This window comes from Ranitomeya variabilis, chromosome 1, assembly GCF_051348905.1.
Source record: "Ranitomeya variabilis isolate aRanVar5 chromosome 1, aRanVar5.hap1, whole genome shotgun sequence".
In the NCBI taxonomy this organism is placed as follows: domain Eukaryota; kingdom Metazoa; phylum Chordata; class Amphibia; order Anura; family Dendrobatidae; genus Ranitomeya; species Ranitomeya variabilis.
Window position 1 is genome coordinate 878442031 of NC_135232.1, and position 144179 is coordinate 878586209.

The window sequence follows — 144179 nt, forward strand, 5'->3', positions numbered from 1 at the left end:
CATTCTCAAAATTTTGGGTGACAGTCATTACTGGCTGGTGACACTTCTAGACCCATGCTACAAGGAGAACTTTCTATCTCTTATTCCTGAGGTGGACAGGTCTACTAAAATGGGGCAGTACTACAAGGCCCTTGTTGTGGAATTATTAAAATAATTCCCATCTGAAAATGCTGGCGACAGAGGTCACAGTTCATTGGACAACCAAGGAGTACAGGTGAAAGTGCCACAACTCCAATCCAGCAGGGGCAGGGGAACATTGTCAAACTTCCGGGAGAGTTTAATCCAACCCTCCCATTGCACAGGCCCTGAGACGTGGGGTACTCTTGTAACAAGCAAAACCCCTTCCAGAATCTTGAACTGCACTCCACGGTCAGAGATAATCTCATCCGGAACCCCATGCAACCGATAGACATTCTGTATAACCAAGTTCACTGTATCTTTAGCTGAGGGGAGGCCGGTGCACGGAACAAAATGAGCAGCTTTAGTCAGGCGATCAACTACCACCATGATTGTATTCATGCCCCCCGATGTAGGCAGCTCCACAATAAAGTCCATTGATATAGACCCCCAAGGGCGGGATGGAACAGGTAATGGTTGTAGAAGACCCATAGGTGCCACATGAGGAGTCTTGTAACGAGCACATACCTCGCAAGAGAGAACATAGTCCTTGGTATCCTTCAGGCAAGTTGGCCACCAGAAGAATCGGCTCAGGAACTCTTGTGTCTCCTGTACCCCCCTGTGACCAGCCAACTTGGAGTCATGTACCAACTTGAGGATCTGCAGATGGACGACCTCAGGGACATAGATACATCAATCTCTGAACCACATGCCACCCTTAAAGACAAGATTAATATCCACAGGTGGGTTGGCCAGAAATACATCACCGTCATAGGCCTCCCTGCACTCCTTCCACAAGTCCTGATCGTGGATAACTCTGATGAAATTGGCATCAGATAGAATGGTCTTAGACGGGGCTCCAGGTACAGAATCCACAGCATGGATTCAGGATAAAGCATCAGCCTTCCCATTACGAGAACCTGGAAGGTACGAGATAACAAAGTTAAATTGATTTAAAAATAAGTTCCAACGAGCCTGATGAGGAGAAAAACATCTAGCGGATCTAAGGAACTCTAAATTGCGATGGTCAGTTAGCACTATGATCTGTTGTGCAGCTCCTTGCAGATGATGCCTCCATTCATTGAAAGCCGTAATAATAGCCAGCAATTCCTTGTCTCCCACGTCGTATTCTTCTCTGCTGAGGTTAGTCTACGGGAAAAGAAAGCACAAGGATGTAGCAGACCCTTCTCTCCAGTTCTTTGGGAGAGAATAGCCCCCAAAGCATTATCAGAAGCGTCCACCTCCACAATGAAAGAAAGTGTTGGATCTGGGTGTATCAACAGCGGTGCTGGTGTGAAACAGATCTTAAGCCGATCAAAAGCTTCTTGAGCCTGTGAATACCACATAAAGGGCTTTTCCTTCTTTGTCAAGGAAGTAATGGGACGGACAATATCAGAAAAATTTCAAATAAAGCTTCTGTAGAAATTTGCAAAACCAATAAAACGTTAGACCTCCTTAACGTTCTTGGGTACCGGCCAGTCAAGGATAGCCAGAATCTTACCAGGTTCCATGTTCAGCCCCTGGGAGCTCGGAATGGAAGGAGCGCCATTTGACTTTTCAATGCAAAATTGACAGGAATTGAGATGGGATGCCATATTGTGTTTGGAGAGCGCCTGATGTGCCTAAACATTGAAACCCCCCACAAATGACACAATTTTGGAAAGCAGACCCCCTAAGGAACTTATCTAGATGTGTGGTGAGCACTTTGACCCACCAAGTGCTTCACAGAAGTTTATAATGCAGAGCAGTAAAAATAAAAAATCATATTTTTTAACAAAAATGATTTTTGGCCCCCAATTTTTTATTTTCCCAAGGGTAAGAGAAGAAATTGGACCTCAAAAGTTGTTGTACAATTTGTCCTGAGTACGCTGATACCTCATATGTGGGGGTAAACCACTGTTTGGGCGCATGGCAGAGCTCGGAAGGGAAGGAGTGCCATTTGACTTTTCAATGCTAAATTGACTGGAATTGAGAGGGGAAGCCATGTTGCGTTTGGAGAGCCACTGATGTGCCTAAACATTGAAACCCCCAACAAATGACACCATTTTGGAAAGTAGACTCCCTAAGGAACTCATCTAGATGTGTTGTGAGAGCTTTGAACCCCCAAGTGTTTCACTACAGTTTATAACGCAGAGCTGTGAAAATAAAAATTCTTTTTTTTTTTCACAAAAATGATATTTTAGCCCCCAGGTTTGTATTTTCCCAAGGGTAACAGGAGAAATTGGACCCCAAACGTTGTTGTGCAATGTGTCCTGAGTACGCTGATACCCCATATGTTGGGGTAAACCCCTGTTTGTGCGCACGGTAGAGCTCAGAAGGGCAGGAGCACTGTTTTACTTTTTCAACGCAGAATTGGCTGGAATTGAGATCGGACGCAATGTCGCATTTGGAGAGCCCCTGATGTGCCTAAACAGTGGAAACCCCCAATTCTAACTGAAACCCTAATCTAAACACACCCCTAACCCTAATCTCAACTGTAACCCTAACCACACCCCTAACCCTGACACACCCCTAACCCTAATCCCAACCCTATTCCCAACCGTAAATGTAATCCAAAACCCAACCCTAACTTTAGCCCCAACTCTAACTTTAGCCCCAACCCTAATTTTAGCCCCAACCCTAACCCTAACTGTAGGCCTAACCCTAGCCCCAACCCTAACCCTAGCCCTAACCCTAGCCCTAACCCTAACCCTAAACCTAGCCCTAACCCTAGCCCAAACTTTAACCCTAGCCCTAACCCTAGCCCTAACTCTAACCCTAGCCCTAACCCTAACCCTAATGGGAAAATGGAAATAAACACTTTTTTTAATTTTTTGTAACTAAGGGGGTGATGAAGGGGGGGTTTGATTTACTATTTATAGCGGGTTTTTTAGTGGATTTTTATGATTGGCAGCCATCACACACTAAAAGACTCTTTTTATTGCAAGAAATGTTTTTTGTATTACCACATTTTGAGTGCTATAATTTTTCCATATTTTGGTCCACAGAGTCATGTGAGGTCTTGTTTTTTGTGGGACGATTTGACGTTTTTATTGGTAACATTTTCGGGAATGTGACTTTTTTTATCGCTTTTTATTCTGATTTTTGTGAGGCAGAATGACCAAAAACCAGCTATTCATGAATTTCTTTTTTGGGGGGCGTTAATACCGCTCCACGTTTGGTAAAATGGATAAAGCAGTTTTATTCTTCGGGTCAGTACAATTACAGCGATACCTCATTTATATAATTTTTTTATGTTTTGGCGCTTTTATACGATAAAAACTATTTTATAGAAAAAATAATTATTTTTGCATCGCTTTATTCTGAGGACTATAACTTTTTTGTTTTTTCGCTGATGATGCTGTCTGGTGGCTCGTTTTTTGCGGGACAAGATGCCATTTTTAGCGGTACCATGTTTATTTATATCCGTTTTTTTGATCGCTTGTTATTCTACTTTTTGTTTGGCGGTATGATAATAAAGCGGTTTTTTGCCTGTTTTTTTTTTTTTACGGTGTTCACTGAAGAGGTTAACTAGTGGGACAGTTTTATAGCTCGGGTCGTTACGAACGCGGCGATACTAAATATGTGTACTTTTATTGTTTTTTTATTATTATTTAGCTAAAGGAATGTATTTATTAGAACAATATATTTTTTTAAATTATTTATTTAGGAATTTTTTTTTTTTTTTACATTTTTACTTTGCCCCAGGGGGGCATCACAGTAAAGTGACAGATCGCCGATCTGACACATTTCTGTGCACTGTGTCAGATCGTCGATCTGACGTGCACAGTAGGGAGGCCGTGAAGCCACCTGCCTGCAGGACCCGGATGCAGCTCCACGGCCATTTTGGATCCGGGGCTTGCAGGGAGGAGACACTTGGTACAAGGTGAGCATATCGCCTTGTACCGATCGTCTCAGGAAAGCCCGCAGGGAGCCCCCTCCCTACGCGATGCTTCCCTGTACGGCCGGAACACTGCAATCATGTTTGATCGCAGTGTGCCGGGGGTTAATGTGCCGGGGGTGGTCCGTGACCGCTCCTGGCACATAGTGCCGGATGTCAGCTGCGATAGTCAGCTGACACCCGTCCGCGATCGGCCGCGCTCACCCCGTGAGCGCCGCTGATCGCGCTGGACATACTATTCTGTCCTTGGGAAGTAGGGCCCACCCCACATGGACAGAATAGTATGTCCAATGACAGAAAGGGGTTAAGGCTTGAAGTTCAGGTGCCGCCAAAAAGTATACGTTACCAAAAGGAATAGCTGCCCCAGGAAGCAGCTCAATGGGACAGTCATAATGCCTGTGTGGAGAAAGCTGATCTGCATTCTTGTCACGGATGTCAGAGAACTCTTTATATGCTGAATTTAAAGTAAATACCTGAACATGTGGTTCCATAGCCGTGGACTCAGGGACAGCTTCTGTTAAAGCTGAGTTGCTCCTTGTTGGAAAGATATTCTCCTTGGTCTCCCAGTTGATAATTGGGTTCTGAGAACGCAACCAAGGAATGCCTAAAATCACAGGAAAATGAGGAGAAGAAATTAGCAAGAAAGAAAGTTGCTCCTGATGATTAGGCTCTAACAAAATTTCAAGGGGTACAGTCTCCTGATCCACAGGCCCAGAGATTAAAAGTGACCCATCCACTGTTTCCATGGTAATTGGAGAGGCTCTTTGCTGAATTGCAATACCATGTTCCTTGGCAAATGCGATATCCATGAAATTGCCACCTGTACCAGAGTCAATCATAGCTGCACTGGAAATCCACTGTCCTGAACACAGGATCTTAATAGGGAGAGAACAGTGAGAGTTCTTCTCCTTCATCTCCTTGGGGGGTGAAGTCATAGAAAGTGAATGGAATACACCGTTTAAAGGCAGGCTACATTCACAGATGTCATATTCTCCTACCACTGCTAGCACCTTGTTAGGCCGCTTGGGATACTTGGGACAGTTGATTAAAAAGTGGTCAGACTGACCGCAGTAGAAACATAGACTTTCACGAAGGCGATGCTCCCGGCGCTCATTAATCTCGCGCCTCTGAACGGAATCAATTTGCATGGGCACCTCCTCCACCTCCCGAGAGGTTTTACCTGCAGGCTCTTTGGAAGGAAGGGAAAAGTTAGAAATACGGTTATATGCAGCAAACTTCTCCTGCCTACGCTTAGTAAGGAGAATGTCTATGCGTACACAATGCTGTATAAATGTCTCTAGCTCTTGTGGTGATTCAGAGCGAGCTAGTTCATCTTTTACAATACTAGACAGACCCCTTTTAAAAATAGGAAATTGTGCCTAACTGTCCCAATTGGTATCTACCGCTAATCTCATTCAGTGGCATACTTAATAACAGAACGTTTAGCCTGGCGTAAAGACAATACAGCAGATTCAGCGGTTGCACAGCGATTAAGATCATCAAACATTAATGCCATAGCGGCCAAAAAATCATCCAAGTTATTTAACCGTGGATCATCGGATTCGCCCAGGCAAGCGCTCGTGCGGTCAGCAGCATTATTACACACAATACTTTGGATCTATCATTAGGAAAACGGTCAGCATGCACATCAAAATACACCATACATTGATTCACAAAGCCACAAAATTTGTCGCGATCACCATTAAATCTGAATGGGGGCAACTTAGGTGGGCTAGCTGGTGGCTGTTGCCCAGAGGGTAAAGTCGCTTGTGCAGCTATTTGCGTGCTTATGTAATCACGATGCCTCTTATATAGATAGATGAATTCAATATATTAAGAGGATAAAAACTTTGATGGGAGAGACTCTTTAAGGCCACTTTCCCATCTTCAGTATTTGGTTGGTATTTTACATCAGTACTTTTAAGCCAAAACCAGGAGTGGGTGATAAATACAGAAGTGGTGACGTGTAAAGCAGTTAATACAAGAGAAGATAGTATTCTGCTACAGACGGATCTGGATAAGTTGGAAACTTGGGCTGAAAGGTGGCAGATTAGGTTTAACAATGATAAATGTAAGGTTATACACATGGGAAGAAGGAATCAATATCACCATTACACACTGAACGGGAAACCACTGGGTAAATCTGACAGGGAGAAGGACTTGGGGATCCTAGTTAATGATAAACTTACCTGGAGCAGCCAGTGCCAGGTAGCAGCTGCCAAGGCAAACAGGATCATGGGGTGCATTAAAAGAGGTCTGGATACACATGATGAGAGCATTATACTGCCTCTGTACCAATCCCTAGTTAGACCGCACATGGAGTACTGTGTCCAGTCAGGAAGGATATAATGGAACTAGAGAGAGTACAAAGGAGGGCAACAAAATTAATAAAGGGGATGGGAGAACTACAATACCCAGATAGATTAGCGAAATTAGGATTATTTAGTCTAGAAAAAAGACGACTGAGGGGCAATCTAATAACCATGTATAAGTATATAAGGGGACAATACAAATATTTCGCTGAGGATCTGTTTATACCAAGGAAGGTGACGGGCACAAGGGGGCTTTCTTTGCGTCTGGAGGAGAGAAGGTTTTTCCACCAACATAGAAGAGGATTCTTTACTGTTAGGGCAGTGAGAATCTGGAATTGCTTGCCTGAGGAGGTGGTGATGGCGAGCTCAGTCGAGGGGTTCAAGAGAGGCCTGGATGTCTTCCTGGAGCAGAACAATATTGTATCTTACAGTTATTAGGTTCTGTAGAAGGACGTAGATCTGGGGATTTATTATGATGGAATATAGGCTGAACTGGATGGACAAATGTCTTTTTTCGGCCTTACTAACTATGTTACTATGTTACTATGTTCTATTATACTTTTCCTCTTATTGTTCCTTTCCTTGTTTTGGATTACAAATACTGAGGTAAAATACTGACCAAATACTAAATGTGGGAGGAATGTGGCCTAAAGGTTGTTTATCCTCCCAGCTAAAACCCACAACCAAACTGTGAATATTGTGATGTATATTAAGTTATTATAATGCTTTACTGGTTTTTACTTTTGGTTTAGTGAATTTTTGACCATTGTACTACTTTTTAAATTGTTTTGTGTCCTTTGGACAATGACGGCAGTGGCATCTGCAGCCTACATCTGGGAGTTGGACAGCTTGTACATTTCTCCTTTATTTTTTTCTTTTCCCATTTTAGTCTTAGCCCATATAATATGTCCTGGAAGATTTGGCATTTATCTACCTCTTGAAGTTCATGACTGATGTAATCATTTTCTGGAGAAGAATCCTGGAATTCTTTCTCCTACACCTTACCACATTAAAAAGCTATAGGCATATGGGCACTAATCAAAATCCTTTCTTGAGCTGATACATTTATTAACACTTGACACGTTTCAAAAGACATCAAAAGATGTATTGTGGAATTATTTTACTTTCATGGATCCTGTCTCCAGTGAGGCACAATGGATGTATCTTATGAATACATAGTTGTTAATCTTCCCCTCCATAATAAAAAGACTAATCTGTAACAAAACTTCAGTATTGTGTGTGAATAGAAATCCATTCATTTGAACTGTTAAATATAGTGACTGATTTCAACAAAAGGCAAATAATCCCTTACATACACACTGTGCAGAACGTCTCATCTATCATCCTGCTCAATTAGGAATAAAGCTGTTTGCTAACAACCATAAGTGCAAATAGCTGGTTGTAGGTTTATTTAAGGTAAAATTGTCATTGAAGATGGGGATTCCAGGAAATTACAGCTTGCTGAGCAATGCATGGTCTTCAATCCACTGACTCATATTTTGCTTCTATTGTTGATTTTGCTGAATTTAGATGTGGTTATTTTGCGGTTACTGTTGTTACTGCACAGTAAATGCCTTTTGCAGCAACTCTTTTATATAAATATTTTCACACTTTGAAAAGTTCATAAACCTACTTACATTTTTTTCTTATTTCTTATTTTTCAAAACAACCCATGTTTCCTAATTTAGTACAGATCGCTATATTTCCTATTTTACCTGCCTCAATACAATTTATTACTGACAGAGATGAGCAGATATTTGGAAATTCAAATTTGCTGACTTGACAAAATTTTCCCCCAAAATTCAATTTACGCTGAATAAATTTGTACAAATTAACACTCTACAAGACAGAAAGAGGACCCCTCTGATCATAAATTCTTACACTGTACAGGAGAGAGAAAAAGACAGAGGACCCCTCTGACCATAAGAGCTTACACCCTACAGGAGAAAAAAAAAGAGAGACTTAGGGTTCACTCACATCTGCATATATAAAGTAGCTGAGATTCTCAGCCAGAAAAGTCAATGAGTGTCAGGCGAATGTCATGCATTTTATTTTTTACCTAGCATCCATATGCCATGCGAGTGTCCTTTTTTTCACTCACTTAGCATCCATATGACATGCGTATACAATCTGTATGCAATGTGCTTTAACATCAGCTTTTACATACAGTAATTCTCTATGTAATTTCAATCTAGCTTTTGAACTAATAAAACAGTCTTACAGTATATACAGATATTGATAGATAGATAATAGTAAGAAATATGTCAGTGAGATATACAGCTCTGGCAAAAATTAAGAGCCCACCACATTAAAACCCTGTCATGGGCAGCCCAATCTCCAGACCTGAACCCCATTGAAAACCTCTGGAGTGTAATCAAGAGGATGATGGATAGTCACAAGTCATCAAGTAAAGAAGAACTGCTTAGGTTTTTGCTCAAGAAGCAGTGTGAAAGACTGGTGGAAAGCATGCCAAGATGCATGAAAGCTGTGATTAAGCATCATGGTTATTCCACAAAATATTGATTTATGAACTCTTCCTGAGTTAAAACATTAGTATTGTTGTTTCTAAATGATGATGAACTTGTTTTCTTTGCATTATTTGAGGTCTGAAAGCACTGTTTTTTTTTAAATTTTGGCCATTTCTCCTTTTCAGAGCAAAAAAATACATTTATTGCTTGGAAATTCGGAGACATGTTGTCAGAAGTTTATAGAATAAATTAACAATTTACATTTTACTAAAAAAATATACCTATAAAGAGAAAAATCAGACAAACTGAACATTTTGCAGTGGTCTCTTAATTTTTACCAGAGCTGTATAATTAGTGCAGTGCATGTGTAGCTTTCTGTACATGTATTTAGCTAATAAACAAGAGAAAAATATGGCGTGGAGTTCCCCTTATTTTTAATACCTAGCTGAGCAAGAGCAGACAGCTGGAGGCTGGTGTTACTATTCTGGGAAGAGGCCAATATCCATGAAACTTGCCAGGCTATTAGTATCAGCTCACAGCTGTCTGTGTAGCCTTTAATGATTATTAAAAAGGAGGACCCCCAAAAAATGATGTGTCGTCACTCCTATTCTTAATAACCAGCAAAGGCTAAGCAGACAACTGCTGGCTGATATTAATAGACTGGAAAGGGGCCATGGATATTGGTGGACTTCCTTACTAATAATATCGGCCAGCCCTCATCCACCCCAGAAATGGCACATCCACTACATGTGCCAAATCTGGTGCTTAGCTTCGGCTCTTCCCAATTGTCCTGGTGCATTGGCAATCGAGGTAATAATTTTCGCTTTTATGTCTGCTGTGTAATGTTTGCTCACATCAAGCCAATGGGTTAGTGATGGAGAGGCATCTATAAGACACAGCCATTACTAACTCCGTAGTCAAAAGCAATAACACACACACACACACACACACACACACAGAAAAGTCCTTTAATTGTAAAAAGTACTTCACAACCATCTTTTATTACCTTTAAATAAAATAATTCAAAGGGGTCCACCGTAAATCCAGCCCACATCCCACGATGATCCCCAGCTCTGCTACATCCGGATGCAGTGCTGAGTGGTGACATCAGTAATGTGACCGCTCAGTGTGGCCACCAGAACACAATTACAGTAGTGTGTGAATCTGGCTGCTGTGATGTGCACTGACGTGAGTAAGCTTATTGCATTTGAACTGTGGTAAACTTACTGATGTCTCCACTCGCAGTGAGAAAAAGTTCTCACTCTGCGAGCAGTGACATCAATAAGGAGCTCGATATCGATGGCAGCATTTAGACGGCAAGCAGAGGGAGGTGGCTCCCTTTGCCCTACGATTGGCGCCCCTAAATGTGATCGTGAGGGGCCAGTCATTGCCATGGTGACCTGATGTTGTCATAACAACATCCAGGTAACCCGGCTTTAGCAAGTTAGATAGATCATGAGCAGTGCATGATCTAACTTGCAATGCAGCACAGACAGTTATAAAGCATAGCAATGATGCTGTTCTGACACCTTAGGGGTTCTACCAATGTGACATTTCACCCCATTCCAGCAAAATCTGAACGCTCTTCTGAGCTTTCACTGTGCCTCAAAAGTAGTTTTCAACAACATATGGGATATCCATGTACTTTGGAGAAATAGCACAACAAATTATATGGTGAAATTTTCATGTTAGCCTTGTGAAAATAAAAAAAATAAGCTAAAATAACACTTTTTGGGGAAAAATATGATTTTTTTATTTTCACAGCTCAACACTATAAGCTTCTGTAAGCACATGGATTCCAGGAAATTTTGCATTCAAAAAGTCAAGTAGTGTTCCTTCCCTTCCGAGCCCTGCCGTGCCAAAACAGTAGTTTTTCCCCACATTTGGGATATTGGAATGCTCAAAAGAAATAAAGCAACAAATATCGGGTCTGTTTTCTCTGGTCAACCTTTTTGTGAGAAAAAGGTACCATATTTTCTGGTGTATAAGACGACTGGACATATAAGACGACCCCCAACTTTTCCATATAAAATATGGAGTTTGGGATATACTCGCCATATAAGACGGGGTCATCTTATACGCCGGGTGTCGTCTTATATGGCGTGTGCGGTCGGGATGGTTCCCAGGGTCTGGAGGAGAGGAGACTCTCCTTCAAGCCCTGGGATCCATATTAATTTAAAAAAAAGAATTAAAAAAAAAAATGGATATACTTACCATCCGACGGCCCCTGGCTCTCAGCGGTGCAAGCCGGGGGCCGTCGGAAGGTAAGTATATCCATATTTTTATTTTTATTCTTTTATTTTACATTAATATGCATTCCAGGGCCTGAGGGAGAGTTTCCTCTCCTCCAAACCCTGGGAACCATCCAGGACCACTCCTTGCACACGCCTAAAAAAAATTATATTTCAAAAATTGTATTCACGTCAGATGTGGGAAATGTTATTTATTAACTATTTTGCCTGACATAACCCTCGGGTTTAACGGCATAAAAAGTAAAGATTTTCACAAGTATACGCGTCATATTGATCAAATTTTACCACTGTCATGAAGCACTATATGTAAAAAAAAACAATCTCAGATTCAGTTAGATTCATTGAAGCATTTCAGAGTTATTACCACATAAAGTGACAATGGTCAGAATTGTAGAATTTGGCCTTGTCATTAAGGCAGAAACAGGTTTGGAAGGTGAAAGGGTTAAAATAAGGGGGAAATATGCAAATTGTCTTTTCAGAGAGGAAGGGGACTAGAACTCTAGTGCCCCCTATAATTTCCAGAGTAGTATTGTGGCTTTAAGGTCTCCTCACCTTGGCATGTCAGACTTGACATGTCACTCTCTGCAAGGAGAAAACATTACCCCTTGGATCCTGGTCAGATGGCTCTCACTGTAATAATTATAGGGGATAACTCAAGAGACTCTTTGAGTGGAACAAGACAACTACAGGACACAGTTTTATAAGTGGTAAAGTCTATATTATCACACGGTGATTCAAACAGGTGCAGAGAGAAACTCAAGTCCACAACACTTGGTGCAAATATCAAATGCAGCTCAGCAGTCTATAGGAAACTTCAGAGGAAAATGCAATCACGCAGAAAGTCTATGAAGCACAATTATTCTTGAGGATACTTGACACGAATAAGTCCTTGCTTAGTCCAAAACACAGATAGATATGCTTATAACTAGTGTTATACTTGCTGTATCGGAATTTCCGATACCGAGATCCGATATTTTTGTGATATCGGGTATCGGGTATCGCAACAACATTAATGTAATAATGTGTAAAAAAGAGAATTAAAATAAAAAATATCGCTATACTCACCTGTCCGACGCAGCCGGGACCTCAGCGAGGGAACCGGCAGCGTTGTTTGTTTAAATTTCGCGCTTTTACTTGGTTACGTGAAGTCCCGGCTTGTGATTGGTCAGGGCGGCCATGTTGCCGGGACGCGGACCAATCACAGCAAGCCGTGACGAAATTACGTCACGGCTTGCTGTGATTGGTCCGCGTCCCGGCAACATGGCCGCCATTAACCAATCACAAGCCGTGACGTCACGGGAGGCTGGACATGCGCGTATTTTGAAAAGTGCGCGTGTCCAGCCTCCAGTGACGTCCCGGCAACATGGCCGCCATTAACCAATCACAAGCCGGGACGTCACGGGAGGCTGGACATGCGCGTATTTTGAAAAGCGCGCGTGTCCAGCCTCCCGTGACGTCACGGCTTGTGATTGGTTAATGGCGGCCATGTTGCCGGGACGCGGACCAATCACAGCAAGCCGTGACGTAATTTCGTCACGGCTTGCTGTGATTGGTCCGCGTCCCGGCAACATGGCGCCGTGACCAATCATAAGCCGGGACGTCACTGGAGGCTGGACACGCGCGCTTTTCAAAATACGCGCATGTCCAGCCTCCCGTGACGTCACGGCTTGTGATTGGTTAATGGCGGCCATGTTGCCGGGACTCGGACCAATCACAGCAAGCCGTGACGTAATTTCGTCACGGCTTGCTGTGATTGGTCCGCGTCCCGGCAACATGGCCGCCCTGACCAATCACAAGCCGGGACCTCACTTAACCAAGTAAAAGCGCGAATTTTAAACAAACAACGCTGCCGGTTCCCTCGCTGAGGTCCCGGCTGCGTCGGACAGGTGAGTATAGCGATATTTTTTATTTTAATTCTTTCTTTTACACATTAATATGGTTCCCAGGGCCTGAAGGAGAGTTTCCTCTCCTTCAGACCCTGGGAACCATCAGGAATACCGTCCGATACCTGAGTCCCATTGACTTGTATTGGTATCGGGTATCGGTATCGGATTGGATCCGATACTTTGCCGGTATCGGCCGATACTTTCCGATACCGATACTTTCAAGTATCGGACGGTATCGCTCAACACTACTTATAACGCAGTTCAAACAATATCTTAGCTCAACCAGGGAGGTCTGGGTAACAGTCTCAGGTTCTTGCAAAGCAGCAACAGCTTACATGTCCTACAAATGCAGATGGAAGTAAACACGAGCTGCAGATGAAGGAGGATTACTGGAACTGGTGTATGCAGCAGGAACTCAGAGCAGAGTAGCAGGATAACCCCACAGGTTCACAGGAGCAGGTATATAGCCAGGGAGTCACCAGAGGTCAGGAGCTGGATGCAAGACAGGATACTCTAGCACAGACTGAAGGCTGGGGTGGAGTTTTATAGCAGGAAGACACAGTGCACATGAGACCAAATACTCCATCTTGGAAAAGGGCAGTAATGCACAAAAAAGTAATAAAAAATGTTCAGAGTCCTGACATTACTCCCTCCTTAGAAGCGGCCTCAGGACGATCCTGGACCTGGTTTCTCAGGGAATCTCTGATGAAAACGAGAAATCTTCTGTTGGGCATTGATGTTTTCCACAGGTTCCCAAGAGTCTTCCTCAGGGGGATGTCCCTGCCATCTTATCAGATATTGGAGCCGATTCCTGCGAATCCTGGAATCAACAATTTCCTCCACCACAAATTGTTCTTGCCCATCAATCACCACAGGGTGCGGAGGTGGCACAACACGTCCCTGGAAGGTATTAGGAGATACAGGCTTTAGTAAAGATACATGAAAAACTGGGTGTACCTTCATAGTCCTAGGCAGCTTCAGCCGGCAGGCCACAGTGCTCACAATACCATTGATCTTGAAAGGGCCAATGAATTTCTGTCCAAGTTTTTGTGAAGGAACGTTTAACTTCAGATTCTTAGTTGCTAACCACATGGAATCCCCTACCTTGAACATGGGTGCAGGTTTACGGAATCTATCAGCCGATCTCTTATAAAGTTCGTGAGCTGTGGTCAGGGATTCCTTCAGAACCTCCAGATTTTGCCTCATCGCAGTCAGCCTTTCCTCCACTGCCGGAACCAGAGAATTAATTGGAGACCTAGGTAAGATACACGGATGATAACCCAGATTGGCAAAGAAAGGTGTAAATTTAGGGGAGGCGCTCTGAGAATTCTTATATGAAAATTCAGCTAACGGCAGCAACTCTAACCAATCATCCTGGAGATGGCTGACATAGCATCTTAGATATTGTTCCAGCATCTGGTTGGTACGCTCAGTCTGACCATTTGTCTCGGGATTATAAGCGGAAGAGAGACAGACATTAATATTGATGCAAAAGAAAAGGCAAGAAGCCAGAAAAAACGACCAAAAAAGTCCATATATGAATATATACAAAAATTGCTTTATTAGAAATGCTACAAAGGACAATATAGGATCAGAGTATAAAAATGGTGCAAGGGAAAAATATCCATTGCAGAGGAGTACAAAAAACAAGCACGTGTGAACGGACACATGGAACCCTCACATCAAACATAATAATGCCATAAAATTTGGGACAAAAACCCAACAATGATCAAATTATAGAGAGGCATCACAATGTATGTCAATCAAAAGAATAGGTTCACATTGCGTTAGGGCAATCCGTTTAGCGCTAGCGCTAGCGGATTGCGCTAACGCAATGTTTATTTAGGGGCCGCATTAGGGGTCGCGGTAACGTCCCCGCTCTCGCAGATCCCCGATCTGCGAGAGCGGGGAACGGACCTCGGGCGCGCCGCGGACGCTGCAAGCAGCGTCCGAGGCGCGCCACAGAAGAACGGCACATCGCTAGCGCGAGCCGAAAAAGGCACGCGCTAGTGATGCGCTACAGGGAAACTTCACATTGCTGTCAATGGGTGCGCTAACGGACCCGTTGCACGGCGTTAATTGCGACATTTTCGCCGTGCAACGCTGTCCGTTAGCGTGCACACATTAACGCAATGTGAACCTAGCCACCGGGAATCCTTATACTAGTGAACTAAGATATACCAAATATAGCAGCAGCATATTAATTTCTATAGGGTATATAGGAAAATTCCCAATCCATCTTAGTATATCAGAGACATAACATAGACATTACATACCACAGCTGTAAGAGGTGAGGGCTCATAGGAAGCCGTCCACACACCCCTAACGATCATTTCGGACACTCTTCTTCCTCAGGGGGCATGGTGGTAAGTGTCTGAAATGGGCGTTAAATAGTGATGACCACCGGAAGTAAAGCAATTTGACCCCGGAAGTATCATGGTAACCATAGAGACGGCACACATATATAGGATGTTACGAAAACCTGTGCAGCGCAGCACATGGTGTCCCCACCAGAAACCGGCACAAGCATTGCGCCACAACACACCCGGAAAAAGCACGGGGCCCCGTGAATTTCACAAGCGAGCGGGCAAAAAGGCAAGCGCCGGAAAAAGGAGGGCGGAGCCAGGGCCGTGCATACGTAGGAGGCATAAGAGGATGAAAACCACCATATTGAGTAAGGGCAACAGGTATGGAACCGGACTACATAGGTAATAATAGCCACACATGGCGAAATCATAAGGCAAAACGCACAGCTGTTACACTGCACTAAGGACACCGGATACCCCGAACTAGGGACTAATATATATTAAATAGGGAAGGCCTCATTCTATGCACAGGACACTGATTGTTATCTCCCATGTGATCATATTAATAAGCATTCACTATACCTACCAGGATATAAATATACCTAGAAAAAATATACATATCATGTCCAAATAAGGAATAATATGACCGATACCATACAGAGAAAAGAATAATTGCATATAAAGCTTATGAACACAAAATTATTATCTATGAACACACAATTATTATCTTAATGTATGACAATTCAATCATAAACAGTATATATATTGATGTGAACCTGTAAAAATTCACAGGAAATCCACAGAAACCACTGTGATTGTGACACTCAGAGTAAATTATTTATGAGTCATAACATCCCTTTGGGTATAAAAGTCCAAAGTCCATGGTGTCCAGAAAATATGAAACAAATATTCCATGAATAACTTGATTGTCGATCATAATATCCATCCAAGCAGATGACATGTTCCTTATACGTCCCATACGATGTCTCTTAAGGTGCTGGGTCTGTATTAAATTACTAGATGGTCACACCAAAAAACCGCCACTCTTGAACAGACAAAAATAGGATCCAAAAATCAACACAAGATACCAAAAAAAAAGAAAAACACTGTAAAAAAGGTAAAAAACATGTTAAAAACAATTGTACACGAAAGCAATGAAATGCCAAGAGATTAGAGACATTAATATTGAGTGCAGAGCAAAACCCCTTCCAGAACCTTGAAGTGAACTGCACTCCACGGTCAGAGATGATCTCATCCGGAACCCCATGCAACCGAAAGACATTCTGTATAACCAAGTTCACCGTATCTTTAGCTGAGGGGAGGCGGGTGCACGGAACAAAATGAGCAGCTCTAGTCAGGCGATCAACTACCACCATGATTGTATTCATGCCCCCCAGTGTAGGCAGCTCCACAATAAAGTCCATTGATATAGACCCCCAAGGGCGGGACGGAACAGGTAATGTTTGTAGAAGACCCGTAGGTGCCACATGAGGAGTCTTGTAACGAGCACATACCTCGCAAGAGAGAACATAGTCCTTGGTATCCTTCAGGCAAGTTGGCCACCAGAAGAATCGGCTCAGGAACTCTTGTGTCTTCTGTACCCCCCTGTGACCAGCCAACTTGGAGTCATGTACCAATTTGAGGATCTGCAGATGGACCACCTCAGGGACGTAGATACGTCGATCTCTGAACCACATGCCACCCCTAAAGACAAGATTAATATCCACAGATGGGTTAGCCAGAAATACAACACAGTCATAGGCCTCCCTGCACTCCTTCCACAAGTCCTGATCGTGGATAACCCCGATGAAATTGGCATCAGATAGATTGGTCTTGGACGGGGCTCCAGGTACGGAATCCGCAGCATGGATTTGGGATAAAGCATCAGCCTTCCCATTACGAGAACCTGGACGGTAACAGATAACAAAGTTAAATTGATTTAAAAATAATTTCCAAAGAACCTAACGAGGAGAAAGACATCTAGCGGATCTAAGGAACTCTAAATTGCGATTGTCAGTTAGCGCTATGATCTGTTGTGCAGCTCCTTGCAGATGATGCCTCCATTCTTTGAAAATGATCAAGGGGATCTCAGTCTAAACATAAAAAAGTCCTCAGAAAAAATGAAGTTGTAGAAAGATTAATCCGAGAACATAGAGAATCAAAGTTGATTTATTCAGAAAAAACAACCAGTCATACAGGATGCCAACGTTTCGGCCACAGGCCTTTGTCAAGGCACTTATCTAAAAAAATAATACAACATAATTCATTACAGATATTAATCTACCACATTAACCGGTTGTATAAGAAAAGCAGAGAATATATAACCAAACAATTATGAAGGCGATGCTCCCGGCGCTCATTGATCTCGCGCCTCTGAATGGAATCAATTTACATGGCACCTCCTCCACCTCTCGAGATGTTTTACCTGCAGGCTCTTTGGAAGGAAGGGAAAAGTTAGAAATACGGTTATTTGCAGCAAACTTCTCCTGCCTACGCTCAGTAAGGCGAATGTCAATGCGCACACAATGCTGTATAAATGTCTCTAGCTCTTCTGGTGACTCAGAGTGAGCTAGTTCATCTTTTACCATACTAGACAGACCCCTTTTAAAAATAGGCAATTGTGCATAACTGTCCCAATTGTTATCTACCGCTAATCTCCTGAATTCAGTAGCATACTCAATAACAGAACGTTTTGCCTGGCGTAAAGACAATAAAGCAGATTCAGCGGTTGCACGGTGATTAGGATCATCAAACATTAATGCCATAGTGGCCAAGAAATCATCCAAGTTATTTAACCGTGGGTCACGAGACTCAATCATCAGATTCGCCCAGGCGAGCGCTCGTGCGTTCAGCAGCATTATTACACACAATCCTTTGGATCTATCATTAGGAAAACGGTCAGCATGCACATCAAAATATAGCATACATTGGTTCACAAAGCCACGAAATTTGTCGCGATCACCATTAAATCTGAATGGGGGCAACTTAGGTGGGCTAGCTGTTGGTGGTTGCCCAGAGGGAAAAGTCGCTTGTGCAGCTATTTGCGTGCTTATGTCCTAAAAAGCCCATCCATACTGGGACTCTATGCCAGCAAGTTTGTGTTCCTGGGCTGCCATGCAGGTGCTTAAGTCCTGCAAAGTCTGTCCAAACACTTGTTAATTGAGTTCAAAGCTTCCAAACTTCTTTTGCAGACCTTCCACATCTTTCTGCAGTGATCTAATTATGGAAAACACCTGCTCTAGTCTGCTTTCTGCAGTCATTGTTCCAGCAGTTTCCTTTTTTTCTTTAGGCTAGAGTATCCTGCAATAATTATAGAGGATAACTCAGGAGACTCTTTGTGTGGAACAAGACAACTACAGGACACAGTTTTATAAGTGGTAAAGTCTATATTTTCACGCGGTGATTCAAACAGGTGCAGAGAGAAACTCAAGTCCACAACACTTGGTGCAAATATCAAATGCAGCTCAGCAGTCTATAGGAAACTTCAGAGGAAAATGCAATCACGCAGAAAGTCTATGAAGCACAATTATTCTTGAGGATACTTGACACGAATAAGTCCTTGCTTAGTGCAAAACACAGATAGATATGCTTATAAGGCAGTTCAAATAATATCTTAGCTCAACCAGGGAGGTCTGGGTAATAGTCTCATGTTCTTGCAGTGCAGAAACAGCTTACATGTCCAGCAACTGCAGATGGAAGCAAACACGGGCAGCAGATGAAGGAGGATTACTGGAACTGGTGTATGCAGCAGGAACTCAGAGCAGAGTAGCAGGATAACCCCACAGGTTCACAGGAGCAGGTATATAGCCAGGGAGTCACCAGAGGTCAGGAGATGGATGCAAGGCAGAATACTCTAGCACAGACTAAAGGCTGGGGTGGAGTTTTATAGCAGGAAGACACAGTGCACATGAGACCAAAGACGCTATCTTGGAAAAGGGCAGTAATGCACAAAAAGGTAATAAAAAATGTTCAGAGTCCTGACATTGGGTTGAGCTGGACCGCAGAGTTAAGGCAAAAGGGCCAACAAGTGCTAAGCATCTCTGGGAACTCCTTCAAGATTGTTGGAAGACCATTCACCTTTTGAAGCTCATTAAGAGAATGCCAAGAGCAAAGCAGTCATCAAAGCAAAAGGTGGCTACTTTGAAAAACCTAGAATATAAGACATAATTTCAGTTGTTTCACACTTTTTTGTTAAGTATATAATTCCACATGTGTTAATTCATAGTTTTGATGCCTTCAATGTGAATGTACAATTTTCATAGTCATGAAAATACAGAAAAATCTTTAAATGAGGTGTGCCCAAACTTTTTGTCTGTACTGTAACTCCAAGTAAATCAAACTTCTGTGAAATCAAACTGTCCACTTAGGAAGCAACACTGTTTGACAATCAATTTCACATATTGTTCTGCAAATGGAATAGACAACAGATGGAAATTTCCTGGCAATTATCAAGACACACTCAATAAAGGAGTGGTTTTGCAGGTGGGGACCACAGACCACATCTCAGTACCAATACTTTCTGGCTGATGTTTTGGTCACTTTTGAATGTTGGTTGTGCTTTCACACGCATGGTAGCTTGAGATGGATTCTATAACTTACACAAGTGGGTCAGGTAGTGCAGCTCATCCAGGAAGGCACATCAATGCGAGCTGTGGCAAGAAGGTTTGATGTCGGTCAGCGTAGTGTCCAGAGGCTGGAGGCGCTACCAGGAGACAGGCCAGTACACCAGGGGATGTGGAGAGGGCTGTATGAGGGCAATAACCCTGCAGCAGGACCGCTACCTCAGCCTTTGTACAAGGAGGAACAGGAGGAGCACTGCCAGAGCCCTGCAAAATGACCTCCAGCAGGCCACAAATGTGCATGTGTCTGCACAAATGGTTAGAAACTGACTTCATGAGGATGGTCTGAGTGCCCGACATCCACAGATGGCTTTGTGCTCACAGCTTAACACCGTGCAGGATACTTGGAATTTGCCACAGAACACCAAGATTGGCAAATTCGCCACTGGCGCCCTGTGCTCTTCACAGATGAAAGCAGGTTCACACTGAACACATGTGACAGATGTGACAGAGTCTGGAGATGCCGTGGAGAGCTATCTGCTGCCTGCAACATCCATCAGCATGACCGGTTTGGCAATAAGCCAGTAATGGTGTGGGGCAGCATTTCTTTGGAGGGCCGCACAGCCCTCCATGTGCTTGCCAGGGGTAGCCTGACTGCTATTAGGTACCGAGATGAGATTCTCAGATGCCTTGTGAGACCATATGCTGGTGCGGTTGGCCCTGGGTTCCTCCTAATGCAGGACAATGCCAGACCTCATGTGGCTGGAGTGTGTCAGCAGTTCCTGCAAGATGAAGGCATTGAAGCTATGGACTGGCCCGCTTGTTCCCCAGACCTGAATCTGATTGAACACATCTGGGACATCATGTGTCACATCATCCACCAATGTCACGTTGCACCACAGAATGTCCAGGAGTTGGCGGATGATTTAATCCAGGTATGGGAGTAGATCCCTCAGGAGACCATCTGCTGCCTCATCAGGAGCATGCCCAGGCATTGTAGGGAGGTCATACAGGTACATGGATGCCACACACACTACTGAGCATCATTTCCTTGTCGTGAGGCATTTCCACTGCAGTTGGATCAGCCTGTAACTTCATTTTCCACTTTGATTTGGAGCATCATTCCAACTCCAGACGTCCATGGGATATTAGTTGCGATTTACATTAATCATTTTTAGGTTTTATTGTTCTCAACACATTCCACTATGTAATGAATAAAGATTTACAACTGGAATATTTCATTCAGTGATATCCAGGATGTGGGACTTTAGTGTTCCCTTTATTTTTTTGAGCAGTGTATGTACACGTTGTTTGTATTACTGACACTCTTTCTTTTAAATGGAGCAAGTTAAAAATGATTTCTAAGGCAATATACAATATATAATAGAATCACATTTTAGGAATTAGTTTGATTATTAAGTGCAGTCACTGTAGTTTTATCTGAAATAGGTCATAGCAAAATAACCTCATTAGCTTTGTGCAGGGGAGCAAGCAGGGATTTGTATTAAGATAATGCACTAGTAATGATCTACTTAGAGCTCTCAGTGCCTTTTTTAAAGCAGAGTCACTTAGGAGGTATCGGTACTAAAAAAGGAAATTGGTTTAGGTGAAAAATTTAGTAAACCAATTAGAGGTGCATAATTAATTTTCAGATATATTTAATAGCTATGTGATTTTTAAGCCTGAAACATAATTGCAAAACGAAATCTCCGAGAATAACAATATCTAATTTTTGCTATCAGTGGTGAATTATAACGTGATGAGCATTATCATTATGTGAGCTGCATATTTATACTGTGTGTTTACGCGGCACCTTTGTAAAGTAGCACTTTTAAGTAATCAAGCATAAAATACTATACCTGAACATATTAGCCTGAACATATTAGCAATTTTAGTTTTAAAGGGAATCTGTCACCTCAAAAATCGTATCTGAGCTAAGCCCACTGGCATCAGGGGCTTATCTGCAGCATTCTGTAATGCTGTAGCTAAGCCCCCGATGTAACCTGAAAGATGAGAAACAAAGGTTAGATTATACTCACCCAGGGGCGGTCCTGCTGTGGTCCGGGTCCGATGGGCGTCGCGGTCTGGTCCAGCGCCTCGTAGCTTCATTCGATGACATCATCTTCTTGTCTTTTTGCAGCGGCTCCGGCGCAGGCATACTTTGTCTGCCCTGGTGAGGGCAAAGCAAAGTACTGAAGTGCACAGGCGCCGGGAAAGGTCAGAGAGCCCCGGCACCTGCGCACTGCAGTACTTTGCTCTGCCCTCAATAGGGCAAAGTATGCCTGCGCCGGAGCCATTGCAAGAAGACAAGAAGAGGACATCATCGAATGAAACAAGGAAGCGCTGGACCGGACCGCGATGCCCATCAGACCCAGACCGCAGCGGGACCGCCCCTGGGTGAGTATAATCTAACCTTTATTTCTCATCTTTCAGGTTACATCGGGGGCTTATCTACAGCATTACAAAATGCTGTAAATAAGCCCCTGATGCCGGTGGCTTAGCTCAGATACAATTTTTGGGGTGACAGATTCCCTTTAATGACCTGTACACTGACCGGCCTAATCATTAAAATAGTTTAGGCCCCCTACACATTCTGCAAAAAACAGGTCTGACGTAAATTTTCTTCCACCCATAGCCCATCCGGGTGATATCTCTTCTCCAGGTAAGTGACACACACCTGGCAGTCCAAATGATGTAGAAGCAAACTAGGCACTATTAATGGTCCATAGGGATCTGAATGGGCACGCTGATTAGTCTATGGCTGTATAGTCCATATTAAGCAGTGCACTGTGTGTTTTGACTTTTTCCATTAATGTCAGCATTACTTTATGAGTTGTCTGTGATAGAATGAGATTTCTATTTAACAATTTGTGATATAATATTTCTGTTGGATCGAATCAGAAAGGCTAGCCATTGCTCCCCATGAGCCACAGGCCCATGAAACATTGTTCAACAGTAGTGCTTCCTTGAATCAGTATTAGCAGGAACTAGACACTGCTTACTTGGAACATCCTGCTATTTTGGAGATGCATGATCCCTTTTTACCTTAGTCAAAGACAGTAAGTTCAATAGCTTACTGATCACTTGATGTCTAGTACATCCTACCTCTCAAAAAATACTAATGTCATGACATTATCCATTTGTCCATGATAGGCGCTCTATGTACACCTGCATTGAATCCTCCATTAAGAGTTTCCATCACAAATTCTGTAAGTTTTCACTAGAAGAAATAGCCCAGCTTGACAGCAGACCGTTGGTCAACTTTATAGTCAATTGGGCCCACTGGTCGCTGTTTGCACCTATCATATGATGGAATCTTCCCCTTATATAATGGATAAGAAAAACTGAATTTCAAACTCACCTGTGAACAAAACCTTAACTTTAATAGAAGCATTTAACTTTACTAGAAGCTGAGCAGTATTACCATTTTACATTGTACTGAGCTGTGGCATCATGGCTCGATGCAATGTGCATTTCTGATTGAGGTGTGCCGGTGTCAGATCTATTGGACATTAGTGACCTACCCAAATGATATCACAGTCCTTGACAACTCCTCTAAATGATAATTGTTCAAATGAAAACTTAAAGCTGATTTCCAAGCACTTCCTACCTCATCGCAACCACTGTTTTTCTTTCTTATACTTTACAATGAAGCTCAGCGTGCGTATATTGGCTGTTGTGTATAAGCACAAGCCAAAAACATGATCTGAATGAATTCAATGGATGCTTGTCTTACCGCAAGGATAGAAAGTTTTTAAACTACAAGAAACTAAATTCCTTTAGATATATTTGGCTCAGTGTATTGCCTGATAATCTTTTGTGCTAATTCTGTGGCAATAGTCATATGGGCACTGCATGGCATACAGAAGGATATTGTGCAGCACTAATAACTATAGGCTGAACACAAAGCACTATTTAATCCATCACTTTAGCAGCTATCAAGAAAAATGAACAAGTAAAGCTTTGGAGATGTGATTTATAGCTTCAATGGATATATAAGAGATGGTATAAAATCAGCAAAATAATATCAGTGAATATGTACAAAATAATTTTTGATGGTCCCATTCATTATATGGTAAATGTAGACTACATTCATTGATTTAGTTGATATACTGGAGTAAGAGTACCTTGTGATGGCATGCATGGCTAAGAGAAGAAACTTTGTATCACATCCCCAAACTTCTTCCTAATGACGAATTGCATTGGGAATTTTTTTCAGGTTACAGTTGACCCCATAAATTGCAATATTTGAGTAGCTGTGATTCTGTTTCTCCTATTTAATATATTGAAATGTTTATTACTTCTTCCTTAGCAGACAAAATCCAAACCTTTCTTTACGCTTTTACTGTCAACTGAGACTTTAAAATTGTACTTTTATGATTGAATTACAGTGCTGAATCAATGTTCCCTTGCAGCTGAATTTTAATCTTCTTTTCACAATATACAATATAATTTGCTTCTGAGATTCTTCCTTTTTATTCGTATGAAAATCTGCTTTATTGTGGCCAATTGGTTTGTTTAACTGCAAGGATAGGATTTCAAAACCATCTCTAGACAGCAGGAAAAAAATAGAAAATGTAAGATTTTGTAGCACTCTTATGTCAGTCTGTCTATTCACATCAAATATCTATTACAGATGCTTCTCACAAAATTAGAATATCATCAAAAAGTTAATTTATTTCAGTTCTTTCAGTTCTTTCAGTTCAAGTGTTTATTTCTGTCAATGTTGATGATTATGGCTTACAGCCAATGAGAACCCAAAAGTCATTATCTCAATAAATTAGAATACTTTATAACACCAGCTTGAAAATGATGTTAAACAGTGATGAGCAAATATATTCGGTACTTGAGATTTCCCGAGCACGCTCGGGTATCCTCCAAGTATTTTTTAGTACTTGGAGATTTAGTTTTCATCACTGCAGCTGAATGATTTACATCTATTAGCCAGCATAAGTACATATGGGGGTTACCTGGTTGCTAGGGAATCCCCACATGTACTTATGCTGGCTAACAGATGTAAATCATTCTGCTGCGGCACTGAAAACTAAATCTCTTGAGTACTTACAAATACTCGGAGGACACCCAAGCGTGCTCGGGAAATCTCGAGTACCGAGTATATTTGCTCATCACTAATGCTAAATGTTGGCCTACTGAAATGTATGTTCAGTAAATGCACTCAATATTTGGTAGGGGCTCCCTCTGCATCAATTACAGCATCAATGCGGCGTGGCATGGAGGCGATCAGCCTGTGGCACTGCTGAGGTGTTATGGAAGCCCAGGTTGATTTGATAGCAGCCTTCAGCTCATCTGCATTGTTGGGTTTGGTGTATCTCATCTTCCTCTTGACTAGGGTTGAGCGAAACGGGTCGGCAATTTTCAGAAGTCGCCGACTTTTGGCAAAGTCGGGTTTCATGAAACCCGACCCGACCCCTGTGTGGGGTCGGCCATGAAGTCGGCGATCTTCTGAATCTGGAATCGGAATTCCGATACCGATTCCCGATATGTTTAAGATATCGGGAATTGGTATCGGAATTCAGATTTAAGTGTAAAATAAAGAATTAAAATAAAAAATATCGCTATACTTACCCTCTGACGGGCCCTGGTACTAACCGGGAACCTTCCTTCCTTAGAATCAGCCTTCCAGGACCTTGCGGTGACGTCGCGGTGACATCGCGGCTTGTGATTGGTCGCGCGGCCGCCCATGTGACCGCTCGCGCGACCAATCACAAGCCGCGACGTCACCGTGACGTCACCGAAGGTCCTGGAAGGGCTGATTCTTAGGAAGGAAGGCTGCCGGAACGAAGCCGAGGGTGAGTATATTCCTATTAGGTATATACTCACCCTCGGACACGCCCTGCTTCTTTCCGGCAGCCTTCCTTCCTAAGAATCAGCCCTTCCAGGACCTTCGGTGACGTCACGGTGATGTCACGGCTTGTGATTGGTCACGCGAGCGGTCACATGGGCGGCCGCGCGACCAATCACAAGCCGCGACGTCACCGCGACGTCACCGCAAGGTCCTGGAAGGCTGATTCTAAGGAAGGAAGGTTCCCGGTTAGTACCAGGGCCCGTCAGAGGGTAAGTATAGCGATATTTTTTATTTTAATTCTTTATTTTACACTTAAATATGGATCCCAGGGCCTGAAGGAGAGTTTCCGCTCCTTCAGACCCTGGGAACCATTGGAAACCCAATGCACTGCCTTGGGTTTCGAGTTTCGGCCGACCCCGACCCCGACTTTTTTATAGGATCGGCCGATTTCACTCGACCCGACTTTTGAAAAAGTCGGGTTTCGTGAAACCCGACCCGATCCTATAAAAGTAAAGGTCGCTCAACCCTACTCTTGACAATATCCCATGGATTTTCTATGGGGTTAAGGTCAGATGAGTTTGCTGGCCAATCAAGCACAGTGATACTGTTGTTTTTAAACCAGGTATTGGTGCTTTTGGCAGTGTGGACAGGTGACAAGTCCTGCTAGGGAATGAAATTTCCATCTCCAAAAAGCTTGTCGGCAGAGGGAAGCATGAAATGCTCTAAAATTTCCTGGTATATGGCTGCGCTGACTTTGGTCTTGATATAACACAGTGGACCTACACCAGCAGATGACAAAGCATCATTGATTGTGGAAACTTCACACTAGACTCTAGCAGCTTCGATTGTGTGCCTCTCCATGCTTTTTCCAGACTCTGAGACCTTGATTTCCAAATGAAATGCAAAATTTACTTTCATCTGAAAACAACACCTTGGACCACTGAGCAACAGTCCAGTTCTTTTTTTCCTCGGCCTGGGTAAGACACTTCTGGTGTTGTCTGTTATTCATGAATGGCTTGATACAAGGAATGCGGCAATTGTAGCCCATGTCCTGGATATGTCTGTGTGCGGTGGCTCTTGAAGCAATGACTCCAGCAGCAGTCAACTCCTTGTGAATCTCCCCAAATTTTTGAATGGCCTTTTCTTGACAATCCTCTCAAGGCTGCGGTTATCCCGGTATCTTGTGCACCTTTTTCTACCACACCTTTTCCTTCCACTCAACTTTCCATTAATGTGCTTGGATACAGCACTCTGTGAACAGCCAGCTTCTTTAGCAATGACCTTTTGTAGCCTACCCTCCTTTTGGAGTGTGTCAATTACTGCCTTCTGGACATCTGTCAAGTCATCAGTGTTCCCAATGATTGTGGAGCCTACTGAAACAGACTAAGGGACTTTTGTAAACACTTAGGAAGCCTTTGCAGGTGTGTTTTGTTATTTATTCTAATTTAATGGGATAATGACTTTTGGGTTTTGGCTGTAAGCCATAATCATCTACATTAACAGAAATAAACACTTGAGATAGATCACTCTGTTAGTAATGACTCTATATAATATATGAGTTTCACTTTTTGTACTGAAGAACTGAAATAAATTAAGTTGTTGATGATATTCTAGTTTTGTGAGAAGGACCTGTATATGCTCTGTCAATCTAATGTCTATTTATCTACAAACAAGTGCAGTAGTACACTTAGTGTGCTAAACTGTAAACAATGTTTGAGATGCAGCACGTTTATATACTATTCAGAAATAAGATACGTGAAGCAAACACTGCCACAACAAGGTATTCCCCTTAAGGTACCGTCACATTAAGCGACGCTGCAGCGATAGCGACAGCGATGCCGATCGCTGCAGCGTCGCTGTTTGGTCGCTGGAGAGCTGTCACATAGACCGCTCTCCAGCGACCAACGATGCCGAGGTCCCCGGGTAACCAGGGTAAACATCGGGTTGCTAAGCGCAGGGCCGCGCTTAGTAACCCGATGTTTACCCTGGTTACCAGCGTAAAAGTTAAAAAAACAAACAGCACATACTCACCAGCGCGTCCCCCAGCCTCTGCTTCCTGACACTGACTGAGCTCCGGCCCTAACAGCACAGCGGTGACGTCACCGCTGTGCTTTCACTTTCAGTTTAGGGCCGGCGCTCAGTCAGTGTCAGGAAGCAGAGGCTGGGGGACGCGCTGGTGAGTATGTACTGTTTGTTTTTTTAACTTTTACGCTGGTAACCAGGGTAAACATCGGGTTACTAAGCGCGGCCCTGCGCTTAGTAACCCGATGTTTACCCTGGTTACCAGTGTAAAATATCGCTGGTATCCTTGCTTTTGCTGTCAAACACGGCGATACACGGCGACCTAGCGACCAAATAAAGTGCAGACCTTCTAGCAGCGACCAGCAATTTCACAGCGGGATCCAGATCGCTGCTGCGTGTCAAATACAGCGATATCGCTATCCAGGTCGCTGCAACGTCACGGATCGCTGGCGATATCGCCTAGTGTGACGGTACCTTTAGATGGGAATGTGCACTATCAAGTTTAAACTTACCTTTTCTGGGCCTAGGCGTACAAATGTAAGGATAGCTAGGATTCAGATCTAGTTAAAATTGTTTGATAGTTTGCATGGATATAACTCATACCTGATGATAGTCTAGAGCTGTTTATGGATTGAGTGGTCAGCACAAAACCATTGGGGACATGTCCAATCTTGATCTCATTCTCAGATCAAAATCGGTAATGCAAGACTATGAGTTCGTAAAAAATGAGGCAGCACTCAGGTCATATCCATAAGCTGTCTGTTTTGTCATACTTTTCAATATAAACAGGTTGAAAAACCTTCATGAATATTTTTTCATCTGAGAAAAACTCATGAAACTCTGACAATACACTGATGTTAAAAACTGACACATTAAATAAACTCTGATGACACTCTGAAAAAAAACTAAGATGAAATTCAGACCGTTTTGTGTACAAGAAAAATGATATAGAGCGCTTTATATCTTTTTTCTACTGGCTAACACAGTACCAAACCACTTTTTTTTTCATTTTGAGAGCACTCTATATCTATTTTCTACTGGCTAACAAGGTACCAAACCACTTTTTTTGGTGTGCAAGAAAAATCACTGATATCTGAATGAAGCTTTAGACTGATGTAAGGAGTGCTAAGCCAAAAATCAAGGTAATGTAGAAACTGGGAGTTAAGAGAGCGCAAATAACATGTGACCATTAGATGCGCCACTGCAGCGTGAAATGGCCATCGTCCATTCCACTCCTGCTCCCATCCTCCCGCCGCCGATGTTTTAAAGTATTGGAATAAAGATTTTTTTTTAACCGGTGAGTGCCATCCGTTCCTTTCAATTTTTGTAGCAAATAGGGTTTTAACTGATAACAACGCAGAACACAAAACAGAATTTGGGTTTGCTCATCTGATGTAGTTGCATCTAAGCAACATGTATATCACATAACTCAGCTGCTGCATGACACAAGTCCAAAGGATTTAATCAGAGAACATATCTGGGTGAAGTGTCACTTTATGTGAGCTGCTGATGAGGACTGATGAACAGATGGTTTGCTTGAAAACTTTATTTTAAGCAGGTTTATAAAGTCAACGAGGTCAACACTGGACCTCTTCATCAGGACAAAAAGCTAGTGCTTCCCTCCATGAAGGGTGCCAACCTCTGCTGATAGGCAGGGTCAAAATAGGGTTATCTTTTTTGCTTATCTTGCTTTAAGACTTAGGACCCTATCTATATTGTTGGGCACACTGTATGCATGTAACTGTTTCTATTCTACCCCATCCCGCATTGTTGTATAGGGATAGAAGGGACAGTCGATGGTGAGCGGGGGCGCCTTTTGCGCAAGTCTTAGGGTGCCAACCTCCACTGGCAGGTAGGGTACAGGCACCGTCCTGGCCTTTTCTATGGTGTGGATTTACATGGTGATGGTTTTGGTTGGTGCACCGGTTAAATATTTTTAAGGTAAACTAATAAAAGGTATTTTTTAATGTATTCAATAGCTACACTGGGGTTTTTTTTCTGTGAATTTTTGATATAAATTATATCCCCAAAGATAACCTTTTTTCTGTGAATTGCTTCCCTCCATGAATCCACAGCCTTTGCAGTGATATCAGGTTTAGTTAATGTCTTTTGTTTATACTTTAATTTTATGTAATTCTATATGCTGTATTGTTTTGCCCCCTTTGTAAAATCTTTTCATAGAGCATCAATATCACCCAAATGTACAGCATCGCCAAGAGTGTCAACAGGGGCGAGGTGGCCGCGACGTCACCCTGCCCCACCCACACTAGCCCCATTAATGCCCTTGGCGATGCTGTACACTTGGGCTCCATGCACCAATCAAACAACACAAGTACGATGATGTGTGATTGGCTCGTGACTCCATAGCATTACGAGCACCAATCCATTACGTTCTTTCTATCTACCATTCATTTTACTAGCCATATTGTGATTAAATAGCAGATGTTTTAACTGGCTTAAGGATGCCATGATGCCACTCCCCCTGACAAAGGCACGCCACCGAAACGCATGTAAGGGTTGTGGCAGGTAACCAGCAATTTATAATTTTTTCAGAATATTATATGCACATTTTGTTAGCACTAGCGATGAGTGAATTTGTTTGGAAACCGATCACCAAACATAAATTTGGCACAATTTGGATTTGGGAAAAATAGGTAACATTCGGTAAAAAGTGTGGAAAAATATTTGCATTTCCACAAGAGTATTTTCAGCACTTTTACAATGATAATGTTAGTGTATCATGTGCATGGCGCACATGTTTGATGAGGCGAGGAGGTTTGCTGAGTTCAGAGGCGCGGCGTGCAATTTTTTGTTATTTTTCCTAACTTTATGCGTGCACATTGCGGCTAGCCAATCAGGGCCCAGGAAACATCCATAATTTCCTGACACAATGGCTTTTGTCATTGGTTGCTGAAATCACATGACCCTCTCCATATAAATAGTGGACATCTTGTTTTAGTGCCATTTTGACACTGTAACAGCGCAGAGGCTGCTCCTGTTAGTAGCTAGATTGAAGCTAGTTAATAGGCAGCTGTTTCTTACTCAGATAGTTTAGCTAGGTAGTGTCCTGTGTGGCTGTGAAATCGACCTTTCCAGATAATTTTTTTTTGCATTACTGAGGTCCACAGACAAAGACAGCAGAGCACATGTCATACAAGTGTGTTGTGCACTGCTTCTATTATGCCAAGTATAGTGTTCTAAATCTTATTTTTTCACTAGCTAAAGAGCATTCCATATCCCACCTTGTCATTTAGTGGTGTGGTGACATTTTGCTTTGATTTGAGCTGTTGTGCATGAAGAAATATTTTTTGGAGACAGTTGCTACCGTGACTCACCATGCCATATCTCACCTTGTTATTTAGTGGTGGTGAAATTCCACAGTGTGCACAGCTCATGCACATTAAAAAAAAATTATAATTTTTTCTATTGCTTGGGAACGCCATTTAATCCCTGGCCTGAATGTGCTGTTTGCTCATCCCGCATGTCCTCATCAACTTGCATCGCAACAGAGGTCTTTCGACCTACTGGTTAACTGTTTGATTTGTGATGTTCTGACAGGATGGAATTCCAATCTGCACATATTGCAGCAACTGTGGCAGCTGCTACTAGCACTGGAGCAGTATGTCCTTTTGCATAGCCTGAGCCAACGCAGTCCTGACATGGTGCAAATCATGCTTGCGTAGTAGGCACAGATGAAAGACCTCTGCACCCTTCTGTACAGTTTTGCAATGGCTACTAAGATGGTTAGTGCTGATGATGCCATCATCAGCATCATTATTCTGGTCATCTACATGCTGGAGCATACTTTGAATAGTCTGCATGAGGAGGCCGTGGTCCCACAGGAAGAAGTGGAAGCAGAGGAGGATGCGGACTGTCATTGTGGGTGCCATGGGAGAGTGGATTACAGTGATCAAGGGGACTCATGGTACCAGAAAAACTGTCAGTGAAGGTGCAGGAGCTGAGGAACAAAATGAGGAGAATGAGGACGAAGGGGTGACGTGCAAAAGTGAGGAGATGAAGAGGATAATTATCGTCTCTCTGTTTTCCATGGTTGGCAGGAGGGGACAGAGGAAGCAACCTTGAGTGTTGCCATGCCAGCAACACACCATGGACTTGGATCTCAAGGAAGCATCCGACACATGAGCGCCTTCTTGTTGTACTATCTTCAACATGATGTCTGTATTCTTAGGGTTAGAAATAGTTCTGATGACTGGGTTGACACTCTGTTGGCTCTACGGTGCAAGAGTAAACTTTGCCAGATAATTTCCCTTCAGGAAAGGGAAGTGCTTATGACGGAGTATTGAAACACGATTGGAGACAATTTTAAGAGGGGTTTTCCCAAATACTGCAGTTCTAGATTTCCAACCCTGGGAACATCAAGGCATCACTGCAAAAATATTAGCAGCAGCGATGTAAGTGGCATAATTTCACACATTTCACACATTTTTACACCAAACTGTGGACCAGCTGAATGGTGTACAAGTCTGACATGTTGTGAACGACTTGAGAGCGTGGTGCAGGAATATCTCAAGCTCAATATCAATGTCTTCAGGGTGGTTTTGGAGTGTTTTGCATTTTGGTCTTAAAAAATGGAAAAGTTGCCTGAGCTCGCCTGTCACACCTTGGAGGTTTTGTCATACCTGGCAGCCAGTGTTCTCTCAGAATGTGTCTTCAGCACTGCTGGTGGTGTCCTGACTGATAAGCACATCTGGCTGTCCCCTAAAAGTGTAGACTACTTAACTTTCATCAAAATGAACAAGTCATGGATCTCCAATGACTTTTGCACTGCAGTCGCAGAATGAGCAGACTAGGCGATGGTGTCATTTTTAGTGTCATTCATTGATCTCGCATTATTGCAGTCTGTGACACTTTTGTCATGGCTTCTATGCCTGCTGTTGCTAATGTTGCTCATGTTATAAACAATTTTTTGAAATGTGGAGTCTTCAAGTTGAGTCTCCATCTGGTGGGTTGCCTGTAGTGGAAGAGGTGTCAGCGACCTATTATACTATTTCTACTTAGTGGAAATTGATGCCACTTTAGTGGTGTGTGACAATATTTTTGGAAATGTGGAGACTCCCAGTTGGGTCTCAATCTGGTGTATTGCCTATAGAGGAAGATGTGTCAGAGGCCTATTGTACTGTTTCTACTCTGTGGAAATTGACACCACTTTTGTAGTATGTGACAATAATTTTTTAAAATGTGGATAATGGAAGTTTGGCCTCCTTCATGCATGTTACCTGTAGCAGTGGAGCTCCCAGACAGGCAGGCTTGCACTTACTTTCACTCAAGTACCTATGTTTCTATCCTTACATTTCTACTAATAGTTCTCTATGAAACTGATGTTTGTGCCATCTGAGTGTGGCTGGGAAAAAAAAGCTGTTGCATGAGGTATCAGGGCTCCTAGAAAAGAAGGCTTATGCCTCTCCCTTAACCACCAGGTCTTAGTTTAAACTTCAATTTAAAACTCTAAATGCTGGGCCAGACCTTGATACCTCATGCATGACCCATGGCTGATAACTTCTGTGCCATTATAAAATGTTCTACTGTGGGACAATTGATCAGTCAACTATCTGTGTTACTTTCCATACATTAGTCTACCAATCGTCCTCTATGACACTGATGTTTGTGTCATCTCAGTGTGACTGAGAAAAAATGCTGTTGCATGAGGTATTAGGGCTCCCAGCAAAGAAGGCTTACACCGCTCTCTTAACTGCCATGTCTTAATTGAAACTTCAATTTAAAGCTTTAAATGCTGGCCCAGACCCTGATATCTTGCATGGCCCATGGCTGACTGCTGCTGTGCCATTAGCAAATTTCTACTGTGGGTCAATTGATGCCACTTTTCATGGTGTCTGCCCCTAAGTTTAGCTGTTTGTGAAGATTTTTGTCACCCCTCAAGGTGGTGTATATACTATTGGTATCCCATTGAATTTAATTGGTTTTGGATACGTTCGTCGCACTGTTCGACGAATATGTTCGGCAAACATCGGGACGTTCGGTGAACCAAACCAAACATTGAAAGGTTCACTCATCTTTAGCCAGCACCACCCTGTTTTCCAGTCTCAGTAGCTGTGATTCTGGACCATGTATTCCTCACTCTGATCCTTGTTCCTTCCACCATGCCAAGTGCCTGGAGATGAGCTATTAACATTTCCATTTACAGATTCTGGCCTCTCGCCATGCTCGTTTCAAGCGTGACATGTGGAGATTGCTTGTAGTGATGCCCAAATATTTGAGCAGCCACACTCAAAAGAAAGAGATAGTGGTAAAATGCAATTACTGTCGCAAGAGTTGGATGATGATGACGAACAATTACCAACAAGTAGTGTTGTTACGTCAGCAAGTAAGGAGGAGGACCAGGGTGTGGAAGAGGAAAACATAGTGGTGGATGATGAAGTCACTGACCAAACCTGGGAAGGCGATATGCAGAGCAATATCTCTGGACAGCAATGCACAGGGAGAGGCATGTGCAGCACCACAAGAGGCAAGAAGAGGCAGTGGGGTGGCCAGAGACACAAAGCTGTGTCAACTGTTCCCCAGAGCACCAACATTGGGGAAGTTTTCAAGCCAAGTGTTAGGTGTTGCTGAGTCTGGAGCTTTTTTTAAACAAGAATAAAGTAAGACTCTGCAGCACTGTACCATGCAAACATGAAAAATATGAAATTTGAACGTCATTACTACTCTAGAAAATTGAGAATATTTAGCACATAAATTGGTCAATTCATGTGTGACCAGTAGCCACGATAAGATGATTATTATTGCTGGGTACCTGCCTAATGTGAATCCTCTCTTGGGCTAAGTCGTACATTTATATGGGAAGGTAGGATCCTGATGTATTTAATAATGCCTGAAGCTGATGGGTAGAGTGCTCAGTCAGAGAGCCTATGTATACGTATATCAAAAGACTGACCATCACTTCCAAACAGAAATCAGATGTGAACAGGTGCTTACTGAGAGTAGCCATCTCCATGTATAAGCAACAAATAAAGTAACACTCTGTAGCACTATAGCATGCAAACATGAAATATCTGAAATTTTAACTACATTACTGCTATAGAAAATTTGAAAAATTGAGAATACTTAGCACATAAATTGGCCAATTCATGTGTGACCAGTAGCCACAATAAGGCGAGTCTTGTTGCTGGGAACCTGCCAAATGTGAATCATCTCTTGGGCTAAAGCCTACATTTATATGGAAAGATAGAATCCAGCTGTAATTAAAAACGCCTGAGTTTGAGGGGTAGAGTGCTCAGTCAGAGAGCCTATGTTAACAAATATCAAAAGACTGACCATCGCTTCCAAACAGAAATCAGGTGCGGCGCTTTTTAAAGACAGTCCAGTTAACCCCAAAAAGGCCATTTGCAACATCTGACATGCCAGCATCAGTAGGGGCAACACATATACCAGCCTGACCACCACCAGCATGCAAGCAAAGCATCCAATTACTTGGGCCGAATTCCAGAGTCCAGAAACATTGTCTGCAGGTGACACAATTTCCTCTTCCCTTATTCTTCATGCAAGCTAAGATGCCTCCCATCCTGCACCTGTGATAGCACACTTGCAGCGTAGTGTTCACTTGTCCCTATCCCGGTCATTGAAATGCAAGCGTAAATACGCAGCAATCCATCCACAGGCCACAACACTAAACTGACACATTTCCGTATTGCTTGCCCTGGAAATGCTGACTTTTAGGCTTGTGGAGACAGAAGCTTTCCCCAACCTCATGGTGATGGCCGTCACTCAGCAACCGGCCCCCATCCACCATTATTTCTTCCAGTGTGCCATCCCCACCTTACACAACTATAGGTCCCATAACATCAGCCATGCCCTGACCAAAGCTGTTACTGGGAAGGTCCACTTAATCATGGACATGTGGACTAGTGCTTGTGGCCAGAAATGCTACATTTCCCTGTTGGCATACTGAGTGAACATTGTGGAAGCTGGGACTGAACACATGCTACCAACACCAAGGATTGCAGGCCCTGGTACAATCAAGGTTGCCCCCACCTTCTATAGCAATTCCTGCACCTCCTCCTCCTCACCTCATCTCAGAAATATCAACATCAGTCACAAGTTAGAAGCACTGCAGAGTTTTTGAAAGGTCTAACAGACCAGACTGGTCAGTGGCTGACACGCGTGAACCTACAACCAGGCATGGTTGTGTGTGACAATGCCTGTAGCCTAGTAGTGGCACTGAAGCTTGGCAACATCACACATGTACCATACTTGGCCCACATGCTCAACTTAGTGGTTCAACGGTTTCTCAAGACCTACCCAGATAAGGGGTACGTTGTGGCAGTTTGGACTCTGGGTAACTACAGTATATGGATTCATTAGCTTAATATTCAACTTGAATTGTTATTCATTTTATCTTTTGAACATGGCTGTGATGTGCAGGGAATCAGCAATAAAGCTTTCTAACAACCTTGCTAATTATGCATTATGCTACCCCATTGAATTTGTTACACCTAGTCCTATAGAATGTTCTGGGTCTATATGCATATGTACCTTTGCATACTATGTTTTTGAAGCATTGTGCTGTGCATTTAATCTACCTATTATGGTTTATTATTGATACTGTTTGCACATCCATTATTTTTGCTGGACCTGTTTCACATTGCTGCCCGACGTTTGGTCTTTCATTCCCTTTTTCTCTACAATATCATCCCTTTTTTAATTATGTTATAAATATGGTTTAATAAAATTATAATTTTATATGATTGTCTTGGAGGACATTTTTTCTTTGGTTTTTCTGGTCTTCACGGTCCTCCGTGTTCATATTGTGGGGCATTTTTTTGTCCTACCCAGATCTGCCTGAGCTAGTTGTGAAACTACGCTGCATGTGTGGCCATTTCCGCAAGTCATCTAAAGGTGCCGCTGCCCTGGCAGTACTGCAGCAGTGTTTACAACTTCCAGCTCACCAACTGGTGTGTGATGTCACCACTTGTTGAGACTCAATGATACATATGTTGGTAAGGTTTTGTGAGCAGCAGAGTGCAGCCTACGCACATAAGAGCTGATGAGTGGGCATGGATACAGTTCTCCAAAACTTTGAGGACTTGACCAAGATGGTAAGTGGTGGTGATACCATAATCAGCATCACCATCTTGCTTATCTGTCTACTGGGATGCTCGCTGCTCACAATTAAAGAGGAGGCTTTGTAGGTGGAGCAAGTTGAGATGGCACAAAAAACTATACTGGGTGACATTATACAGCCCAGCCTCATCTCATCTTCTCAACACGCATTGGGTGATAATGAGGAGGAGGAGAAACAGGAGCTGGTTGCCTGCACTACAGACAGTAGTACCCACACCATCTTCATTCCGTCTGTTCAGTGTGGATATCCTGAAGAAGAGGAGGAGAGGGAGGATAAGGAGGAGGAGGATGAGGAGGAGGATAATGAGGAGGACAACATGGACAGTCATCCTCTTGGTGGGGACAGGGAAGTCTTGGGTGTTGGCAGTCTGGCACACATGGCTGAGTTTATGCTCTGCTGCCTTTCCCATGACTGTCGCGTTGTATCCATTTTGTCCAACTCTAATCACTGGTTGGTCACCCTTCCAGATCCATGCTACAAGGAGAAATTTACATCTCTACTTCCCGTGGCATAGAGGTCTAATAAAATGCTGTAGTACCAGAAGGCCCTAGTTGAAGAATTATTAAAAAAATTCCTATCTGGCCACGCTGGCAGCAGAAGTCACAGTTGCTGGGACAACCATGGAATGGAGATGAGGGAAACACACACTAGATGCAACAGAGGCAGAGAAACACTCTCAAAGGGCTGGGTCAGGTTTCTCAGACCCTCCCATCGCCCAGGCCTTGATGCGTGGGGTACTCTGACAAGGAGGAAAATGTTTTGGAAGATGCTGAAGGAGTACCTTACCAACCTTACCGGCGTCCTCCATGATTCCTCTGTGCTTTACAACTATTGGGTATCCATTCTAGACATGTGTCATGAACTGTCTTTCAACGCCTTGGAGGTCCTGGCCAGCCCTGCCGCTAGTGTTTGGTCATAGCGGGTAATTAGTGCCGCTGGGGGTATTATAACCAATAGGCGCATCCACCTGTCAACTGAAAATGCTGACAGACTAACAAGGTCTGTGTTGGGCCAGACTCCTCTACACCACCTGGTGACCACAGTTGAATATAATCTCAAATCCAGTGTGTTAGGGTTGGCAGATTGCGCTAAATAAAATAAATAATAAAGCGCAATCGCAATAGAGGGTCCACCGTGCAGAGATAGAAAACTGCTGCTAGTGAATAATGAAGGAATACACGGCGAGCGATTACCCGTACACACTGGGTTGAACACCACTCAGTGTTGGCAGCACGTGAACTGAACTCGCACACAGAAACAAAAGAGATGCTCTGCAACTGAGCTGTGTCACTTGCACACAGAAATGGAACAGATGCTCTGCAACAGAGCTTTGCCACTCGCACACAGAAATGGAACAGATGCTCTGCAACTGAGCTGTGTCACACTCAATTAAATCTATTTAAATCTTTTATTACTAAATATACAATAAAGAAATCAATATAAAACAGACATGAAAAAGCTTCAGACAACAACTCATGAGGGGGGAAAATGACACAACTGAAATAACAGAATAGGCAAGTGAGCAGACCTAACAAGCGTATGGTCCATATTCACCAATATCCATTACAACAGGTAAAACCCCATAATAGGGTTGGATATCTGTGAATGTACCATAACCTCTTATATACCAACATCAGCAGACAGTTCCTTAGTCTCTAGTACTTAATTAAGCATGGTATAAGAAAAGAGATAAATGGACCCCCTGGAAGAAGCCCACACGAAACGCGCGTTGGGGCTGCTGTGGAGCGCACACTAATGGATATTACTATGGGTAAGCTGAGCGTCCTTTAAAGGGGTCCGTTTATTTCTTTTCTTGTACCATGCTTAATTAAGTACTAGAGACTAAGGAACTGTCTGCTGATGTTGGTATATAAGAGGTTATGGTACATTCACAGATATCCAACCCTATTATGGGGTTTTACCTGTTGTAATGGATATTGGTGAATATGGACCATACGCTTGTTAGGTCTGCTCACTTGCCTATTCTGTTATTTCAGTTGTGTCGTTTCCCCCCTCATGAGTTGTTGTTTGAAGCTTTTTCATGTCTGTTTTATATTGATTTCTTTATTGTATATTTATTAATAAAAGATTTAAATAGATTTAATTGAGTGGGATATGTACTCCTTTTGGTCTTATGTAGGATTTATGGTATTCGGAGTGTCCTGAGATATTTATGAGAAGTCTATCAATGGGGCAATTTACCCCTTGGAGATATTTCTGTATGTTTCAGTGGATTGTTTTTCTATGAGCTGTGTCATTTGCACACAGAAATGGAACAGATGCTCTGCAACTGAGCTGTGTCACTCACACACAGAAACGGAACAGATGCTCAGTATAATACCCTGACTAGGGTGGTGCTTGCTCTGGAACTCTACTGTGCTAACCGCACACATGTAGGAACCAAATGCTAAGCCAACGGCTAATTGCCCCCACTGATGCTAGCTGCTTGCCTACGTGTACAGTTCCATGGATAGTCTGACACACCACACATGCAGACAGAGTGATAGAGTATCCACTGGCAATAACCACACATAAATGATACTAGGGCACTGGCGTGCGCCTCTGAGAGCTGTATATACACTAGACTCATGTCCAGTCAAACAGGACCTTGCCCGTGGACCAATCCGGAGCTGCCACATCACCAGAGCAGCTGGCGTCCATCTACCAATGAGAGGAGGCCACCTCACGGACATGCTCAGTAAGATGATTTCTGGACTTAGATTCCAGAGTGGCAGGTTGCTCCTGTATAACACTGGTTACAAAGGCCTTGGCTGGAGAGCATACAGCAACCAACTGAATACCGTGAGCCTGAGCTAGATGCTGGGACCAACGTCTATACTGAGAAGCACCTGCCTCGGCTGAACCTGTATGTGAGACCGCCCACTGCCCCCCACTAGTGTCCTTTCTCTGGTGACGCTCGCCAAGCTTGAAAGCCGCAATCCCGGCGTCTAACACAGTGTTTTGTTTTTTTTCTTGTCTATTTGAATGCACCCCTTTTACACAAACATGGGTATTTGCTTCACAATTTCATCTTTTTTGTGCCATCGTCCTCCTCCACCATCATATCAACAGGGTGATCATGCTAAACTTACTTTAAATTTTTTAAGATAGTTTATGATGCCCTCATTAGCAATTTTTTGGACCTACCCCGAACATTCTTTAATATATATGTATACCCCCAAGTGATAAATGTTTTTCAGTTCATGCACTTAATGCATTTTAAGTCCTAGTCTAGGATCCCACTCCTTAATAATGGACATTGTTACTCCCACACACACCAAAAAATCTTTTCAGGGCTGGTTCAAATCTCTTCTATATTCTACAATAATGCCACTCTCATGTGCAGTTCATGAAGGGTTAGTTGTGACATAATGTATAGCATAGGATAGGCATCTAGTCAAGGATTATTGCCTTATGAATCCTAAGCCTTGCTGCTTCTTCCATGGACTCATTCACCAATTCACATTTTTTCTTTGGCATCTGTATGTAAGAGGTAGTGGTGGGACACTTTACGCTACTGAAGCTAAAATTGCCATTTTTGAACTTTCAAGTACCCTCTCCAGAACTTCAAGGTAGGGGGGATGTCACAGGAAAAATGTTCGAGTTTCCCATTGACTTCCATTATACTCAACCCCACAAATATCAACCCTACTAGCCATTGCCACAGGGCAAGTGGGAAGGTCAGGGAAAAGGACCAGAATCTGGGGCTGCCGTGGGCTGCTTTTTTTAGGCAATATCCATGGCCCCTGTCATGATATGGTATGAAATATCATATAAGTTTAGTTCTGTTGCTAGCAAGCTGTGGGTTAAAAAACCCCCCTTCCCTTTCACTCAGCCAAGAGCTGCCTTGCCAATGTATGTGAGAGGGGAGTTTTATTGAAGAAAGGCATTTACGACCGGCATTTCCTGCCGCGTAAGCTCTTGTCCAGCTTTAACTGTTAGAGAAGATTCTAGAATCCTGAAAGTCCTTTGTTCTGTTTTTGTAAGATAGTAGGCAAACGATTTAAAATACGAACACAAAAATATATCGTCATAATCACACTCGGAGGATCTACCCATCCCTCGAAACACAGGTTTCTAGCTCCATCTGGTACAGAGGTAGGGATTTCTCTGTCAGTGTGCGTGACAAATAGGACATATTTGATCTCATCGGAATGCCCACGATACTACGAGATGAATGATGGGTATGGTGCGATTATTTTATGTTCTGTAGCGAAGTTACGGGCATCAGATATATTTAATGCCCATTGAGTAATACTGAAGAAGTAGGAGGGGTTGGAAAAACCAGCCCTTTCTGTGAGGTCACAAGCTGTAGGTTATAAAGTTGCTGGCAGGCTTCCAGGGGAGAGTTGTGAGTTTTTACCTGAAGCGACCAGACTGAGAGTGCAAATGCACTGGGATAGATGGAAAGCTCTCCTAGCCTGTTGCCTGCAATGCAATGATCTGAGAATATGTGAGTGTTACCTTTTCTTCATTTAATCCTTTTATTTTTATAATTACCTTGTACATATTTGCAATTGTCTCATTTGTAACATCTCTGTAAAATATTTTATAAACACTGCCTAAAAATCATTTATGGGGTATAATATTTAATACTAGTTCGTTCTTCCTGCCCTAAACCGTACCCTGTCTCTGAAGGGAATTACGCTACTGTTTTGGGGTTAGCTCCAGACCCGTTCAATTGGAGCTGGTGGCAGCGACCGTGTGCCGGCTTTTGGGGGTCACTGTAGCGACTGCGGCTTGATAATTATTGTTCCTGCCTGAGTGGGAGTAGTTATCGCGTCGCTGCAGTGCACCCAATAGCCAGTACATAGCAGGCAGCGTTTCTGGCGACTAATCACCCTAGGTGCAGTACCTAATCTGACCTGACAGTAAGGGGGGCGCCAGAGAACTGCAAGGTTCAAGTGGAACTGTAAGCGGGATATACACAAATCCCTGCAGTTCATGGTATACTGAAGAGCAGTGGGATACCTAAAATAAGCCCCTGCTGTAAACAAGAGGTCAATAGCCTCGTGTGTGTGTTTTCATCACATTGTGGCAGTGGAGGGATAACTAGGATAACCCCCCTGCACATGTGAGAGCCGTCTGTTGGTCTAAAGTCACCCCAATCCGTGACATATTGTGGGCAGTGGCTAAGGGATCTTGACAGTCACGGTGTGAATCGTGACAATTGGTGGCAAGGCGGTGGGATATTAGAGCATTAGTGATTTGGTTTGAGCAATCATTCCTCTCACTAAAAACTTGCAGAAAGTTCTTGCGAGAACTCTGCGCAAATAAGTTTGGAGAACGAACTCAGTGTTTATTAGTTGTGAGACAATTGTGTACTGGTAATTATCCCCTCCCTTTCTCTTCGTTTTTCTATTCTATCTTTTATTTGGCAACCATGGCTGCGAAAGGAGAAGCCTGGTACACCCAGCAGAAGAAAGACACTCTTGCTGGGATATGCATGTACCATGGCCTGAAACCCCAGAACAAGACCAAGACTCAAATGGTCGCTGAACTGGTGCAATGGGAAGCCGCTCTAGACCACTCACAGAGCCCAGAGGCCGCAGATGCCAGCACCAGCGAACATGGTGCTGCAGCAGAGGTCCAACCACTGAATGCTCGCCCCGTTAGCAATCCGGGCGAATTGGACCCCCACCTGCAGGCGGCCTTGAAAGAATTCCCCACTGACGACCATGAGGGACGTCGGCAGCTGATTCAGCAATACCGGCAGGAGGCCGAGGCCCGAGCCGAGCGAGAGGCCCAGCGAGAGGCAGAGAGAGCCGAGCGAGAGGCCCAGCGAGCCGAGCGAGAGGCCCAGGCCCAGCGAGCCGAGCGCCAATCCCAGCGAGAACATGCACTGGAGATGCTCCGGCAGGGGGGGATGCCTTCCACTGCCCAGAGCCGTGAGTCCAGCAGCGCTCAGACACCAAAGCCCCGGCCCGACCACTTTCCTGTTATGGAAAAGGATGGGGACTTGGACACTTTTCTGCGGGCCTTTGAGAAAGCCTGCAGACAGTACCAGCTGCCTACACAAGAATGGGCATGGTACCTGACACCAGGGCTGAGAGGAAAAGCTCTGGAGGCGTTTGCTGCCCTCCCTCAAGAACAAGATGGTGACTATGAGGCCATCAAGCAGGCTCTGATAGCCAAGTACCAGCTTACACCCGAGGTGTACCGTAAAAAGTTTCGGACCCTCCAACGTGGCCCACACGACAGTTACAGTGATGTGGTGCATGGACTGGGGACCCACTTTGACCAGTGGACCCAAGGACTGTCAGTGACCACCTTTGCACAGCTGCGAGATCTGATGATCAAAGACCAGTTCTTCCGTCTTTGCCCAACTGAGGTGCGACAGTTCGTGATGGACAGAGAACCCAAAGACGTGATGAAAGCAGCGCAGATTGCCGATGCCTATGAGGCCAACCGTAGATCGGAAGTGCGGAAGCCAGTCACCTCCAGCTGGAGAGGGGGCAAGCCTGCAACCAACGCCAGTACCCCTGCCAGCCAACACACCAGAGGTCCTGTCCCCGTGGCCAACAGCACCAGACCTACCACCGAACTTCGCCAGTGTTACCACTGCAGGCAGACTGGACACCTCAGTCACCGATGTCCAGCCAAGCAGAAGAACCCCTCATCCCAGGCCCCAGGGCCTAATGCAGCAGTTCTTTTGGTGGGTGCTGTGGCTGGGAGGGGGTGTGATAACGTACAGCATGTCATTGTGGGAGGTCGTGTTGCTACAGGCCTCAAGGACACCGGGGCTGAACGAACCCTCATCCGACCCGAACTGGCGGCCCCTGAAGAAATCATTCCGGGGAAAACCCTAACTCTCACTGGGATTGGGGGCATCAGCTGTCCCTTACCGATGGCCCGTGTTTATATTGATTGGGGTGCCGGGAGAGGGGTGAAGGAAGTGGGGCTGTCTGATAATTTGCCCACTGATGTTTTGTTGGGGACTGATTTGGGGAGGTTGTTTGCATACTACGTCATTGACACCCCTCCCCAATCTACTAATGAGGGTAAAGTTAACCCTGGTGATGATGATGATGATGATGGGAAATCGCATGTGTTACCTGACCATGCTTTATCTTGTAGTGATGCATCTGCTAACCATTTGTTCCCTAGGATTGATGGTGAAAATGTTGTACCTGTGCCAACTGTATCTGATAATGATGTTTCTGTGAAAGTTGATGTGTCCATAGGTACAGGAGTGCTCAGCCACGTTGCTCTGCGGAGTGAGATGGCTGAGGAACCCCTAGCAGGGGCAAGTGTCGGTGCTACAAGAAATGGGGAGATACATGGGAACCGTGAGCAAGGTGACGCCATGCAATTGACCAGTGCCACCGAGGAAGGTAACTGGCCCATAAGTAGCAATGCTCCTGAGGAAATGGGGGTGGATGGGGAGGTAGAGCCCATAGCAGCGTCGGCTGATGGGTCTGTAGAAATCCCCGGGGAGACAGCCTACGTAGCTGCTGTCACCCGCAGGCAGAGTGCCCGGAACGCAGATACCTGTCTGCCTTCCGGACCCTCCTCAGTCATCAGTGTGACTGAACCAGAGGTGGACCCAGAGCAGGTCCCAGAGGGCTCCCGTGGGGAAGGGACCCTGACATCGCTTCTGGCTTCCCCTAGCCAGGAGTTTCAGGCCGCTCTGCACACAGATGCGAGCCTAGAGAGTTTGAGACAACTCGCCGGGACGTCATTCTCTGAAACTGATAAGGAGAAGGTGTTCTGGGAAGGAGGAAGGTTGTACCGGGAGACAGTACCCGGAGAATCACAAAAGGAGTGGTTGAGGGAAAGACAGCTGGTCGTCCCACAGCAATTCCGGGGTGAGTTGTTGCGGATTGCCCATGAGATCCCGCTAGCTGGACACTTGGGGATCAGCAAAACTAAGGCCCGGCTGTCTCAACACTTCTATTGGCCTAAGATGGGGACAGATGTGTCAAACTACTGCCGCTCCTGTGTCACCTGTCAAAGAGTGGGGAAGGCGGGGCCTGCTCTTAAGGCTCCCCTGATCCCTTTGCCAGTGATAGAGGAGCCTTTCCAGAGGATTGCGGTGGACATTGTGGGCCCGCTGGCCGTCCCCAGCAGCTCTGGAAAGCAATATATTCTTACTGTGGTAGACTACGCTACCCGGTACCCAGAGGCAGTAGCTCTGTCGTCAACTAGGGCAGATAAGGTGGCAGATGCCCTGTTGGCCATCTTTTCACGGGTAGGATTTCCCAGGGAAATGCTTACTGATCGAGGGACCCAATTTATGTCTCACCTAATGGAGGCTCTCTGTAAGAAAATGCAGGTGAAGCACCTGGTATCGAGTGCGTATCACCCACAGACCAATGGCTTGTGTGAACGCATCAATGGTACCCTCAAACAGATGCTACGCATGCTGGTTGAGACACAAGGGCGCGACTGGGAGCGGTACCTCCCACACCTGCTATTCGCTTACCGAGAGGTTCCGCAGGCCTCGACGGGGTTCTCCCCCTTCGAGCTCCTGTACGGCAGGCGAGTCCGGGGACCCCTTGGGTTGGTAAGAGAATCCTGGGAAGAGGAGCCGAACCCTTCTGAAGTGTCCATAGTGGAGTATGTCATGTGCTTCCGTGACAAGATGCAGACCTTGACGCAGTTGGTGCATGACAACATGACGCAGGCTCAGGCTGATCAGAAGCACTGGTATGACCAGAACGCCCGAGAGCGGACCTACCACGTGGGTCAAAAGGTGTGGGTGCTGGTTCCTGTACCAACGGATAAGCTTCAGGGAGCCTGGGAGGGCCCGTACGTCGTCCACCAACAGCTCAACCCGGTCACCTACGTGGTCACGCTTGACCACACTCGGGGTAGGCGAAAGGCCTTTCACGTCAACATGATGAAGGCTCATCACGAACGTGAACCTTTCGTCCTACCGGTCTGCAGCGCACACGAAGAAGGGGAGGAAGACACCCTCCTGGACATGCTGGCCCAAGCCAAGGCCCATGGGTCCATTGAGGACGTGGAGGTAAGCGCCTCGCTAGATGAACCACAGCGGTTGCAGTTGCAAACCACACTGGAACCCTTCCGGGTCGTGTTCTCCAACCGGCCTGGAAGGACTGAGTTAGCCGTCCACGAGGTGGACACCGGGAACTACGCCCCACTACGGCGAACACCCTATCGAATCTCTGACCAGGTGCAGCAGATTATGTGCCAGGAGATCGATGAGATGTTACAGCTGGGGGTGATTCGACGGTCAAAGAGCGCGTGGGCCTCACCGGTAGTTCTCGTGCCAAAGAAGGACCGGACCACCCGGTTCTGCGTGGACTACAGGGGGCTCAACGCCATTACAGCCTCTGACGCGCACCCAATGCCGCGCATCGAGGAGCTGCTTGAGAAGTTAGCTGGCGCAAAATACCTGACAATAATGGATCTGAGTTGAGGATACTGGCAGATTCCCCTGAGCCCTGAGGCGCAGGAGAAGTCCGCCTTTATCACACCCTTTGGACTGTACGAGTCCACGGTCATGCCCTTCGGCATGAAGAATGCCCCTGCCACTTTCCAGCGGATGGTCAATCTCCTGCTTCAGGGACTGGAGAAGTATGCTGTGGCGTACTTAGATGACATTGCCATCTTCAGTCCCGCCTGGGATGAACACCTGCAGCATCTCGAGGAGGTGCTCGGGCGAATTCACCGAGCAGGACTGACTATCAAGCCCGGAAAGTGCCAGATGGGCATGAGGGAGGTTCACTACCTGGGGCACCGGGTAGGTGGAAATACCCTAAAGCCAGAGCCTGACAAAGTGGGCGTGATCGTGAACTGGCCCACTCCCAGGAACAAGAAACAGGTGATGTCCTTCCTGGGCACTGCAGGGTACTATAGGCGCTTCGTGCAGCACTATAGTAGCCTGGCAAAACCTTTGATGGACCTCACCAGGAAGAAGCTACCCCACATCGTCAACTGTACAGATGGCTGTGAGGGGGCCTTCCAGGCGTTGAAAACAGCACTGTGCAACGCCCCGGTGTTGAAAGCAGTCGACAGCAGTCGACCGTTCTTGGTACAGACCGACGCCAGCGAGTTTGGCCTTGGTGCTGTGCTCAGTCAGGTTGACTCGGAGGACCAAGAGCACCCCGTGTTGTACCTGAGCCGGAAACTTTTGCCGAGGGAAGTGGCCTACTCCACCATCGAGAAGGAGTGCCTGGCCATAGTCTGGGCCCTGCAGCGCTTGCAGCCCTACTTGTACGGTCGCACCTTCACGGTGGTGACCGACCACAACCCTCTGCGCTGGCTAAGCACCATGTGTGGAACCAACGGCAGGTTGCTACGCTGGAGCCTTGCCCTTCAGCAATTTGACTTCACCATTGAACACAAAGCGGGCAGGGAGCATGGGAATGCAGATGGACTGTCCCGCCAGGGTGAACCCACGGAGGTGCGCATGGAGGCATACCGAGAGGTTCTGCCGCCGTAGCGCACGCTAAAAGGGGGAGGTGTCATGATATGGTATGAAATATCATATAAGTTTAGTTCTGTTGCTAGCAAGCTGTGGGTTAAAAAAACCCCCTTCCCTTTCACTCAGCCAAGAGCTGCCTTGCCAATGTATTTGAGAGGGGAGTTTTATTGAAGAAAGGCATTTACGACCAGCATTTGGCATCTGTATGTAAGAGGTAGTGGTGGGACACTTTACGCTACTGAAGCTAAAATTACCATTTTTGAACTTTCAAGTACCCTCTCCAGAACTTCAAGGTAGGGGGATGTCACAGGAAAAATGCTCGCGTTTCCCATTGACTTCCATTATACTCAACCCCACAAATATCAACCCTACTAGCCATTGCCACAGTGCAAGTGGGAAGGTCAGGGAAAAGGACCAGAATCTGGGGCTGCCGTGGGCTGCTTTTTTTAGGCAATATCCATGGCCCCTGTCATGATATGGTATGAAATATCATATAAGTTAAGTTCTGTTGCTAGCAAGCTGTGGGTTAAAAAAAACCCCTTCCCTTTCACTCAGCCAAGCGCTGCCTTGCCAATGTATGTGAGAGGGGAGTTTTATTAAAGAAAGGCATTTACGACCGGCATTTCCTGCCGCGTAAGCTCTTGTCCAGCTTTAACTGTTAGAGAAGATTCTAGAATCCTGAAAGTCCTTTGTTCTGTTTTTGTAAGATAGTAGGCAAACGATTTAAAATACGAACACAAAAATATATCGTCATAATCACACTCGGAGGATCTACCCATCCCTCGAAACACAGGTTTCTAGCTCCATCTGGTACAGAGGTAGGGATTTCTCTGTCAGTGTGCGTGACAAATAGGACATATTTGATCTCATCGGAATGCCCACGATACTACGAGATGAATGATGGGTATGGTGCGATTATTTTATGTTCTGTAGCGAAGTTACGGGCATCAGATATATTTAATGCCCAGTGAGTAATACTGAAGAAGTAGGAGGGGTTGGAAAAACCAGCCCTTTCTGTGAGGTCACAAGCTGTAGGTTATAAAGTTGCTGGCAGGCTTCCAGGGGAGAGTTGTGAGTTTTTACCTGAAGCGACCAGACTGAGAGTGCAAATGCACTGGGATAGATGGAAAGCTCTCCTAGCCTGTTGCCTGCAATGCAATGATCTGAGAATATGTGAGTGTTACCTTTTCTTCATTTAATCCTTTTATTTTTATAATTACCTTGTACATATTTGCAATTGTCTCATTTGTAACATCTCTGTAAAATATTTTATAAACACTGCCTAAAAATCATTTATGGGGTATAATATTTAATACTAGTTCGTTCTTCCTGCCCTAAACCGTACCCTGTCTCTGAAGGGAATTACGCTACTGTTTTGGGGTTAGCTCCAGACCCGTTCAATTGGAGCTGGTGGCAGCGACCGTGTGCCGGCTTTTGGGGGTCACTGTAGCGACTGCGGCTTGATTGTTCCTGCCTGAGTGGGATGTTATGACCCCAATGGCGAGGGTCTCAGAGGAACGTGGAAGTCTGCAGAATACAAAAATCCAGCTCATAGGGCAGTGGTAACTGGGTTGACCATATATCTACTCCTAACGCCAACACTAGAAGTAGCCGGGGATCATTCCTACGTTGATTCTAGATGACACGCGCCAGCCGGAGAATCTAGCTACCCCTAGTAGAGGAAAACAAAGACCTTTCTTGCCTCCAGAGAAGGGGACCCCAAAGCTGGATAGAAGCCCCCCACAAATAATGACGGTGAGGTAAGAGGAAATGACAAACACAGAAATGAACCAGGTTCAGCACAGAGAGGCCCGCTTACTGATAGCAGAATAAAGAAAGGTAACTTATATGGTCAACAAAAACCCTATCAAAATCCACACTGGAAATTCAAGAACCCCCGAACCGTCTAACGGTCCGGGGGGAGAACACCAGCCACCTAGAGCTTCCAGCAAAAGTCAGGATATAGATTTGGAACAAGCTGGACAAAAATACAAAACCAAAACAAATAGCAAAAAGCAAAAGGCAGACTTAGCTGATATAACTGGAACCAGGATCAGTAGACAAGAGCACAGCAGACTAGCTCTGATAACTATGTTGCCAGGCATTGAACTGAAGGTCCAGGGAGCTTATATAGCAACACCCCTAACTAACGACCCAGGTGCGGATAAAAGGAATGACAGAAAAACCAGAGTCAAAAAACTAGTAACCACTAGAGGGAGCAAAAAGCAAATTCACAACAGTACCCCCCCCTTAGTGAGGGGTCACCGAACCCTCACCACGACCACCAGGGCGATCAGGATGAGCGGCATGAAAGGCACGAACTAAATCGGCCGCATGAACATCAGAGGCGACCACCCACGAATTATCCTCCTGACCATAGCCCTTCCACTTGACCAGGTACTGAAGCCTCCGCCTGGAGAGGCGAGAATCCAAGTTCTTCTCCACCACGTACTCCAACTCGCCCTCAACCAACACCGGAGCAGGAGGCTCAGCAGAAGGAACTACAGGCACAATGTACCGCCGCAACAAGGACCTATGAAATACATTGTGAATAGCAAACGACACAGGAAGATCCAGACGAAAAGATACAGGATTAAGGATTTCCAATATCTTGTAAGGCCCAATAAAACGAGGTTTAAATTTGGGAGAGGAGACCTTCATAGGAACAAAGCGGGAAGAAAGCCACACCAAATCCCCAACGCGTAGTCGGGGACCCACACCGCGGCGGCGGTTGGCAAAGCGCTGAGCCTTCTCCTGTGACAACTTCAAGTTGTCCACCACATGATTCCAGATCTGCTGCAACCTATCCACCACAGAATCCACCCCAGGACAGTCAGAAGGCTCCACATGACCCGAAGAAAAGCGAGGATGGAAACCAGAGTTGCAGAAAAAAGGCGAAACCAAGGTGGCGGAACTAGCCCGATTATTAAGGGCAAACTCAGCCAACGGCAAGAATGTCACCCAATCGTCCTGATCAGCAGAGACAAAACACCTCAAATAAGCCTCCAAAGTCTGATTGGTTCGCTCCGTCTGTCCATTAGTCTGAGGATGGAAAGCAGACGAAAACGACAAATCAATGCCCATCCTACTACAAAAGGATCGCCAGAACCTGGAAACGAACTGGGATCCTCTGTCTGACACAATATTCTCAGGGATGCCGTGCAAACGAACCACGTTCTGGAAAAACACAGGAACCAGATCGGAAGAGGAAGGCAGCTTAGGCAAAGGAACCAAATGGACCATCTTGGAGAAGCGATCACATATCACCCAGATAACGGACATGCCCTGAGATAGCGGAAGATCAGAAATTAAATCCATGGAGATATGTGTCCAAGGTCTCTTCGGGACAGGCAAGGGCAAGAGCAAACCGCTGGCACGAGAACAGCAAGGCTTAGCTCGAGCACAAGTCCCACAGGACTGCACAAATGACCGCACATCCCTTGACAAGGAAGGCCACCAAAAGGACCTGGCCACCAGATCTCTGGTGCCAAAAATTCCCGGGTGACCTGCCAACACCGAGGAATGAACCTCGGAAATGACTCTGCTGGTCCACTTATCCGGGACAAACAGTCTGTCAGGTGGACAAGACTCAGGCCTATCAGCCTGAAATCTCTGCAACACACGTCGCAGATCCGGAGAAATAGCTGACAAGATAACTCCATCTCTAAGAATACCAACAGGATCAGCGACTCCAGGAGCATCAGGCACAAAGCTCCTAGAAAGAGCATCGGCCTTCACATTCTTTGAACCTGGTAAATACGAGACAACAAAATCAAAGCGGGAGAAAAACAATGACCAGCGGGCCTGTCTCGGATTAAGGCGTTTAGCAGACTCGAGATACATCAGATTTTTGTGATCAGTCAAGACCACCACACGATGCTTAGCACCCTTGAGCCAATGACGCCACTCCTCAAATGCCCATTTCATGGCCAACAACTCCCGATTGCCCACATCATAATTTCGCTCGGCAGGCGAAAACTTCCTAGAGAAAAAGGCACAAGGTTTCATAACAGAGCAACCAGGGCCTCTCTGCGACAAAACGGCCCCTGCCCCAATCTCCGAAGCATCCACCTCAACCTGAAAGGGAAGTGAGACGTCAGGCTGGCACAAAACAGGCGCCGAAGTAAACCGGCGTTTCAACTCCTGGAAAGCCTCCATGGCAGCAGGAGCCCAGTTAGCTACATCGGAGCCCTTCTTGGTCATATCCGTCAAAGGTTTCACAATGCTAGAAAAATTAGCGATAAAACGACGGTAGAAGTTAGCGAAGCCCAAGAACTTCTGAAGACTCTTAACTGACGAGGGCTGAGTCCAATCAAGAATAGCTCGGACCTTGACTGGGTCCATCTCCACAGCAGAAGGGGAAAAAATGAACCCCAAAAAGGGAACCTTCTGTACACCAAAGAGACACTTTGAGCCCTTGACAAACAAAGAATTTTCACGCAAAATTTTAAAGACCAACCTGACCTGCTCCACATGCGAATCCCAATTATCAGAAAAAACCAAAATATCATCCAGATAAACAATCAAAAATTTATCCAGATACTTCCGGAAAATGTCATGCATAAAGGACTGAAAAACTGAAGGCGCATTGGAGAGCCCAAAAGGCATCACCAAGTACTCAAAATGACCTTCGGGCGTATTGAATGCGGTTTTCCATTCATCACCTTGCTTAATGCGCACAAGGTTGTACGCACCACGAAGGTCTATCTTGGTGAACCACTTGGCACCCTTAATCCGGGCAAACAAGTTAGACAACAGCGGTAAAGGATACTGAAATTTGACAGTGATCTTATTTAAAAGCCGATAATCAATACAAGGTCTCAAAGATCCGTCCTTTTTTGCCACAAAAAAGAATCCCGCACCAAGAGGGGAAGAAGACGGACGAATATGTCCTTTCTCCAGAGACTCCTTGATATATGAACGCATAGCGGTATGTTCAGGTACCGACAGATTAAACAGTCTTCCCTTAGGAAATTTACTGCCTGGGATCAAATCTATAGCACAGTCACAGTCCCTATGAGGAGGCAGTGCACTGGACTCAGACTCACTGAAGACATCCTGAAAATCAGACAAATACTCCGGAACTTCCGAAGGCGTAGAAGAAGCAATAGACACAGGCAGGGAATCCCCATGAATACCACGACAGCCCCAACTAGAGACTGACATAGCCTTCCAGTCCAGGACTGGATTATGGGTCTGTAACCATGGCAGCCCTAAAACAACCAAATCATGCATTTTATGTAAAACCAGGAAACGTATCACCTCGCGGTGTTCAGGAGTCATGCACATGGTAACCTGTGTCCAATACTGCGGTTTATTTGCTGCCAATGGTGTAGCATCAATACCCCTAAGAGGAATAGGATTCTCCAATGGTTCAAGAGTAAAACCACAGCGCTTAGCAAATGAGAGATCCATGAGACTCAGGGCAGCACCTGAATCTACAAACGCCATGACAGGATAAGATGACAGTGAGCAAATCAAAGTTACAGACAGAATAAATTTAGGTTGCAAATTACCAACGGTGACAGGACTAACAACCTTAGCTATACGTTTAGAGCATGCTGAGATAACATGTGTAGAATCACCACAGTAGTAGCACAAGCCATTCCGGCGTCTATGAATTTTCCGCTCATTTCTAGTCAGGATTCTATCACATTGCATTAAATCAGGTGTCTGTTCAGACAACACCATGAGGGAATTTGCGGTTTTTCTATCACATTGCACCGAATTAGGTGTCTGTTCAGACAACACCATGAGGGAATTTGCGGTTTTGCGCTCCCGCAACCGCCGGTCAATTTGAATAGCCAGTGCCATAGTATCATTCAGACCTGTGGGAATGGGAAAACCCACCATAACATTCTTAATGGCTTCAGAAAGGCCATTTCTAAAATTAGCGGCCAGTGCACACTCGTTCCAATGTGTCAGCACGGACCATTTCCGAAATTTTTGGCAATACACTTCAGCCTCGTCCTGCCCCTGAGACATAGCCAGCAAGGCCTTTTCTGCCTGAATCTCAAGATTGGGTTCCTCATAAAGTAAACCGAGCGCCAGAAAAAACGCATCAAGATCAGCCAATGCCGGATCTCCTGGCGCCAGCGAAAAAGCCCAATCCTGAGGGTCGCCCCGTAAGAACGAAATAACAATTTTTACTTGCTGAGCAGAATCTCCAGATGAACAGGGTCTCAGGGACAAAAACAATTTACAATTATTCACGAAATTCCTAAACTTAAACCTGTCTCCGGAAAACAGTTCAGGAATCGGTATTTTAGGTTCTGACCTAGGATTTCTGATAACATAGTCTTGTATGCCCTGCACACGAGTAGCCAGCTGGTCCACACTTGTAATCAAGGTCTGGACATTCATGTCTGCAGCAAGCATAGCCACTCTGAGGTAAAGGGGAAGAAGAAAAAAAAAAAAACTCAGAATCTTCTTTCTTATAATCCCTCTTCTGCAATGCATTAAACATTTAATACTGGCCTGGCAAACTGTTATGACCCCAATGGCGAGGGTCTCAGAGGAACGTGGAAGTCTGCAGAATACAAAAATCCAGCTCATAGGGCAGTGGTAACTGGGTTGACCATATATCTACTCCTAACGCCAACACTAGAAGTAGCCGGGGATCATTCCTACGTTGATTCTAGATGACACGCGCCAGCCGGAGAATCTAGCTACCCCTAGTAGAGGAAAACAAAGACCTTTCTTGCCTCCAGAGAAGGGGACCCCAAAGCTGGATAGAAGCCCCCCACAAATAATGACGGTGAGGTAAGAGGAAATGACAAACACAGAAATGAACCAGGTTCAGCACAGAGAGGCCCGCTTACTGATAGCAGAATAAAGAAAGGTAACTTATATGGTCAACAAAAACCCTATCAAAATCCACACTGGAAATTCAAGAACCCCCGAACCGTCTAACGGTCCGGGGGGAGAACACCAGCCCCCTAGAGCTTCCAGCAAAGGTCAGGATATAGATTTGGAACAAGCTGGACAAAAATACAAAACCAAAACAAATAGCAAAAAGCAAAAGGCAGACTTAGCTGATATAACTGGAACCAGGATCAGTAGACAAGAGCACAGCAGACTAGCTCTGATAACTACGTTGCCAGGCATTGAACTGAAGGTCCAGGGAGCTTATATAGCAACACCCCTAACTAACGACCCAGGTGCGGATAAAAGGAATGACAGAAAAACCAGAGTCAAAAAACTAGTAACCACTAGAGGGAGCAAAAAGCAAATTCACAACAGTGGGAGTAGTTATCGCGTCGCTGCAGTGCACCCAATAGCCAGTACATAGCAGGCAGCGTTTCTGGCGACTAATCACCCTAGGTGCAGTACCTAATCTGACCTGACAGTAAGGGGGGCGCCAGAGAACTGCAAGGTTCAAGTGGAACTGTAAGCGGGATATACACAAATCCCTGCAGTTCATGGTATACTGAAGAGCAGTGGGATACCTAAAATAAGCCCCTGCTGTAAACAAGAGGTCAATAGCCTCGTGTGTGTGTTTTCATCACATTGTGGCAGTGGAGGGATAACTAGGATAACCCCCCTGCACATGTGAGAGCCGTCTGTTGGTCTAAAGTCACCCCAATCCATGACATATTGTGGGCAGCGGCTAAGGGATCTTGACAGTCACGGTGTGAATCGTGACAGCCCCTTACCAGCCTGAAAATACCAGCCCCATGCTGTCTGCTTTAGGTTTTCTGGTTGTCAAAATCAGGGGGACCACACTCTGTTTTTTAAAATTATTCATTTAAATAATTAAAAAAATAGTGTGGGGATCCCTCTATTCTTGATGACCAGCCTTGCTAATGCTGACAACTGAGGGTTGCTGCCTGCAGCTGTCAGTTTAGCTTGGTTGGTTATCAAAATACAGGGGAACCTATGTCAATTTTTTTAAAATGATTTATTTATAGCACAATTGTTGATACTTTTCCTTGTGTCCGCCCATATTTTTAGCTGTTTTGGCAGCTTTTTGTCCCCTCCTGAAGGTGTTATCTATGTGTCTTGTTTGCCTCCCATTGAAGTCATTGGGGCTCGGGTATGTTCGTCGATCTGAACCGAACCTTGAAAGGTTTGCTCATCTCAAGTTGCAGCCTGCAGTGGTCAGTTTTGCCTGGCTGGTTATCAAAAATAAAGGGGAACCCCATGTCATCTTTTTTGGGGAGTCTCCCATTTTAATAACAAGGAAAGGCTAAGTATACAGCTGTGAGCTGATATTAGTTGCCTGGGAACCTTTGTGAATATTGTCTCTTTCTTAGAATATTAACATCAGTTCCCAGCTGTCGGCTTTCCCTGTTTATGAAAATTATGGGAGACCACACTGTATTTCTATTTTTTTATTTTTTTTTAATGTATTTACAAGTACAGTAAAATATACACCCAAAGAAACCTCTAAGGTTATAAAGGTTATAAAGGTGTACAGTAAGAATCCCCACGCGTCTACTAATGTCAGCCTGCCAAAAAGCAATTTGGTAAGGGCCATAATCTGCAATTGTTTGCTACTTCCAAGTTTTGCAAAAAAGCAATATAAAATACTGGCCAGGGGGGAAGGGGAAGGATATGAACACCAAAAAATTCACCAAAGTTTGTGAAGGCACAGGAAATAAATAATCCACATTATAGACATCAAGTGGTCATCCAATATAAGATATAAGTATGCAGGTATATAAAGCAAATTGCAAAATGATTTTACCTGCTACTAAATGGATGCTGAAGGTGGTGCTGCAATTGTGGTGAATAAGGGGTTAACTGCTGCTGGGCGATCCCCTTGCCCGACAAGTGCCGTTTTGCAGGGTTATTTCTTCTGGGGGTGTGGCAAGGGCTAGGCAGACAGCTGTGGGCTGATATTAATAGCCTAAGAAGGGGCCATGGATTTTTATCCCTCCCATACTAAAAACATCAGCTCTCAGTCACCCCAGAAATGGCGCATCCATAAGATGCCCCAAATCTTGAACTTAGCCTCGCTCTTACTACTTGCACTAGTGCGATGGCAAGTAGGGTGGTAGTTGGAGGGGTTGATGTCACTTTTGCATTGTCAGGTGACATCAAGCCCAGAGGTTGGTAATGGAGAGGCGTCTATAAGGAGCAGGGAGCGGAGGCACAATATACACTGAAACTTAGGGTGTCAACTTCCTCTGTCTAGGCAGTTATCCAGACAGTAGTATACAGTTTAGGTCAAGATTATGGGTGCTGTTGTTTATCTGAATATCTGTTTTTTATGTATTTTTAATCACTGGGATTTACCTAGGCGTATCACCACCTTCCTATATTACACAGTACATGTGGGCGAGTCCTTTTGAAGTTAAGCTCTATTGATTTATCTCCTTTTAGGCTTCTTATTGTTCCAATGTATAGGCCTAGTTCATAGCCTTGATGAATATGTTGCTATTTTAGGCTTTGCTGGATTCATGGTATGGTGAAAGTGAAAATCCCATAGTGGGACAAAGTATATAAATTCAAAAAAGAAATGTAAAAATATTATACAGTACTGATACATTTCTATTTTTATATAAAAACAATGAACAAAAAAAGTTCCCATTCAGTGAACATCATAAAAAAAACCACTAGGGGAGAAACATGCTTTTTCATCATATCACCGAATAAAAAGTGGAATAATACGCTATCAAAAAGACAAATGTAAATACAGCTCCATCAGTGGTAAAATTAAAAAGTTATAGATCTCAGAATGAAGTGATACAAAAATAATAATTTTTTTCATAAAATAGTTTTTACTGTGGAAAAAGCACCAAAACATAAAAAACCCGATATAAATGTGGTATCACTGTAATCATACTGACTCGAAGTATAAAGCTTCCTTATCAATTTTACCACACACAGAACGGCATAAGAAAAACCCCTAAAACTAATTCCAGAATTGATGGTTTTTGTTCATTCTGTCTCCCCAAAATTGAAATAAGCGATCAAAAAATGTGATGTGACCAAAAATAGTACAAATAAAAACGTCAACTCGACTCACCAAAAACAAGCCATCGCATGACTTTATCAGATGAAATATGAAAAATTATAGCTCTCAAAATATGGCGATGCAAAAACTAGTTTTTGCAATAGAAAGCATCTTTTACAGTATGATAGCAGCCAAACATAAAAACTCGATATAAATCTGGTATCACTGTAATCGCACCAACCCAAAGAATAAAGTTGTGTAATCACTTATACCATACGTTGAATGTTGTAAAAAATAAATAAAACCAATTCTAAACTTTTTTTAGATTTTTTTCATTTTGCCTCCCAAAGATCGCAGTAAGGCTTGGCTAAAGCTTAGGCTAGGTTCACATTGCGTTAGGGCAATCCGTTTAGCGCTAGCGGATTGCGCTAACGCAATGTTTTTTTCAGGGCCGCCTTTAGGGGTCACGTTAACGTCCCCGCTCTCGCAGATCCCCGATCTGCGAGAGCGGGGAACGGACCTCGGGCACGCTGCAAGCAGTGTCCGTGGCGCGTCACAAAAGAACGGCACATCGCTAGCGCGAGCCGAAAAAGGCACGCGCTAGCGATGCGCTACAGGCGAAATTTACATTGCTGTCAATGGGTGCGCTAACGGACCCGTTGCACGGCATTAATTGCGACATTTTCGCCGTGCAACGCTGTCCGTTAGCGTGCACACATTAACGCAATGTGAACCTAGCCTAATCCTGCTCTCTACGCTGAACGCTTATGGGTTTCCATGTAATTCTCTGAAATACATGATTCAGACAGAACCCCCAGTGGAAGATTCACCATAATGAGGCAGATGAAGGCACTGTGGACATTGTTTGGCGATTGATCCGACTGTGTCCGTCTTTTTAGGTATGCATAAAAGCGCCATTGGTCATAGTTTTATACACTTCTGAAAAGAAAGAAATAGCTGAACAGAGGCAAGATGGAGTCTAGTGTAACTCTGCTACCTCATTATAGTGAGTGGATCCTTTGGGGTTTCATCTGAATCACGTCACTAGGCAATTTAGGTGGAAACCTCAAAGTAAGTGCTCAGCATAGAGCACCAGATAAATGTGATACCAAACGTTATGTAAAATGTTCCTAATAAAAGCTTCAACTCAATCCACAAAAAAAACAAGTCCCCATTCAGATGTATCATCAATGGAAATATAGGGGGATTCCATGTTAGGCTTCTTCTATCCTGGCACTTCAGGGGCTCTGTTAATGTGACATGGCACACTCAAGCTATTCCAGCAAAATCTGAACTCTTCCCTTCTGAACTCTGCAATGTGCCTCAAAAGCAGTTTTTGACGACATATGGGGAATCGCTGTGCTCACAAGACATTGGAAAACAAATTTCGGGGTACATTTTGCACTGCTATCCTTGTGAAAATGAAAAAATTTGAGGCTCAAATAACAGTTTTGTGGGAATTTTCTTTTTCACAGAGCAACGTTGTAAAATTCTGTGAAACACCACAAGTCTAGATAAATTCCTTGAGGGGTCTAGTTTCCAAAATAGGGTCACTTATGGGGTTCTTCCACTGTTTAGACACACTGGGGGTCTCAAAACACAACATGACACAATGCCATCAAAGTCTGTGTTCCAAAACGTCACTCCTTCCATTATTAGCTGTGCTGTGCACCCGAACAGTAGTTTTCCCCCACATATGGGGTATCAGCATACTCAGGAGAAATTGCAAAACAAAATTTATGGTGCAATTTTTCCTTTCACCCTTATGAAAATGCAACATTTTATGCTAATAACCTTGTTATAAACTTTTGTGAAGCATCTGATGGTTCAATGTGCACACCACACATCTAGATAAGTTCCCTTATTTCCAAAATGGTGTCAATTGTGGGGAGTTTCCACTGTTAAGCATATCAGGGGCTGTCCAAACGTGACATGATGTCCGCTATTTATTCCAGGTAATTTTGCATTCAAAAAGTCAAATGGCACTTCTTCTGTTTCAATCCCTGCTGTGCACCCAAACAGTAGTTTCTTCCACATATTGGATATCAGATTACTCAGGAGACATTGTACAATAAATTGTATGTTGCAATTTCTCATGCTAACTTTTTGAAGATGCAAAATTTGGGGCGAAAATATTTTTTTGTGGGAAAAATTAGATTTTTTTATTTTCACGGCTCAATGTTATAACCTTCTGTGAAGTTTGCTCACCACACATCTACATAAATTTCATGATGGGTCTAGTTTCACAAAATTGTGTCAGTTGTGGGGAGTTTCTACCATTTAGGCAAATCATAGGCTCTCCAAATGAGACATGGCGTCTGCTAATTATTCCGGCACATTTGCATTCAAAAAGTCAAATGACACCCCTTCCTTTCTGAGCCCTGCTGTGCGGCCAAACAGTAGTGTTCCTCCCCATATTGGGTTGCAGCTTACTCAGGAGCAATTGTATAATAATTTGTTTGATGCAATTTCTCCTGTTATCTTTATAAAGATGAAAAATTTGGGGCTAAAAAATATTTTTGTGGGAAAAATGTTTTTTTTTTATATTCACTATAAAACTTCTGCTATAAACATCTGAGAAGCACCTTGGGGTTCAAGGTGCTCTCCACACATCTAGATAAGTTCCCTGAAGGGTCTAGTTTCAAAAATGGTTTCACTTTTGTTTTTTTTCACTGTTCAGGCACATCAGGAGCTCTCCAAACGCGACATGGCATCCACTAATTATTCAAATGGCGCTCCTTCCCTTCCAAGCCCTGCTGCGCACCCAAACAATAGTTTTCCTCCACAAATTGGGCATCGGCATGCTCAAGAGAAATTGCATAGCACATTTTGGGATCCATTTTTACCTGTTTCCCTTGTTAAAATAGTGGGTCTAAAGTAATATTTTAAAAAAATAATTAAAATGTTAATTTTTTCCTTCTACATTCTAAAAATTCCTGTGTCATGTTTAAGACACAAGCTGTTCTCCTTTTTTTCATGGTTGTCTTTCTGGTAACTCTTCCACAGCTGGAAATAGTGTTTTGTCATTGTCATTAGCTCTATCATCACCCTCATTTACTGCTTTCTGTATTTCCTCCTCTGTATCAATTGCATGATTTAGCCCTTTGTATCCTCAAGAAACGTGCGTTTATTTGTCTGTGTAGAAACTGAACTCTCGTGTCCAAGTTAATTACAATCGATCTCAAAATATCTGGATTTATTTTCCTTTTACAAAATAATTTTCAATGGAAGCTTCAAACTTCAATGGAAGATACATGGTCACCATTATTTATTGAATAAAAATATTTATTTTTTATACTTTCACGTGGCAGCATGGTCAGAATTGTCATGATTCAAGTTTCACTTTAAGATAGTTATGGCCAGGTACTTTACATGTACTTTATGAACCATTGAATCAATGTTTAGTATTTCGGTGATGCAAAAACGAAAGCATGTTCGTTGTTTACTGATGATACCTTCAGATCATGCAATGCTTATGCACTTCCTCAATTGACATCTTGCCATTCCCATTAGCTATTTTACATAATGTTGTATCAAATGTGACACAGGATGACTCCTAGCAGGGTCGGACTGGCCCACCGGGACACCGGTGAAATGCCCGGTGGGCCCCAGAGAGGAGGAGGAGGAAGGAAAAAAATAGGGATGCCAGCCCTTTAAATCTGCAGGTGGCAGAGGCACGCGTGGATGCAAGCATGCAGTCCCGACCACCCCCACGACCAGGGCCGGCAGCAGCACCCAGCGAGCCCAGGTAAGCGCTGGGGGCCCTGGGTGAACGGGGGTGGGACACGGAGTATGGGGTGTTGTGAACTCTGTTCTCGAGCTCCCTCCTGTGGTCAGGAATGGTATTTCTGTGAGTTCAGTCTGTGGGTTCCCTCTGGTGGCTGAAAGTGGAGCTGCTGGTCTGGAGGTGGCTTCCTCAGCTGCATCGTTTAAGACTGGGCTGGTTCCTCTATTTAACTCTGCTCAGATCGTTACCTGATGCCAGTTGTCAATGTATCTGTACTGGTTCAGATCTCACTTGGATCTCCTGATGACCTGTCTACTTCAGCAGAAGCTAAGTCCCTGTTAAGCTCATTTGTTGTTCATTTGTGTGCTGAATATATTTCTGAGTACCTGCTAAGTTTTGTCCAGCTGGCTATCATGATATTGTCTCGCTAGCTGGAAGCTCTGGGTTGCAGAGTGGCACCTACCGTGCCGTGAGTCGGCGCGGGGGGTTTCTTGCTCACTCTGCGTGGCTTTTTGTAGTTTTTTGTGCTGACCGCAAAGATCCCTTTATCTATCTTCTGTCTATTTAGTAAGTCGGGCCTCCTTTGCTGAAACCTGTCTCATTCCTGTGTTTGTGCCTTCCTCTTAACTCACAGTCATTATGTGTGGGGGGCTGCTCTTTTCCTTTGGGGAATTTCTCTGAGGCAAGGTGAGGCTATATTTCTCTTTAGGAGTAGTTACCTCTCAGGCTGTGAAGAGTCGTCTAGGCAGAGTCAGGTACGATCCACGGCTAATTCTAGTGTGTGTGATAATAGATTAGGGCTGCGGTCAGCAGAGCTCCCACTTCCCAGAGCTCGCTCTATTTTGCAGTTTTGACTATCAGGTCATTCCCGGTGCTCCTAACCACCAGGTCCAGCCATAACAGTACAACTGGCCAAAAGTGTTAATGCATCTCAATAGAGGGATAAGAGAAGTTCTGAGACCTTTTTTTTTCTCTGCAGTGTGTTTAGTCTTTTTTTCCCCCTAAACCTCTGGGTGGTTCAGGACTCAGGTGTAGATATGGACATTCAAGGTCTGTCCTCTTGTGTGGATAATCTCACTGCAAGGGTACAAGGCATTCAGGATTATATAGTTCAGAATCCTATGTTAGAGCCTAGAATCCCAATTCCTGATTTGTTTTCTGGGGATAGATCAAAGTTTCTGAATTTCAAGAATAATTGTAAACTGTTTCTTGCCCTGAAACCTCGCTCCTCTGGTGACCCTAGTCAGCAAGTAAAAATCATTATTTCCTTGTTGCGTGGTGACCCTCAAGACTGGGCATTCTCCCTTGCGCCAGGAGATCCTGCATTGCTTAACATAGATGCGTTTTTCCTGGTGCTTGGATTGCTCTATGACTAACCAAATTCTGTGGATCAGGCAGAGAAAATCTTGCTGGCTCTATGTCAGGGTCAGGATGATGCTGAAATGTATTATCAGAAGTTTAGAAAGTGGTCTGTGCTTACTCAATGGAATGAGTGTGCTCTGGCAGCGATTTTCAGAAAGGGTCTTTCTGAGGGCCTTAAGGATGTTATGGTGGGGTTCCCCACGCCTGCTGGTCTGAATGAATCAATGTCCTTGGCTATTCAGATAGATAAAGGGATCTTTGCGGTCAGCACAAAAAACTACAAAAAGCCACGCAGAGTGAGCAAGAAACCCCCCGCGCCGACTCACGGCGCGGTAGGTGCCTCTCTGCAACCCAGAGCTTCCAGCTAGCGAGACAATATCATGATAGCCAGCTGGACAAAACTTAGCAGGTACTCAGAAATATATTCAGCACACAAATGAACAACAAATGAGCTTAACAGGGACTTAGCTTCTGCTGAAGTAGACAGGTCATCAGGAGATCCAAGTGAGATCTGAACCAGTACAGATACATTGACAACTGGCATCAGGTAACAATCTGAGCAGAGTTAAATAGAGGAACCAGCCCAGTCTTAAACGATGCAGCTGAGGAAGCCACCTCCAGACTAGCAGCTCCACTTTCAGCCACCAGAGGGAACCCACGGACAGAACTCACAGAAATACCATTCCTGACCACAGGAGGGAGCTCGAGAACAGAGTTCACAACAATGGGGTCTGTGAGTTGGGGGGAGTCTGATGCCAGCACTTGCATCGGGTCCACCTTCTAATACTCACCTCTCTTCGTTCCGGGTGGCAGCTGCAGTGTTTTCAGCGCCCTCTGACTCTGCGACATCTCATGGCAGAGGGTGCGATGATGTAATCACTGCACGCTCAGCCTCTCTGTCCTGAGCGTTGCAGAGCCGGAGAGAAGCTGAGTGTACTGGACCTGCGGTGGGAACAAGAGAGGTGAGGATTTGACTATTTTTTATGCATTGGGCCAATGATGTGCTGTATGGAGAGTACTAGTCAACTGCAACTGGCAAACTAGTAAGGAACAATGCCAGAACATCGTGGCTACCATGCAATCAGGCAAATTACCACAAGCTTACTGCACAGCACACAGCCTCTATTTTACAGTTTTAATTTTTTTTTAATAAACCCTCTCATTGACCAAAGAATATGTGGGCACGTCAACTGTTCTTACGTGCAAAGAATGTCTGACTTGTGACAAATTACAATGTGGTGGACTTCACCACTGCATACAGCATCTGTATGAGCAACATCAGATGTCAATGTGATGGATTTTTTAGGGACTGAATCTGGGGTGAATTCCCTATGAGTGATCTGGGATAAGATTGGGTCCTTGTGCTGTTCAGCGTATGAAATGCAAGCATTAATTTTCAAATAAAATTATTTTGCTTCCTTGACTAAAATTGCTGACACTCCCCCGCATCCATCTAATCTTTAAATCTTTAGTGAAACTTATTTTTTTTTTTTTTTGGGGGGGGGCAACAACTGAGCTTTTTTCCCATGGAAGAAACATACTCAGGATGGGGATCCTGTGAAGCGCAGCTCCAAAAATTTAAATTTTTTGTAATTTAGCAAACAAATATTCTTGGTTTTCAATGACTGCAGAATTCTCAATTTTTGTGTAAATAATGTTTTATGAGGTTGGGTTAAGTTCCACAGTAGATCGTTATGCAGGATTGGGTGCCTAACTTCGACTTTGAAAACAATCGGCTATGGAAAGACTTAGTTAATTATTCTCCCTGTCTTCACTGTGAAACACATACCAGGTAGCTTGAAAGATATAAGAATCCTGTTCAGTGCTGTCAGATACTTCTTCAAGAGATGGTGATATTAAACAGTTATCTTGAAAAGACATTATTTCATCAAGGATTTCAGATTTAATTCAGGTTCAACAGACTTAAATTTATATTAGTAATGGTATGTCACTCTCCATAAGGAGCTATAGGAAAAAAAATGGAGACACAAAGCGCAAAATAGGGTCTTATCCTTTAGATAACCGAGAGAGCTTTCTTAGAATTGCTCACCTGATTTTGTTGAATGAAGAGCATGTAGCGATTTCGGCTGCTGCAGATCCACAAGCCGATCAATGGCCGTATGACAATATAAACTGTGCAGGAGGTGTGGGTAAAATCCGCGCTGCCTTAATGATGAAGTTCCAAGGATAATAAATTTAAAAGGTGGTTTATTCAATAAACCACCTTTTAAATTTATTATCCTTGGAACTTCATCATTAAGGCAGCGCGGATTTAACCCACACCTCCTGCACCATTTATACTCTCCATAAGGAGAAACGTTACCCCTTAGACCCCAGTCCAGAGCCTCTCACCTAGCCAAATTAGTTCTCATGCTTCTCACTGACGAGGGCCAGCAGCCCGAAACACCGTGTCTGCGAATTGAGATACTGATTTGGCTTTCATCCTAAGTCATATTGCACGACTTGTTAAAGGGTTGATTGTGACTTGTAGGATCGCTACTTCCAACAGGTGGAGCTATAGAGTTAAGTCCTCTTTTTCTCTGAAGAGGCAATTTGCATATTATATTTCCCAGAGGAGCATTGCACGGCAAATAAGCCTCCTTACCTTGACAAGCCAGAGCTGGTATGTCACTCTCCATAAGGAGAAACGTTACCCATTAGACAACAGTCCAGAGCCTCTCATCTAGACAAATTAGTTCTCATGCTTTGCACTGACGATGGCCAACAGCCCGAAACACCGTGTCTGTGTATTGAGATACTGATTTGGCTTTTATCCTAAGTCATATTGCACGACTCGTTAAAGGATTGATTGTGACTTGTAGGATCGCTACTTCCAACAGGTGGCGCTATAGAGTTTAAGTCCTCTTTTTCTCTGAAGAGGCAATTTGCATATTAGTAATGGCTAATTCTTCAGGTGATGAAGTCGCTATTGTCCGTTTTTCAATTACAGCATCACAATTCTCCAGTACAGGTTCTTCATTCGGCAGCATAATTGGGTGGCTCTAAGTCAATTGGATAAAGAGGGTCTTCAAGGAATAGAACCATAATTCTCTGTTTCCCATGGTTTGGGCACTGTGTTACCCATGGAAAGTAGTATGCAAACTTGATAGAACATATCAACACCATATTGAGGCCAAAAGACTGAATGGCCAAATATTATTTTGAATCTGCACCCTACTATTCATCTGTCTCCACACCCTCCATGCACATGATAACTGCACTTGATACTTGACTATTGCCCTTAAACACACAGGCTGATGACCAGATCAAGCAGCTTTATATGAAAATCCCTTTTTATTATAATTGCCAGACCTGAAATAACAAGCACTTTTCACCTATTGTGTCCCCCATTTCCTTGTAGATTGTAAGCTTGCAAGCAGGGACCTCACTCCTAACGTCACTGTTTAAATTGTCTTAACTTGTACTGAATTTATTGTCTGTACATGTCCCCGCTTGTAAAGTGCTGCAGAATATGTTGGCGCTATATAAATAAAAAGTTATTATATTATTATTATGGCCAGCATCAAATCCAGAACCATAAATGCATTATTTTTAAAATGCATGACCAATCAGAATTAGTGCCAATTACAGTATTTGGCAAGAGAATTCTGATCTATGCAAAAAATTTTGTTATTTTAAAGTGATAGGCATTCAATAACATAATGGTGTGCATGATCACAAAAGTCTAAGAGGGATAATTTTTGGACAGTTTTTTAACATTACCAATTATTAAAAGTCTGTGTGTGCAGTGTGTTATTAAACAAGCTTTTGTTTACCAATGGTTAATAAGCATTTACCCATAGCCAGATTTGCTTAGGTAATTTGGAAATGACTAGTGATGAGCGAACGTGCTCGCCACTGCTCGTGGTACTCGCCGAGCAGTGAGCATTTCCGGAATTATTCGGTGGTAACTGTTGTCTCCACCCAGCATTTTTGGCAGCCTTTAGAGACCCAATCACAGTGCAGGGATTGTCTTACAGGCCATGAAATGCCGCAGCCATCTTTGTTGTGTTCGTGCAATGATTGACTTGGCCGCACAGCATCATCCCGAGTATAAGAGACCTGGAGCTGCCCTGCTCGCCGCATTGTGTTCCTGTTTCAGCGAGAGTAGGGAGAGCTGCTGCCAAGATAGGGTCAGAATCGTGAGTTTTAGAGTTAGTGTAGGTCTGCAACTCTGACATCCAAAACTCCTCAGAAACCAAAAGTCCATTTTACGGCTAATTTGTGGGTCCCTATTGCAGCGCTAGGTAGGCACGGCATATCCACATCAGTGCAGGGCCTGCAGGCACTGTATGCGCTTCCATTTGTCCCACTGCATCCTTCTCAAAGCTCCATAACTGCCTGCTGATGCAGTTTATTTACTATATACCTATTTTTTTCCCAACAATTCACCCCCCCCAAAAAAAATATACAGTCTGTTCAGTCAGACTGAGGGGGCTGTTGAAAAATCATAGTTTGTCAGGCATACATAGCATAGTTGTGTGTGCTACCCTTGTGCCACTTTTTTTTTTTAGTGTTTTAAATTCATCGAAAAAGGCCTCATATATCTCTGTGCTCCAAGTTTGGGTATTGTAGGCCGGTGTACTTACTTTTGGGCTGTCTGATACTCAAATTCTATACAGCACTATTTAGCATAAAAAAAATTCTAAGGCCACAGATTTGCCAGTGTGGTATTTCCGTGAGAGCCCTCGTATATATGCGTGCTCCAAGTTTAATCATTATAGGCCGGAGGACCACATTTTTTGCTGTGTGTTACTGAAATTATGTACAGCACTATTTAGCATACAATAATATAAACAGGCCACATATTTGCCAGTGTGGTATTTCCGTGAGAGCCCTCATATATCTGTGTGCTCCAAGTTTGGTCATTGTAGGCCGGAGGACCCCTTTTTTTGCTGTGCGTTACTGAAATTATATACAGCACTATTTAGCATACAATAATATAAACCGGCCACATATTTGCCAGTGTGGTATTTCCGTGAGAGCCCTCATATATCTGAGTGCTCCAAGTTTGGTCATTGCAGGCAGGGGGACACCCTTTTTTGCTGTGTGTTACTGAAATTTTATACAGCACTATTTAGCATACAATATTATAAACAGGCCACATATTTGCCAGTGTGGTATTTCTGTGAGGGCCCTCATATATCTGTGTGCTCCAAGTTTGGTCATTGTAGGCAGGAGGACCCCTTTTTTTTGCTGTGTGTGTTACTTAAATTATATACAGCACTATTTATCATACAATAATATAAACAGGCCACATATTTGCCAGTGTAAGCAGATGCTTTTGGGACTAAGTCCTGCTTTTCCCCTTCTGAGCATGCCCAGGGCGAGATCTCCCATTGGAGATCAAGCGTCACATGCTCAGATACTGCAGCAGATCCCATTGGTCCTCCAGGAAGGTCCTGAAGGTGCTCAACTTCTGTGGCAGCCTCCCATTGGTCCTTCTGGGAAGGTCCTGTACATGCTGCAGCTATAAAAGGTTTGCATGACCGCACGGCCATGCGCTAGTGTACATTTGTATATGTGTGTGTGTTGATGAGTGCAAGTCGTCCTTAAATATCCCATCCCTATTGTATGACTGTTCGCATATGGGGTATGGCTGCTATCTAGCGCCCGACTAAACTCTCAGCGTGATAACACACAAAACAGCGTCCACTGCTGTGACCGCCAGTGCGGTGCCACGCGCCAGTAGAGCGCTTCCTTAGCCCAAGTCTGGGTGGTTAGTGGTGTCCGCCAGCACGGCACAGTTCGCACTCTTGTTCTCAAAACTATTATTTCTATTTACCTCTTACACCCAGTAGCGGTGTCGAGCACAAGTAGTCTAGACAGACTCAAATCCCGAGTCTAGGGACTGAGTTCGGTGACTCCTTGCTTGCACTCTTTTGTGCAGTATCGTGGCCCTGTGACTTAACAGGGTTCGCTTCCACCGCCAAATAGTGCTGCCATTTGCTAGCAGCAGGTTCTCACCTGCACGGTGGACCCCGGACTGCGAACGCACCTAATAACATCTCACCTTTTACTTGGTGTGTTCTGACAGTCCTAACAGTCTGTTAGGTGAGGCTGAGGCCTGCCTGATGTTTGAGTTTGAAAAATCATAAATTTGCAGGCATACTGATCAGATATTATTTCACTACTAATAAAACATTTGTGCTGAGCATTTGAAATAGTGCAGTAGTCCATTTAAAATGGTTAAGGCAAGGGGCAAGGGATGAGGAAGTGGACGTGATGCTGATGCTGGTGGCCAAGGTGGAAATGGGCAACAACAAAGACCCACATGTTCTCGCTTGACCTTCCTGCCCCAGTTTCTAGGGGACCGAAGCACACCACTATTGAAGCCAGAGCAGTGTGAAACGGTTGTTGGTTGGATAGCGGATAATGCTTCCAGTCACTTAGCTACCACCACCACCTTGTCTTCCACACGGTCAAGTCTGAGTAGCCGTGAGTGTGGCCAGGATATTCCTCACTCTGATCCTCCTTCCTCTCACCATGCCGAGTGCCCTGACACAACTGATCCCACACTTGGACACTGAAGAGCTTTCAAGATTCAGAAATCTCTGCCGGTCAACTTGAAGTGGGGAAAGATGAGATCGCATGTAGAGCTGCCCAAAGCTTTGACCAGCCCCGGTCACACTAAGGCGATGATGGGAAAGTGTCACAAGAGGTGGACTATGATGAGACACAATTGCCAGAAAGTCAGGAGGAGGAGCAGGGTGCAGATGTGGAAGACAAAACCTACATCTTGTTGCTGACCTTAATGTCCCAATTACTAGGGGACCACAGCACACCACTACTGAACCCAAAAGGTTGTTGGATGGATAGTGGATAATGCTTCGAGCCACTTTGCCACCACCACCACCCTGTCTTCCACATGGTCAAGTCTTAATAGTCGTGAGTCTGGACCGCATATGTTTTACACTGATCCTCCTTCCTCCCACCATGCCGAGTGCCCCGAGACAACTGATCCCACACTTGGACACTCCGAAGAGCTGTTCACTTTTCCATTTATAGATTTGGGCCCCTCGCCCGGTCCACTCGAATCGGGGCATGAGGAGATGGCATATAGTGATGCCCAAATATTTGAGCAGCCAGGGTCACACGAAGGCAATGATGGGAAAGTGTCACAAGAGGTGGACTATGATGAGACACAATTGCCAGAAAGTCAGGAGGAGGAGCAGGGTGCAGATGTGGAAGACAAGGTGGTGGATGACATAGAGACTGACCCAACCTGGCAGGAGGACATGCATAGCAAAGACAGCAGCACAAATGAGGAAGGTGGCATATCCCTCAACAGGCAGGAAGAAGCAGTGTGGTTGCCACAGACAGAAAGCATGCATCCGTTCCCAGTAACACCAACATGAGGGAAGTTGCCATTCCAACTGTTAGATCTTCCCTAGTCTGGTTATTTTTTTAAAGACTCTGCCGATAACCCCAAACAGGCCATTTTCAGCACCTGCCATGCCCGCATCAGCAGGGGTAGCAAAACAACCAGCCTGACCACCACCAGCATGATCAGGAACATGCAAGCAAAGCACCCAATTTTGTGGGCCGAACTCCAGGACCACTGCCTGCTGGTCACACCACTGCTCCTTCCACTGTTTTGCATAGAAGCTAATCCCCAGTACTCGGTGCATGTGAAGATGCCTCTAGCCCTGCACCTGTTGTGGCCCACAGTCAAGCAGCACCATCAGCAAGCACCTCTACGTTGTTTTCCCAGCACAGTTTTCAGTTGTCTATAACCCAGTCTTTGGAACGCAAGTGGAAATACCCAGCCAACGCCCCACAGGCCACAGTCCTCAATTCTAATATTTCTCTTCTGCTTGCTCTAGAAATGCTGCCTTTTAGGCTTGTTGAAACGGAAGCTTTCCGCAACCTGATGGTGGTGGCCATCCCAAGATACTCGGTCCCCAGTCGCCACTACTTCTCCAGGTGTGCCGTACCGGCATTACACCAGCATGTATCCCACAACATTACCCGTGCCCTCAACAATGCTGTTACAGGGAAAGTCCACCTAACCACGGACACGTGGACAAGTGCTTGTGGGAAGGGATGGTACATCTCAATGTCGGCACAATGGGTTAACATAGTGGAAGCCGGGACCCAGTCGAACCTTGGGATGGAACACATGCTCCCCTAACCGAGGATTGCTGGCCCTACATCAATCAGGGTTGCCCCCACAGTCTACAACTCCTGCACCACCTCCTCATCTTCATCCTCCATTTCTGAAATCAACACATCAGTCAGAAGCTGGAAGCACTGCCTCAGCCAAGCGGCAACAGGCTGTGCTGAAGCTAATGGGCCTAGGTGACAAACCGCACAATACAGAAGAGTTGTGGACTGTGCTGAAAGAGCAGTCAGATGTTTGGATGAAACCGCTAAACCTACAGCCAGGCATGGTCGTGTGTGACAATGGCTGTAACCTGGTGGCGGCTCAGAGGCAAGGTGAGCTCACACACGTACTTTGCTTGGCCTATGTGATTAACCTCGTGGTTAGTGTTGAGCATTCCGATACTGCAATATCGGGTATCGGCCGATATTCGCGGTATCGGAGTTCCGATACTGAGTTCCGATACTTTTAGTAAATCGAATACCAGAATCGGACGTTCCCATAATGCAATGACCCAGTTTGATTTGATTCAGCCAATGAGGAATCCTAAGAAGTGTGGGCACATCCTGTTATGCATGTTAGGCATGAAACTAATGGCATGGCTGTGATTGGCTGCTGAAATTATGTCATGATGCACTATAAAAGCCGCCGCCACCATTTTGGGTTCACTCTGCTGTGAATTCAGTTAGGGACAGGACACTGCTGTTCTGATTGACAAAACAGTTTGAGATAGCGATTTGCTTCATTGTGCTTTACCCAGGCTACTTTAGTAACCGCTGTGCGAGAAGCTTTTTTTGCCTTGCAGCGCTGTTCACAGCTGTCTGCAAGGTCTCTGTGTGTGAGTGCAGCTCACACTGCAGTCTGTTCTGCAGCCACATCTGGTTGTAGTCGCTCAGCGTGCATCACTGCCTCATACTGTTACATTGTCCTTTTTTGCATTAGTGCTGCTGCACATTTTTCCTGATTTCTCCTATTAGTGTTGTTCCATCCGTATCCAGCTAGATTGTGTGCAAACACTATATAGGAGTAGATAGAGGAGCTTTTCTGCAGCCTTGCAGCGCTATTCATGGCTGTCTGCAAAGTTTCTGTGTGTGAGTGCAGCTCACGCTGTAGTCTGTTCTGCAGCCACATCTGGTTGTAGTCGCTCAGCGTGCGTCAATGCCTCATACTGTTACATTGTCCTTTTTTGCATTAGTGCTGCTGCACATTTTTCCTGATTTCTCCTATTAGTGTGGTTCCATCCGTATCCAGCTAGATTGTGTGCAAACACTATATAGGAGTAGATAGAGGAGCCCTTCTGCAGCCTTGTGCCCTGCAGCCACAGCCAGATTAGTATTAGCCTATTTTTTGGAGCCTCATCTATTGCATTGTAGATTACCTTCCTGCATTGTAATAGCTACAAAAAGTTTGTGATACTTTCGGTTTGACATCTTTGGGCACATCCAGTGTCTTTTTGTTAAAAAAAAACCTAAATAAAGTTCACCAAACACTCTACTTTACAGTCGTGTAGGCCACATTAGCTCATATTAAAGTCTAGTCCACACTTTATAAAATTAGTGTTTCTTATACCTGTTAGCAGCTGTTCAGGAATAAGCACACTAAGCTTTTAGTACTTTTCTGCCTATCTTTATCAGTCTACCAAGATGAAGAAGGGAGTAAGGCACGTGGTCGTGGGCGTGGAGTTTCTGCAGGGAGAGGATGTGGGGATTCTGTGCATGCTGTGGGCACCAGTGACTCAGCATCCCCCATTTTTACCAGGGAACAGTCCTTTATGCGCAGCTTTGTAGGACCTCGCTGTACCCCACTGCTGCGGGATGAACAAATTGAAGCAGTTGTGGGATGGATGGCAGCTAATGCATCGACTTCAATTAGTGTCATATTCTCTCAGGTCCAGAACACTGAAGAGCACCCATCTGTCTCTTCACCACCTGCCAAATTGCCCAGGCAGTCAGAGAGCCCTGGAGAGGAGCCACCTCTACTTCTGTTCTCTGAATCTCTTGGCTTGGAAAGAGGGGGCCCGCCAAGCAGCACTTGAGAAATTGAAGAACAGGCAGTATGCAGTGATGCACAACTGCTTTGTCTTTCTGAATGTGATGAGACGGGTGGGCCAGTGTCTATGGTCAGCACACCTCAGTATGCATCTGATGATGAAACTCAGATGCCACTTTCTGGTGCATACTGTGCTGCCCAGACTACCCAGGAGAAGCAGTCGTTTGAAGAGGGTAGTGTAGATGATGAGGTCCTTGACCCATCATGGCGTGAGGTACAGGAAGGTGGTGGGAGCAGCTCTGAGGAAGAGAATCCCCAAATGGCCCAAAAAGGAGGGAGAGGGAGGGGGCAGACTGGGTTGCCTGTAGCCTCCACTTCACCACCCATTAGGAGCATGCCTCCTCCAAAACTCAAAACGGGCACTCCCAAGACTTGTAGTGCCTGGTCCTTTTTTGACACCATTGCAGATGACATTTGCCTTTGTCAAATGCAAGCTGTGTAATCAGAAAGTCAAAAGATGGAAAAGTGTCAGCAACCTCAATACCACAAATATGTGGAAACATGTGCGTACCAAGCACGTGCTGGAGTTACAAAGACACATTGAAGACCTAGGCCAACCTACAGTGCCACCTTCCACCTCTTCAGCTTGTGTTGTAGCCTCTTCCTCCAGTTCACACACAGCTGGTATGGCTTCCTCACAGGATCGCCATGGAAGAACCTCTGGCACTGTTGTACAGAGACACAGTGTAATTCCACCCACGGCACCACAATCCCTGTCATCCTCACACATCCAGGCCAGTCTACAGCCATCGGTAGCACAGGTATGGGAGAAAAGGCGCCCATACTCAGCAAACCACCCGCCCATACTCGGCAAACCACCCCCGAGCACAGGGTCTGAATGCTGGCATTGCAAAACAACTGTCCCTTGAAATGCTCTCATTCAGTCTGGTGGAGACTGACACCTTCCGTAACTTCATGGCATTGGCAGTCCCACAATACAATGTGCCCAGCCACTTTTATTTCCGCTGGCAAGCCGTCCCTGCCCTGCAAAAGCATGTGGAGGGAAAAATTAAACATGCGCTACTAAATGCCGTCAGTAGCAAGGTCCACCTGACCACTGATGCGTGGACCAGTAACCATGGACAGGGACGATACCTTTCCCTCACTGCCCATTGGGTAAATGTTGTGGAGCTGGGTAGAGATCTTCAGAGTTGTGCTGTATGTGTTCTGCCAACTCCAAGGATTGCAGGAATCCAGTCTGTACACATTGACTCCTCCTCATACTCCAGTTTCTCTGATTCAGCGCTGCAGGAGCCATCACAGTCTACCTCCACATGGACCCGTGAACGCTTACCTGTTACGGCCAATATGAGCACAGCCATGGCCAAACATCAACAGGCCGTATTAAAATTAATTTATTTGAGGAATCAAAGCCACACAGCGCAGGAGCTCTGGAATGCCATCAAGCAGCATAGCGACGTGTAGTTTGTGCCAGTGAATCTACAGCCAGGCATGGTAGTGTGTGACAATGGCTGAAGTCTGGTGGCAGCTCTGGGCCTAGGCAACCTCACTCACATCGCATATCTGGCACATGTGCTCAACTTGGTCGTGCAGAGTTTTTTGGGGGACTATTCGGATCTTGATGCACTGCTGCACAAGGTCCGCCTAGAGTGTGCTCGCTTGCGGCGTTCCAGCATGGCAAGATTCCGCCTTCCAGAACATCGCATCATATGTGACCTACCCACCAGGTGGAATTCAACCTTACATATGTTGGAGTGGTTGTGTGAGCAGCAGGCAGCAGTAATAGAGTACCAGCTGCATCAGGCTCAAACAAGTCGCACTGCGCGCCGTTCACACTTCACCACCACTGCGTGGGCCTCTATGAAGGACATCTGCCACATTTTGCGTGCCTTCGATGATTCCACGTGGATGGCAAGGGCAGATGATGCACTAGTCAGCATGAATATCCCTTTTATCTGCCTGCTTGAAAAAGCACTGCAAGCACTAAGGTAGTGGGTTGTGGAAGAGGTGGAGGATGAGGAGACAGAAATGCCATCTGTTTCTGGACAGTCTGTGCAACGTGGTTCCTCACAAAGGCCTAGGCAGGGGACACTTTGTGAAGAGGATGAGGAGGAGTAAATGGAGGAGGAAGACATCTGTCCAGAGGAGGGAGGTACACAATGCTCTAGTAGTCAGTATGTAGAGCAAGGGTGGGATAATGCAGAGCAGGCAGAGATGACGCCTCAAGTAGGGGACAGCATTTCTTGGCCAGTTGGCAGTCTGCAGCACATGGTTGATTTCATGCTGCAGTGCCTGAGCAACGACCGCCGCATCGCCCACATTCTCAACATGGCTGATTATTGGGTGTACACTCTCCTCGATCCTCGCTACCGGAACAACTTACAAAGCCTCATAACACCGTTTACCCGGGAGCATAATATGCGGGAATACCAAGACACACTGGTGCATTCCATCATGTTCTCCATTCCCACCGAGAGCAGTGCTGCTAGTGCTTTACAAAGCAGCTCAGTGCGTCGAGGCAGTGGAGGAAGCTCTGCACAAAGAGGGAGCAGAAGCAGCGCCTCAGCACAAAGCAAGACCAGTATGGCCCAAATGTGGCAAAGTTTTGTGTCCCCGTCACAAATGTCTACACCATCACAGATGGCTCCAGTCAGCAGGAGGCAACACTTCCGTCAGATGGTGACAGACTACATGTCTTGCCCTCTCAGTGTTCTCCCACATGGCTCTTCCCCCTTCAAGTTTTGGGTCTCTAAGCTGGATACGTGGCCAGAGCTTAACCAGTATGCATGGGAGGTGCTGGCTTGCCCTGCTGCTAGTGTATTATCGGAACTCGTCTTTACTGCCTCAGGTAGTGTGCTAACAGACCGTCACATGCGACTATCCTCCGATAACGTTGACCGGTTTACTTTTCTGAAAATGAACAAGGCCTGGATCTTGCAGGAATTTGCCAGTCCTCCTCCAGATTAAATAATTGGTTGGCAACAGTATCCAGGTCTCCTGTTGTGTTAATGTTTCTACCACCTGAACTGTAATCCCTGGGCTCCAACACCGCCAGTTGCTGCTGAGAAGTGCCATCTGCACAGTTAACACTTGCTGCCGTGATATTGGGGTTCGGTAATGTCACCTGATCCCCTACTGTGTATCCGGCAATTTCTCCTGCTCCGTCCACATTCACACTACTACAGATTTTAAACTTGCTCCAATTATGCCTTTTCCTTCACTCTGTTTCTAGTATTTACCCTGGGCTCCAACACCGCCAGTTGCTGTTCAGAAGTGCCGTCTGCACAGTCAACACTTGCTCCTGTGTTATTGGGGTTCAGTAACGTCAGCTGATCCCCTGCTGTGTATCTGGCAATTTCTCCTGCTCCATCCACACTCACACTACTACAGATATTAAACTTGCTCCAATTAGGCCTCTGCCTCCTCTCTGATTCTCCTGTAATCCCTGGGCTCCAACAGCACCAGTTGCTGCTCAGAAGTACCGTCTGCACAGTCAACACTTGCTCCTGTGTTATTGGGGTTCAGTAATATCAGCTGATCCCCTGCTGTGTGTCCGGCAATTTCGCCCGTCTGTCCACATTCACACTACTTCAGATTTTAAACTTGCTCCAATTATGCCTCTGGCTCCACTCTGTTTTTAGTATTTACCCTGGGTTACAGCACCGCCAGATGTTTCCCAGCAGTGTCTTTGGCACGGGTACTCCCTCCTGCCCAGCCTGGTTCCATCTCGCCAGCTGTTTCCGGGTAGTGTCAATGTCACTTTGCCTCCAATACGTTGTCCTGTCGGCTTGCGGTCGGGTTAGCAGACTCTATAGTGCCTGCAGTTTAGGTGCTTCCTATGTGGGCTGCGGGATCTGGCAATGAAGGCTGGTTCCATAGTGGCAATAGGACAAGCTCACCCTGTAGGACTGTGGGTTTCGGTAACTGCGGCCGGCTTGCGGCCTTGCAACTTTTTTCATGTGGACCTTCTGCTGCCTATCTGAGTTCCAGCACCATTAGCTGGTTCTTTGAAAGTCAATCTTGAATATGTCCCCCTGGGTTCCAGTACCATCAGCTGGTCCTCGGTAGTTCCATTGGCTCTTGTACCTCCTGCTCCCCATCCTGGTTCCAGTATCGTCAGCTGGTTCCAGGCAGAGCCTTTGGCTTAGGTGCCTCCTTCTGGGTATCCGAGTTCCACCAACATCTGGTGGTCCTTGGTAGTGCTTTCAGGCACGGGTACCTCCTGCTTAGTAACTGGGTTCCAGTACCATCAGCTGGTCCTCGGTAGTTCCATTGGCTCTTGTACCTTCTGCTACCCATCCGGGTTCCAGTACCGTCAGCTGGTTCTCAGCAGTTCCTCAGCCTTCTTGTACCTTCTGCTACATTTCCAAGTTCAAGCTTTTTGAAATGGATTTTGGTAATCACTCTAGATCTCCCGGATGAAGACCCTAAAGACGACGACCCTGAAGAAGAGGACGACGCCAGAGACGACGACCGCGGAGACGACGACCCTGAAGACCACCCCGAAGAAAATGATGACCCCGGAGACGACGACCCCGGAGACAACAACCCTGGAGACAACGACCCTGAAGACCACCCCGAAGAAGACCAAGAAGATGACCCTGAAGAAGATGACCAATAGGACAAAGAACAATAAGACAACCACCAAGATACAGAAGAACAAGAGAAAGAAGACCAAGAAGCAGAAGAACAAGAAGCTGCAGAACAAAAAGCAGAAGAACATTAAGCATAAGACTAAAAATCAGAGCAAAATATATTATCTAAATTATAAGCAGAAGAAGACTAAGCAGTGTATGGGGGTGAGTATGTTCCTACTCGTGGTGCCCCTGGAAAAAAACTGCTGCTGCAGGCAAAACTGAACGCGGACAAATCCTGTTGTAAATCTTTTGTGACAGGCAGAACGGAAGGTGTAATCTTCAAACTTTTATAGATAACAACTACAGGAATGCCTGTCACAAATAAGAATATAATGAAGAAGAACAATATGAAGAAGATGAAGAAGTAGAATTTGAAGAAGAATAATAGTTGAATAAGAAGAATATGAAGAATGGAAAAAAATAGAATAATAGGAAGAAGGTGAAGAAGAAGATGAATAAGGTGAAGAAGAAGTTGATGAAAAAGATGCTGCTGCTGAGGATGATGAAGGAGAAAGTGTGGGAGAAGTAAAAAAGAAGGTGAAGAGCATGGAAGTAGTGAAACATAAATATCTGACAAAATGTAAAAAAGCTTAGCACAGTTAATATCTTTGTAACTCCGAATATCTTAAAAAAAATTAATTCCTGCTATTCCATTTGATTGGGCTAAACCTCTGTGCCTTTAATGTCTCCTCCACCTCCCCCAATACATTGTACATTATTCTTAGTTGTTTTCCTTCAAGTAGAATTAACCTACAAGGAAAGAAAGGGTTTATTTTTATTCCGATATTTATGTCCCATTGACTTGCATTGGTTTCAGGTAGTGTTGAGCATTCCGATACCGCAAGTATCGGGTATCGGCCTTTATTTGCAGTATCGGAATTCCGATACCGAGTTCCGATACTTTCAGTATATCGCATACCGGAATCGGAAGTTCCCATAATTCAAAGAGCCAGAATTCAGCCAATGAGGAATCATTAGAAGTGTGGGCGCATCCTGTTCTGCATGTTAGGCATGTAACTACTGGCATGGCTGTGATTGGCTGCTGAAATGATGTCATGATGCACTATAAAAGTCGCCGCCGCCATTTTGGGTTCACCCTGCTGTGAATTCAGTTAGGGACAGGACGCTGTTGTTCTGACTGAGGGCCAGTTTAGAGATAGCGATTTACTTCATTGTGCTTTACCCAGGCTAATTTAGCAACCGCTGTGTGAGAACTTTGATTTTGCCTTGCAGCGCTGTTCACGGCTGTCTGCACGGTCTCTGTGTCTCTGCATGCCTTTAATGTCTCCCCCACCTCCCCCTACATTATTCTTAGTTGTTTTCCTTCATGTAGAATTAGCCTACAAGGAAAGAAAGGGTTTATTTTATTTCCGATATTTTTGTCCCATTGACTTGCATTGGTATCGATATCCGATATTTTTGAATATCGGCCGATGCAATCCGATACTGATACTTCTGGATATCGGAAGGTATCGCTCAACACTAGTTTCAGGTATGAGAATTGGTGATATCCAATATTTTTTGGGTATTGGTCTGATCCAATCCGATCTGATATTTCCCAATATCGGAAGGTATCACTCAACACTACTCGTGGTTCAACGTTTTCTGAAAAGCTACCCGGAGCCTGCGGATCTGCTAGTGAAAGTACGCTATCTGTCTGCCAATTTTAGAAAGTCAGCTACAGCTTCAGCCACCCTTGCCATGCTTCAGCAGCGTTTTCAGCTTCCAGCTCACCAACTGTTGTGTGATGTCCCCTCGTGCTGGAACTCTACGCTGCATATGTTGAAAAGGATTTGTGAGCAGAAGAGGGCCATTGTTTACTACCAACATCAACAAGGCCGTCGACTTTCAAGTCAGACTCCACACATAAGACCTCAGGAGTGGACATGGATGTCAGACATACTGTATGTAGCATCCTCAAAAACTTTGAGAACTGCACCAAGATGGTAAGCGGCGATGATGTCATGATTAGCCTCTCAGCATTCTGAAAACCTCTCTGCTCACAATCAAAGAGGATGCATTGCAGGTGGAGCACAAGGACATGGAGCAAGGAAACATACAGGGGGATTACACTCAGCCCAGCCTCATGTCTTCTCAATGTGGATTGGTAAGCAATGAGGAGGAGGAAGAACAGCAGCTACTTTCATGCGCTATAGACGGTACTACAAACACATCTGTATTAGCTTCTGTTCAGCGGGGATGGCCTGAGGACTGGGAGGAGGAGGATGAGGATGAGGAGGACAGCATGGTCAGTCGTCCTGTTGGTGAGGACACAGAAATCTTGCCTGTTAGCAGTGTGGCATGCATGGCTGACTTTATGCTGCGCTGCATTTCATGTGACCCTCGGATTATCAAAATTTTGGGTGACACTCATTACTGGTTGGTGACACTTCTAGACCATGCTACAAGGAGAACTTTTAATCTCTTCTGCCTATGGCAGAGAGGTGTACTAAAATGTTGCAGCACCAGAGGGCCCTTGTAGCGGAATTACTTAGAAAATTCCAATGTGAGAACGCTGGCAGCAGACGTCAGAGTTTGTTGTACAACCAAGGAGTCCAAGCGAGAGAGACAGAAGTACAATCCATCTCAGGCAAGTGAACAATGGCCAAGTTCTGGGACAGTTTGCTCAGACCCTCCCATCGTGGTGGCACAGAGGCAAGGGGTGCTGTCACAAGAAGTGCAATGTTTGGGAAGATAGTGAGGGAGTACCTTGCAGATAGTATAAATATCCTCCGTGATTCCTCTGTGCCTTTTTTAATTATTGGGTATCCAACCTGGACATGTTGCATGAACTGGCTCTCTACGCCTTGGAGGTCCTGGCCTGCCCTGTTGCTAGTGTTCTGTCAGAGCTGGTTTCTTAGTGCCGCTGGTGAAATTATCACAGATAAGCGAATCCGCCTGTCAACTGAAAATGCTGACAGACTGACTCTTATAAAAATGAACAAGGCCTGGATTGGGAAAGATTTCTGTACACCACCAAGTGAAACCAGCGAAACATAACTTCAAATACATTCTCTCTTTTGGGGAGGTGTATTCTCATGCACCTCTTCACAACCACACATGGGTATACGCTTCTTCATTTGGTCTGTTTGTTGTTCTCCTCCTCCTTATCCTCATCATCCAGAACCACTAGATGACCAGGGTGAATGTGCTCTGTGCTGTTATAGGCCGGTGATTTTTGGGCTGTGAAGGCACTATTTTATCTTGTAAAAATATGACCTCACATTGGGGATTTGGGCATTACATTACATTGGGCCTACTTCTTAAGTCTGTCTCCTGCAATGTGTCCTTTAACTGCCACTAGATGACCAGGGTGCCCGTGCTCAGTACTGTTATAGGCCGGTGAATTTTGGGCAAGTGGGCTGTGGTGGCACTATTTTTTTAAGTCCAAAAAGGACAACACATTGGGGAATTGGGCATGACATTTCTTTGGGCCTACTTCTTAACTCGGTCTCCTGCAATATGTCCTGTACCTGCCACTAGATCACCAGGGTCAACGGTGCATTTTGGTCAAGGGGGGGGACATGCCACTCTTTTATTTTAAAAAAAGGATTTTACACTGGGGATTTGGGCTTGACATTACTTTGGGCCTACTTCTTAACTCAGTCTCCTGCAATCTGACCTGATACTGCCAGTAGATCACCAGGGTGAATGTGGTCTGTACGGTGAATTTAGGGCTAGGGGGCTGTAACAGCACTATTTCAATCAGTCCAAAAAGGACCCCACATTGGGGAATTGGGCATGGCATTCCATTTGGCCTACTGCTTAACTCTGTCTCCTGCAATGTCTCTTGTTTAACTGCCACTAGATCACCAGGGTGAATGTGCTTTGTACTGTTATAGGCCGGTGAAGTTTGGTCAAGGGGGGCTGTGATGGCACTAGTCTATTTTTACAAAAAGGTACCCCACATTGGTGAAACCACATCCTTGTTGGCAAACACTTCATAACATTTGTGTACCTTTAAGAGCTCACTTGAAAAGCTCCTTTTTGTGTTGCCTGGTTGCTAACATTGGACACAATACACTTCATATAAATTTGATAAAGCAATGCTGTTACTTTGCCTCAGTAGTTCATTAAAAATATAGCTTTGTCCACTATATTAGTTTCTCTCCTTGCGAGCCTTAACTTTGTCTGCCTCAAATGTGCAAATGGAGAATATACAAATGGCGATTTGTAAACAAGATTGAAATACTGTATTCCGAATGCATTCAGACAATCACATTGCTGCATTTCTTGTAAAACATTTAACGATGTGACAGACAATACTCATAGTGACACAATCTTGATAAATGTTTGTTTATTCACTTCACAAACAGTTCTAAGCCTCTATATGTTTGCTGTTTGTCATTGTAAAACATTAAGGTTTACTGAAGCTATGCCAGTGGTGGTTTGATCTAAATCCTTGTGGCTTTTATTTTCTAGGGGTTTATGGCCCCTCGTCCGATGACTCCATGATATCTCAGTTTCATCCAACCTTGAAAAGTGGCCACTTGAAGGTGTGGTTGAAACTAGACTTCCTGTATAGTGTTATTCACTGTATAAGACCAGAGAAACATGACTAAGACAGATGCCAAAACTGGGTTACCTGTACATGTACAGTGTGCTGATACCTGCATAATTGGGGCGCCCATGCAGTGTAGGTAATCTCCCAGGGGTTCTCTGTTTTGGTGTTGCTTCTCTGATATTTCAGACGGATGATGTTTAAAAGCCTCTTGGTGATGATCTAAGTATACTGTATGTAGTTAATCTTCATATATGCTTAATCACTATATTTATTTAATCCTTATATGTACTTATTAACCTGTGTAAGGCTGTGTAACCTGTGTAAGGCAAGCCCTGCATATGACTGACTATGCAGCAGGGCTCGCCTTCTTACCAATGTATAAAACAAAGGAGTATGGAGCACAGAATGCATATTGTGAAGTGGATTTTCCTGGGCACATCCAGTATGTGGGTTCCAAGGTGTAATGGGGTGCATATGACTGACTATGCAGCAGGGCTCGCCTTCCTGCCAATGTATAAAACAAAGGAGTATGGAGCACAAAATGCATATTGTGAAGTGGATTTTCCTGGGCACATCCAGTATGTGGGTTCCAAGGCCTAATGGGGTGCATATGACTGACTGTGCAACAGGGCTGGCCTTCCTGCCAATGTATAAAACAAAGGAGTATGGAGCACAAAATGCATTTTGTGGAGTGGATTTTCCTGGGCCCATCCAGTATGTGGGTTCCAAGGCCTAATGGGGTGCATTTGACTGACTATCCAGTAGGGCTGGCCTTGCTGCCAATGTGTAAAACAAAGGAGTACGGGAGTACAAAATGCATATTGTGAAGTGGATTTTCATGGGCCCATCCAGTATGTTGGTCCAAAGGCTTATCGGGGTGCATATGAATTGGTAGCAGGGCAGGTCTTGAATTCAATGCAACACTTTTTCAGGAGTCCCCCTGGATATCTTATGAAAGGGGTATTGTGGTACATCGTAATTCTTGGCAACCCATCGACTCACAGCATAGGCTACGACAGCTTAGGAGACCCACTGTTTCATAATGGCCCTTTAAAGAAGTTTAATGCCGCCTGATGCACCAGTAAAAATAGGCTCTGTGATTTTAAGAGTCCCTCCTTCGTACATTAAACATGATGGGTCTGCTTATGTGTCACACACCACATGGCCAGCTAGGGTTGTTAAATGTTACAATGACATTTCCCAGTGAATGCATTTGTAGTGGTTGAAAGCAATGTTAAGGTTGAAAAACGCTACAAAAACGCTGCGTCTGAACTAAGCCTAAGTGGGAGAGGAAATTTTTGGTACGGGGTTAAATATTTGGCCTTACAGGCAAGTCATTAACCTGCAGAGGATGTACCTTGACATATTTCCAAGCAAAACACGTTTTGGTTTCGTTTTCATGTGTTTTTTGTGGCACCAGGAAAAATGGCATGAATCTCGGAAAAAAATGATTAAAGCTGTGAACTAGGAGTCAGGAATGCTTCCACGGGCGATCCCCATGATGTCCCTGTGCCATTTGAGCAGTGTTTCCATCATTTTCAGACATTTTTAGACCTTAAAAGGACCCCCCCCGGGGGGGATTGCGGTAAAAATACTTGGGTCTCCCATAGACTTACATTGGGCTCGTTGTTCTGGCCGAATACCCGAGTATACCAATCTGCTCCACCCGAGCAACGAGCACCCGAGCATTTTAATGCTCACCCATGACTAGAAATGACTAATCCGGTGTTTACAATAAAGAGCTGAAAGGGGGTTCAATATAGTAGTTCTCTGATTATTACTCATTTTTGGGTGGCAATTATAGGCATTGCAACATTTTAAATTTGTGAGGTAATCTTTTTTTTGAGCCAATAATAAAATGTTGCTGAAATTGAATTTCAAAGCATTCAGTCATCTCTAATCATGTTTTTTCATGAGCTTTTCATGACATACATGTTAAACACTATGATATCAGTGCGATAAATGGTGACAAAAAACATATTTGGATTAAGTTTGAATAACTGCAGTATGCAATTCAGATACATTTGTATTAGGAAATTGCAGGTTTTCAGTTCCCCAATTGTCATTGTAGAATTCTCAAATCATATTCTGCACCCTAAATAATCCTCCTTCGGGCTAAATAATTGATTACTTATGATTTCTACAAAAATAACTTTTTAGTGATCCCACAATGCATATGTCCTTAAGTTATGAGATTGATATATTTGTTTAAGGGTAGAGAAGCATGCAGCATTTTGTTGGCCCCTCTTTCTCATACCATATGTTGCTAAAACCAACTAACACATTGTCAGCCATATGCAATCTGTTAGCCATTATGTTAACACTCAGTGCTCGAAAATATAGAATAAGGATTTAGTTAGTACAAATATATATGTTGTTTCTGTCAATATACAGTAGATACAGATCCATCTTATCTAGTTGATTATTTCTTTAAAGCTGTTCTGTATTTATAGATCCTTGTTATCGTTTTAAAGATTTGCAATTCTTCATCAGTGATAGATTTATGATTTTCTCATTATTGCATTAAACCTTTGTTATTATAGAATATTATTTTTTTTTTCTTTAGGATAGCAGCATATAATGACTGAATATAATCGAACATTTCCCTTACACTGTTTTCACTTTGCTGTCATTTCATTTATATAATAAAGAGAAATTAGGTAATTGGTACCTTACTCTTATGTCCTATGTAGGATCTTTGTGGCCATTCAAGAAAGCTATATATTGTGAAACAGCATAGTATTTATACGTGCTTTGTTTATGACCTCAAAATGGGAAGGTTTAATACTAGATATGATCAAATCTTTTGAAATTGGTATTTGCCAGATTCAGCAAACTAATCAAAAAGATTGATTTGAATAGCCTTAGTAATTTCAAAGGACCTCAACGTAGAAATGGATGGTAACTGATGGTAATTGTGTGCAAAATCTTTTTAAGTGCAATACCATCAAAGTGTATGCAGTTAAATATGTCATGAATCTAACACTCATCTCATCTCTCTTCTCTTCATACAGGTACATACTCCCTGATTCTGCTGTCTTACTCTTGTCAAGTGGAAACATTTCCCCTTGGTATTGTAAAATTTCATTTTTGATATATGCTAATTGTTCTTCTGTTTGTTTCTAAATGTTCAAATTTTTCTCAATCACTTGATGTTTTATGGTCTGTCCAGCATGCGTGTTTGTTTATCAATCACTTCATTACAAACAGGCAATCCTCACATGTATTCAAGCTGTGTAGCAGCCGTAAATCATGCAGCTGCATTGACAAAAACGAAATCTCTGAGCACGCCAAAATACTCGGAGACCACCCGAGCATGCTCAGGAAATCTCGAGTAACAAATATACTCACTCATCACTAGTCTCTAGATAATTGATTGTTTAACAAGGTAAATTTGGTCTAGATCTTACTTTCCTATATATTGAGATCTGGCATAGGGAAAACACGTGCAACATATTTCTAAGTGCAATATCGTTGAAATGTATGGAGTTAAACATGGCAGTTGGGCAGAAGACAGGTAAGCTATGCATGATATTCCAACAAACATGAATAGTCAGACACCACTGCCAATACAGTTCCCTCGTATGGTGGCCTTATATTTTGAACATCTCCATTGATAATCCATATTCTGTATCTCCTACTCATCTTCTATCTGTCACCCAATCTTGGCCCTTCACAGCTTACTAACTCACCTATACATGAAGGCGGGAACACACAGGACCTATTCTTCTCCTGGCCCTGCTAAGTGTATGATTTTACTAACTCTCCTTTCCCTCTGTCTGAAGGCAACCTTCTTTCCTTCTCTATCAAGAACTGTTGTCCTGCTCATGACACCGCCACTTAGCACACATACTGAAATCTATATGCTGTCAATGTCCAACAGATTATTAACAATTAACAACAGTCATCTTTAGGACCATTTTCCTCCATCTACTGTTCAGACTTAGCATTGTCACATTATAATAAGACATTGGAAAATGCCCTAGATGAAGTATAAGAGTATTGATTGTATTGTACTGTTCCTGCCCCTGAAGACACCAATCGCATAATATATATATATAGTGTCATGTGAATTGCCATGTATTGTTTTATGGTAACGTGCAGTGTTTAAGTAATGTGAAGAGTTAACATACAGTGTGATTAGTGTATAGTGCAGCATGTGCATAGGTAAGCATAGGATTGTATAGATTAAGATAGACTGGATGTAAAATAAGAGTACGCTTAGTACATACTGTTACAGGATAGTAACTGTAATTAGCTCTAGTTACAAGATACAGTTAATGTTTGGGATGAGCCCACAGCGTGGGGAGGGAAATAATTGCTAGTGAAAAGCAGTAACTTTCTGGTAGTCACTCAGATATGAAAGTACAGTAACAAGGTCGAGTTCAGGTTCAGTGGGCTTTTAGGGCCAGCATGTATCAGTCATTCAAAGCAGTGAGAGGCTGTATTGATATCCCCTGCCGACATTCCAGCAATGCCAGAAGCCCAAAGCTCACTGTGGGGGCTGATGGGTGCATCGTGTTCTCTGGCACACAGGGGAAGATGGATGTGGAACCGAGTGAAGGGCAGGTGGCTGATCCCAGGTGCACTGTGTGATTGGACAGAAAATCCCTGTGGCTGACGGAATCAGTAGGCTTAGGGAAAGATTAGGAGGAAGGAATGGTAGGGCTGAAAATGTGTTGTGCTAATGAAGTAAGGAACACAAAGTGTTGTGCTCTATCCCACATATTACAACCTTATTAACTTGAACGAACTGACCAGTAAACATTTGCTTGTTGCAATGAATTTAGTGGCCACAGAGTTGTGGGCGGTGGCTCCAGAAGATGAAGGCTTGGAGACAGCAGAGGCCTGCGGCCTACAAGTGAGTGTCATGCAGTCCACAACTGACTGTACACCAGGACTGGGACACTGCAACTTTGCATTTGGCATAGTCAGCAGGATCCAGCCATGCATTTAGAAAACTTGACAGATGCAGGGGATGATTTAGAGAAAATAAAGATGGCACTGAGCAGAAACTGCAGGATGGCTGGGAGTTGCGAGAAATTCCAGATGGATCTGCCCATCATGGGAATAGGAAAAGTGGAAGAGTGCGAAAATCCATTTAGCCTGGGAAGTGACTTGTCTGGGGAGCTCATTCTGTAGTGAGCGGTGCCCGCCCCAATAGTAGCCATGGAAGAAAAAGAAACAACGCCTATTGCAGTGAGCCAAAGGAAAAATGTCAGAGACTCACAAGAAACGGGCAGGTGAGCCAGAAGGTGCCCGACTCCAGAGGGTGAACCGTGACTTTCCTCAGAAGCCAGAAGAGATGACACCATTCATGGGTAACGAGTTTCGAAGGCAACTAGTGATGAGCGAAAACATTCTACTATTCATTAATCGCACGAATAGTACGCTATTCGGGCTATTCATTACTTGGCTATTAGACTTGGTATATACAAGTGACCAGCCCAGCATGTTTGACACTTTATTTGCAGCAAATGAACATACTGGGCTTGCTTTCCAATAACAGTAATGCTGGCACCATCTTTGGTGTGGTATTTCTGTGATTGACTGGCCTTAAAGCATCATGGGGGATATTTAATGACTACTGGCACCATCTTGCGCACATTGCAGCTGGAAACAGCATATTGAGAGCATAGTGTGCGCATAGGGTGAGTGAAAGCAGAGCATAAGGAGAGTTTGTGATTACAAAAAAGCACTTTTAAGTGCTACTGAAGGTGAAGATTAGTTCTTTGTTATCTGGAGATAGTGGAGAGAGAGATTTAATATGAGGGAGAGTGAAAGGCAGGCACCTGGGTGTTATGATTGCAAGTACATGCTGAAGATCTCTGCTAGCTTGCATTGTGTAGTACAGTTTAGGAACAGACTGTGGGGTTAGGGAGAGATAGGCAGGGTTTCATCCACTAATATACAAAACAGCTCTTTTTACAGCCAAATAATATTAGCTAGTACAAGCATATATTAAAACAATTTTTTTGGAGCTACATAATATGCATACCAGCATATATATTTTTTTACATCTAAATAATATTCATCATTGCAAACATATAGTAACACCCTTTTTAAAAGCTATTTGCTAAATAATATTCCTCGCCTATTGCTGAAACAGCTATTTATCTAGCAGTTGTGCAACTGACGCAAACACTGCAGAGATATGCAAACGTCACAGTTTACCAGTGGCAATAATTCACCTTAGTGTGCTGTTGCCATGTGACAGAAAGGCAACCTAAAAAAATTAGAATTTTCTATGGGTTAAATAAATAGTGTATCTTTACCTAGCAGTTGTGCGAGTGGCGCAAACTCTGCAGAGATACGCAAACATCACAATTTACCAGTGGCAATAATTTTCCTTAATCTGCTATTGGCGTGTGTCATAAAGGTGATCTAAAAAAAAAATCAAATGTTTTATTGGTTAAATAAATAGCCTATCTTTATCTAGCAGTTGTGCAATTGATGCAAACCCTACAGAGATATGCAAACATCACAATTTAAAAGTGGAAATAATTTTCCTTAGTCTGCTGTTGCCATGCATCAGAAAGGCGATATAAAAATATTAATTTTATTGGTTGGTTAAATAAATAGTGTATCTTTATCTAGCAGTTGTGTGACTGACGCAAAGCCTGCTGAGATACGCAAACGTGACTATTTACCTGTAATTTTCCTGAGTCTGCTATTTCCATGTGTAATAGAGCTCATATGTGAAAACAAATAGCCACACATTGCTAGTTACAGGGAATTTTTACATAACAGCTCTGCGAGGCTACTTGTGAAAAATAAAGCCAGGATTTTTTTTTTCATAACGCATTCAATATGAGAAAGGGTGATGATAACGGATGTGGACGTGGTGGTGCTCGTCAAGGCCATGTGACAGATCAGAAGGTGACTGTATCTAGTTCTAGCTTCCTGTCAAAATTTGGTCAGCGCGTTACACCACTGTCGAACCCAGACAAGTGTGAGAATGTTGTGGCTCGGATGGCAGACAAAGGCTCCAGTGTGTTGACAAGCAGCTCCACAAAGTCTTCCGTACTATCCAGTCTCAGTGGCCGAGAGGCTGGGACACTGGCTCCTCAACCTGGTCAGCCCTCTTCCCCCAACAAGAGTCTGAAAAACATATGAGCCCAATGCTGGCCACTCCGAGAAACTGTTTATGTTCCCTTTTAATTATTCAGGCCTCTCATCATGCAACATTAAATAGGGTAATGAGGAGGTGGAGTGCAGTGATGTCCAAACAATTGAGCACCCACGGCCATGAGAAAGCCACATTGGGGAAGGTCAATTAATGTCTGAAGAGGTTGAGGATAATAATGACACACAGTTGCCATCAGGTCAGCCTAAAATCGCAACTCAGAAGGAGGATCAGATTGATGAATTGGAAGATGACGTGGTCAATGATGAGGCCACTGATCCAACCTGGTGCGGTGGTACCCCTTGCAAGCACAGCAGTGCAAAGAGGGTTGGATCCGTTGCATAAAAACAGGCAAGAAGAGATAGTGGTTTGACTCGGTCAACTGTTCCACAGAGCCCCCCACTTGGCTAGATAAAAGGCCAAGGGTGCATTGTTCCCCTGTATGGCAGTTTTTTCTGAAAGTCCAGACACAAAAACTGTAACGTGCAGCATCTGCCATACCAAGGTATGAAGAGGCAAGAACACTGACAACCTGAGCACCACCTGAAGAACATGGCAGCCAAGTACCCAAGTAGGTGGGCGGAATACCTGGTTACAAAATCTGTTTCTGAGTGTGAAACCACTGCCCCTTCCCCCCCTGTGTAACTGCCTTCCCAATCTGCTGTCCAGGAAGTCCTGGTGCAGACACTGAATGCTTGACTCTTTGTAGTTTGCCACACATGGCACAGTTCATATCCAGATGCCTTTCCCAAGACCCTCCGTGAAAGACATTTTATCCACCATGAAATAGTGGCTGTGCACCTTTGTTGATCCATGGAGAAATTTCCTTTTCTCATGTCGGAGGCAGACGTGCAATTTTCAGTGCATGCATGCTAGAGGGCCGTTGTGGAAGTCTTGCTGAAAAGATTACGCTCAGACAAAGTTGTTGGCAGAGGTACCGGCTTTTTTCATTCACAAGGATTACAAGGGAGGGCCACACACCAGGTGTAACTCAGGGGGGCAAAAATGTCCAACAACTGGGCCATTTTCATGAAACTGTCCCATCAGTAAGGGCTATCTGTTGGTGTAACTATGACGACGAGGGAGAAGTTGACCAAGATGGTGAAGAACTACTAAAGTGACCATACCAGTGTTCTTCCTGATTCTTCAGTGCCCTTTAACTATTGGTTGTCCAAGCTGCACACTTGGCCTGGCCTGTCCTTGTATGCCTTGGAAGTGCTGTCATGCCCTGTGTTGTCTGAGCAGGCTTTTAGTTCGGTTGGTCCAATCATAAAGGATAGGCACACATGCCTGTCAATAGAAAATGCAGACAGGCTGCCTCTTCTAATATTAAACAAGGGCTGGAATTCCTCCGACTTTGTAATCCCTACACATGACAGCAACGTAACATATATACATCCCAAATGTTTTTTTTGGGGGAAATTGTCTTAACATCCATGTCTTACCATTCAAGCCCATTTTGTTCAGGAAATTACGTCCTACTCCCTTTGCTTCTGCAACAAGTATTTAGTGGCCATATATGTTTTTAATGTTTGGAAACCTTTATAAATTGTGCAATTGTGAAATTTGTACTCTCAATCTTAACCTATTGTAATAACTGCAAAATGTATTATGAGGTCCCCACCATGGTCTCTTTCAGCGTGTATGATAAAGACCCCTTGGGTAATTTTTTTTAAACCTTTGCACATTGTGCAATTGTGACACTTGTACTCTCAATCTTAACCTATTGTAAAAACTGCAAAATGTATTATGAGGTCCCCACTACGGTCTCTTTCAGCGTGTATGATACAGACCCCTTGGGTAATTTTTGGAAAACTTTGCACATTGTACAATGGTGAAACTTGTACCCCCTATCTCTACCTATTGTAATAACTGCAAAATGTATTGTGAGTTCTCCATCACGGTCTCTTTAAGCGTGACTGATACAGATCTTTTGGGGTAATTTTTGGAAACCTTTGTACATTGTGCAATGGTCAAATTTCTACTCTCAATCTCTGTATATGATATTTTTTTCATTGTGTTGCCCTTCTCACAGTCTCTTTAAGCGTGAATCTGGGAGCCTGATGTTGATATTTGGGTCTGCACTTGGGAATTGTGGAACATCAATGCATTAATATGCTCCAGACACTTTTTCAGGTTTCAGCCATATGCAGAATAAAAATATGAGTAATGAAACATGCTCTCTATATATGCTGCTAGTTTGAAAATCTTACCCACACATTCCCATATAAAGGGAAATTCAACATAATACCTCTGTTAGCATACGCCATATTCTGCTCATATACACAGCACCCAGTAGGTGGGCGGAACACCTGTGTACAAAATCTGTGTCCCAGGGAGACACCACTGCCCCTTCCCCCTGTGTTATGGCCTTCCCAATCTGCTGTCCAGGAAGCAGGTGCTGATGCCTCCTGCCCACAAAATGCAGTTACACAGACACATTCAGCAACACATCCAGTACATTGCCCCAGCACAGCGTCCAGTTGTCCCTTTTCAGCATATTACTCTTCCCAAATTGTTAGTTAGATAGGGCATACTTATTCATTAGCACTTTACATTGTCCGGTGCTGGACAAAGATCATTGCTGGCTTTTCCAGGCTCCTAAATGTAACTTTTGTCTCTTTATTAAACTGTCGCTTCCCTTAAATTTTCTAAATTTGGGTACTAAAAAAAATGGTGGTGGAGTATTGGACAGTTTCTGTACATTTTAAAGCACATCTAAGAGACTAGATTAATACGCTCCACAGACCTATTCAGGCTGCAGCCATACACATACTGGAACATGGTCATTGCCACGCTAAGGCCTTGACCTGAACTCTGTAGCACTGCTGGTCACCTAAGTAATACACTCCAAAGACATCATCACACTCTGGTACATATCCTCTAATTTGTGCATTGTTGCTCAAAACAATGCAAAAGATACATTCTGCCTGGTTGGGTAGTTTCCGGAAGAAGTGCGTAGGCTTGTCCACATTGGTAAATGGCACTCATGTATCTTTCTCTTGAGGAAGCTGCTTCCAAGTAAAATGAGGCTTGTACATATTCCTGACATTGGTTTCAGGCCTGACAGACTGACCACAATACAGATCCTCGCTTGCATACATTGTATTCAGAATTTAATTTTAATACTTTTGGTGTCTGGTAGAATCCAATTTACTGACATTGATCATACAGCTCTCCCAACTCCTGTATTACAATCACCTTACAGCTGCTTCACCCACTTTGACAGTGGCTCCACTGGGAACCGGAGGCCAAAATGAACTGTGGAGTAGGGTTGAGCGAAACGGATCGGTCAAATTCAAAAATTGCCGACTTTCGGCAAAGTCAGGTTTCATGAAACCCGACCCGATCCTAGTGTGGGATCGGCCATGCGGTCGGCGATCTTCACGCCAAAGTGGCGTTTCATATGATGCGTTCAGCGCCATTTCTCAGCCAATGAAGGAGGACGCAGAGTGTGAGCAGCGTGATGACATAGGTCTCGGTCCCCACCATCTTAGAGAAGAGCATGACAGTGATTGGCTTGCTTTCTGCAGCGTCACATGGGGTATAAAGGGGTGTGCACGCCGACCGCCATCTTACTTCTGCCGATCTTAGCATAGGGAGAGATTGCTGCAGCTTCGTCAGAAGAAGGGATATGATTAGGGAGGGAAGATTAACCCCCAAACCGCTTGTGCTGTAGCGATTTCCACTGTCCAACACCACCTTTTTTTGCAGGGACAGTGGCTATTTTTTTGTGCATCAGCTCTGTAGCTTATTAGGCATCCTTATAAGGCTCCCTGATAGCTGCATTGCTGTTTGCACGCTGCTGTGCAAACCAACTGCTTTTTTAAAAGCAAAAATCCTGTTGCTCCTTTCTGCAGTTATCTTGTTTATTTGTCCACACTTTTGTGTGCAGCAGTCCTTTTTGTAGCTGCCATACTTGTCCTGAGATCATTATAGGGAGATTGAAATTGTACTACAGTCCTTGTATTTTTTCATATATCTTCCAGCCACATTCTGCCACTTACATTGTGTTGTGTTATACACTGGGCCTGAGTTGCGGTGCAGTCTCCCTCCCAAAAAAGGGAGATTCAAATTGTCACAAAGTGGATATATGTCAGTTCTGTTAGTTTGTCGTATATCAGCCAGCCACATTATGCCACTTACATTGTGTTGTGTTATACACTGGGCCTGAGTTGCAGTGCAGTCTCCCCCCCAAAAAAGGGAGATTCAAATTGTCTCAAAGTGGATATACGTCAGTTCTGTTAGTTTGTCGTATATCAGCCAGCCACGTTCTGCCACTTACATTTTGTTGTGTCATACACTGGGCCTGAGTTGTGGTGCACTCCCCCCCTTAAAAAGGAGATTCAAATTGTCACAAAGTGGCTATACATCAGTTCTGTTAGTTTGTCGTATATCATCCAGCCACGTTCTGCCACTTACATTGTGTTGTGTTACACACTGGGCCTGAGTTGTGGTGCTGTCTCCCCCCCAAAAAAGGGAGATTCAAATTGTCACAAAGTGGATATACGTCAGTTCTGTTAGTTTGTCGTATATCAGCCAGCCACTTTCTGCCACTTACATTGTTTTGTGTTATACACTGGGCCTGATTTGTGGTGCAGTCTCCCCCAAAAAAATGGCAGATTCAAATTGTCACAAAGTGGATATACATCAATTCTGTTAGTTTGTCGTATATCAGCCAGCCACGTTCTGCCACTTACATTGTGTTGTGTTACACACTGGGCCTGAGTTGCGGTGCAGTCTCCCCAAAATAAAAAGGGAGATTTAAATTCTCAACAAGTTTATATACACCATCTACTTTGATTTACAGTACCATATAATGGTTGTTATTTTGGTAACATTTTCCCAAAAATGAGAAAATCTGGTCGGAGAGGCTGTGGGCGGTCGTTGCCAGCTGGTACTGATGGTGGTTGTGGTGATGGTGGAGCATCTGGTGGTAGTGGGAAAAGCAAAATAGCACCTAAGGCTGGAGGTGTTGAGCCAGCGTCATTGTCTGGCTACACAAGGCCTCGAAGGCTCCATTATCTTGGAGTAGGAAAACCGCTTTTAAAGCTGGAGCAGCAGGAAAAAGTTTTGGCTTTCCTTGCTGACAGCCTCTAGCTCTTTCGCCTCCTCTTCAGAAAGTTCAAAATATAAAAGCAGCGAGTCCTCAGTGGATGCTCCCAGTCAGGAACAAGACATTTCCTTGTGTCCTTCACCCAAACCAAAAGTGAAGGATGCGTCAGGCGACACTACAGGTTACTCCATGGAGCTCTTTACACATACCGTGCCTGGGTTAGAAAGGGAAATTGTTAACTGCCCATTACAAGATGAATTGGACATGGAGTGCACTGATGCACAGCCACAGCTAGATTATTATGCTGTTCCATTGACTCAGATCACTAAATTGCCCTCGCAGTGTACTGCAGTGTAATCTGTAATCTGGGACAACCAGTTGTTGACCCAGATTGGCAGCCATTGGGGGAAGAGGGTGCCGCTGCCAGTAGCTCAGAAGCAGAGGAGGATGATCCGCAGCAGTCATCTACATCGCAACAGCTGTCATCTGGCAGGCCCGTATCAGGCCAAAAACGTGTGTCAAAAACAAAAACAGTTTTAGGACAGCGTGGCCATCCGGTGAAAGTAGCACAGCGTGCAATGCCTGAAAAGGTATTCGATAGTAGGAAGAGTGCAGTGTGGCAATTTTTTAACCAAGATCCGAATGATCAGTCAAAAGTTATCTGTAAGAAATGCTCAAAGACCGTTAGCAGAGGGAAGAATCTTCAAAATTTAAATACAACGTGCATGCGTAGACATTTAATCAGCATGCACTTGCAAGCCTGGACTAACTACCAAACGTCCCGTACCGTTGGTGCACCTGCTCAGAATGAAGGTAGTCAGCACCGCTACATTGCTTCCCTCACTGTAAGCCCACCGGTTAGGACACCACCAGCAGCAAATGTGGAGGTATCGTCGCAAGGCCAAAGCAGTCAGGGAATCACAAGGTTTTTGGTAGGAAGCACTGTATGTAGGCCAACATCAAGAATACCATCACCAACCCTCTCTCAATCCGCGATATCCACCACCACCACCACCGCTAGTTCCACCATATGCAGCTCTCCAGTCCAGCTCACTCTACAAGAGACTCTCGATAGGTAAAGAAAGTACTCATCCTCTCATCCGCGTACATAGGGTTTGAACGCCCACATTGCTAGACTAATCCTGTTAGAGATGATGCCCTACCGGTTGGTTGAAAGCGAAGCTTTCAAAGACCTGACGGCCTACGCAGTACCATGCTATGACCTACCCAGTCGGCACTTCTTTACGAGAAAAGCCATCCCAGCCCTCCACCAGCATGTCAAAGACCGCATTGTCATTGAACAGAGGCAATCAGTCAGTGGAAAGGTGCACCTCACAACAGATGCAAGGACCAGTAGGCATGGCCAGGGACATTACGTGTCCATCACGGCACACTGGGTTAATGTGATGGATGCAGGGTCCACAGGGGACAGCCATAGTGGGACAGTTCTGCCTAGCCCACAGTCTAGGAAACAGTTGGCTGTAGGTGTTCGCCACCCCTCCACCTCCTCCTCCAGAAGCGAAAGCTCATCCACAGAGCGCAGTCGCACGACCACTCCATCCGCAGCTGTCAGTGTTGCACACGAGGTGTCCCATTATCGAACAGCTAGTGGTAAGCGTCAGCAGGCTGTGTTACAAATGAAGTGTTTGGGCGACAACAGACACACCGCGGAAGTACTGGCAAAGTACTTGCAGCAAGAAACTCAGTCATGGCTGGGCAGTGTACATCTTGAGGCAGGCAAGGTAGTCAGTGATAACGGAAGGAATTTTTTGGCTGCCATAGCCCTTTCTGAACTGAAACACATACCTTGCCTGGCTCACACCTTGAATCTGGTGGTGCAGTGCTTCCTGAAAAATTATCCGGGGTTACCAGCCCTGCTCCTGAAGGTGCGAAGACTTTGCTCGCACATCCGCCGGTCGCCCGTACACTCCAGCCGTATGCTGAACCATCAGCGATTGCTGAATCTTCCCCAGCACCGCCTAATAATCGACGTTGCAACAAGGTGGAACTCCACACTGCACATGGTTCAGAGGCTGTGCGAACAGAGGCATGCTGTAATTAATTTATGGGAGGATACACATACACGGGCAGGCACTTGGATGGCAGACATGGAGTTGTCTGGTTTGCAGTGGTCGAAGCTCCAAGACCTCTGTCAAGTCCTTCAGTGTTTTGAGGAATGCACATGGCTGGTAAGTGCAGACGACGCCATCATAAGCATGAGCATCCCACTGATGCGTCTGCTGATGCAAAGTTTGATGCACATTAAGGAGCAGGCGTCTGCAGCCGAGGAGGAGGGAAGCCTTGATGACGGTCAGCCATTGTCTGCTCAGGGAACTCTCCTGGGCGAGGTGGCGGACGAAGAGGAAGAGGAGGATGATGGGGATGAATATTTATGGGAGGAGGATGCTTCTCAGGGGCAATAGAAACTGGTGGCATTGCAAGGTCAGGTACAGGGTTTTTGCGAGACACAAGTGATGTTGATTTGCAAGAAAGTGCTCCTCAACCCAGCACAAGCAGTGAATTGACACCTGGAACATTGGCCCACATGGCTGAGAATGCCTTGCGTATTCTAAAAAGGGACCCCCACATTATGAAAATGATGATGGATGATGATTACTGGTTGGCCTGCCTCCTGGATCCACGATATAAAGGAAAATTACAAAATATCATGCCATATGAGAACCTTGAGCAAATATTGGCTACCAAACAAGCAACTCTTGTAGACCGTTTGGTTCAGGCATTCCTAGCACACAGTGGCGGTGATGGTTCTCCCACGACTCGAGCCATAGTGGGCAACATGGCAGAGGTGTTAGAGGTGCACAAATCCGAAGTGGCGTTGGACAGAGGGGTTTTATGACCAGGTTGTGGAGTGATTTCGCAACGACCGCTGACACGACAGGTACTGCTGCATAGATTCAAAGTGACAGGAGACAGCATTTTTCCAGTATGGTTACAAACTACTTTTCCGCCCTTATCGATGCTCTCCCTCACACATCATTCCCCTTTGATTACTGGGCATCTAAAATAGACACCTGGCCTGAATTGGCAGAATATGCATTACAGGAGCTCGCATGCCCTGCTGCTAGTGTGCTATCAGAAAGAGTATTCAGTGCTGCTGGTTCAATTCTGACCGAACAAAGGACACGTCTGGCTACCCGAAATGTTGATCATCTAACCTTCATTAAAATGAACCAATCATGGATTTCAAATTATTTGGCCCCACCTTCCCCTGCTGACACATAGCGTGCCTGAAAAATGTCTTGCTTTTGGCCTCCTCTTAAGGTACCTTCACACTAAACAACTTTACAACGAGAAAGACAACGATCCGTGACGTTGCAGCGTCCTGGATAGTGATCTCGTTGTGTTTGACACGCAGCAGCGATCTGGATCCCGCTGTGATATCGCTGGTCGGAGCTTAAAGTCCAGAACTTTATTTGGTCGTCAGATCGGCGTGTATCGTCGTGTTTGACAGCAAAAGCAACGATGTCAGCAATGTTAAACATGGAGCTAACGACCTGTGAGAACGATAAGTGAGTCACCGCTACGTCACAGGATCGCTCCTGCATCATTGTGGAGCTGATGTGTTTGACATCTCTACAGCGACCTAAACAGCGACGCTGCAGCGATCGGATCGTTGTCTATATCGCTGCAGCGTCGCTGAGTGTGACGGTACCTTTACTCCTCCACTTCAATTCCTCCATTTGCAGCTGCTGAATGTACACCATAGGCCATTTTTATACCTCCCTAAATGGGCTGACTCCCCCCACAGGGCCGTGGTCACCACCTGGCGCAAGCACCCGTGCGAGTGGCGTTTGCCTGGACAGGTGGGTGTGCCCATTCTTGGGCGACGGTACTGGCACAGGGTCCCTCATAGTACAATGAAGTGTCTCTGATGGTGGTGGTGCAGAACCAAAATCAGACACACCGTCGTAATATGAGGGGCCCTGTGCCAGTACCGCCACTCACGAGAGAGTGTTCCCGCCAGCTCGAACAGTGCTCTACCACTTGCAATACTTACCTCTCCCTGCTCCACCACTGTGTAGTCTGTGCTGTTAAATCCTTCAATGGCACTGCCAATACAAATTTGTTGAAATGATAGATGATAGTTAAAATATACAGGGGCCCTGGCCTCCATTTAGACCAGTTAATACTTTGCGCCTACTACCACTGTCTGCTACTCAGCAGAGGAGCCCACCCCTGTACCTAGCTATGCCACCTGTTTATTTGTGAAAACATTTTTGCCAGACATTTAGCCTACTTACTTATTTGGGCCTACTCACTGTGTTAGCCTCTCCTTACAGTTGTCCTCCGCTGAACAAAGCAATGCCACCAGTTTAGTCATGTTACCAATTTTGAACTGCATTTAGCCTACTTACTTATTTGGGCCTACTCACTGTGTCAGCCTCTCATTACAGTTGTCCTCCGCTGAACAAAGCAATGCCGCCAGTTTAGTCCTGTTACCAATTTTGAACTGCATTTAGCCTACTTACATATTTGGGCCTACTCACTGTGTCAGCGACTCCTTACAGTTGTCCTCCACTGAACAAAGCAATGCCGCCTGGTTAGTCCTGTTACCAATTTTGAACTGCATTTAGCATACTTACTTATTTGGGCCTACTCACTGTGTCAGCCTCTCATTACAGTTGTCCTCCGCTGAACAAAGCAATGCCGCCAGTTTAGTCCTGTTACCAATTTTGAACTGCATTTAGCCTACTTACTTATTTGGGCCTACTCACTGTGTCAGCAACTCCTTACAGTTGTCCTCCACTGAACAAAGCAATGCTGCCTGGTTAATCCTGTTACCAATTTTGAACTGCATTTAGCCTAATTACTTATTTGGGCCTACTCACTATGTCAGCCTCTCATTACAGTTGTCCTCCGCTGAACAAAGCAATGCCGCCAGTTTAGTCCAGTTACCAATTTTGAACTGCATTTAGCCTACTTACTTATTTGGGCCTACTCACTGTGTCAGCCACTCCTTAAAGTTGTCCTTCACTAAACAAAGCAATGCTGCCTGGTTAATCCTGTTACCAATTTTGAACTGCATTTAGCCCACTTTATTATTTGGGCCTATATCTGTGTTTACTCCTCACCCTGCCCATTGCCCAGCCACTGCTAGATGAGTCTGCTGGTACATTGACCCAGACCACTACATTCCCATTGCACTCTACACAGCCAGAATCTGACCCTGCTGAAAGTCAGGTTCCCCTTCCCGCATACTATACCACCTTACAAGGGGGCAAAGAGGAAGGTGCAGATGAAAGTGCAGGTTCCTTCATCAGGTGGGGGGGCATACTCGTTGGCGACGTCACTGGCACAGGGCCCCTGATAGTATGCAAAAGTGTCTCTGCCAGTGGGAGGCACCACCCACCGTCAAACACACCGCCGTACTATGAGGGGCGCTGTGCCAGTGCCAATGCCAACGAGTGGGCCCCCACTGCTTGCTCAGGATCACAGCACTTGCAAAGTTGAAATACTTACCTCTCCCTGCTCCACCGCCGTGACGTATTCTGCGTTTCCTGGGCCCACGAAAAACTTGAGCCAGCCCTACCCCCCACAACTTTAGCCAAATGACCCCCAGTTTTCAATGCCTAACTATTATTATAAAGTAAATTAAGATTGACAAGCTTCAGTAATAAGAATTGATATTTTTGGCATTAAAATGGGCACTGTAGGTGTTTTCCTGTCCTCCACTCACTGCCGACTTTGATTCCCCATTGACTTGCATTGGGTTTCGTGTTTCAGTCGGCCCCCGACTTTTCACAATAATCGGCCGATTTCACGAAACCCGACTCGATCCAAAAAAAGTAAAAGTCGCTCAACTCTACTGTGGAGCTCACAAAACTCAGGTTTTATGGCACTTGCTGGCCGTCTCAATATATGAAACGAGGGATGCATAATGACATGGCGGTGGACACGGTGGTGGTGGTGAGCGAAGCCCAAAATTCAAATAAGAATGTTTTAGCTGGCATTGTAAAGTGATAGGGAATATGTATTCTACTATCTAGTTAATCTGGAATGAGGTAGCATTTTTCTCTTTAAAAAAATTTAGTTTGGTAGGTCTTTTTGTACATTTTTGTAAGACTGGCGCAATAGTCTGGCCACTTTATTCCCAGACACCATATGTGAGTCAGAAAGGCATTTCTCCATGCTGTTCCCATTTAGTTTTAGCTCTTTCCCATCCATTTCAGCTTTTTTCTCAGGCCCCCAGACTTGTTTGTTGGATCCAGCAGAAAAATATTCGGCTTTCCCATTGACTTGCATTGGATTCTATATTCGGTATGAATACACGGATATTAGAAATTATTCATGGCAATTTTCCATATATTTCACTATTCACTTATCACTATAGGCAAAAAGTCAGCAAAGGCGAGGGAGGGTGAGACAATGGCAGAGTTTCCTGAGGTCTCTGAGAGTGAGTACAGAGAACCAGAGCAGTCTGGTCAGCAGCAGAGGGAGTAGGAGGTTTCGCCCCCGAGCTAAGCTGCATAGCTGGGCAGGCAAGACCCGAAGCGGGGATGTGGCCTTATGGGAGGGCCAGGATTCGGCAGCTGGTGAGCAACCAGGGCTGGACAGAAGAGAGAAGGAGATGGGCTAGAACCAGAGCCGGGGACATACTATTGGGTCCATTAGATACAAGGTATCATGAGCTGGCCTCCCGGGGACAAGTTGTCACTTATGACCTATAGCATAAAATGGGGTTTATAGAAGAATTTTGGAACCACCACTAAATTCTCTTTGACTAAAGGGCTGTCAAGAGAGAGCATTTACCCAAAGGCTACAAGAATTCACTGCCGTTACCAGGGTCACCTTTTTGAAGATGGATACAAAGAAAAAAAAACATGAAATCACGTATATTGAGAAATCAGCACTCATGGAAGGATTGTCATCTTGGACCAAAGAACTACATTACCGACCAGGAATGGACTTGGGAGCAATATCTGCAGGACTTATAATTTGATAATTGGAGGTTTGGTGGTCCAGACATTTCAGCTGAGACCTTTATTTATTTCAGCAGTTAAGGTGTGGTTGCATCAGCATCCACATCTGTTGGCGTGGGTTGTTTGTATTACTGGAAATCAATCATATTATTGGGAAATCAATTTTGGTTTTTCTCTGCATGGTCTTGTATGCAAATTAAAAGTTCTGTTTATTTATTTAATATATTTTTATATCGCCAAGTACACCGACATCTATCATTAGCAATATTGCCTTGCGCAGGCATGTACTCCGGAGGACAGAGAATGAACTTCAATCCAATATTGCGGCCAGCATGCATCCAGCGGGTAAGGAAAGGGTGAATCAAACACCCGAAAACCCCGCCTATATGACCCAAAACTGGTCCCGCCAAATTCAGGTGACAGGTTCCCTTTAACAAGGTAGTCCCCCTATGTAAGTTAATCTGGATCTTTGCTCTTTTGTCCAAATATATGTCTTTATCATGACAATCTAGAGTATTACGCCTACAAGACAGCAGAAGAACTGGGTTCTATCTGCCAGTGACCATGGTCCCTGTCTAGTACAGAAGCTAAATGAGGTTCCCTTTTGTGAAATTACTTTGTGCACAAGCACAGTAATACTAGTTAAAAAATTTGATCTGTTTGGTCCCTCATCATGTGACACTCTTAGTTATAAAAAGTTCTGTATATGCGTGCTCTGTGATATACTTACATTGCTTGTGCATCCCTGGTTACCATGACTTCTCTATGTCACGTCCAGCTATTTACATTTCCGGTCATGCACATTCAATGGATTTCCCCTTGTTGCAGTGGAATGCACGCAGACGCTTCCTATTCTTGGGTTACCAAGACAACGCATGTCATTTACGGTCTTGCGTCTTGCCTGGCTCCACCATTGTGCCCTTTAGACCCAGTGGCAATGAATATATCCTGATGAATAAGATATTTATAGGTCATACTCCAGTCTCACTTTACGGCCCCTGAGGAAGCCAGTTTACTGGCTACACGAGTCGGGCAGGTTTTGTCCGTGCACCCCTCTGTGACCTTTTTTCTCCCCAGCTTTATCCTGATATTTGATATGCATCCATGATGTTCTAACTGCATATGGTAGGCGCATCTGAAGGCGTTAGCAGCAGCAGTGGACTCACGGTGATTTGATTGTGTCCATCAAGAGCTGCTGGTCCGCTATCTATGTATATCCTGTGTACACACACCTGGATTTAGATGCTTGATCTGGACACCTTTCCGCATCCATTACAATTGATGCTTGGTTGATACATTTGCGGCTGCTCATGAGTTAAAAATCATTTGTAATAGGATATGGTGTATTGACTATTTATATATACTGTATATGCACTTTACTTGGGTTAGGTCCATGAGTGTGGTGGGACGGTTGTAGCCTTATTAAAGGCTTGTTTGTTATGTTAGCCCTTTTGGCTTTTTAATGCTTTTACAATTGGAGAATTTTGTGTATGTCAATAAAGGTACAAATGTTTTATATTTAATATTTTGAGTGATCCCTGGAATTAGTATGCCTCTTTTCTCTCTTTGTGTGCTTACCTTGTTGAAGATGGGGTACGACTGTGTCTGTGTGGCTGAGGCCCTGTGGCAGGGTGGAATGGCTGAAGTCCTTGATGGCAACATGGCTAGTGAGTACCTCACAGCCCCCCAAAGAGGTATTGATCCAGGAAGCAGACCTGATATTCCAGCCACAGATATATGTGGAGGAGGAGCTCCCAGTTCCAGACACCATCAAGGCCAAATGGGTGGAAGGAGTCATTGAAGGAAAGTCTGACAGAAAGGGGACCAGGGTCTAAGATTGGGCCAAGTATAAAGTATGGGGGTCAGTATTGGAGCCCTAAAAGCTGTGTTGAGCTAGTTGCATGAATAAAGTGTGCTAAGGTATTGTTCTGCATTCCTGTAGGCAGGAGGAACAATATTAACCAGGATCCTCGGTGTTGGCCAAGGATGGCAGAAAAGTTTCCCCCTCCCTGTTTGTTTGAGCACATTTGCATATCCACCTGCTGGATTAAGTGACTGAACTGTTAAGGGGTCCCAAAACCTTTTTGTCCTTATGCACATGACCCCCATGGACTCTTTCCCATATTTTTTCAGGGACTGTTGTTCACAAAAAAGTGGAGGAGAGGATAACTCACAGATTCGACCCGGGTCAGGATTTTATGGACTGCGCTCCTGGATTGCTGAAGCTGTTGCTTTGTTTGCCAATGGTCCTTTAGTTACAAAGAACTTTGACACTCCATGTCAGGGTCTCCAAATCAGTGGGATAGGGGTCATATAGACCGATGGAGAAAAATGGACGACCTGATGTCTCCTCTGGATTAAAGAAACTGGACTGTGCCCATGAACTGTTGGGAAGCTGTTGATGTGTTGGTCTAAGCGCCATTGTTTTAAAGGAAACATGGACATTAGCTCTGCAATTGTAACAGAGAATACCGACCGATGGACTGTTGGGCAGCTGTTATGTTGGCCAATGGGCCCAAGAACTTGAACTCTTTTATTCCGGGATCAGTGCATCTCTGGCAAAGTACACTGTATATCTCAGGAAGAAGGGGTCATTAATCTTATGTGTATTTTATGTGTTAAAAGGAACGTGTCACCCCCCCAGGCATTTGTAACTAAAAGAGCCACCTTGTGCAGCACTAATGCTGCATTCTGACTAGGTGGCTCTTTTAGTTCTTGTTCCTGCCATTGCTGAAAGAATCGTTTATCAAATTTGTCCCTCATACCTTGAAATCGTCCAGGGGGCAGGTCTTTCCCCCCTAACACAGATGCACCACAGCCATCACTCAGGGCCTCTGTGCGCCGGGTGCCACCTCCTCTTCCTTCATTAGCGTCCCCGGCACCTGCACTGTAAGTTCGAAGGGCAGTGCAACTGCGTTTTTTTTTTAGCAGTGGCAGAAACAAGAACTAAAAGAACCACCTTGTCAGAATGCAGCATTAGTGCTGCACAAGGTGGCTCTTTTAGTTACAAATGCCTGGGGGGGGGGTGATAGGTTCCCATTAAGAAATACGTTGTTGTCTTCTAGGTTCCTGGGTGGTCAAGGACGACCAAGTTCAAAAAGGGGACTAATGCAAGGATTTTGACTGTATTGCACTGTTCCTTCCCCTGAAGAGAAAAATCTTGCATAATGTGAATAGTGTATTGTGTTTTTATTTATGTATTGTGTCATGTGAATTGCCCTGTATTGTGCAATGGTAATATGCAGTGTTTAAGTAAAGTGAACACTTAACATACAACGTGAGTAGTAAATACTGCAGAATGTGCATAGGGTAAACATATGACTGTATAGATTAAGATATATCTAGTGACCACAACTCCCTGCTGATTCTCCTGGATCTCACTGTAACACTTGACATCGTGGATCGCCAATTCCTACTAACTTTGTTCCTCTTTACTGACCTCAAAGAAACTGCTCCTTCTTAGTTCTCCTCCTACATCTCAGACCGCTCCTACACTGTGTCATTTACCTGCTCTTCCTCCTCTCCTCTTCCCCTTAAAGTTGGAGTTTCTCAAACTTCAGTCCTAGGCCTGCTCCTCTTCTCTCTATACACTGCCTCTATTAGACAAACCATATGCAGATTTGGTTGAACTTCTCATGCTTGCTCCCTCTACTAACCTACCTATACCCAATATTTCAATTTCCTTGGGTGGTTCAACCATGTCTCCCAAGATCCCCTCACTGTCTTTTGGTTCATATTTGACTCAGAAGTTTCCTTAATTGCCTATTTCAAATCACTCACTCGCTCATGTCACCTGCACCTTAATATCATCTCCAGAAACCAACCTTTTCTCACCTATGAAACTGCAAAAACTCTTACTGACAGTCTTACACATTCTCTTCTGGACAACTGCAAATCTATACTGATCAGTCTCCCTTTAATAACTTTCTCCTCTCCAATCCATCCTGAATGTGGCAGCCAGGGTCGTATTTTTGTCCAGCCAACACACCAATGCCTCTACCTTGTGCCAGTCATCACATTCGCTACACATTGGTCAATTTTAAAGACTAACCCAACATTGGCAATGATACTTTAATCAATCCCTCATTAACAGCAAGAAGAAACAAAATATGTAATTACAGTATATGCTAGTGAGAACTCTCAAGAATTTCTAATGTTTGGGGACAAAGATGGGGATGTTATCCTTGCAGTGATTTTGTTGCATGTAAAAACAATGCCACATCCTTTGAATTTAAATCTGCAGATAGCATTAAACAATTCAAGATCACTAATGACATATAATGCAGTACTACATTTGTCATATATTATGCCACATGTACCTGTAAACTAACTTGTGTGGATCTCACCTCTCAGAAGCTGCAGGTACATTCCAGAGAGCATGTTAGAGGTACTAAACAGCACAAGTGGAGGTGGATATTTCCACATACAAAACCATTCCTTAAATTTTACGTTGTGTCATGGTTATTATCCTGTTGACATTAAGGTACTGTCATGCCTGCTGCAGCGCAGTAGCACACAACCTCCACCGGGGTGTGGGTGAAGGAAAATAGGTACACTCACAGAGAAACCACAGAGCAGCAGGCAGGAGCCACCAGATGGCAGAAGAGTAGTCAGAAAAGCCGGGTCAGCAACAGAGAGAGAATGAAGTACCAGAGGTCACAGCAATACATGTGGTCAGAATCAAGCCTAAGAAGTCAGAGCCAGTAGGGAGCAGGAAAGCCAGAGACAGAAGACAAAAGAACAGGTCTGTCAGGACTCTGAACATTTTTTACCTTTTGTGCATTACTGCCCTTTTCCAACATGGCGTCTTTGGTCTCATGTGCACTTGTCTTCCTGCTATAAAACTCCACCCCAGCCTTCAGTCTGTGCTAGATTATTCTGCTTTGCATCCAGCTCCTGATTACTCCCTGGCCTTGCTCCTGCACCTGCTCCTGTGAACCTGTGTTGGAGATCCTGCCACTCTGCTCTGAGTTCCTGCTGCATACACCAGTGTTCAGTAATCCTCCTTCATCTGCTGCTCGTGTTACTTCCATCTACACTTGCTGGACATGTAAGCTGTTTCTGCTCTGCAAAACCTGAAACTATTAACCAGGCCTCCCTGGTTGAGCTAAGATATGATTTGAACTGCTTAATAGCATATCTATCTGTGTCTGGACTAAGTCAAGGATCTATTCATGTCAAGTTTCCTCAAGTATAACTGTGCTTCATAGACTTTCTGTTTGTTTGCATCTACCTCTGAAGTTTCCTATTGACTGCTAAGCTGCGTTTATTATTTGCACCAAGTGTTGTGGACTTGAGTTTCTCTCTGCACCTGCTTGAACCACCGTGTGATAATATAAACTTTACCACTTATAAAACTGTGTCCTGTTGTCTTGTTCCACGCAAAGAGTCTCCTGAATTATCCCCTATAATTATTACAGGATAATCTAGCCATAAAAAAAAGGGAGACTGCTGGAACAATGACTGCAGAGAGCAGATTAGAGCAGGTGTTTTCCATAATTAGATCACTGCAGGAAGATGTGGAAGGTCTGTAAAAGAAGTTTGGAAGCTTTGAACACAATCAACAAGTGTTTGGACAAACTTTGCAGGACTTAAGCAATCGCATGGCAGCCCAGGAAAACAAACTTGCTGGCATAGAGTCCCCAGTATGGATGGGCTTTTCAGGACATAAGCACGCAAATAACTGCACAAGTGATTTTACCCTCTGGGCAACCGCCACCAGCTAGCCCACCTAAGTTGCCCCAATTCAGATTTAATGGTGATCGCGACAAATTTTGTGGCTTTGTGAATCAATGTATGCTATATTTTGATGTGCATGCTGATCGTTTTCCTACTGATAGATCCAAAGTATTGTGTGTAATAATGCTACTGACCTCAAGAGCGCTCGCCTGGGCGAATCCGAAGATTGAGTCTCGTGACCCACGGTTAAATGACTTGGATCATTTCTTGGCTGCTATGGCATTAATGTTTGATGACCCTAATCGCCGTGCAACCGCTGAATCTGCTTTGTTGTCTTTACGCCAGGCTAAACGTTCTGTTATTGAGTATGCCACTGAATTCAGGAGATTGGCGGTAGATACCAATTCGGACAGTTATGCACAATTGCCTATTTTTAAAAGGGGTCTGTCTAGTATTATAAAAGATGAACTAGCTCGCTCAGTCACCACAAGAACTAGAGACATTTATACAGCACTGTGAGCGCATAGACATTCGCCTTACTGAGCGTAGGCAGGAGAAATTTGCTGCATATAACCGTATTTCTAACTTTTCCCTTCCTTCCAAAGAGCCTGCAGGTAAAACATCTTGGGAAGTGGAGGAGGTGCCCATGCAAATTGATTCCGTTCAGAGACGCGAGATCAATGAGCACCGGGAGCATCGCCTTCGTGAAAGTCTATGTTTCTACTGCAGCCAGTCTGACCACTTCTTGATCAATTGTCCTAAGTGTCCTAGACGGCCTAACAAGGTGCTAGCAGCAATAGGGGAGTATGACAACTGTGATGATGAATCTGACATCTCTGAATGTAGCCTGCCTTTAAACGCTGTATTCCATTCACTTTCTATGACTTCACCCCCCCCAAGGAGCTGAAGGAAAAGAACTCTCACTGTTCTCTCCCTATTAAGATCCGGTGTTCAGGAAAGTGGATTTCCAGTTCAGCTATGATTGACTCTGGCGCAGGTGGGAATTTCATGGATATCGCATTTGCCAAGGAACATGGTTATTAAAATTCAGCAAAGAGCCTCTCCAATTACCATGGAAACAGTGGATGGGTCACCTTTAATCTCTGGGCCTGTGGATCAGGAGACCGTACCCCTTGACATTTTGTTGGAGCCTAATCATCAGGAGCAACTTTCTTTCTTGCTAATTTGTTCTCCTCATTTTCCTGTGATTTTAGGCATTCCTTGGTTGCGTTCTCAGAACCCAATTATCAACTGGGAGACAAAGGAGATTATCTTTCCAACAAGGAGCAACTCAGCATTAACAGAAGCTGTCCCTGAGTCCACGGCTACGGAACCACATGTACAGATATCTTCTATATCTCCAGCATATAAAGAGTTCTCTGACCTCTGTGACAAGAAGAATGCAGATCAACTTCCTCCACACAGGCATTATAACTGTTCCATTGAGTTGCTTCCTGGGGCAGATATTCCTTTTGGTCACGTATACTCTTTGGCGGCACCTGAGCTTCAAGCCTTAATGGAGTATATTGATGAAAATCTGGCCAAAGGCTTCATATGTCCTTCTTCGTCTCCAGCAGGGGCACCCATTTTTTTTGTAAAGAAGAAGGATGGGATCCTGAGACCCTGTGTTGACTATCGGGAACTCAATAAGTTAACTGTACAAAACCGTTACCCTTTGCCTCTGATTCCCGAATTACTGGAAAGAGTCCGCCACACTAAGGTGTTCTCTAAGCTGGATCTTCGTGGGGCTTATAATTTGGTGCGTATTCGTCCAGGGGATGAGTGGAAGACAGCATTCAGATGCCGGTATGGACACTTTGAATCTCTTGTGATGCCCTTCGGGCTTTGTAACGCCCCTGCAGCATTTCAACACCTTGTTAATGACATCTTCAGAGATTTGTTGGACCAGTTTGTGGTGATCTATTTGGACGACATACCAATCTTTTCTGACTCTCTACAGGAACATGAAGAACATGTCAAAACTGTTTTAAGACGTCTGAAAGAGAACCAACTGTATATCAAGCCAGAGTAATGCGAGTTCCATCTTTCTGAGATACAGTTCTTGGGTTATATCATCTCTCCCCAGGGGCTGAACATGGAATCTGGTAAGATTCAGGCTATCCTTGACTGGCCGGCACCCAAGAACGTTAAGGAGGTCCAACGTTTTATTGGTTTTGCAAATTTCTACAGACGCTTCATTCGAAATTTTTCTGATATTGTCCGTCCCATTACTTCCTTGACAAAGAAGGAAAAGCCTTTAAGTGGTCATCACAGGCTCAAGAAGCTTTTGATCGGCTGAAGATCTGTTTCACATCAGCACCGCTGTTGATACACCCAGATCCAACACATCCTTTCATTGTGGAGGTGGACGCTTCTGATAATGCTTTGGGGGCTATTCTCTTCCAAAGAACTGGAGAGAAGGGTCTGCTACATCCTTGTGCTTTCTTTTCCCGTAGACTAACCTCAGCAGAGAAGAATTATGACGTGGGAGACAAGGAATTGCTGGCTATTATTGCAGCTTTCAAAGAATGGAGGCATCATCTGCAAGGAGCTGCACAACAGATCATAGTGCTAACTGACCATCGCAATCTAGAGTTCCTTAGATCCGCTAGATGTCTTTCTCCTCATCAGGCTCGTTGGAACTTATTCTTAAATCAATTTAACTTTGTTATCTCGTATGTCCAGGTTCTCATAATGGGAAGGCTGATGCTTTATCCCGAATCCATGCTGCGGATTCCGTACCTGGAGCCCCATCCAAGACCATTCTATCTGATGCCAATTTCATCGGAGTTATCCACGATCAGGACTTGTGGAAGGAGTGCAGGGAGGCCTATGAAGGTGATGTATTTCTGGCCAACCCACCTGTGGATATTAATCTTGTCTTTAAGGGTGGCATGTGGTTCAGAGATTGACGTATCTATGTCCCGGAGGTCGTCCGTCTGCAGATCCTCAAGTTGGTACATGACTCCAAGTTGGCTGGTCACAGGGGGTACAGAAGACACAAGAGTTCCTGAGCCGATTCTTCTGGTGGCCAACTTGCCTGAAGGATACCAAGGACTATGTTCTCTCTTGCGAGGTATTTGCCTGTTACAAGACTCCTCATGTGGCACCTACGGGTCTTCTACAACCATTACCTGTTCCATCCCGCCCTTGGGGGTCTATATCAATGGACTTTATTGTGGAGCTGCCTACATCGGGGGGCATGAATACAATCATGGTGGTAGTGGATCACCTGACTAAAGCTGCTCATTTTGTTCCGTGCACCGGCCTCCCCTCAGCTAAAGATACAGTGAACTTGGTTATACAGAATGTCTTTTGGTTGCAAGGGGTGCCGGATGAGATCATCTCTGACCGTGGAGTACAGTTCACTTCAAGATTCTGGAAGGGGTTTTGCTCTGCACTCAATATTAATGTCTGTCTCTCTTCTGCTTACCATCCCCAGACAAATGGTCAGACTGAGTGTACCAACCAGATGCTGGAACAATATCTAAGATGCTATGTCAGCCATCTCCAGGATGATTGGTTGGAGTTGTTGCCGTTAGCCGAATTTTCATATAATAATTCTCAGAGCGTCTCCACTAAATTTACACCTTTCTTTGCCAATCTGGGTTGTCATCCATGTATTTTACCTAGGTCTCCAATTAATTCTCCGGTTCCAGCAGTAGAGGAAAGGCTGACAGCGATGAGACAAGATCTGGAGGTTCTGAAGGAATCCCTGACCACGGCTCAAGAACGTTATAAGAGATCGGCTGATAGATTCCGTAAACCTGCACCCATGTTCAAGGTAGGAGATTCCGTGTGGTTAGCAACTAAGAATCTGAAGTTAAATGTTTCTTCACAAAAACTTGGACAGAAATTCATTGGCCCTTTCAAGATCAATGGTATTGTGAGCTCTGTGGCCTGCCGGCTGAAGCTACCTAGGACAATGAAGGTACACCCAGTTTTTCATGTATCTTTACTAAAGCCTGTATCTCCTAATACCTTCCAGGGAAGTGTTGTGCCACCTCCGCAGCCTGTGGTGATTGATGGGCAAGAACAATTCGTGGTGGAGGAAATTATTGATTCCAGGATTCGCAGGAATCGGCTCCAATATCTGATAAGATGGCAGGGAAATCCCCCTGAGGAAGACTCTTGGGAACCTGTGGAAAACATCAATGCCCAACAGAAGATTTCTCGTTTTCATCAGAGATTCCCTGAGAAACCAGGTCCAGGATCGTTCAGAGGCCGCTTCTAAGGAGGGAGTAATGTCAGGACTCTGAACATTTTTTACCTTTTGTGCATTACTGCCCTTTTCCAACATGGCATCTTTGGTCTCATGTGCACTTGTCTTCCTGCTATAAAACTACACCCCAGCCTTCAGTCTGTGCTAGATTATTCTGCTTTGCATCCAGCTCCTGATTACTCCCTGGCCTTGCACCTGCACCTGCTCCTGTGAACCTGTGTTGGAGATCCTGCCACTCTGCTCTGAGTTCCTGCTGCATACACCAGTGTTCAGTAATCCTCCTTCATCTGCTGCTCGTGTTACTTCCATCTGCATTTGCTGGACATGTAAGCTGTTTCTGCTCTGCAAAACCTGAAACTATTAACCAGGCCTCCCTGGTTGAGCTAAGATATGATTTGAACTGCTTAATAGCATATCTATCTGTGTCTGGACTAAGTCAAGGATCTATTCGTGTCAAGTTTCCTCAAGTATAACTGTGCTTCATAGACTTTCTGTTTGTTTGCATCTACCTCTGAAGTTTCCTATTGACTGCTACGCTGCGTTTATTTTTTGCACCAAGTGTTGTGGACTTGAGTTTCTCTCTGCACCTGCTTGAATCACCGTTTGACAATATAAACTTTACCACTTATAAAACTGTGTCCTGTTGTCTTGTTCCACGCAAGGAGTCTCCTGAATTATCCCCTATAATTATTACAAGGTCAGGGGGCAAGCCGAGTCAAATACCAAGAGGTCACAGAACAGAAAGCGAGTCTTACGATGAGCAAAGTCACAGGGGAAACAGGAACAGGACCTAGGTAAATGGACAGAGGACAAATCAGGGTATAATGGGGTCAGCTGCTCAAGCCAGAGACTGGAACTATAACTGACACTGCTTCAGGTAACAGCGGACTTAAATAGCCAGACAGATACCAAAACGAGGCCGGGAAGATTAATCTCCGCATAACCATCCCGGGGAAATAATAATCAGAAACAAACCCTGGACTGGATCATGACAGTATCCCCTCTCATTGGGGGGCCACCAGACCCCCGGGTTTCCCCGGATACCGAGAATGAAAGGCCCGGTCCAACCGATCGGCATGGACCGAGCGCGCTGGTACCCAAGACTGGTCCTCCAGACCATAACCTTTCCAATGGACCAGGTATTGAAGTGAATGGTGGAGCATCCAAGAATCGACAATCCTTTTCACCTCAAACTCGTTCTGATCATACACCAAAACAGGAGGCAGATGAGATGGAGAGTCCCCTGAGGAAGACATCCAAGGTTTCAAAAGAGCCTTATGGAACACATTGGGGATCCGCAGCGACGGGGACAAGCACAGGTGAAAGGCAACAGGATTAACTACCTCCAAAACTTCATAAGGTCCAATAAACTTGGAGCCCAAATAAGCAGAAGGAATCCTCAACCTTATATTCTTAGTGGATAACAATACCTTATCCCCCACCTGAAATTCCTGCCCCACGGACCGTCATTTATCAGCAAAAAATGTATACTTGTCCTGAGCCTCCCAATTGTTCCTTTGCACCTCTCCACAGACCTCCCCCAACCGATGAATGGCAACATCAGCTCCTGAACACCCCGAATCCAACTGAGAAAATTCCACAAAATGAGAGTGAAAACCATAATTGCAAAAGAATGGGGAAGTACCAGTGGACTGATTAATGCGATTATTAAATACAAACTCTGCCAACGGTAATGAAGAGCACCAATCATCCTGATGAGATGTGGCAAGGCACTGCAAAATCTACTCCAAATTCTGATTGGTCCTCTCAGTCTGACCGTTGATCTCCGGATAATAGGCTGAAAAAAAGGTCAAACTGATACCCAGCATTTTGCAAGAAGCCCTCCAGAATTTAGACACAAATTGCACCCCTCTATCAGAGACAACATTCACAAGCACACCATGTAATTGCACAACATGCTCGATGAAAAGTTTCGAAAAAGTTTCCACATTAGGCAGCCCTGTCAATGGTACAAAATGCGCTTGTTTGCTGAACCCATCCACCACCACCCAGACCACAGTTTTGTCATTTAGTAGGAGGAAGATCCATGATAAAATCCATGGAGAGATGGGTCCAAGGTTGATCTGGAATTGGCAATGGCACCAATTCCCCGGCCTGCTAACTATGGGAGGTTTTTGCGCGGGCACATGTCTCACAGGAGGATACAAATACAGCGACATCAGAAGCCAATGAAGAACATCAAAAAAGCTTAGCGATGGCTTTAAAGCATGGACGAGATTCCCAGATGCCCATTAAGAGCCGAGTCATGGAATTCCCAGAGCACCCTTAACTGATACTGGACAGGCACAAAAACTTATTATCCCACATGGACTGAGGAGCAAGATACTGGGCCTCCCGGATCTTCCACTCTAACAGCGAGGAAACTCCAGCCACAACCACCCCGTGCTGAAGAATGAAGGAAGGAGGTTCAGGAGGAGATATTGAATCCAAGCTGCGAGATAAGGTATCCGCCTTTACATTCTTGGACCCCAGCCTAAAAGTGATGGAAAACTGAAATCGAGCAAAAAAAAATTGGCCACCTAGCCTGCCTTGGGTCAAACTCAATGTAAGACAGGTTCTTGTGGTCCGTGATGACCGTGATTCGATGGACAGCCCCCTCCAAAAAATGCCTCCATTCTTCAAAAGCCAATTTAATGGCTAGTAACTCTCGGTCAACCACATTGTAATTCTTTTCAGCAGAGGAAAACTTTTTAGAAAAGCAAGCACAGGGTCTTAAATTGGTTAACATGGTGGGTCCCTGGGACAACACCACCTCCACACCCACCTCTGAGGCATCCACCTCCACAATAAATGGCTCAGACAGATCAGTTTGAATCAGTACAGGGCCGACATAAAACATTCTTTTAAAGAAGAAAATGCCGCTAAAGCTGGAGCTGACCAGTTTTTGATATCAGCCCCCTTGTGAGTTAAATCAGTGAGGATTGATTATCTACAGTAATTGGCAAAATCCCAAAATCTCTGAAGACCCTTGAGATCTTTGGGTTGTATGTAGTGATGAGCGAACGTGCTCACCCCTATTCGTTACTCACCCGAGTATCAGTGTACTTGGTGAGCACCGAGCATTTCTGGGATTATTCGGCGGTAACTGGTGTCTCCACCCAGCATTTTTGGCGGACTTTAAAGACCCAATCACGCTGCAGGGATTGTCTGCCAGGCCATGAAACACTGCAGCCATCTTTGTTGTGGTCGTGCAGTGATTGGCATGGCAGCACAGCATTATCGCAAGTATTTGAGACCTGGCGCCACCCTGTTCATCACATTCAGCTCCGGATTCAGCGAGAGTAGGGAGAGCTGCTGCCGAGATAGGGTCAGAATCGTGGTTTTAATAGTTAGTTTAGGTCTGCAACTGTTAAATCCACAACTCCTGAGAAACCAACAGTACTTTTAGTGCTAATTCGTGGGTCCCAAGATTGCAGCGCTACGTAGGCAGGGCACGGCATATCCACATCAGTGCAAGGCCTGCAGACACTGTATGTGCGTACATAGCTCCCACTGCATCCCTCCCAAAGCTCCATAACTGTCTGCTGCTGCTTATTTACTATATACCTAGTTGCAGTTTTCATTTTTTTTTCTTTTTTCAAAAAATTCACCCCCAAAAAACATATACAGTCTATTATGTCAGACTGAGGCCTGGTACACCTGTTTAAAAATCATAGTTTGTCAGGCATACGTAGCATAGTTGTGTGTGCTAGCCTTGTTCTACTTTTCTTTTTTTTTTTATAAATTCACCCAAAAGCCCCCCCAAAAAATTAATACAGTTTGCTATGTCAGGCTAAGGTCTGGTATTTCATTTTTTTAAACATCGTATTTCTGCAAACATACGTAGCATAGTTCTGTGTGCTGGCCTTGATCAAATTTTTTTTGTTTACATTCACCAAAAAGTAAAAAACACATTAATACAGTCTGTTAAGTCAGACTGAGTCCTGGTGTATCTGTTTTTGAAAAATCAAATTTCCGCAGTAGCATAGTTCTGAGTGTTAGCCTTGTGCCACTCTTTTTTTTGGTTTTAAATTCACCAAAAAACAAAAAAGGCCTCATATATCTGCGTGCTCCAATTTTGGGCATTTTAGGCCGGTTTTCCACTATTTTTGCTGTCTCTTACTCTAGTTATACACAGCACTATTTTGCAATTAAAAAATACAGGCCACATATTTGGCAGTGTAGTATTTCCATGACAGGCTTCATATATCTGCGTGCTCCAAGTTTGGGCATTTTAGGCCAGTTTTCCACTGTTTTTGCTATCTCTTACTCTACTTATATACAGCACTATTTTGCAATTAAAAAAATACAGGCCACATATTTGGCAGTGTGGTATTTCAATGACAGGCCTTATGTATCTGCGTGCTCCAAGTTTGGCAAGTTTGGGCATTTTAGGCTGGTTTTCCACTGTTTTGGTGTCTGTTACTGTACTTATATACAGCACTATTTTGTATGTTAAGTACATATACAAAAGTATACGCACTCATACTATTCAATCATACTATTCTTTGAATTTTGTACTTTGCAATAAAATTGCGTTGTACTGCAAGTATTAGCCTTCTTTAAAGCCGTATCTGAACCTTAGTGTTAAAAACATGGCAAATAAAATTGCCAATTTCTCATATAAATAATTCTGCAAAGAGGGAACCATCATACCATTAAAAAGTGGATTTTCATTGCCCATCCAGTATGTGGGTTCCAAGGCATAACGGGGTGCATATGACTATGCAGCAGGGCTGGCCTTGCTGCCAATGTGTAAAACAAAGGAGTACGGGAGTGCAAAATTAATATTGTGAAGTGGATTTGCATGGGCCCATTTAGTATGTGGGTTCAAAGGCTTATTGGGGTGCATATGAATTGGTAGCAAGGCAGGCCTTGCATTCAATGCAACATTTTTTCAGGAGGCCCTCCTTGACATCTTATGAAAGGGGTATTGTGGTGCGTCGTAATTCTTGGCAGCCCATCCACTCACAGCGTAGGCTACAACCGTTTAGGAAACCTACTGTTTCATAATGGCCCTTTAAAAAGATTAATGCCACCTGATGCACCAGTAAAAATAGGCTCTGTGATTTTAAGAGTCCCTCCTTCATAAGTGAAGCAAGATGGGTCTGCTTATGTGTCACACACCACATGGCCGGCTAGGGTTGTTAAATGTTACAATGATATTTCCCAGTGAATGCATTTGTAGTGGTTGAAAGCAATGTTATAGTTGAAAAACACTTTAAAAACGCAGCGTCTGAACTAAGCCCAAGTGGGGGAGGAAATTTTCAGTCTGGGGTTAATTATTTGGCCTTACAGGCAAGTCATTAACCTGCAAAGGATGTGTCTTGACATATTTCCCAGCAAAATCCGTTTTGGTTTCGTTTTAGTGTGTTGTTTTGGCACTGGGAAAAATGGCATGAATCTCAGAAAAAAATGTTTAAAGCTGTGAACTAGGAGTCAGGAATGCTTCCAGGGGTGATCCCCATGATGTTCATGGGTCATTTGAGCAGTGTTTCCATCATTTTCTGACATTTTTAGACCTTAAAAGTACCCCCGGGGGGATCGCGGTAAAAATGCTTGGGTCCCCCATAGACTTACATTGGGCTCGTTGATCGTGTCAAGTACCCGAGTATTCCAATCTGCTCGACGCTGCAACAAGCACCCTAGCATTTTAGTGCTTGGTCCTCACTAGTTGCATGCAATCAACAATAGCTTGTACCTTTCTAGGGTCCATGCGATACCCCTCAGCAGACAAAATAAACCCCAGAAAGGACAATTCTTGCACAAAAAATGAACACTTCTCCAGTTTAGCAAAGAGAGAGTTCTTCCTGAGCCTCTGGAGGACAGCACGGAGGTGACCCATATGTTTCATTTTATCAGCAGAATATATAAGGATGTCATCCAGATACACCACCATGAAGCGCCCAATGTAAACAAAAAAAACATGATTAAGGAAATTTTGAAATACTGCTGGCACGTTAGCCAGACCAAAGCGCATAACAGGTACTCAAACAAACCCTCAGAGGTGAGGAAAGCTGCTTTTCACTCATCCCCCTCCCACATGCGGATGAGATTATATGCTCCCCTGAGGTCCAATTTAACGAACCATGTCGCCCCAGACAGTTGATTGTACAAATCAGGAATAAGTGGGAGGGGGTAAGTATTCCTTACAGTGATCTTGTTCAATTCTCGAAAATCGAGGCATGGGTGTAAACCACCATCCTTTTTCTTCACAAAAAAGAATCCCGCCATCACAGGAGAAACAGAGGGGTAAATGTGCCCTTTATGAAGACTTTGGGAGATATACTCCTTTATAGCCACCCGCTCAGGGCCAGAGAGATTGTAGAAACAGGCCTTGTGCAGTTTGGCACCAGGGACAAGATTAACAGCACAATTGAATGGGCAGTGTGGTGGTAGAACCTCAGCCTCCTTTTCAGAGAATACATCTGCAAAATCCTTCAGGTACTCTGGAATACCCTCCAGACTGACGGATGACACAGACACATTAACAAGGCAACCTTTAGAACAATTAGGAACCCAGTTAACAATGCCTCGAGATTCCCAATCAATGATCGGGTTATGTAACAGTAACCAGGGAAACCCAAACACCAGTCTCACAGGTAGATTGTTCATGATTAAACATGTAATAAGTTCTTGATGACAGGACCCCAGCTCAAGGACAAACTCCTTGGAGATAAACTTAACAACATTCTTAGTGAGGGGTGTTTTATCAATGGCCACAATATTAATGGGAGTTTAAAACCGGACTGTCCCTATATTACATTTGGCCACCAAATCAGAGGCAATCAAGTTCAGAGATCCACAATCCACAAACGCTGAAGTGGAGGCACAACCGTTCTTGACAACGTACACTCCTGATATTTAACCCCTGGACTCCTTGACTCCCCTGTCTCATGGCTTGTCCATGATAAGTGACTTGCCAGTGTCACAATCAGTCTATAGTTGCACACTTTTCTTCTTCTTTTTTTATTTTTTCTTCTCTAATTACAGTGCATTTGTTCTCACCTGGCAGGAATAATATGTAATGGGGGCAGCATACTTTTACATACAGAATAAATCCTTGAGGAAGCCTAAGTGAAAAGTGAGTTGAGGTTAAGAGTAATGCACAGAGACACTTTAATCCCTTTGTGACCAAGCCACTTTTAATCTTATTGACCAGTCCAAACTTTTGAATTCTGACCAGTGTCATTTTATGAGTAGTGTTGAGCGATACCGTCTGATACTTGAAAGTATCGGTATCGGATAGTATCGGCCGATACCCGAAAAGTATCGGATATCGCCGATACCGATACCCGATACCAATACAAGTCAATGGGACACCAAGTATCGGAAGGTATCCTGATGGTTCCCAGGGTCTGAAGGAGAGGAAACTCCCCTTCAGGTCCTGGGATCCATATTAATGTGTAAAATAAAGAATAAAAATGAAAAATATTGATATACTCACCCTCTGACGCGCCCTGGTTGTAACCGCCAGCCTCCGTTCATAAGAATGAGCGCTTGAAAGTCCTTAGATGACGTCGCGGCCTGTGATTGGTCGCGGAGCGGTCACGTGACCGCAACGCGACCAATCACAAGCCGTGACGTCATCTAAGGTCTTTCAAGCGCTCATTCTTATGAACGGAGGCTGGCGGTTACAACCAGGGCGCGTCAGAGGGTGAGTATATAAATATTTTTATTTTTATTCTTTATTTTACACATTAATATCGATCCCGATACCGATTCCCGATACCACAAGTATCGGATCTCGGTATCGGAATTCCGATACAGCAAATATCGGCCGATACCCGATACTTGCGGTATCGGAATGCTCAACACTATTTATGAGGTAATAACTCTGGAAAGCTTCAACAAATCCCAGTGATTCTGAGAAATTATTTTTGTGACATATTGTATTTCAAAATAGTGGTAAAATTTGTTTGGTACGACTTGTGTTTATTTGTTAAAATATTGTAAGTTTGGCAAAAAATTAGCAATTTTCAAACTTTTAATTCTAATGCCCTTCTATGAGAGTCATGAAAATAAAATAGTAAATTAATAACATTTACCAAATGTCTACTTAACATCTGCATCATTTTTGAAACATAATTTTTCCAACAAAATTAAAAAAAAAAACATTTTTTTAGAGACCACATCACATTTAAAGTGACTTTGGGGGCCTATGTAACCCAAAAAACAAAACAAAAGTGACACCAATCTAAAAACTACACCCCTTAAAGTCCACATTCAATAAGTTTATTAACCATTCAGGTATTCACAGTTATTAAAGCAATGTGGAAGGAAACAATTAACATTTAACATTTTTTTTCACAAAAATTTTGCTTTAGCCCCACATTTTTAATTTTCACAAGGGTAAAAGGAAAAAAATGACAACAAAATGTGTTGTAAAATTTCTCCTGAGTCTGCTGATAATGAAAAGATGTGGAGGAAAACAATTGTTTGGGTGCACGGCAGGGCTCAAGCTGGAAGTGGCACAGTTTGACTTTTTGAACACAAAAATGGCTGGAATCAAGAATGGATGCCATGTCACATTTGGAGAGTACCTCATGCATGTGACTAAACAGTGGAACCCACCCGGAAGTGACTCCATTATGGAAAATAGACCCCTCAAGGAATGTATTTAGATTTGTGGTGAGCACCTTGAAACCCCAGGGGTTTCACACACAAGTTTATAACTTAGGGCCATGAAAACAAAAAAAAATATCACATTTTTCCCACAAAAATGTACTTTAGCCCCAAATTTTTATTTTCACAAGGGTAACAGGAGATAATGGGTCACAAAATGTGTTGTGCAATTCTTACTGATACACTGAAACCCCTTAAGTGGGGGAAAACTACTGCTTGGACACATGGCAGGGCTCAGATTGCAAAGAGCACCGTTTGACTTTTTGGCTGGAAATGAAAGCGGATGCCAGGTCACGCTTGGAGAGCCTCTGATGTGCCTAAACAGTAGAAACCTCCCAGAAGTTACCCTATTTTGGAAACTATAGCCTTCAAGGAATGTATTTAGATGTATGGTGAGCACCTTGAACCCACAGAGGCTTCACAGATGTTTATAACATAGAGCCATGAAAATAAAAACATACATTGTTTTCTATGAAAATGTACTTTTAGCCTCAATTTTTTTATTTTCACAAGGGTAACAGGAGAAAGTGGACCACAAATTTTTTTGTGAAATTTTTCCTGAGTACCCAAGTTTGTAATTTTCACAAAGGATATTAGGTGAAAATAGACCCCATCATTTGTTATGCAATTTCTCCTGAATGCATTGATACCCCCATATGTGGTCAAAAAACTTCTATTTGGGCACATAGCAGGGCAATGAAAGGAAAGATCGTTATTTATCTGGAATAGATTGTGAGCCCCTGACATGCAAAAACAACAAGTGACCCTATTGTGGAAACTAAACCCCTCAAGGAATTCATCTTGGAGGATACAAAGCATTTTTAAGCTACAAGTAGTGTTGAGCATTCCGATACCGCAAGTATCGGGTATCGGCCGATATTTGCTGTATCGGAATTCCGATACCGAGATCCGATACTTTTGTGGTATCGGGAATCGGTATCGGGGTCGATATTAATGTGTAAAATAAAGAATAAAAATAAAAAATATTGATATACTCACCTCTCCGATGCAGCCTGGACCTTACCGATGTAACCGCCAGCTTCCGTTCCTAAGAATGAGCGCTTGAAAGTCCTTAGATGACGTCGTGGCCTGTGATTGGTCACGGAGCGGTCACGTGACCGCAACGTGACCAATCACAAGCCGCGATGTCATCTAAGGTCTTTCAAGCGCTTGAAAGACCTTAGATGACGTCACGGCTTGTGAATGGTCGCGTTGCGGTCACGTGACCGCTCCGCGACCAATCACAGGCCGTGACGTCATCTAAGGACTTTCAAGCGCTCATTCTTAGGAACAGAAGCTGGTGGTTACAACCAGGGCGCATCAGAGGGTGAGTATATCAATATTTTTTATTTTTATTCTTTATTTTACACATTAATATGGATCCCAGGGCCTGAAGGGGAGTTTCCTCTCCTTCAGACCCTGGGAACCATCAGGATACCTTCCGATACTTGGTGTCCCATTGACTTGTATTGGTATCGGGTATCGGTATCGGCGATATCTGATACTTTATGGGTATCGGCCGATACTATCCGATACCGATACTTTCAAGTATCGGACGGTATCGCTCAACACTAGCTACAAGTGATTTATGAAACTTTAGAACATTTAGATGTGAAAACAAAAAAATATATATTTTTTCCACTAAAATATTGTTTTAGCACCAAATTTATAATTTGCACGAGGGGTAATGGGAGAAATTGAACCCCACAATTTGTTATACAATTTCTGCTCAATGAGACAGTACCCCATATGTTTTTGTACACTACTGTTTGAGTGCATTGGATGGGAAGGAATGCTACATGCCTTTTAGAATGAATATTTCGTTTGAGTAGATTGTGGGCTCCCTTAGCTGAGCCCCTGAGGTGCCAGAACAGCAGAAACTCCTGCAGTTTACCCCATATTGCAAACTTCACTGCCTAAGGAATTCATCTAGTGGTGTAGTGAGTATTTTAAACCCATGGGTGACTCACAGAATTTTATAACATCGAGAAGTGGAAGTATAATATTTTAGTAGTAAAATATAATGCGGTGATGCCCCATATATTGTCAGAAATTATTGTTTGGCCACACATCAGGGCTCAGAAGGCAGGAGCAATATTTGGCTTTTGGAGCACAGATTTTGGTAAAATAGTTTACGGGCAACATTTGTGGAGCCCCAAAGGTGCCAGAACAGCAGAAAAACACCAAAGTGACCCCATTGTAGAATTTGAATTTCCAGAATATTTGTTGTACCAGTAAGGTGGGAACCTTATATAAGGAACTATAAGGACCTCACAAGCCACCATACCCTGGGGTCATCATACCCTGGGGTCATGGACCTAAGGGTACCATGGTGACCATTGGCACCTGCAATTTGTCTGATGGTTACAAAGGGGGTCTTGTAACCTCCTTGCAACCGATTCAATACTACTGTTGTGATTGACCGTGGTATTTAATAGATTAATCAGCCCCGATCAGATACAAAAACAGCCGGGGCCGATACTGCAGGATGTCAGGATAATTTTTTTTTCTTTCAGGCTCCATATTTTACTATCCATTTTATGGACAATCATCTATCTCATACATAAATTTGACTTTTTTGCACATGATTTGTTATGCAGATTTTTGTCATGTCACTGCATTGTTACTGTTTTGCCCCTAAAAATCTAAATTTTCAATTTTGTTATTTTGCTAGTATTTTGTAAATCCACCTTCAACACTGCCTGTATCCTTCTGGTCATGTTCTCTATCAGATTCAAGTATGTATCTACCGAAATCTCATCCCAGGTCTCCACGTTCCCAAAGTTGGTGCATGGTGGTCGAAATACTTGGGTTTATATACAGCTTTATCTCCAACTCTACCCACAAGTGTTCAATTGGGTTGAGGTGTGGGGACTGTGATGGTAAATTCAGAACCTCTACTTCATTATCATTGAACCATTTCTTCACTAATCTCACGTATGCTTAAGGCAGTTATCCTGCTGGAACATTGTCATCCTTTTCATACCTTTAGTTCTCAAGTGTAGAAAGAAGATAATCTTGTAGGATACTCGCATATAGCTCAGCATTGAGACCAGCCTTTGGCTGTTAAACAACCCATATCATTAGGTTTCTTCCACCAAACTTGACAGTTCCTTCAATTTTTCAATTCCCTAGCCCCTTTTTCCCTTGTTTCTTCCAGACCCATTTACACCTATCAGAGCCTAGTCTACTAACTTTCGTCTCATCTCTCCAAATCACCTGTTTCCAATCTTCCAGTGGACACTTTTTGCACTTTTTTACAAACTCGAGCTTATGATGATATTAGAGTCGAAGCTTCTTCCCCATTTTTCAGGCCACCATTCCAATCTTGTGTAGCATGCATCACATGGACATCTGTGATCTCATGAATATAAAGCACATGAGCAACCTATACTGCCATATTTGTCAGAACTGATAGACCTTGAGCCAATTTGTTGACTCTGATATTTTGCCTGGACATCCACCTCTTGATTTTTGAATGAATGGATGGACTTAATTTCATATTCTTCCAACTGTCATGGCACTCACATCATGCAGTTTGGGAATTTTCTTGATTGCTATCAATGAGCTGGGTGATGCTGTTTCTCTTTTCTTAGGAAATATTCTTCATGGCTGCTCCTTGATTTGAACCAGTGACCTTTTGCTTGGCAATCACAATAATAACACACTGAGCTATTACAGAATGTGAGAACGGATTGTAATCTACTATATAATTGTCTAAGGGTCACTTCCGTCTGTCTGTCCTTCTGTCTGTATTTCTGTCTGTCACGGATATTCATTGGTCGTGGCCTCTGTCTGTCTTGGATTCCAAGTTGCTGATTGGTCTCGCCAGCTGCCTGTCATGGCTGCCGCGACCAATCAGCGATGGCCACAGTCCGAATATTCACTCCCTACTCCCCTGCAGTCAGTGCCCGGCGCCCGCTCCATACTCCCCGCAGTCACCGCTCACACAGGGTTAATGCCAGCGGTAACAGACCAAGTTATGCCACGGGTAACTCACTCTGTTACCGCAGCTATTAACCCTGTGTGACCAAGTTTTTACTATTGATGCTGCCTATGCAGCGTCAATGGTAAAAACATCTAATGTTAAAAATAATTAAAAAATAAAAAATCATTATATACTCACCTTCCGCCGCCTTTCCTGCTCCTTGTGACACTCCGGTGACCGGTCCATGCAAGCGGCAGGCTCCGGTGGCAAGGATGGTCTGTGAGAAGGACCTGCCATGACATCACGGTCATGTGACTGTGATGTCATCATAGATCCTGCGCGCCTGAGCGAGAAGGACCTGCCGTGATGTCACGGTCATGTGACCACGACACGGTCATGTGACCGTGACGTCATCACAGGTCCTGCTCGCCTGCGCGAGAAGGAGGCGACAGAACTATAAGGGGCCCTCAGAAGGTGAGTATATGTTTATTTTTAATTTTTTAACCTGTGACATATATGGCTGGGCAATATACTACGTAGCTGGGCAATATACTACATGACTGGCCAATATACTACGTGGCTGGGGAATATACTATGTAGCTCTGTGCTGTATACTACATCACTGGGCAATATACTACATAACTGGGCAATATACTACGTGGCTGGGCAATATACTACGTCACTGGGCAATATACTACGTAACTGGGCAATATACTATGTGGCTCTGTGCTGTATACTACGTCGCTGTGCAATATACTACGTGGCTGAGCAATATACTACATGGCTCTGTGCTGTATACTATGTCACTGTGCAATATACTACGTGGCTCTGTGCTGTATACTACGTCACTGGGCAATATACTACATTACTGGGCAATATACTACGTGGCTGGGCAATATACTTCGTCACTGGGCAATATACTACGTAACTGGGCAATATACTACGTGGCTGGGCAATATACTACATGGCTGGGCAAAATACTACGTGGCTGGGCAATATACTACGTGGGCTGGGCAATATACTACGTGGGCTGGGCAATATACTATGTGGACATGCATATTCTAGAATACCCGATACGTTCGAATCTTGCCACCATCTAGTTTATAGTATAAGAAAGAAAAAGATTTTTCCACTACCAGGAGCAAAACAGTAACAATGCAGTGACATGATAAAAATCTGCATAACTAATCATATGCTAAATAGCTGCAGGTCACATTTATTTATGGGATAGCTAAGATGATTATCTATGACATGAGTTTAGTTTCATGTTCGAGCAGTAGTGGATGGTTAGTTATAAGAGCCTGAAAGTCAAACGTTCATAACATTGTTACCATTTGCTCATCAGTGTATTATTGTCGATTCTGTATATTATATAATAATAATACTAACAACATGCATTTTTATTCAAATCTAGAGGTTTGTGACTTCATATGTTTATAGTATTTATACAGCTCTGGCAAAAATTAAGAGACCACTGCAAAATGTTGATTGTCTGATTTTTCTCTTTATAGGTATATTTTTGAGTTAAATGTAAATTTTTCTTTTATTCTATGAACTTCTGACAACATGTCTCCGAATTTCCAAGTAATACCTTTTGTATTTTTTTTCTGAAAACGAGAAATGGACAAAATTACAAAAAAAACAGTCATTTCAGACCTCAAATAATGCAAAGAAAACAAGTTCATAATCATTTAAAAACAATAATACTAATGTTTTAACTCAGGAAGAGTTCAGATATCAATATTTTGTGGAATAACCATGATTTTTAATCACAGCTTTTATGCGTCTTGGCATGCTTTCCCTCAGTCTTTCACACTGCTTCTGTGGCACCCCAGGGTCCTGGTCGTCACAGTAGCATTGCTTTCCTCACGGGGAGAGTGATGTTATGCTTGAAGGCAAGAAAGGGATAACTGTTACCAGGTACCACAAACATGCAACACATTCACACTCCAGGCCACCAGGGGGAGCTTTTGATCCTATTTTGTCAGGACTCTGAACATTTTTTATTACCTTTTTGTGCATTACTGCCCTTTTCCAAGATGGCGTCTTTGGTCTCATGTGCACTGTATCTTCCTGCTATAAAACTCCACTCCAGCCTTCAGTCTGTGCTAGAGTATTCCGCCTTGCATCCAGCTCCTGACCTCTGGTGACTCCCTGGCTATATACCTGCTCCTGTGAACCTGTGGGGTTATCCTGCTACTCTGCTCTGAGTTCCTGCTGCATACACCAGTTCCAGTAATCCTCCTTCATCTGCTGCTCGTGTTTGCTTCCATTTGCATTTGCTGGACATGTAAGCTGTTTCTGCTCTGCAAGAACATGAGAGTATTACCCAGACCTCCCTGGTTGAGCTAAGATATTATTTGAACTGCCTTATAAGCATAACTATCGGTGTTGTGGACTAAGCAAGGACTTATTCGTGTCAAGTATCCTCAAGAATAATTGTGCTTCATAGACTTTCTGCGTGATTGCATTTTCCTCTGAAGTTTCCTATAGACTGCTGAGCTGCATTTGATATTTGCACCTAGTGTTGTGGACTTGAGTTTCTCTCTGCACCTGTTTGAATCACCATGTGATAATATAGACTTTACCACTTATAAAACTGTGTCCTGTAGTTGTCTTGTTCCATGCAAAGAGTCTCCTGTGTTATCCCCTAAAATTATTACATATTTACTAGGTGACTCCCCATATATAAGGCAGTTTTGGAGGGAAAGGTCAGAGCAGTTCTTGCCAGGAAACAGACTGGTTCAGTCTGAGGCAGCAGAGGGTTTACGGAGCTGTGTAGCCACAGTGCAGCAGTTCCCGGAAAGAGACATTCAGAAAGATGAATTGATTGCAGTGAAAGTGCAGGAGAGCAAAGCACAGAAGAGGATATCAGCAGGAGACCAGCCCCGAGCAGGCTGCCTCCTTCTGAGGCGCAGAGACCGGTAGCCGGAAAACCGAGGTTGTAAGGACCTCTATGACTTACATCAGAGACTGGCATGACAGCTGAACTCCAAGTTACCTGTCCGACCTAATACCCAGGAGGCACGGTGACACCCTTAGAGGATGGGGCATGCTAGATTCCCTATAAACCTCCTCAAATCACCAGTCATACAGGTTATGTCCTATCCTAACCGGGGGACAGAGAGAGAGATAACATCTGTGAGGACCTTATGTGAAGCCATAGGCAGTAAGGGACTACACCACCATGGCGCTAGACGAAGGCTTTGATTTCCACCTGGATAAGGGGACTCCTACCTTGCCTCCAAGCCGGCTGGACCCTGCCTGCCCTGTGATCTGGTGCCCTGGACTATGGCTGCCTGAAGACTTCAGTAAACAAGGTAAAGAGACTGCAAACCTGTGTCCTCATTCTTTACTGCACCATTCACCATCTTCCATCTACTCACCGGGAGCCCTGAGGATATACTTCACCTGTGGGAAGTTATACCATCTAGCTGCCATAACATCACCCTAGAGGACCCCTTAAAGCAGTGTCGGTCCCCACTGACCGAATACCACAGGTGGTGTCACGAACATAGACTTTATTCCCTTTAAAACTTTTCCCTTTTTACATGGGCACCCAGGGCTATGGACCGGGTCGCCACCGTGACATCCCCCTGTGAAATACCGGACCCGGTACCGAGTACCCCACGGCCCTGGCAGGGCGACTCACTTCTGGCACAAAAATTTAAGCTGTTCTTCTTTGCTTGATGGCTTTTGACTATCCATCAACCTTTTGATTACATTCCAGAGGTTTTTAATGGGGTTCAGGTCTGGAGATTGGGCTGCCCATGACAGGGTTTTGATGTGGTGGTCTCTTAATTTTTGCCGGAGCTGTAGAGTACAATATAAACTTATATCTCTTACCCAGTAAGCGCTCCACACTTCTGCACCACCACACATCTCCTTCCTCATCTCTTTCTATCACTCCACCCATGCACCATAGTCTGAACCTCCCATTTCTGTCTCCAAAACTTCTCTTGTGCTGCACCAGTTTTCTGGAATGCAGCAGCCCAGACAATCCAATTAATATCTAGCTCCTACGCTTTTAAGTGTGCTTTAAGAAAACATCTCTTCAGTGAGGCCTATCACTTCACTTCACTAATTCAACTCTCCCATTTCCCCTTTCTAAATTTTGCTTAAAACCCAATCCCTTATATTAATCTGTTTCCACTTCCTCCATGCACCCAATAACACTTTAGAGCTTGGCAACAACTTAGATACTGGCTGATGATTTGCCCATGCTGCTTATTTGAAAACTCTTATTTGCTATAATGATATCTGGACCATACATTAAATCACTTTTATTCTATTGTGTCCCCCTCATCTCCTTATAGATTGCAAGCTTGCGATCAAGGCCCTCACTCCTTTTGTAATTGTTGAACTATGTGTTTCTTTGTGCTGTGTTTATTGTCTATACATGTCCCTGTTTTATTGTTAAGTGCTTCAGAATATGTTGACATTATATCAAAGTATTATTAACCAACAGCTCATTTAACAATAGCACACTGACAGACAGAAATTCTGCTGGGGCTGGGTTATTTTTCTGTTTGATTTTATAGAATGCATAGGCATCTATTAGGGCGTACTTAAGAATGTTTCCTAACAGACGCTAATACCAGACAGCCATTTGTGTCTTCGTTATACTCAAGGCTTTCAGCATTAAACCAGCAGCTCCAGCAATTGTTAATTTTGCCATATCCAAAATAAAAAACAAAACAAAACAAAACATGAAAAAGCCTACCATCAAATCATAGCATTATATTTTTTAAATTTTTACATAATATTTTGAGCAGTACATTTACAGCATTTTTTTCAGTATGTAAAACAATGGCCTTATAGAGTTCAGTTTTACTGCTAATATCAAGTTTTTCTTACAGCAACAACTGTGTACAGTTTAATTGAATTCTGTCCCTCCAAAGACTCTGCTGATGATCTTAATATTTTCTTCCTGAGCTTCATAAGTTCTCTGAAATTCTGCCAAATAGCCACAGGATGGTAAGTTTGCTATTTGGCCATTAGTTTCCTTTCCCGTATTTGATCTTATATGTTCCCGAAATTATAGAGCAATCTTTAATAACACTTCCATGAGTCCCAGAAGATGACTTTTTTCTACTCACCTCAATTCACCTAACTAAATAAAAGTGTTCTACTGCACCATGCAAACTTGGGTTTTCATACACACATAGAATTGAAAAAACTTGAGAATAGTGCTGCCTACTGAAGGGTTCTTAGGGTCTTATAAGTGATCAGATATTGACGTAGTGACCCATTGTTGGCAATATACAGACATTTTTCTTTTTTCTGCAGAACAGCTATTTTTCATACTTTTTTTCCTATCGAGTATTGGTTTTAAGACTCCCGTCTGGATTCATCAGAGAAAATCAATATCTTCCAAAGCTTCTACAAATGTTTGTCACAAAGCCAAACAGATGACTACACTGAGCAAAAACAATAAACTAGTGTTGTAGCCACTTGCAACCTTTATGAATTGTTAGAGTATATTCACACTGCTTCTTTATTCTGGCAGTCAAAAATAAGCAGTTTTCAAGCAGAAGACAATTTAGGACCAGTTCCTTTTCTCTGAGGTTTTAAATACCTGAAGCGTCTTTTTTTTTGTTTTTTGCTGGGAGGATCGTTCATGAGTGCTTTTTTGATATTTTTTTCTATCTGCATTTTTCTGAGGTTTTTTCTGAGTTTTTTTGAGCATTTTTTTACTGGTGTTTTCCGGATGTTTTTTCTTATTTTTTTAAATACATTAACCCCTTAAGAACCGAGCCACTTTGTAGGTAAATAACCGGGCCTCATTATTAAATTCTGACCAGTGTCATTTTATGAGGTGATAACTTTTAAATGCTTCAAAGGATTCTGAGAATGTTTTTCGTGACATATTGTACTTCATGATAGTGGTAAAATTTGTTCAATATAACTTGCATTTATTTGTAAAAATATTGGAGATTTCACAGTTTTCAAACTTTTAATTCTTATGCCCTTAAACCAGAGAGTTATACCACACAAACTGGTTAATAAATAACTTTTTCCACTTTACATCAGTCCAATTTTTGAAATAACTTTTTTGTTATGAAATTAAAAGAGTTAAAAGTAGATTAGCAATTTTACATTTTTCCAACAAAATTTACAGAACCATTTTTAAAGGACCACCTCACATTTGAAGTCACTTTGAGGGGCTTATATGACAGGAAATACCCCAAATTTACACAATTCTAAAAATTATACCCCTCATAGTCCTCAATACCACATTGTTAACCCTTCAGGTGCTTCACAGGAGATAATGCAATGTGGAAGGAAAAACATTAGACTTTTTTTTACAAACATTTTAATTGAGCCCCAATTTTTTTTTATTTTCGCATGGATAGCAGGAGAAAATGCACTATACATTTTTTTTGTTCAATTTCTCCTGAATATGCCAAGACCCCATAGGTCGAAAACTACTTTTGAGGCACAGTGCAAAGCTCAGAAGGGAAGAAGCGCCATATTGGAGATGGGATTTTGCTGGAATGGCTTGATGGTGCCATGTCACATTGGCAGAGCCTCTAAGGTGCCAGAACAGCAGAAACCCCCATAAATGACATCACTTTACAAGCTACACCTCTCAATGACCACTCAAAGAATTCATCTAGTGGTGAAGTGATCATATTGACACCATATGTGCCTCACAGAAATTGATATCATTGGATGGTGAAGAAAGAATAATAACATATTTACAGCTTAAATGTTGTTTTATCCCCACATTTTTAATTCTTACAAGAGTTAATTGTTAAAAAAGGACCACAGTTTGTTGTGCAATTTCTCCTGATTGTGCCAATACCCTACATGTAATCGGAAACTACTTTTCACTCATAGTACAAAGTGCACCATTATAGTGCAGATTTTAATGTTCTGGTTTGCTAGTGCCATGACCAATTGAGAGAGGCCCTGAGGTGCCAAAACAGCGGAACCCGCATAAAAGACCCCATTTTACAAACACAACTCAACTAATTCATCTAGGGATGCTGTTATCATATTAACACCATGGGAGTGTTATAGAATTTTATACCATTGGGCATTGAAAAAACATTTTTTATTTTACCACAAAAATTTAGTTTTAGCCACAGATTTTACTTTCTTCACAAGGGGAAATGGGTAAAAATGGCACCAAAATTTGCACACAATATCTGATGAACTGGAAATACCCCATAAGTGGCTGTACAGTACTACTTAGCCATATAGCGAAACTAGGGAGGGATGGAGAGCTGTTTGACTCCTGGAGCTCAGAATTTCCTAGAATAGTTTGCAGAATCCATATACAGAGCCCTTAAGTGCCAGAAGAGCAGAATACCTGTCTCATGTGACCCCATTTTAAAAATAATCATACCCCTGCAAAACATATGGATGCTAAATGTGGTGTAAGCACACTGTGGGGCTCAGAAGGGAGGAGGGCATTTGGATTTGGGAATGCAAAATTTGCTGAATTTTGTTGAGAGGGCAGGGAATCATACCACTTTTCCAGAACCTTTTGTACTACCAGTAATGTTGAAACCCCCTATATTTCCATTGACAGATGACGGACCTGAGTGAGGACTTGCTTTTTTGTGGACTGAGGTGAAGGTTTTGTTGGGAACATTTTCTATAACATTTTGAATCACATTTATCTTGTGCTCTACGTTTCCACCTAAATCTTCTAATGACATGATTCAGATGAAACCCCAGAGGGATCCATTCTCTCTAATGAGGCAGCAGAGTTACTCTGGACTCCATCTGGCCTCTGTTCAGCATTTTCTTTTTTTTCAGAAGTGCACAAAACTGTGGATGACTGTGCTTTATGCACACCTAAAATAATGGACACGGCATCCACAGTGCCTCCACCTGCCTCATTGTAGGGAATCTCTCACTGGGGATTCCATCTGACTCAGCTATTTCAGAGATTTACATAGAAACCTCAGTGTAAACGCTTAGCGTAGAGCATGGGATAAATGTGAGTAGAGCCTTACTGCAATTTTTGGGAGGCAGAATGAATAAATCAACAGCAGGTGAATAATTGCTTTTGTTTATTTTTTATTGCATTCCTCGTTTGGGTTAGATGATTTTTTTTCTTCAGGTCAGAGGGATAACATAGTTTTTTTATGTTTGGCTGCTATCACACACAAATAGTCCCTTTTTTTGCAAAAACTTGTTTTTGCATTGCTTTTTTAAGAGCTGTAATTTTTCCATATTTCTGCATACAGAATCATATGAGGGATTCTTTTTATGGGACGAATTGCTGTTTTTATTAGAACCATTTTCGGGCATGTGACATTTTTTGATCACTTTCTATTCCAATTATTGGGAAGCATAATGAACAAAAACCAGCAATGCAGAAATAGTTTTTTTTTCATGCTGTCTCAAATGTGGTAAAATTGATCAGACCACTTTATTCTTCAGGTCAGTGCGATACCTGATTTATGTATTTTTTATGTTTTGGCACTTTTACAAAATAATTTTTTTTTAGATGAAAGAATTATTTTTGCAGCAGTGCATTCTGAATGCTATAACTTTTTAATGTTACCGCTGATAGAGCTGTATAGCAGCTTGTTTTTGTGAATGACGTTTTTCAGTGATACCACTTTTATTTACATCTGTCTTTTTGATCGCGTTTTATTCCACTTTTTTCCTGTGGTATAATGAAAAATCATATTATGCCACTTTTTATAGTGTTTACTGATGAGGTTAACTAGTGTGACAGTTTTATAGATCGGGTAATTCTGGACGTGGTGATACCAAATATCTGTACTTTTTTGTTTATTTTTTTAAACAAAAATGTGCATTTATTGATGTAATTTTTTTATTTTTTATTATTTTGCAATTTTTTTTCAAAAAATGCTTTTACAATTTTTTAAACTTTTTTTTAACCCCTTTCTGCCATCGGACAGAATAGGGCGTCCGGAAATGCGCGCACCAGTGACCCCCATCACGTGATCGGGGGTCATCGGTGCAACGGTATGACAACCAGAGGTCTTCTTGAGACCTCTATGGTTGTTGATGCTGGATTGCTATGAGCACCACCCTGTGGACGGCGCTCATAGCAATGCTGTAATTCTACTACATAGAGGCGATCTGAGCATTGCCTCTATGGAGCAGAGCCAATCAAGTTGTGCCATCTTCTAAATGTTTTTAAAAATCTGAAAGAAAATATATAAAAGTTCAAATCACCCCCCTTTTGCCCCATTCAAATAAAAACCATAAACAAATCAAACCTATAGATATTTAATATCGCCTTGTTCACCTGATCTATAAAAAAAAAGGATTAACCTGATCGCTAAACGGCATAGCGATAAAAAAATTCAAACCCCCAGATTTACGTATTTTGGTCGCAGCGACATTGCATTAAATACAATGAGGCAGATCAAAAGAACGTATCTGCACCAAAATGATATCATTAAAAACAACAGCTCGGCATGCAAAAAATAAGCCCTCATGCAACCCAAGATCATGAAAAATGGAGACGTTATGGTATCATAAAAATGCACAGTTTTTTAATGATAGTCTATGGTAAATTTACGGTGCAGCGATGGAGCGTCGTCGCATTGTAAACAGACATGTTGCTTTCTGGAAAGACGTGCCAGTCTTTCCAGACCAGGGGTGCTTAAACTTTTACATGCCACTGTATGTTCAGGCTGCTGCAATTACTCACATCCCTTCACAAATTCTGTACACTTAATCTATATCAACCCCTCTTTTCTCTCTTCTCTTATGTACAGCTCTCATGTTCTCTTCACAATGTTAAACCACATAGATCCATTCTCTCCCACCATACAACACAAGAGATGCTTTCAAAAATCTCTCAACCATCTGCTCACTCTTTCTATTCTCCATCTCCTAGTCTTAAGGTACCTTCACATTAAGCGACGCTGCAGCGATAGCGACAACGATGCCGATCGCTGCAGCGTCGCATTTTGATCGCTGGAGAGCTGTCACACAGACCGCTCTCCAGCGACCAACGATGTCGAGGTCCCCGGGTAACCAGGGTAAACATCGGATTACTAAGCGCAGGGCCGCGCTTAGTAACCCGATGTTTACCCTGGTTACCAGCGTAAAATGTAAAAAAAACAAACAGTACATACTTACATTCGCATCCCCCGGCGTCCGCTTCCTGCACTGACTGAGCGCCGGCCCTAACAGCAGAGCGGTGACGTCGCCGCTGTGCTGTACTTTCACTTTCACTTTACGGCGCTCAGTCAGTGTGGGAAGCGGACGCCGGGGGACGCGAAGGTGAGTATGTACTGTTTGTTTTTTTTACATTTTACACTGGTAACCAGGGTAAACATCGGGTTACTAAGCGCGGCCCTGCGCTTAGTAACCCGATGTTTACCCTGGTTACCAGTGTAAAACATCACTGGTATCGTTGCTTTTGGTGTCAAACACGACGATACACGCCGGTCTGACGACCAAATAAAGTTCTGAACTTTGTTCAACGACCAGCGATATCACAGCAGGATCCTGATCGCTGCTGCGTGTCAAACTAAACGATATCGCTAGCCAGGACGCTGCAATGTCACGGATCGCTAGCGATATCGTTTAGTGTGAAGGTACCTTTAGTACAATATTACAACCATTGTTGTAATAATAAGTCTTACTACTTCCCTGCTACACTCAGAAACCCTGCAAATCTCATTAATATTCTTTGCATGCCTTCTGCAGCTTTTAATTGTGCCCTCTAGAATGCATGGTCAGCATGTAACAAACTCTCCTATATCCATGACTTTTTCCTTTCAAATTCCCTTAACCTTCTGGTTCTCACTGAATGCTGCTCTCTCAAATGGTGTCCTACATTTTTCTCATACCCAAAGACATGACAACAGATCAGGTGGAGGTGTTGGTCTACTCTTTTCAACAAAATGTACTTTTCAGTTTAATTCCCCCGGTACCCTCCCTTATCTTTAATTTTTATGAGGTCCACACTGTGAGACTCTACCGGCCCTTCTCCGTGTGAGTGGCAGTTGTGTATCGCACTTCGGGCTCCTGTCAGTTCCTGGATCACTTTGCCACCTGGCTTGTAAGCTTTCTATCATGTGACATCCCCACGCTCATCATGAGTGACTTTAACATCCCCATTGGTGATTCCCTCTCCTCCTCTGCCCCCCACTTTTTATCCATAAATTCTTTTTTCGGCCTTTCACAGCTTAATAATTCTACTATGCAGATGGAAATATGCTGGACTTGGTCTTCTCCCGACACTGCTCAGTGTATGACTTTACTAACTCTCCCCTCCCGCTCTCTGACCACAACCCTCCTTCATTCTCTGTCAGTAACTGTCACCCCACTCAGGACACCCCCACTTTCCACACATATAGAAATTTACGTGCCATTAACACCCAGAAACCTATGAAGAATTTGCAGTCATCATTGGCCCCAATATCCTCCCTCTCATCTCCACCTACATTTAGAGCACCTCAACACAGATGATGACAACCCTGGCACATGCTGCAAACAAGTTTTCTTCAGCGGTGCTCAAGATGCTCCAATTGCAAATGTCAAAAGTGCTTGTCCCAACCACCAACCTCAGCGCTGATGATCTGGTCAATTATTTCAAAGAAAAAATTGACCAGATCTGAAAGGAAATTTTTTCACAATTCCCTAACATTATGCATTCTCCTCCCTCCTGCATTGCATCTAGCTCACTTTCTGTCTTTGAACCAGTCACTCAAGAAGAAATGACCAGACACCTTGCATCTTCTCACTCTACTACTTGCACCAGTGACCCTATTCCCTCACAGCTCTTTCAGTCCATTTCTCCCTCCATCACCACTCACCTAACTTAAATTTTTAAACTCTCCCTCTCATTTGGTAATTTTTCCTTCTCATTTAAACACACCAGCATACATCCATTACTTAAAAAAAAATCCCTCCACCAAAACTGTGCCTCTCTCCAATTTTCCCTTCATCTCTAAACTCCTAGAAAACTTGATCCGCTACTGTCTAATCTGCTATCTTTGAGATTACTGTCTTCTTGACCCTTTACAATGTGGTTTCCGTTCTTTACACTCTACTGAATCTGCCCTCACTAAAGTCTCCTGTGATCTAGTAACAGCTAAATATTATGGTCACTACTTCCTGCTGATTCTCCTGGATCTCTTTAGAGAATTTGACACTGTGGATCACTAGTGACACTATCGTCCTCAAGAACACTGTTCTTTCCTGGCTTTCCTCCTACCTCTCTGACCACTCCTTAACTGTATCCTTTGCTGGCTCCTCTTCCTCTTAACTTTCCCTTACTGTTGAGGTTCCACAAGGCTCTGTCCTAGGCCCCTTCTGTTTCTCCTTGCACACTGCCCCTATTGGATAATCAATCAGTAGATTAGGTTTTCAGTACCATCTCTATGCTGGTGACACCCAATTATACACATTGTCTTCTGATATCACCCCTGCATTACCACAAAATACCAGTGATTGTCTTTCCGTTGTCTCTAACATCATGTCCTCCCTCTAGCTGAAGCAATCAGTCAAAAACTGAGCTCCTTGTGTTCCCTCCCTCCATTAACCTACCTATGCCCAATATTGCCATTTCCGTGTGTAGTTTCACCATTACTCCTCAGCAACATGACAGCTGAGTTGGTGTCATATTTGATTCAGATCTTTCCTTCACTCCTCACATCTGATCACTTGCCCACTCATCTCACCTACACCTCCAAACATATCTAGAATTTGACCTTTTCTTACTTTTGACGTGGCAAAAACTCTTACTGTAGCTGTTTTTCATTCTCATCTGGAATATTGCAACTTTCTATTAATCGGTCTCCGTCTTACCAAACTCTCCTCTCTACAATCTGTCCTGAATGCAGCAACCAGGATTATATTCCTTTTCAACTGCTACACCGATGCCTCTACCCTGTGCCAATCATTGCGCTGGTTGTCCATCTGATACAGAGTTCAATATAATCTTATCACTCTCATGCACAAAGTGCAGCATGATTCAGTACCACCCTACACTTAAAAAGCTCTTATGGTCAGCAGGGTCTTCTTTCATGTAGAGTGTAAGCTCTTATGATCAGTGGGGTTCTCTCTCCTGTGGAATATAGGTTCTTTTGGTCAACTGGATTCTCTCTTTCCTCTCCCCGACGTGCATTTTCCAAGCAATTGCAAACTTTCCAGTATTGAGATTCACGTGAATTATTTTGCTACAAATCGGGATCCAAAAAGTAACATTTCTCCTTGCAGAGAATGACATGTTAAGCATGCGGAAATGAGGAGGCTTAAAGCCGCAAAATTGGGAAATATGCAAATTGTCTCTTCAGAGAAGAAACAGAGACAATTTGCTGCAAATCAAATTTTTTATGGGAATATTTGGTAAAGTCAGTTAATTTGAATTAGAAAAGGCCATCCCTACTATACACTGCACTGAAGGGACTTTGGAGGTTCAACAAGCACCTAACTCAAGGGGCTGTGGTGCTTGAAGACCACAGCATAGCATTTTTTACCGAGCATTGTGCAGTACTGAATTGCAGATATTACTACTACTAAAATATGCTATGTTGCTGTGCCTGGTGGTTTGCATCTAATTATTTAGCAATTACACATTAATGGTACCACTGGCAAACATTTCCCAATAAAGCATGATTGAGAAAGTGATAATTTTGATAAATTCATATTAGAATCATATTCCTACAGGATTGTCCAGAATTAACAGCATTTCTGAATGCAAATTCATATGATGTTAGTGTCCATGGCAACTTGCAGTATCTTGTTTCTTCATTCATAAATCATAACAGCTTCTGCATACCAACTCTCTGCTGCATGCTGCAATATTTCTATATGCTACGGACCACAATAAAAACAAACGGTATAGCTGGAGAGACAAAAAGTGCAAATAGGATCTTATGTGATAGCCAAGTGGTATAAGATATTATAGGTATGCTCACCTGATAGGGTTGTGACAGTCACACAACCTATAGAAGCATGTAAAGGCTGTAGCAGGGCCACTAAGGAGATACAATGCAATGAATGAGGAATACGGTGGTTCAAAGTACGCGATGCCCAATGTTCCAAAAATGTGATCACAGACCTATGTGTGTGATTATATTTTTGGAACCTTAAACAGTGTGGACTTTGAGCCACCGTATTCCTCATTCATTGCAATGGACCACAATAAAATACACTACTGAGGAGATTTATTAAAACAAATATGTAGAAAAAGTTCTCTGCCTCATAAAGCCTCATATATCTGCATGCTCTAAGTTTGGCCATTGTAGGCTGGTTTTCCACTTTTTTTCTGTCTGTTACTCTAATTATATACAACACTATTTTGCATTTAAAAAAAACAGGCCACATATTTGACAGTGTGGTGTTTCCGTGACAGGCCTCATATATCTGCGTGCTCCAAGTTTGGCCATTGTAGGCCGGTTTCCCACTTTTTTCTTGTCTGTTACCCTAATTATATACAGCACTATTTTGCATTCAGAAAATACAGGCTACATATTTGGCAGTGTGATATTTCAGTGACTGGCCTCAAATATCTGCGTGCTCCAAGTTTGGCCATTGTAAGCTGGTTTTCCACTTTTTTCTTGTCTGTTACTCTAATTATACACAGCACTATTTTGCATTTAAAAAAATACACGCCAAATATTTGGCAGTGTGCTATCACTGTCTGATGTATTTGTAGCCTACAAATTGTGGAAATTCAGGCCTTCATTCAGCTTCATTTGCTGTCTGTTACCCTAGTTCAGTACACTATTTTAGTTTAAAAAATTAAAAAATACAAGTTAAAAGTTGTTATGGCTGCTGCATGACTGTGTTAAATGCTTCAACTACTACTACCATCATCATCTTCAGCCTAGAGGCAGTCACTGCACACATAAAAAGTCTGAGGAGCAGAGTGTGAATGCTTGGGCGGTGTTATACTCTATCTCTGTATTACTAAGGCATTTGCTCCCACCAATAAAAGCGGTACTGCCAGAAAGTGAGGAGCCATGTTCACAGTGACCGCCAGAGAGTGAGGCACCGTGCGCTCCATGACCGTGAGTACAGCGCACGTTCGCAGTTGAGAGAGACAGTTCATGCTCCGTGTTCAGCTTTGCAATACAATAAAGAAAGGGCACAGAGAAATGACAGAGAATGTTGGTACTGTCAGCAAGGTACTCCCTCAGCATTTTTGCAAGCAAAGCACTCCTTGTGAGAGTCCCCCACGCCACAGGGCTCAGTGCGATAGGAGGGTCTGAGAAAACTCTCCCTGAACTTTGTCAGTGTTCCACTGCCTTTGCTGGATTGGAGTTGTGTCTCTCTCACCTGTACTCCTTGCTTGGCCAATGAACTGTGACCTCTTCTGCCAGTGTTTTCAGATGGGAATTTTTTAATAATTCAGCAAGAAGGGCCCTTGTAGTACACCTGTCTGCCTCTGGAATAAGAGATATAAACTTCTCTTTGTAGCGTGGGTCTAGAATTGTCAACAATCAGTATTGCCTGTCATCTAAAATTTTGAAAACGCAAGGGTAATGGGAAAGGCAGGGTAACATAAACTCAGCCATGAGTGCAAAACTGCTAACAGTCGATACTTCCATGTCCTCACCAAGAGGACAACTGACCTTGGTCTCCTCCTCCTCCTCATCTTCAGGCCTCCACGACTTGACAAACTTCAGTAATATCATTGTAAATACATCACTGTAAATACATTCCCCTGTAGTTTTTTTTCTCCCCCACCTCTTTGTGGATTGTAAGTTATCACGTGCAGGTTTTTATGGGGGTGGTTTAATTATTGTTATCATTGTTACTTAGTGTAGATTGTAAGCTGTCACATGCAGGGTAGTTTGATTTCTGTTTAATTATTGTATTGTTATCGTTGTTACTTAGTTCTGTTGTGTTTGAAACTGGAAATATGTTGACACTATATAAATAACTATAAATATTAATATTTGAACAGAGAAGCAGGTTGGAGATGTTAATTATGGCATCATTGCCGATCACCATTTTGGTGAATTCCTCAAAGTTTTGGAGGATGGTAAATATGTCTGACAGCCATGTCCACTCCTGAGATCTTATGTGTGAAGTCAGAACTGAATACAAGCGGCCTTGTTGATGCTGGTAGTCTACAAATGCCTTCTTCTGCTCACAAATCCTTTCCAAAATATGCAGTGTAGAGTTCAAATGCATGGGGAGGACATGACACATCAGTCGGTGAGCCAGAAGCTGCAAGTGCTGCAGAATCACGGCAAGGGCGGATGAAGCTCTAACTGACTTTCTAAAATGGGTACGCAGAGCCTCGTACTTTTCCTAGCGGATCTGGCACCTCCGCGTCGCTTTTCTGAAAGCGTTCAACAATGAGGTTAAGCACATGGGCCAGGCATGGTACGTGTGTGAGCTTGCCTCGACAGCAGAGCAGAAATCAGGTTCCAGCCATTGTCACACACAACCATGCCTGGCTGTAGGTTGAGCGGTGTCAGCCACAGATCTGCCTGCTCTCTCAGAGCTATCCACAACTCTTCATCATTGTGCAGCTTGTCACAGCATATTACCTTCAGCACAGCCTGTTGCCACTTGGCTGAGGCAGTGCTGCAGTGCTTCCAGCTTGTGACTGATGTGTTACTTTTGGAGATGGAGGCTGAAGAGGACGCGAAGGAGGAGGAGGTGCAGGAGCTGTAGACTATGGGGCAACCCAGATTGACATAGGGCTTGCAATACTGGGGTTTGGAGGATGTGCACCATCCCAAGGTCGGACTGGGTCCTGGCTTCCACTATGTTAATCCAGTGTGCCGTTAGTGAGATGTACCATCCCTGACCACAAGCACTTGTCCATGTGTCTGTAGTTAGGAGGACTTTCCTGATAACAACATTGTGGAGGGCACAGGTAATGTTGTGGGACACCTGCTTGATTGTGTGATGTCATGACGGCAGACGGGGAAAAATTGAGGTGGCTGGGTAACGAGTACCTTGTGATAGTCACTGCCATCAGGTTGTGGAAAGCTTACGTCTCCCATTGGCCTAAAATGCAACATTTCCAGCACGAGCAGATGACAAATGTGTGAATTTAGTACTGTGGTGCTGGCTGTGTATTTCGGCTTGTGATCCAAAAAATGGGGTATGGACAATTGAACGCTGGACTGGGACAAGGACGTGACGTGCTTGTTGATGGTGCTATTTCAGTTGTGTGTGCAACTGCAGATGCATGGCATGAGGCATCTTAAAATGCACCATGGACAGTGGATTGGCTTGCATGCACAACATCGGAAGAACCACCCGCAGACACTGTTCATGGAGGATTGTGTTCAACCAACAAAGTCAGGTGCTTTGCTGCCATGTACCTGATCATGCTTGTGGTGCTTAGGATGGGATTTTTGCTACCCCTGCTGCTGCAAGCATGGCAGATAGTGCAAATGGCCTTTTTAGGTTTTTTGTTATAGGGACATTCAGTGTCTCCCTCTCCCACACCACCTCCTCACTTCAACCCTGGTCTTTTGGTGTTCCCCAAGGCTCAGTTCTAGGACCCCTACTCTTCTCCATCTACATCTTTAGCCTGGGACAGCTGATGTAATGGCACGGTTTGCTATATCATCAGTACGCCGATGACTCGCAGATCTACCTATCTGTACCTGACATCACCTCCTTAGTGACCAAAATCACATGTCTTCACGCTATTTCATCCTTCTTTTCTGCTCGCTTTCAAAAAGTTGATATGGACAAAACAGAATACATCATCTTTCAACCATCTTAAGCTAAATAGACATGAGAGCTGTGATGTTTTGAAGCTGTGATCTTCATCTTCTTGGTGTGGATGTTGTAAATTTCAAAGTCGTCATCAATACCATCATGGGCGGACATACTGCCTGTTCAACCTGTGTGGCTGCACAGGGGCCCGGAGGCTCCAGGGGGCCCCTGCAGGCAGGGCCGGCATTAGGGGCAGGCAGCTGCCTAGGTCCCCGCTCCCCCAGGGGCCCCCAGCTAGCGGCAAATCACGCAACTGCTATGGGGCCCCTGTGAGGCAGGGGGGCCCGCCTGCGGCCAGCAACAACTCCCCCGCCGCATACCGCGTCTGCCGATACAGTTCAAAGCAACGATGGAGGAGAGAGCGTCACCTGATGCTCCCTCTCCTATCATTCCCCGCTCTGCCTCTGACAGACACTACCGCGCACTCACTGTGTGCTGACAGGAGCAGGAAGTGGAAGCAGCGCGGGCACGAGGAGAGGTGAGGAGTGCGTGTGTTGTTTTTTTTACTCTATAACAGTTAGTACTGGACTGTAGGGCCATTCTGGGGGGAGCGGCGCTGTATACCATGAGGCTCTGTGCTGTATACCATGAGGCTGTGTGCTGTATACCATGAGCCTGTGTGCTGTATACCATGAGCCTGTGTGCTGTATACCATGAGGCTGCGTGCTGTATACCATGAGGCTGTGTGCTGTATACCATGAGGCTGTGTGCTGTGTACCATGAGGCTGTGTGCTGTGTACCATGAGGCTGTGTGCTGTATACCATGAGGCTGTGTGCTGTATACCATGAGGCTGTGTGCTGTATACCATGAGGCTGTGTGCTGTATACCATGAGCCTGTGTGCTGTATACCATGAGGCTGTATACCATGAGGCTGTGTGCTGTATACCATGAGGCTGTGTGCTGTATACCATGAGGCTACGCTGTATACCATGAGGCAGTGCTGTATACTATGATGCTGCGCTGTATACTATGAGGCTGTGTGCTGTATACTATGAGGCTACGCAGTATACCATGAGGCTGTGTGCTGTATACTATGAGGCTGTGCTGTATACTATGAGGCTGTCCTGTATACTATGAGGCTGCGCTGTATACTATGAGGCAGTGCTATATACTATGTGGCTGCGATGTATACCATGAGGCTGTGTGCTGTATACCATGAGGCAGTGCTGTATACTATGAGGCTGCGCTGTATACTATGAGGCTGTGCTGTATACTATGAGGCTGTGCTGTATTCTATGAGGCTGTGCTGTATACTATGAGGCTGTGCTGTATACTATGAGGCAGTGCTATATACTATGAGGCTGCGATGTATACCATGAGGCTGCGCTGTATACCATGAGGCTGCGCTGTGTACTATGAGGCAGTGCTGTATATCATGAGGCTGTGTGCTGCATACCATGAGGCTGCGCTGTATACCATGAGGCTGTGTGCTGTATACTATGAGGCAGTACTGTATACCATGAGGTTGTGTGCTGTATACTATGAGGCAGTGCTGTATACCATGAGGCTGCGCTGTATACTATGAGGCTGTGTGCTGTATGCTATGAGGCTGTGTGCTGTATACTATGAGGCTGTGTGCTGTATACCATGAGGCTGCGCTGTATACCATGAGGCAGTGCTGTTTACTATGAGGCTGTGCTGTATACTACGCGGGCAGTGCTGTGTACTATGAGGCTGCACTGTATACTATGAGGCTGCACTGTATACTATGAGGCTGCGCTGTATACTATGAGGCTGCGCTGTATACTATGAGGCTGCACTGTATACTATGAGGCTGCGCTGTTTAATATGAGGCTGTGCTGTATACTACGCAGGCAGTGCTGTATACTATGAGGCTGCACTGTATACTATGAGGCTGCACTGTATACTATGAAGCTGCACTGTATACTATGAGGCTGCGCTGTATACTATGCGGGCAGTGCTGTATACTATGAGGCTGCTCTGTATACTATGCGGGCAATGATGTATAATATGAGGCTGCGCTGTATACTATGAGGCTGCGCTGTATACTATGAGGCTGCGCTGTATACTATAAGGCTGCGCTGTTTACTATGAGGCTGTGCTGTATACTACACGGGCAGCGCTGTATACTATGAGGCTGCGCTGTATACTATTAGGCTGCGCTGTATACTATGAGGCTGTGCTGTATTCTATGCGGGCAGTGCTGTATAATATGAGGCTGCTCTGTATACTACGCGGGCTGTGCTGTATACTATGCAGGCAATGCTGTTTACTATGCGGGCAGTGCTGTATACTATGTGGGCAGTGCTGTATACTATGTGGACAGTGCTGTATACTATGCGGGCTGTGCTGTGTATTATGCGGGCTGTGTTGTATTCTATGGGGGGTACATTATATTCTATGGGGGAGGCTGTGTTATATACTATGGGGGGTGCATTATATTCTATGGGGAAGGCTGTGTTATATACTATGGGGGCTGCATTATATTCTATGGGGGCTACATTATATTCTATGGGGAGGTGGGCTGTATTATATTCTATGGGGGGCTACATTATATTCTATGGGGGGCTGTATTAGATTTTATGAGGGAGGATTGCATCATACTCTTTGATGGGGCTACATTATATTCTATGGGAAGGTGGGCTGTATTATATTCTATGGGGGCTGTATTATATTTATATTCTATGAGGGGTGATTACATCATACTTTATGAGGGGGCTACATTATACTATTTGAGGGGGGCTGCATTATATTCTATGGAGGTTACATCATACTCTGTATCAAGGACTATGGGGAATACATTATACTATATGAAGAACTATGGGCTGCATTATACTATGGAAAAGCGAATTGTACTACATGGATGACTATGGCGGTGCATTATACTATATGGAGCACTATGAGTGTATTATATTATGTGGAGGATTGAGCAGTGTATTTTAATATATGGAGGACTATGAGGATTGTATAATACTATATTGAGGACTATGGGAAGTGTATAATACTATATGGAGGACTGAGGAGTATATTATACTATATAGAGGACTATAGGGCACATTATATTATATGTAGGACTATGCGGTGTGCATTTTTACAATATGGAGGACTGTGGTGCACATTATAATATATGGAGGACTATGGGGTGTATTATACTAAACAAGTAAAATGCTGCCTATTCATCGAGTGATTGGATTGGTTATGCCGGAACAGAAATCATTGTTCTCAGCAGGACATCGCCGGTGTAAACTGTAGATGTGCTGCTGATAACATGATACTGTATGGTGATCTGTTTGTGATCTATCAGTGATTGTTCTGTCCGATCATTCTTTCTCAGACGGTGTAAAGAGGCCTGGAAACAACCGTTGAACGAGTTCAATATTGTCGATCACACTCCTTTAGTGGCCTGAACTCAGTGCATGTAAATACAACCGAAATGCTTCTAAGTGATGTGCAATATGTTAGGATTTGAGGCCCCATTTTAAACTTTGCCTAGGGCCCCACTTTGCCTAAAACCGGCCCTGCCTGCAGGGTGGCTAATAATGAGGGCAAACTGGTCAGTTTATGCGGCTCCGGGGGCCCTGTTATGATCTGGTGACCTTGGAGCCGCATGACAGACTTTCTGAGGAGTAGGTGGTACCTGTACTGACC